Genomic DNA, 144,179 nt, shown 5'->3' on the forward strand with positions numbered 1-144,179 from the left:
ATATGTAGCACCTTTGACAAAAATTGGCCATGTATTAGGGCATAAAAAAATCCCACAGCCAGATGCACAAAAGCAGAAATTTTAAATGTGCCCTTTTCAGACCATAATACGATGAAAATTATATTTAATAAAGGGCTATGGCAGCATAGATTAAAAGCTAACTGGAAATTAACCTAACCCTAAAGAATGGGTAAAAGAAAATTATAAACCATCTCATCATAGAAAATGGCATCAGTGAGACAATTCCAAAATTTGTGGGCTGCAGCTGAACAGTATTTAGTGGAGAATTTATATCTCTAAATGCATATGTCAATAAAAGAAAGAGCAAATGAATGGGGCAAGCAATTAAAAATAAACTAAGAAAGAGAACAAATTTAAAATTCCCAGTTAAACACATATGTAGAAATCCCAAAAATCAAAGGAGAGATGAATAACATTGAAAGTTTAAAAAAATTTGAACTAATAAATGAAACTAGGAGCTGTTTTTATAGGAAAAAAACAATAAATAGATAAACCATTGGTTAATTTGATTGAGAAAAAAAAAAAAACAAATTACCAGTATCAAAAATAAAAAGGGTGAATGCATCACCAACGAAGGTGAAATTAAAGCTATTAGGAGTTTCTTTTTCCAATTGTATGCTAAGTGAAATAGATGCATATTTATAAAAATTATAAACTGCCCAGGTTAACAGAAGAAGAAATAGAATACTTAACCCTGTCTTAGAAAAAGAAATTGAACAAGCCATCAATGAGTTCCCTGAGAAAAAATCCCCAGGGCCAGATGAATCCGCAAGTGAATTCTACCAAATGTTTAAGGAACAATCCCAATATTATATAAATTATTTGAAAAAATAGGTAAAGGAATCCTACTAAATTCCTTTTATGACACAAATATGGTCTTGATACCTAAACCAGAGAGAGCAAAAAGAGAATGAAAACTGTAGTCCAATTTCCCTAAAGAATATTGATGCAAAAATTTAAACAAAATACCATTAAGGAGATTACAGCAATATATTATAAATATCATATACTGACAAAGTAGGATTTGTATTAGGAATGCAAGGAAAACTATCAGTATAATTGACGATATCAATAACAAAAATAAGATCATATCAATAGATGAAGAAAATGCCTTTGACTAAATACAGCACCCATTCCTATTAAAAACTATGAAGTAGAGGCAGCTAGGTGGCACAGCGAGTAGAGCACTGGCCCTGGCGTCAGGGAGACCACAGTTCAAATCTGGCCTCAGACACTTGACACACTAGTGCCCTTGGACAAGTCACTTAACCTCAATTGCCCTGCCTTCCCTCTTCAAAAAACAAACAAAAAAACTGCAAAGTATAAGAATCAATGGAGCCTTTCTTAAAATGATAAGTAGTATCTAAAGCCAAGAGCAAGCATTATTTGTAATAGCGATAAGCTAGAAGCCTTCCCAGTAAGATCAGGGGTGAAACAAGGGTGCTGTTATCACTGATATTGTACTAGAAATGTTAGCCATAATAATGAGAAGAAAAAGAAATTGAAGGAATCGGAATAGGCAGTGAGGAAACAAAACTATCACTCTTAGCAGATGATATAATGATATACTTAGAGAAGCATAGAGGATCAACTAAAAACTAGTTGAAGTAATTAACAACTTCAGCAAAGTTGTAGGTTATAAAATAAATCCACACAAATTTCTATATACTACTAACAAAACCCAGCAGGAAGATACATTGAAATTCCATTCAAAATAACTATAGATAATATAAAATACTTGAGAGTCTACCTACCAAGACAAACACACAAAAGGGATTTTATGAACACAATTACAAAATACTTCACACAAATAAAGACAGAAGTAAACAGTTGGAGAAATATTATTGCCTAGGGGTAGGCTAAGCCAATATGAGAAAAATGACAGTTTTGCCTAAGTTAGTTTACTTATTCAGTGCCATACCAATTAAAGTACCAAAGAATTATTCTATAGAGCTAGGAAAACTAGTAACTAGAAAAGTAATAACTAGTAAAATTCATCTGGAGTAACAGAAAGTCAAGAATATCAAGGGAATCAATGAAAAAAATGTTAAGGCGACCTAGCAGTTCCAGATTTGAAAGTACATTTCAAAGAGGGAGTCATCAAAACAATCTGGTACTGCCTAAGAATAGAGTAGTGAATCAGTGGGATAGATTAGGTACACAATACCCCTTAGTAAATGATCACAGTAATCTAGTATTTGATAAAGCCAAAGAGCCAGGCTTTTGGAGTAAGAATTCACCATTTGAAAAAAATTACTGGGAAAACTGGAAAGCAGTTTGGCATAAACTAGGCAAAGACCAACATCTCATGCTGAATGTCAAGATAAGGTCAAAATGGACAAGTGATTGAGAGAGAAAAGGTGATATCATAAGTAAATTAGGGGAACATTGAAAAATGTACCTTAACTGGGGGTGGAGCCAAGATGGCAGCATGAAAGCATGGACTCGCTTGAGCTCTCCCCCAAATCCCTCCAAACACCTGTAAAATATGACTCTAGACAAATTCTAGAGCTACAGAACCCACGAAATGACAGAATGAAACAGATCTCCAGCCCAAGAAGGCCTGGATGGTCGCTGGGAAGGGTCTGTCACGCCTGTGTTGGGAACAAAATCAAGTAAGAGAAGTAGAGGAAAAATTGGGAAGAGAAATGAGAGTGATGGAAGAAAATCATGAAAAACTAATCAACAGCTTGCTAAAGGAGACCCAAAAAATACTGAAGAAAAATGTACCTTATCTATGGAAAAGAGAACAATTTGTGACCAAACAAGAGATAGAGGGGATTATGGTAAGCAAAATAGATAATTTGGATTATGTGAAACAGAAAACCTTTTGCACAAACAAAACTTATGAAACCAAAATTGGAAGGAAACCAAGAAATGGGGGGGAAAATTTTGCAGCAAGTTTACCTAAAAAAACCTCTAATTCTCAAATATCTAGGGAACTGAAATAAGTTTGTAAAAATAGGAGCCATTCCCCAGCTGAAAAATGGTCAAAGGATATGAACAGACAAATTTGAGAAAAAATCAAAACTATTAATGGCCACATGAAAAAATGCTCTAAATCATTACTGCTTAGAGAAATGCAAATTAAGAGAACTTTGAGATACCGCTTCATACCTGTCAGATTGACTAATGTGACGGAAGATGACAAATGCCAGAGTGGACATGGAAGAATTAGTGCACTAATGCACTGTTGGTGGAGTTGTGAACTACGCCAGCCGTCCTGGAGAACAATTTGGAACTATGCCGGAAGTGGTATAAAGTGGTATAAAATCTGTATACCACTACCAATTCTCTATCCCAAAAAGGTCAAAGAAAAGGGGAAAGGGCCCATTTGTTCAGAAATATTTATAACGTCTCTTTTTGTGGTGACAAAGGATTGGAAATTGAGTGGATGCCTATCAGTTGGGGGATGCCTATCAGTTGGGGAATGTCTGAACAAGTTGTGGCATATAATTGTGATAAAATAATACTATGCTATAAGAAATGATGAACAGGATAGTTTCAGAAAAACCTGGGAAGACTATATGAACTCATGCGAAGTGAGCAGAATCAGGAGAACATTGTACATGGTAACAGCAACATTTTAAGGATGATCAATGCTGTGAAAGACTTAGCTACTCTGATCAAGACAATGAATCCAAGACAGTTACAAAGACCCCATGATAAAAAAAAGCCATCCACTTCCAGAGAGAGAACTGATGAACTACAAATGCAGATTGAAGCATTTTATTTATTTTATTTTTATTTTATTTGTTTTTAATTTTTATTATAATAATAACCAATATATTAATAATCAATGATTATTGTAATTATTATTAAATATAATGATATAGGAATAATATATAATATATTACAATGTTACAAATATATGTATAATATATAATAATATATAACATAATATGTAATATTATAATATCAAATACAGTAATCAACATAAGTAATTATTAATAATATATTAATTTATTAAAATTTCATTTTAATTTTTATTGTTTTATTCTGCCACATCACTTATATATGTTTTCCATGGCTTTACATGTATAATCAAAATCAAATTGCTTGCCTTGTCAAGAAGAATGTAGGGGAGGGAGGGAGAGAGAAAATTTGGAACTCAAAATTTTAAAAAACAATGGTTAAAAAAATGTACATGCAATTAGGAAATATTCAGTGCAATAAATAAGAGTAATCTTAAAAAAAGGTGTTCTTGTCCTTGAACTTGGGAAATTGGTATATGCTATCTCTATAAAAGGTCCCACAGTCAGAAACAGTCTTGGCCTGGATATATTATTGATCTGAACTAATATTTAAATTACTTATATTTAAAAATTCTTGTTGACATCTCTCTTCTGAAAACAACTTTTTTTAAAGATTCATTCAGACTTTAATCAAATGTTTTTTATTCAAAAATGATCTTCAAATTGATATATTTTTTCAGTTGTGTCCTTTATTATTATTATTATTTCTGTTAATTTATTTTTAGTTTTCAACATTCACTTCCACAAGATTTTGAGTTCCAAATTTTCTCCACATCTCTCCCCTTTCCCCACCCCAAAGTGCATTCTAATTACCCCTTCCCCCAATCTGCCCTCCGTTCTATCACCCTACCCCCCCTTTTCTTATCCCCTTCCATTCTATTTTTCTGTAGGGCAAGGTAGAGTTCTATACCCCATTGCCTGTATATCTTATTTCCCAATTGCATGTAAAAACAATTTTTAACATTTGTTTTTAAAACTTTGAGTTCCATATTCTCTTCCTTCCTCCCTTCCCACCCACTCTCATTGAGAAGGCACGTGTAGTCATGCAAAACACTTGTGTAAGTCATGTTGTGAAAGACAATATATTTCCCTCCATCCTATCCTGCCCCCCATTTATTTTATTCTCTCCTTTGACCCTGTCCCTCCTCAAAAGTGTTTGCTTCTGATTACCCCCTCCTCCCGTTTGCCCTCCCTTCTATCATCCCCCCTGCCTCTACCTTTCCCCCTTCTTTCTTGTAGGGTAAGGTAGATTTTCATACCCAATTGAATGTATATGTTATTCTCTCCTTAAGCCAAATCCAATGAGAATAAGGTTCACTCCTTCCCTTTCACTTCCCCCCTCTTCCCCTCCAATGTAAAAGCTTTTTTTGCCTCTTTTATGTGAGATAATTTATCCCATTCTACCTCTCCCTTTCTCCTTCTCCCAGTACATTCCTCTCTCACCCATTAATTTTATTTTTTAGATATCATTCCTTCATATTCAACTCACCCGTCCAACTACCCTAATACAGAGAAAGGTCTCATGAGTTTTAAATATCATCTTTCCATGTAGGAATGTAAACAGTTCAACTTTAGTAAGTATCTTATGATTTGTCTTTCCTGTTTACGTTTTCATCCTTCTCTTGATTTTTGTATTTGAGAGTCAGATTTTTCTATTCAGCTGTGGTCTTTTCATCAAGAATGCTTGAAAGTCCTTTCTTTCATTGAATATTCATTTTTTCCTCTGAAGGAATTTACTCAGTTTTGCTGGGTAGGTGATTCTTGGTTTTAATCCTAGCTCCTTTGACCTCCCAAATATCATATTCCAAGCCCTCTGATCCCTTAATGTAGAAGCTGCTAAATGTTGTGTTATCCTCATTGTGTTTCCACAATATTTGAATTGTTTCTTTCTGGCTGCTTGCAATATTTTCTCCTTGACCTGGGAACTCTGGAACTTGGCTGTAATATTCCTGGGAGTTTTCCTTTTGGGATCTCTTTCAGGATGTGATCAGTGTATTCTTTCCATTTCTACTTTACCCTCTGGTTCTAGACTATCAGGGCAATTTTCCTTGATAATTTCTTGAAAGATGATGTCTAGGCTCTTTTTTTGATCATGGCTTTCAGGTAGTACAATAATTTTTAAATTATCTCTCCTGGATCTATTTTCCAGGTCACTTGTTTTTCCAATGATATATTTCACATTGTGTTCTACTTTTTCATTCTTTTGGCTTTGTTTCATAATTTTTTGATTTCTCGTAAAGTCATTAGCTTCCATTTTCTCCATTCTAATTTTTAAGGAATTATTTTCTTCAGTGAGCTCTTGGACGTCCTTTTCCATATGGCCAATTCTGCTTTTTAAGGCATGCTTCTCCTTACTGGCTTTTTGGACCTCTTTTGCCATTTGGGTTAGTCTATTTTTCAAGGTGTTATTTTCTTCAGCATTCTTTTGGGTCTCCTTTAGCAAGCTCTTGACTAGTTTTTCATTATTTTCTTGCATCACTCTTATTTCTCTTCCCAACTTTTCCTCTACTTCTCTTACTTGATTTTCCAAATCCTTTTTGAGCTCTTCCATGGCCTGAGACTAATTCATATTTTTCTTGGAGTCTTTGGATGTGGGAGCTTTGACTTTGTTTTCTTCTTCTGGTTGTATATTTTGATCTTCCTTGTCACCAAAGTAAGATTCTGTAGTCTGATTTTTTTTCTGCTGTTTGCTCATTTTCCCAGCCAGTCACTTGACTTTTGAGCTCTTTATTAGGATAGTAATCTGCTTCCAGGATGGTGCTTCCACTGTCCCAAGCTTCATGGGTTTGTGCAGCTGTTTTCAGAGATATTTCTAGGGACCTATAAGCTTTCAATTCTTCTAAGGTGGTGTAATCAAAGGAGAGGTGTTTACTCTTCTTCTGGTCTGTGAGTGACCACAAGCACTGTTTTTTGCCTTGGAACTGTGAGGAGGATTCCCTCTCCACAGCTACTACAAGCCTTGCCATGCCAGCAGCGCTTCTCCTCACCCCAAGGCCGTCACCCAGGACTGTGACCCAGATGGAAGCACAGGCAAAGTAAGAGAATGCTGCCTTAGCACCAGCAAAGAGATTTCTTGTAATCCTCCTCTGATCAGCAGCTCCATCCCCCCACCTTTGTGGGCTGAGAGCTCTGGAAGCAGCTTCTGCTGCCACCTCTGCTGCTGCTGCCGTAGGTCTGGGACTATCTCGTGCTCCTCTCTCACCCAGGTCCCATAGACCTTTCCTACTGACCTTCTAAGTTGTCTTTGGTGTTTGTGGGTTGAGAAGTCTGGAAACTGCTGCAGTTGCCAATGATTCAGTGCCCTAAGGCCTGCTCCTGCCCCATCTGTGCTGGCACAGCCCACACTGGATGGTGCTCTTCTCTCAGATTGTCACAGATTTTTCTTGTCAACCTTCCGTGTTGTCTTGGGCTGGAAATTTCTTTCACTTTGTCATTTTGTGGGTTCTGCTGCTCTAAAATTTGTTTAGAGTCATTTTTTACACGTATTTGGATGGGTTTGGAGGAGAGCTCAAGCAAGTCCCTGCTTTTACTCCACCATCTTGCTGGCTCCACCCCCCTGAAAACTTCTTAAAAATGCTTGTGTACAAACCTCCATTCTAGGCTTTGGGAATACAGAAATGAAAAAGGACACAGTTCTTCACCTTAAGCATCTTATATTGAGCAGAGAAGATAGATATAATACAAGGTATAGTGCACTGGGGACAAAGTAGAAGTGCAAGCAAAGTACTCTAGGAAAATTTGAGGAAGGAAAGAACTCTTTTAGGTGGGAGGATAATGAAGGAAAGATTTCACAAAGAAGGTGGCACCTGTGGTCTTAGGACCTGTTAAATAAATCTTCTTCCTATTAGGAGAGGAGTACATTCTAGATTGACAAGGGGGTCAGAATTGTGTATGCAGAGAGGGTGAGTGACAGCCAGGAGTAGAATGGAGAAATCAAGCAATCTTTTCCTTTTTTGGGGAATCAGATTTTCATAATGCAATTTCAGTATTTTGTTTGAAGTGTATTCCCAGAGCATCAATCATATCAATATTTTCTAGAACTAAATATAAATGATTTTCCACACCTTAGCTCCTCTCATTAGTGAAGGCAGTCCTTCCTGATTTCATATTTGCTTCATTCTTTTTAAAGATAAATTTTCTATCTTTCAGTTTTACATCACCTACTTTTCTTCATGTTTTCCCTTTTCATACCAACTCCCAAAGAACTGTCCTGTAGAATTAATCATAAAAAGTGAAACAAAACTAACAACTATATTGTAAATATATGATGTTAAATGCATTGGTCCTTATCTCTGCAGATAAGTTGGGAAGAGAACAGCGACATATCTTCTTATAATGTAACCTTCTTTTTCATGCTTCTTAAATAGGAGGAAAAAATATTGCCCATTACTTAGTTTCTTTTATAGCCCAATCTCAAAATCATATTCAGCATCATATAGTTCAGCAGTATTTTATGTCATAATTGAAAATATGACCAGAAATCCAAATAATTCTTTGATAATGGCTATCAAGTACTTGTGCCATTATAGAGTTAGGCACCTGGCAAGTGGCACCAAAAACCGTCTAAAGAGAACTTCTGCCAATTACAGAATGTTAGGTGTCTCCCTCAGTAATTTTGCCACCACAGCTAGTACAGAGAAGGAAGAAGAAAAGTATATAATTGTAGGAATGGAACTGCTTACGCTCTTACTACTGCTGCCTGGCTCTTATTTCCCTAACTCCAGGATAAACTGTTTGCCACTGCAGTCTAGGACCTTTTATGTGTATAATATTTCTAAAGTATTTTTCTTTTTCATTTACCAAAAAGCTCCCTTTGTCCCTGCAGAATTGGTCCAGGAGTGCTAGAATACTTCTGGTTCTTCAGTTGTTTTCACTGATTCCCTCCAGGTTCCTATCTGGCTGTGAAAATTGATGACTGATGACTTACTCTGCCAGCCTCTGTTGTAGAAGGACACTAAGAGATAAGGCCCTTAATCAAGGAGTTTACCTAGTTGGGGAGATAGGAAAGATACATCGAGTGTTTTTTAAATTTCAAATGTGTGGCGAAAACTTAGAGGATTTTAGAGAGAAAAAGCTAAATCATCAGGGGCAGATCTCACTGAGTATAGGCCTTGAGATGATCTTTAAAGGGAGGATTTGGATCTTCCATCTGATGTGTATGCAGGTGACTTTGGGAAAATCACTTAAGTTCCCTGGGCCTCACTCTTCTCATCTGCAGAACAAAGGGGTTGAAATAGGTAGGTTTTTAGATCCCTTTTAGCTCTCAGTTGTTTGATTCCATTAATGAAGAAAACATCCCAGGCAGCTGTGGCTGGAACAAAAATGTGTATAGCATCATGTATGGTCTTGAAAACAAATAGGCCATTTTGGGAATAGCATAGGGTTCAGCTAATAGGTTAGAAAGGTAAGCAGAGTCCAAATGGTGGAAGACCTTGAATGCCAATCAAAATAATTCAAGCTGTATTTTTGTAGATAGTAAAGAAGCCCTCAAGATTTGTATAGCAATGACATGCAGTCATGTTTCAGGAAGATTATCTGAAGGTAAGATGGATTGAGCAGGAGAGACTGAGACCGATTAGGTTACAGTTGGTCCCTATTTTAGGGGATATTTGTGTTTTTAAAAGGTCACTTGTTGGATCAGTTATTTGGAATTCATGATCTATGTTTTCTTTCTTTAAATGTAAAATCTAGGCAACTCCAAATCTTCCCTCTCGTTCCAAAGTCCCTTAGCATATCGTTGTAATTAGAACTATTTTCAATAAATATTAATAGTAGCTTAACCTTTTTATGCCCCATTTCAAGTTTTGAGGTTTTTTTTATTACTTCTTTACTCAAATAGTTTTTTTACCTTTATGGTTGACAGTATCATACAATGAAAAGATTACACTGGCTCTGGAGTCAGAGAGACCTGAATCTCACCTTTGATGGTTACTACATTTGTTACCTTGGACAAGTCAGTAAACCTCCCTGGGCCTCAGTTTCATCTTCTGTAAAAGGAAAGGGTTGGGTTTGTAGCCATCCTAAGAAATACTTTTGTAGGCTCTTCACTAATGTGCTATTCTATGGTTGCATGGAGTTGACCCTTGGTCTTCAAAAGCTACTGTAGCATAAGCTCTGCCAGTTCCTTCCAACTTGGAAAGGCTTGTATTTATCATTTTTTAAAAATTATATATTTTTTTCATTCGGTCAAAATACTTTCTCTTCCTTCCCCATTGAAAACAAAAGAAAAGCAAAAGCCCTGGGATTTTTTTTTTTATCATTAAGCAAAGCAAATATCCACATTGATGATGTCATATGCACACATATGGCCATTTATGCATTCTGAGTCTTTCAATTCCTTTATCAGGAAATGGGTAGCAGGTTTCATAACGTTAGTCCTCTGGAATTGGAGTTGGAGATTATGCTGATCAGAGTTCCTAAGTCAAAGTTGTTTACAATATTGTTGTTGTTGTATCAATTTTTCTCCTGGTTCTGTTCACTATGCATCCGTTCTTACTAGTGTTCCCATGTTTCTCTGAAGCCATCCCCTTCATCATTTCTTACAACATAATAGTGTACTATCACATTTATATGCCATAACGTGTTTAGCTCTTCTCCAATTGATGATGCCCCAACCCCCTGATTACAATTCTTTGCTATTTCAAAAGGAGCTATAGTTTTATATATTGTGCCCTTAGAGTTTTTCCCCCCTTAGTACTAATCCCTCCCTTACTCTTTTCTCCCTCTAATTTCCCCTTCTTCCTCCTATTTCCCTATTAATGAAATATATTTCTATACTCAAGTGTATGTGTATATTCTTTCCTTCTTAACCTGTCAGAGATGAAAATGAGGGTCAAGTTTGTGTAGCCTTCCACTTATGCACCTGGATTATGTGAGATAATTTTCTTTGCCCATCCTTTCCCTTCTTCTCATAGTATATGCCTCTTCCTCTTGTTTTCTATGTTTTCAAGAACATCAGGTCATAACAGAACCATTTTCAGGCCTTCTATCTAATTAGTCTCACACTGTGATCCCTGTTGATGTTAAAATTCAAGGGTGACCTGTCTATCATCTCCCAGTATTGGAATGTAAATTGTTTATCCTTGTTTAATCTCTTACAACTATTTGTTCAACCTTATTTAGTCCCTTGTGGTTATGTTTACCTTTTGATGTTTCTTTTAATTCCTGTATTTGAAATTCCATGTTTCTATGAAGATCTGGTCTTTTAATCAGTAATGCTCAGAAGTCCTCTATTTTGTTAAAAGTCCATTCCCCCTCTCCTTACCCCATAGGATTGTATTCAGTTTTGTTGGATAAGCTATTCTTGGCTTATGGATTCTGGAATATTGTATTCTAAACTCACCATTCCTTTTTAGTGGTGGCTGCTAAATCTTGTATGATCTTTATTGTGACTCCTTGGTACTTGAATTCTTTCTTTCTGACCATGGTATTTTTTCTTTGATGTAGAAACTCTGGATTTTGGTTGTGACATTACTGGAAGTTTCCATTTGGGGATTTCTTTCAGAAGGTGAATTGTGGACTCCTTCTACTTCCACTTTGCCCTTTGGTTCTAAGAGGAGCAGTTGTCTTTTGTGATATGTTGACATATTGTGTCTAAGTTTTTGTTTTTGTTTTTTTTCTGGTCGCATTTATGGAGCACAGTGATTCTTTTTTTATTAAGATTTTTTATTTTTAGTTTACAACACTCAGTTCTGCATGTTTTTGATTTCCAAATTTTCTTCCCCTCCCCCCCTCCTCACCAAGATGGCATGGAATCTGATATATGTTCTACATATACCTTCACATTAAACTTATTTACACAAAAGTCAAGTTGTAAAAAAGAATTATGACCAGTGGAATGAATCATGAGAAAGAAGAAACAAAACCAAAAGAAAAAGAGAACAAATAGTTTGCGTCAATCTGCATTCAGACTCCCTAGTTCTTTCTTTGGATGTATATAGCTCTCTCTATCATGAGTCCTTTGGAGCTGTCTTCGAACCTTGTATTGCTGAGAAGAGCCAAGTCTCTCAAAGTTAGTCATCACAGAAGCAACACATATGTGGTTGTGTACAATGTTCTCCTGGTTCTGCTCTGCTCACTCAGCATCATATCATGTAGGTCTTTCCAGGTTATTATGAAATCCGTATCTTCCCCATTTCTTATAGCACAATAGTATTCCATTACATTCATATGCCACAACTTATTCAGCCATTCCCCAATTGATGGGCATCCACTTGATTTCCAATTCTTTGCTACCACAAAAAGAGCTGCTATAAATATTTTTGTACGTACGGGTCCCTTTCCCACTTGTGTGAACTCTTTGGGATACAGCCCTAGAAGTGGTATTGCTGGTTCAAAGGGTATACACATTTTAGTAGCCCTTTGGGCATAGTTTGAAATGGCTCTTCAGAATGGCTGGATTAGTTCACAAGTCCACCAACAATGTAACAGTGTTCCAAGTTTACCACATCCTCTCCAACATTTATCATTTTCCTGTTTTGTAATGTTAGCCAATCAGACAGGAGAGATGTGATACCTAAGAGTTGTTTTGATTTGTATTCTTTAATCAATAGTGATTTAGAGCATTTTTCATATGCCTATAGATATCTTTAATTTCTTCCTCTGAAAACTGCCTGTTCATATCTTTTGACCATTTCTCAATTGGGGAATGACTTGTCTTCCTATAAATTTGGCTCAGTTCTCTGTATATTTTAGGTATGATGCCTTTATCAGAGACACTAGTTGTAAAGATTTTCTCCCAATTTTCTGCTTCCCATTGGGTTTGTTTATACAAAAGCTTTTCAATTTAACATAATCAAAACTATCCATTTTGCATTTTGTAATGCTCTCTATCTCTTCTTGGGTCACGAATTCTTCCCTTTCCCGTAAATCTGATAGCTAAACTATTCCTTGTTCTCCCAAATTGCTTATAGTATCAGCCTTTATTCCTAAATCATGAACCCGTTTTGACTTTATTTTGGTATACGGTGTAAGATATTAGTCTATGCCCAGTTTCTGCCATACCATTTTCCAATTTTCCCAGCAGTTTTTGTGAAATAGTGAATTCTTAGCCCAGAAGCTGGATTCTTTGGGTTTATCAAAGAGCGGATTACTATAGTCATTGACTACTGCATCTTGTGTACCTGACCTATTCCACTGATCCATGACTCTGTTTCTTAGCCAGTACCAAGTAGTTTTGATGACTGCTGCTTTATAGTACAGTTTAATATCTGGTATGGCTAGGCCACCTTCCTAGCATTTCTTTTCATTAATTCCCTTGATATTCTGAAACTTTTGTTCTTCCAGATGAATTTCGTCATTGTTTTAATTCAGCTCTGTAAAATAATTTTTGGTAGTTCGATTGGTATGGCACTGAATAAGTAAATTAATTTAGTTAAAATTGTCATTTTTATTGTGTTCACTCGGCCTAACCATGAGCAACTGATATTTTTCCATTTATTTAGATCTGACTTTATTTGTGTGAAAAGTGTTTCATAATTATGTTCATACAGACCCTGGGTTTGTCTTGGCAGTTAGACTCCCAAATATTTTATTGTTTGTACAATAACTTTAAATGGAATTTCTCTTTCTATCTCTTGCTGTTGGGCTTTGTTAGTAATATATAGGAATGCCGAGGCTTTATGTGGGTTTATTTTATATCCTGCAACTTTGCTAAAGTTTTTCATTATTTCAAGTAGTTTTTTACTTGATTCTCTAGGATTCTCTCAATAAATCATATCATCTGCAAAGAGTGATAACTTAATTTCTTCTTTGCCTATTCTAATTCCTTCCATTTCTTTTTCTTCTCTTATTGCTACAGCTAACATTTCTAGTACCAAATTGAATAATAAGGGTGATAATGGACATCCTTGGTTCACCCCTGATCTTATTGGGAATACATCTAGTTTATCCTCATTAAATGTAATGCTTGCTGATGGTTTTAGGTCGATGCTATTTATAATTTTAAGGAAGGCTCCATTCATTCCTATGCTTTCTAGTGTTTTTAATAGGAATGGGTGTTGTATTTTGTCAAAGGCCTTTTCTGCATCTATTGAGATAATCATATGATTTCTGCTAGTTTTGTTGTTGATATGATCAATTATGCTGATAGTTTTCCTAATATTGAACCAGCCTTGCATTCCTGAAATAAATCCTGCCTGGTCATAGAGTATTATTCTTGTGATAAGTTGCTGCAATCCTTTTGCTAATATTTTATTTAAAGTTTTTGCATCAATATTCATTAGGGAAATTTGTCTATAATTTTCTTTCTATGTTTTGACTCTTCCTGGTTTGGGTATTAGTATCATGTTTGTGTCATAAAAAGAATTTGGTAGGACTCCTTCTTCACCTATTTTCCCAAATAGTCTATAAAGTATGGGAATTAATTGTTCTTCGAATGTTTGGTAGCATTCCCATGTAAAACCATCTGGCCCTGGAGATTTTTTCCTAGGGAGTTCATTGATGACTTACTCAATTTCTTTTTCTGAGATGGGGTTATTTAGGTATTTTATTTCCTCTTCTGTTAACGTGGGCAATTTATATTTTTGTAAATATTAATCCATTTCCCTAAAGTTGTCGAATTTATGGGCATACAATTGGGCAAAATAATTCCTAATTATTGTTTTAATTTCCTCTTCATGGGAGGTGAATTTACCCTTTTCATTTTTGATACTGGTAATTTGGTTTTCTTTTTTATTAATCAAATTGACAAGAGGCTTATCAATTTTATTGCTTTTTTCATAAAACCAGCTCTTAGTTTTGTTTATTAATTTAGTAGTTTTCTTGATTTCAATTTTATTAATCTCTCCTTTGGTTTTCAATATTTTTAATTTGGTTTTTAATTGAGGATTTTCAATTTGTTCTTTTTCTAGCTTTTTCAGTTGTATGCCCAATTCACTGACCTCCTTTGTATCTATTTTATTTATGTAAGCATTTAGAGATATAAAACTTCCCCTATGTACTGTTTTGCTGCATCCCATAAATTTTGATATGTTGTCTCATTACTGCCATTCTCTTGAATGAAGTTATGAATTGTTTCTATGATTTGTTCTTTGGCCCACTCATTCTTTAGGATTAGATTATTTAGTTTCCAATTAATTTTTAGTTTACTTTTCCATGGTCCTTTATTACAAATAATTTGATCATCATGATCTGAAAAGGATACATTGACTATTTTTGCCCTGGATTGTGAGGTTTTTATGCCCTAGTACATGGTCAGTTTTTGAGTATGTGCCATGTACTGCTAAGAAAAAAAGTATATTCCTTTTTATCCTCATTCAGTTTTTTCAAGAGGTCTATCATATCTGCCTTTTCTAAAATTCTGTTCACCTCCTTAACTTCTTTCTTGTTTATTTTGATGTTAGATTTATAAGTTCAGAGAGGGGGAGTTTGAGGTCCCCCACTAGTATAGTTTTGTTGTCTATTTTTTCCTATAACTCCCTTAACTTCTCCTCTAAGAATCTACATACTATACCACTTGGTGCATGTATGTTAAATAATGATATTGCTTTATTGTCTTTTAGCAGGATATAGTGTCCTTCCTTATCTCTTTTAATTAGATCTATCTTTGCTTTTGCTTTGTCTGAGATTAAAATTGCTACCCCTTCTTTTTTTACTTTAGCTGAAGCACAATATATTCTACTCCAGCCTTTTACCTTTACCTTGCGTGTATCCCCCTGTTTCAAATGTGTTTCTTGTAAACGACATATTATAAGATTATGGTTTTTAATCCATTCTGCTATCCGCTTCCATTTAATGAGAGAGTTCAGCCCATTTACATTCACAGTTATTAATATCTATGTCTTTTTCTCCACCCTGTTTCCCCCATTTATGCTTTTATTTCTCCCTTCTCCCTTCCACTCCTCAAAAGAGTTTTGCTGTTGACAGCCGCCTTCCTCAGGTTACCCTCCCTCTTGATTCCCCTCCCTTATCTTACCTTTTTTCCATTGCTACTTCTTCCCTCCCTTCTGACCACCTCCCCCTTTTCTTTCCCTTTTCCTCTCCTACTGCCTGTAGGACAAGTTTTATTTCTATACTTATCAGAGTATTGTTATTCCCTTCTTGAATCAAATCCGATGAGAGTAAAGCTCAAATACTGCTCTTTTCCCTCCCTTCTTTCCCTCTACTATAATGTGTTTTTGTGCCTCTTCATGTCATGTAATTTATCCTTTTCTACTACCTCCTTACCTCTTCTCCCAGAATCATCCCTTTACATCTCTTAATTATGTTTTTTATCATTATATCGGTTATTTTATGCTGACATTCACAGTCTATGTATATCCTTTTCAACTGTCATAACTGTACTGTTTTTAAGATTGATATATATATATAATTATTGATATATAACTTATATATGAAACAACATAATCCTGTATAAGAGTGTAAACAATTTGCCCTTATTGATTAGCAAGGTTTTTTATTCTCCCTGTTTACCTTTTTATGTCTCTTGAGTTTTGTATTTGAAGATCAACTTTTCCATTGAGCTCTGGCCTTTTCATCAAGAAGGTCTGGAATTTTCTTATTTCATTGAATGTCCATCTCCTTGCCTGAAAAATTATGCTCAGTTTTGCTGGGTAGTTGATCCTTGTTTGTAGTCCAAGCTCCTTTGCCTTTCTGAATATCATATTCCAATTTCTCCTGTCATGTAATGTAGAAGCTGCAAGATTCTGCGTGATCCTGACTGTAGTTCCATGATATTTGTATTGTTTCTTTCTGGCTGCTTACAGTATTTTCTCCTTGACCTGATAATTCTGGAATTTGGCTACAGTTTTTCTTGGAGTTTTCAATTTGGGATCTCTGTCAAGGGGTGAGAGGTGGATTCTTTCGATGACTATTTTACCCTCTGGCTCTAGGACCTCAGGGCAGTTATTCTTGATGATTTCTTGGAAGATACTGTCTAGGCTCTTTTTTTCCATCCTGGCTTTCCAGTAGACTGATGATCCTTAGATTGTCTCTCCCAGATCTGTTTACCAGGTCAGTTGTTTTTTCAATCAGATATTTCACTTTTTCTTACATTTTTTCATTCTTTAGATTTTGTTTGACTGATCCTTGATGCCTCATAGAGTCATTAGCTTCTATTTGCTCAGTTCTAATTTTTAATGAATTGTTATCTTCATTTTGCTTCTGAGTCTTCTTTTCCATTTGGTTAATTTTACTTTTCACAGTGTCATTCTCTCTAATTAGATGCTGAATCTCCTTAGCCATTTCTCCAATTTTACCTTTTAAAGATTTGTTCTCATCAGTGAATTTTTTTTTTTTACTTTTTTTCTTTTGCTTCTCTAATTTGGTTTTTAAAATCCTCCTTGCTTTTTGGGCTTGAGACCAGTTCATATTCCTATTTGAGGTTTCAGATGTAGGTATAGTATCCTTGCTGTGCTCTTCAGAATTGGTATTTTGATCTCTGTCTCCATAAAAGAATCAATGGTCCTTGGTTTCCTCTAGTGCTTCTTCATGTTGGTTAACCTTTTCCTGGCTTTAAAGGGGATTTCTGCTTCTGGGGCTCAGAGTGCTCTGTCCCAGGCTTCTTGTTCTGGGAATTGTGGGCCAATTTACTGGCTTTGTGTTCTTTGGCCTCTGGTTTCCTGAGGTGTGGGGGAGGGGTGGTCTCAGCCATTGTCTGTCCTAGTGTCTGCCACTTCCCCTGGCTGTGCAAAGGCACCTCTGGGTTCCTGGTGTTGACCCTTACTGGCTCCACCTCCCTGGGAATCAGAAATTCCCACTATTTGGCTACTGAAGCCCTACTTCAGGCTCCTCTATTTCAGAATTTCTCCTGGGGAAGTATTATCTGGGTGAGGAAGGGAGTTCAAGAAGGTGAGTTTCAAACCTTTAGGCTGTGGGCTGCAAGCTTCAGGAGTAGTTGTTCTCATGTCCATAGGCGCTGTGCTGCTGCCTCCCGTAGCTCCAACAGACTCCCATCCTGGACTGGGAAGCCTGGGAATCACCACATTTCACACTCCCAGCCTGGATTGCCGGCTGAGTTCCACAGCTGCTTCAGTTTTGGTGTGGTCTGGAGCAGCTCCAAGCTCCAGGTGCTCTCCCAGCCTGTAGATCCATTCTGTCGACCTTGTGGACTCTCCTGGCTTGGAAATTTGCCCCACTCAATCCTATTAGTGGCTTCTAACTCTCCTAAATCTACTCAGATTCACTTTTTTAGAGGTATCTGACAGAATTTGTGAGAGAGCTCCAGTAAGATGCCATCTTGGCTCCACCTCCACAATGATTCTTGATTTTAATTTTTAATTTTCTTTAATCTGTTTCCTAGTAATTTGTTTTTGCTGTGAGACTCCTTAAATTTTCTTCCATTTTTGCAGCTTTTTGATATTTTAATCGTTCTTTTTGTCTCACTGAGTTAACTTCCATTTAGTCAGTTCTGACTTTCAGGCAGGCTGTTGTTTGGGGAAGTTTTTTACTTCTTATGCCAACCTGTTATTTTACATTTTCAATTCTTTCTTCTGTAGCTCTCATGTCTTTTCTTTTTTTTTTTGCTCTAGACTTCTCTTTTAATCTTTAAACATGTTTTAAACTTATTTTTTCATTATTCATGTCTTCGAGGAATTCAAGTTAAATTTGTGCCAAAGCTGTGTTTTTTTGTTTGTTTGTTTGGGTTTTTTTTTGAAGCTTTGCTTATAGATGTTTTGAAGTTACTCTCTTCTTTTGGGTTTCTGTCCTGAGTCTCCCTCTCACCATAATAACTTTTTATGGTGGGATTTTATTTTTTAATGTTTGTTCATTCTTCCAGACTACTTTCTGATTTTAGATTTTATATTAAGGCTAGACACTGTGCTTATAGAGGGAATATCCAGTTTAGTCTTGTTACTTCTTTCTTGGGGTATTGTTTGTGTTATTCTGGGTGATCAGGGTTAGCTTTTTGTCTTTATAAATTAATCTAATATCCTTTTATTTTTCTATTTGTCAAATAGCTAATAATTTTCTCCCTCTCCACAATTGGGATAAGTTCTTTTTGTCTATTTGCTTGTAATTTTTTCCCATACTTTTTATATTAGGACCACTAATCAATTTGGAATTTAAAACAGTATATGATGATGTATGATTAATGCAATTTTTAATCCAATTGATTGCTATCCAACTTTTTCAACAGTTTTCATTGAATTTATTAAAGAATTCATTCCCTTCTGTTTTGGGATGAAGAATTTATCAACTGTTCATGTCTTTATTTCTAACTGTGCATTGTCTGTTCTCTATTATGATCTGATTTTTATTTGACACAGCCTTTGTCATTACTACTTTATAATATAATGAGCTCTTTTTGTGCAGGTACTGCTTCTTCCATTTCCCCCCTTCACAATTCCTCTTAAGTATTCCTATCTGTTTGTTCTTCCAGATAAATGTTGTTAAAACATTATTTAATTTTCTAAAGAACCCCATTGTAATTTTCTTCGGTATTGCATTAAATATATAAATTAATTTTTGCCATTGACATTTTTATTTGTAGCACCCCCTTTGGGCTCACTCTCCCAACTAGTACTGAAAAATAGGTTATGTTCCCTTTGGGAAATGACTGTTTTTTCCCCCAGGATTCCAGGGGTAACCCTGAAATATTGGGGATATTAATATTGTTGCTCATGAACTCCTATCCTTTGTGCTTACAAATATTGAACAACCACTTGACATCAGTTTTTACAAAACGATTTTTACTGAGAAGGTATCGGAAGAACAATAGTTGCAAAATAATCTTCCCCCAACCAGAGGTGGGGCACACTCTTCCCTTATGTATAGGCACACACACGCATACACACACACACACACACACACACACACACACACACACACACAAAATCACACCCACAGAGTTATCCAGAGAAAAATGGACTCAAAGTTCAAGTACAAAGGTTGTGAGGCATACGTAGGCAGAGGGCTACCTCATGACTCTTCACCTAGTGAGAGATCTCCCTTAGCAGAGTCCCCACCAAGTTTGCTATGTGGAAAGGCAATTGTGATAAATGAGTCACTCCTCTTGCTTAGCTAGGAAAGAAAAGAAACAGAACAAGTCATTTTGCAGCTTGCAGTTTTGAAGACTTTTTTAATGCTTAAGAACCACTAAGGTCAACTATTCTTCCCTCTGGCTTGGAAAGAAAGAGGCTGTTCAAATCAGAGGGCAAAATGGAAAATATAGAACAAAATGGAATTAGGTATGTCAGCTCTTAAACAACCACTCTTAGCTCTTAAAAATCCCTTTTTAGTAATACTAAGAGGATTACCGGATTTAGAGCAACAAGAATCCTCCAAGATCTCTTCTTCTAGTGGTTTTTAACCTGTGAACTTAAAGTTCATGAACTTTTGAAAATGAAAGAGTTAGCTTACTGTGATCAAGACAGTGATCCAAGACAATTCCAAAAGATCAATGATGAAAAATGTTTTCCACCTCCAGAGAGAACTGATGACCTCTGAGTACAGATCAAGGCATACTTTTTCACCTTCTATATGTTTCTTACTTTTTACTGTTTTTTTTTCGCAACATGCCTATTGTATAAATATATTTTGCATGATATCACATGTATAACTGATATATTGTTTACCTTTTCAATGGGTGGAAGAGGGTTGGGAGGGAGAAAATTATAAAAAAATGTTTAAAAATAAATTTCTCAAAAAAACCCCATTATTCTGAGGAGTCCATAGGCCTTTGTCAGACTTTCAAAGGAATCCACAAAATGCAAAAAAATAAAGAACCTATGACCTAGTCCAGTCTTCTGATTTTGTGTATGAAAGGAAATTGAGAAGGAGAAGGATTACCAGGGATAGCTTCCTTACAGAAAATGATGCTTCAGCTGATTGGTCAGTCCCCTGCTGGGATGGATCAGCCAAGTTGCTTGTCTGGGGCACTCTGCCTCTTTGGACTTGTGTACTGCTGCCAATGGCTCCAGTTGCTGGTTGGATCTCTGATAACTTTGATAGATTTCCAGTTTCACTAGTTGCCTTGGCATTCCCATCCCAGAAAAGGCAGGAAAGAATGGAAAGTATGGAAACCAAAGCACCCTGTTCATGGACAGGTGGTGCCTGGGTAAGAGATGATAGCAACTGCTGCCCCTCCCCAGCAGTCCGTAAGCTCATAGGAGTTCTCACTTAGAAGCCAGTAGGGAAGTGACTGAAAGATCATCTTCTTGGACTTCTTGTGTACACACTGAATTACAGCTCAGTCTCTGCTGTGTCATTCATCCTTCCAGCTCCTCAACCAACCAGAAGACTTTTCATCATCACATAGTACTAACCTTGAGTCATCAAGGCTGAAACTGGCTTCCAGAGTTCTATATGTTAACAGAAAATGTTGTACTTGCTGTGTACAAACAATTGAGAAGAGCAAATCTGAGAGCACTTTCTAAGGGTTGTGCCCTCATGACCAGAACCATTTTCCATACTGTATTATTTGCTCACCATGTTAAATGAGCAGCACATGGCATAATGAATAAAGAGCTAGTCTCAATCAGAAAAGCCCAGATTCATGTTCTACCACTGATACATATTGGCCCTATGACCTTGAGCATTCACTTAAACTCTTAGAGCTCTAACTTTCTATATAAGTTACAGAAAAGGTACAGACATGTATTAGTAAGGAGTTTCCTCATTTACCATTTCTCTATGTTAGTGAACTCTCAGGTCTAGTCCTGATTTCTATTAGATATATCTCTTATCTAATTCTTCCTTTATTTACATTAAAATTGCTTTTTCTTTTATTTATGTAGATCTTGGTAGTTTAGGACTAAAATACTTATATTCTTTATAACAAATAGTATTTCTCTTTGAAATTCTTTTTGTTTTTGTTCATGTATAGAGTTGATAAAGATTGGGTTGATATATATTATCTTACTGAAACTAGTAATACATTTTCTGTCTTGGGTTGTAAGACCCAATATCTCTGTGCACTTTGATATTCTCAGCTTCCCCAAACAGAAGAGTTAGTTTTATACTGAAGAAAGAGGCCAGGAGTTCCATTATGATTACATAAGAGGTTTTAATAATCATATATGGGTTACTTACAATAGGGGCCAGTCTGGGGCAGCTGCCAGATGAAACAATCTCAATAGTGGATCAATGCTGACAAAGACCTCAAGTGATAATTACAGGAAACAGACAAAGGGAGGAGGAGCTATGAAGCACATCACTGCTGACTGGTAGATATTTTTGGGTTTCTGCTTAGTAATGAGCTCGATTCTGAGCTTGGACATTAAGCCAGTGCTGTTGGGTAAATGCCCAAACACAGGTTTGTGTACTGGTCATTATGTCTGTGTTAGTTGTTACTGGTTATGTTATCTGAGTTATGACTTAGTATCTTAAGTTATGTTTTTTAGTGGTCACCATGTCTGGGATTCTTGCTGTGTTTTATAGCTTTTCCTCAATAGGGACCCCATACAGGTTTTCTAACTATACCATCATACTATCTTTATATAATGACTTTTTAACCTATTCTTTGCTTTTACCTATTGCTTTTTCTAAGAATGTGAAATAGTAATAGTTAACCATCTGAAAGATTTAAAAACTGATCATTTCAGTGACCATTCATGACTCCAAGAAGCCTGATGATAAAGCATGTTTCCCACCTCTTGGTAGAGAGGTAGGTGGATACGTCTTGATGCTTATAAGCTATGTAATAATACGTTGCTTAACACCATTCCCTCCCCCACCTTCAGGACCTTGGTATCCTTATGTGTTAAATGAAGAGATTGGATAAGATGATCTTTGATATCCCTTTCTGTTCAATATCTATGATCTTATGGTCTTACGACTAGAAATCTAGGATGAGACATACATTTTCATACGTGACCAATGTGTAAATTTATTTTATTTAACTACATAGACATTGCTACTGTAACCCTTGTTTTCAAAATGTGAATTTGTTACCACACAATTGATGTATTAGAGCATGATACGGATTTTGAGGTCGCTTATGCCCTATTTAATTTTTGAGGAGCAAAGAACTTCACAATAACCCCCAAACTGCAAGCCTTCCAAACCCCACTACCACAAGCAAACTTCAGGTCTTTTTAAGGTTAAGAGCTATCATTTATCGTATATCTTCTGGAATAGTAGGAGCAGTGGGTAGAGGAGAACATGTATAAAACCATGCTACTATTTTTTATTAGGTTCCTACCTTTTTTTTTTACAAGTCATTGATGAAGTTTTTGAGCATTGTACTGATAATTCCATTTTCCCCGTAAGTCCTGTGGTTTTTATTGCTCAGTTTCGCCTAGCTCTGTGATTGTTAGGAACACATAGCAGAACTGACTGTACTTCTTTGTCAAAAGAGTTGACTTGGGTAGGGATAGAGTTGTAAAGGGGGAAGTGGATAGCTAGTGGTAATTACATACAAAAAGAAAAAATGTATCAATGAAACATTTTAAAATAGGCAGAAAAAACAGATGCAAAGCAGTTTTAGTATTATATATTTTAAAAAAACCTGTATGGTATAAAAATTTATGTTTTATAATTCTTCTAAGTCACAAAGCTGAAGCATGAAGGGCCATATTTAACCTCTCTTCTTGGTGAGGAAATCTAATATTCTTCCAACTTTTTAACTAATTTTAAGGAGAAATATTTCTACTTCCTGTACTTAAATTTTTTTTTAAATTCCATTATGCATGTTTTTAATTTGTATATACATTTATTATCTATTCCTCTCTCCCCCCTTGCTAATTGAACAATAATATTTATAGTCCAACAAAACAAATTCCCATATTGGCCATATCCAAAAATCTATGTCTCTTTCAGAATTTTAAATCCTTCATTTTTCTGGAAGGAGATGGGTAGCATGCTTCATCTTTAGTCCTTTCACATCCTGGTTTATCATTGCATCCATAAATTCTAAAGTCCTTCGAAGTTGTTTTTCTTTATAATATTGCAATTGTATAAACTGTTTTTCTAGATCTGCTCACCTCACTGTATTAGTTCATAGAGGTGTTCCAGGTTACCTCTGAAACTGTCCATTTCATCATTTCTCATGAAACAATATTCCATTACATTCACATATCATAAGTTTTTTAGCCATCCCTCAATAGAGCACCCGATATATCATTAAGGCAGAATTCATGATTTCAAAGAAAATCATGTATATACCTGAATGGTCCAGAATCACAGGATATAAGGAATTCTCTAAGTAGAAGGCAGAGGAGTTAAAGCATTTATTCAGGCTCCAAAATAGCAGACCCATGGACCAGTATCCCCAATTTGATATCCTGGCAAGAACCTTCCAAAACCAATATGCCCATCTCACAATAATGACCAGATTACAGAAAAATATTATGGCAACAAGCCAAGCCATACTGGTGCTTCCCCCCAATGCTAGGGCTCTCCAGTAAGAAGATTACTCACTGGCCTCAAGCCCTTGCTCAGCACTCTCCGGTCTGCGCGAGGGTCAGTCCTGTTTTTGGTAGCGCTGCTACTGCTGCTGCCACTTCCACCATTGCCACCGCCACTGCCGCTTCTCCTCCTCCTCCCTCCGCTACCTCTCAGTCTCCAAGCTGTGTTCTCTTCTTTTATATAGACGTCATCCCCTCAACTAGAATGTCATCTGAGCGACCAGAACTCAGGCACCTACTATTGGCTCCAGTCTTAACCACTCCCCCTAGGACCCTGAGAGCCCCGCCTAAAGCCTATTCAAATGGGTGGGAAAGATCTTCCCATTTACTGATTGCCTTTACATCCCTTTAATTTCCAGTATGAGGTATTAACAAAAACAGCTGTCACAATTAAAAATATTTCCCTCTTTGATCTCTTTGGGGTATAGGTGGAGTCAAGGGCATGGACAAATTAATAACTTTTTGGACATAGTTCCAAATTGCTTTCCAGAATGGTTGGATCATTTCATAGCTCCATGAACAGTGCATTTGTGTGCCTGTCCTCTCACATCTCTTCCAACATTTATCATTTTATTATGTTGTTATCCAGTGTTAATCCAAAGGCTATGATGTACCAGTTCCTTTACTTCTTTAAAATATTTCTAATCTGCACTAAATAGCTTGTCAAGAGTCTTTCCTGCATCTGTTAATATTATTGTATGATTTTTGTTTTTTTTTATTATTATATAATCTATATACTAATTATTTTCAGCATGATAATAGCATGGCATACTGTCATAGAGTATATTACATTGATTGTTTTCCTAATACATCCCTGTTATAAATCTTACATGAGCATAATGAATAATTTTCAAAGTATATTACTATGTTCTATTAGCTACTATTTAGATATATTATGTATGTATGTGTGTATATATATGCGTGTGTGTGTGTGTGTGTGTGTGTGTGTGCGCGCGTGTATGGGATGCAGGTCTTTAGTTACCTTTTCTCCATAATTTTCTTACAAGTTTAAGGGATCAAAACTATATTTGACATGTAGAAAGAGGTACAATGTCGTATTTCTCAATTTTTAAAAATGGCTTGTATAATATGGAGGTTATTTTGTTTTTTTAATGTTTCATAGAATTAAATTCTGAATCCATCTAGTACTATTGCTTTTTTATCTGGAAGCTAGTTAATTTATTTCCCTTAAGATTGATTTATTATTTTGCTCTTTTCTTCCTGTTTATTGTCAATTTGCATATTTTATATTTTTATAAATATACATTATTGCTTATTTTGAGTTTTATTGCCATTGTATGTTGTCTTGATTATTTTTATTTTCCCCCATTCATTGTTATCTCCCCTTTTTCTTTCTTTTCTAATGAATATTTTTGTATTCTGTGTATTTTTTTTCCTTTTTTCACTTTTTTGGGTTATATTTTAAGTTCCAAATTTGTCTCCCTCTCTCCCTCTCCACCCTGCACTAGAGACCATTTGATGTAGATTTATAACTATATGTAAAACCATACTATGGATACTTCTATTTATCAGTTCTTTTTCTGGAGGTGGATGGCATCTTCTTTCATAGGTCCTTTATAGCTATCACTCTATATCTCTTTTCCCCTTCTGGGTAAACTCCTCGAGAAAGCCATCCAAACTCAGTGCCTCCATATCCTTCTCTCAATCTTTTCTAAACCCTCTGCATTCTAGCTTTTGACCTCATCATTCAGTTGAAATTACCCTCTCTAAAGTTACCAAAGGTCTCTTAGTTGCCAAATCTAATGGCCTTTTCTCAATTTTGATTCTCTTTGACCTCTCTGTATCATGTGATACAGCTGATCATCTTCTACTTCTGAATATTTTCTCCTATCTAGGTTTTTGTGTCAGTACTTTCTCCTGGTTTTCCTATATATCTGAAACTCTTCAATCTTTTTTGCTGGCTCTTGGTCCATACCATGTCCTGCAACTCTGTGTTGGACTGATAACACACAGGAGGCACTGCGGGTTCCGGACTCCAGCCTCTGACAGGTTCACTCTTGATCTGGTCAGACAGGAGAACATTTTTGGAGGGGTTAATAATAAGCTTTATTCTAGTCTAGTCTTCTCAGAAGGTTGCTGAGAATCTGCTTCTACAGCATTACCTAATCAAGTATTCCCTAAACACCCTTCTTGCAGGGCTGGCAAGAAGAGGTAGCAACTGCCCCTACGGGGTCAATCGAGACAAGCGCAGTTTGTGTTTCCCTAAATCCCCTCATGCCTCAGTGGGGGCTGGTTGAGGCAGGTACATGTATTCCTCTATGCATTACCCATGACTTCCCCAACTCTCTGACCAATGCCCACCTGTTTTACAGGGCACCGGAAAAAGAAGGCATCTTGCCAACATTAAGCTCACAAGTTAACTTTAGCAACATCATCATTCTGCACAAGTGTAGTAAATATCAGTTATGTCACTTTATCTCACGGCACAGCCTCAGTAGGACTGTTTGTCACTATGATTCTAAGAATTACTATCTAGAATCCTTGAAACTATTCTGGGAGCTACTATCTAACACCTGGAAACTAGACATTCCCGTGGTCATGGATCCTGAGAAACTGAATTGTAAAAGGATAACAAAATCCTCCTTACTGACACTGTGGATGTTAGTCAAGGTTCTATCTTATGTCCTCCTCTTCTGCTCTCTCTTTCAGTGACTTCATCAGCTCCCACAGGATTCGTTATCATCTCCATACTGATAAATATCCTTCTATCCAGCCCCAGTCTTTCCCCAAAGCTTCAGCCCTTGTTGGATATTTAATCATCACCATGAATTTATTAAGCTTAGTATGTTTCAGTAACTATGCTAAGCACTGGATATAAAGGCAAAAACATTATCCCTGCTCTCAAGGCACTCATACTTTAATGGTGGAGACAATACGTTAACAACTATGTACATACAAGATATATTCTGTGTAAATGGGATGCAGACTCAGAGGGAAGGCTCTGACAGTGGGGGAAAAGAGGGACCAAGAAAAGCCTCTTGTAAAAAGTGGAATTTGAGCTAATTCTTGAAGGAACCCAGAAGGGAGAGCACTCCAGGTGTGGGGTTCAGCCAATACAAAGGCAGAGTTGCAACATTTCCAGTGTGAGGAACAACACCAGTATCCTAGATCATAGAGTTCTTGGCAGGGACTTAAGTGTAAGAAACCTGGAAAGGCAGGAAGAGGGCAGGTTATGAAAAATTCTAGATGTTAAATAGAGGAATTATAAAAAGTTTGGAAACTGTAGGACAGTGAACTTCACTTTAAGTAGAGAACCCTGTGTTGTTTAACTTTATAAAGGCATGGATGGTATACTTATCATATTTGTAGATGAAACAAAGGTGAGAAGATAGCTAACACACGGAAAGACAGAGTCAGGGTCCAAGAGAACCTTGAAGGACCAAAGCCTTGGACTGAATATCATACATTGAAATTCAGTAGGGACAAATAACATCTTGTGATAGATTACCAAAACACAAAACAAAATAGTTCAACAAGTACATAATATCTATATTTAATCCTGGAGATAGTAACCAGTATTACTGCCTACATTTCCTCCTCACTTCTATCTTTTGACATCTCTGGTTTCTATTATCACAAATGACATTCTGAGAGACAGAGTTCTGGATATGACTAGTCAAATGGGTGGGTGGGTATGATTACTGCCTTGCTAACAAATTATTATATATATTTTATTATGTATATGTTTGAGGGCGGGATTATATTTTTTAAATATATTTCTACATCAGACATGTTGTGAAAGAAGAATCAGAACAAAAGGGAAAAAACCATAAGAAAGAAAAGCAAAAAAAAAGTGAAAGTAGTGTTCTTTGGTCAGCATTCAGACTCCATAGTTTTTCTCTGGATGTGGATAGCATTTCCCATCATGAATCTTTTAGAATTGGCTTGGATCTTTGTATTGCTAAGAAGAGCTAAGTCTGTCATAGTTGATCATCGCACAATGTTGCTGTTAATGTGCAAAATATATTTCCATATTATTCACGTTGTAAAAGAAAACACAGACAAAAAATACAAAAACAATAAAGTGAAAAATAGTGCGCTTTGATCTGCATTCAGACTCCATCAGTTCTGTTTCTAGAGGTGGATAGCATTTTTCGTCATGAGTCCTTTGGAATTGTCTTGCATCATTATATTGCTGCAAATAGCTAAGTCACTCACAGTTGATCTCATGTAATATTGCTGTTACTGTGTTCTCCTGGTTCTGCTCACTTCACTTAGCACCAGTTCATGTAAGTCTTTTTAGGTTTTCCTGAAGTCATCCTGCTCATCATTTCTTAAAGCACAGTAGTATTCCATTACAATCATATACCACACCTTGTTCAGACATTCTCCAATTTGTGGGGATCCCCTCAATTTCCTATTCTTTGCCTCCACAAAAAGGGCTACTATACATATTTTTGTACAAATAGGCCCTTCCCTCCTTGCCTTCTTAAAAAATATCTTTAAGATACAGATATAGTAAAGGTATTGCTGGGTCAAAACATACACATTTTTTATAGCCTTTAGGCATAGTTCCAAATTGCTCTCCAAAATGGCTGAATCAGTTCACAACTCCAGCAACAATGTATTAGTGTCCCAGTTTTCCCACATCCTCTCCAACATTTATCATTTTCCTTTTCTGTCATATTAGCCAATCTGATAGGCATGAGGTAGTACCTCAGAGTTGTTTTTAATTTGCATTTTTCTAATCAAAAGTGATTCAGAGCATTTTTCATACAACTAGAGAGAGCCTTGATTTCTTCTTCTGAAAACTATCTGTTCATATCCTTTGACACATTTATCAATTGGATAATGACTTGTATTCTTATATGACACAGTTCTCTATATTTTGAGAAATGAACCCTTTATCAGAGACACTTGTAAAAAAATTCATATACTATAACTTGTTCAGCCATTCCTCAATTAATAGACAAGTCTCCAATTTTTTTGCCACTGGAAGAAGAGCTATGATAAATATATATTTCAGATGGGTCCTTTTTCTCTTTCTTTGATCTCTTTCAGATAGTGGCCTAGTAGGGCTGAGGCAAAGGATATGCACTGTTTACAAGTTTTTTGGACGTTGTTCCACATTGTTTTCCAGAATGATTGGGCCAGTTCACAGCTCTACCAACAGTACATTAAAGTCCTTGTTTTCCCACACTCCTTTCAGCATTTATTATTTAACTTTTTTTTGTCAGTTTAACTGATCTGATGACTTTGAGATCCTCAAAGTTGTCTGTTTTGCATTTCATTAATTATTAGTGATTTAGAGCATTTTTTTTCATATGGCTATTGATACTTAGATTTCTTCTTCTGAAAACTCCTATTCATATCCTTTGACCATTTGCCAATTAGGGAATAGCTCTTATTCTTATAAATTTGAAGTAATTCTCTATATATCTTAGAAATAAAACCTTTACCAGACAAACTTGCTGCAAAGTTTTTTGCCCCTGTCTCCTGAAACCCTTTCTCTTCTAATTTTAGCCATATTGCTTTTCATTGTGTGAAAACTTTTTAATTTTATGTAATAAAAATTATCCATTTTACTAATATTATTTCTTTTAAGAAATTAATTCTCCTTGTTAGTGATATATAAAAATGCAGGTATTTTAGTGGGTTTATAATATAACCTGCTACCTTTTTAGTGATTTTTTATCTCAGATTTTAATTGTTTCCTCACATGTAAAATAAGGGGTTTGATTTGGACTGGATTAACCCCAAAGTTTCTTTAAGCTTTAAAAGGCTATGTTTTCTGATTCCCAGTGTTGGAAATGTCTATAAATAAAATTTTACACTGGAGTGAGCGAAGGAAAGATTTATTGCAACTCTCGAGAGGCAGGCCACCCATGCTGGATTGCATGGGGGCCAGGATACAGAAGCAGAGCAAGCTTTTATAAGGTTAATTGTTCCTGGTCCATCCCTTCAGAGCTGGGATTGGTCCCAGCTCTTCTGGGTACTTGACATGGTCTCCTGACGTGATCTCTTTCCAGGTCATGCGATGCATGTACAGATAATGAGGCTCTAATTTTATGTGGAATGTGTCAGCTACTACGCATGAAGCTATTAAGCATGTGTGCTACAGGTCTTTGCCCTACTTTTAACTACAATTCTACTTCTGAGAATTGTTTCATCTTTTCTCAGCACTCCCTTCTAATAACGTGATTTCCAGACCTTTCTGTGGAGATCAAACTTTATATCATTCTAACACCAGGATATCTTTAAAAGTATTGATGAGTTAGTAAATATAGTTCTAGATTCTAAAAATGAAAATAATAATTTCATATTATTTGTTTTGTATAAATCTGAAATCTTTGGGGGTATGGACTGTTTGATATGTTGTTGCCGCTGGGGTGCATCCTTAGAATACCCTTATTTTTAAAATGTATTAGTTATTGTTATAAATCTTAAGGCCATTTTTACATGAAGATCTATATTGCTTTTCAATCTTTCTAACAGGTTACCACCAAAGAATATGATTTTGGCCTAGGGGCTCCAGTAAATAAAGCTGAGAAATATCATAATACTCCCCAAGAAGTGAGAAACCAAGAGAGATTCATCTATAAGCTAAATTTGCAGGTTATAACAAATAAACATGTATGTCGTTTTCTTGCATTAGTATGTGTTGATATTGTATAGCAAATGAGGCTAGTAAGAAAAATTTATAAATTCTTTAAGGCCAAAGGTTCAGGCTTAAATACATATATTGTTATTGACAGCTTAGAGTCAAGAAGTAATTTATTTGTTATTTGCTTCCTGTATTTATGTCTTGCTGTTATAGCGAGCAATACATATTATCATAATCAAATTTTCTTGGAGTTATTTCATGTACCAATGACCAATTCTCAGAGCTATGATTTTTTAAAAAATTTTTGGAAGTCACTGTAGCCTAGCGGAAAAGTGAATGGGTTATGATTCAGTGGAGTTACATTTTAATATTATCAGACTTGCTTTGTGACATTGAATAATTTGCTTAACTTTTCCACTTCAATTTTATCAAAGATGTTATTTTAATTATATGATTGGGCTACAACAGAATACATAATATGGAATTATTTTTCTTTAAAATTTCCAATTGACATATTGAGGTCATTGTGTTTGCTTATGGGGATTTGGGGCCAATCTATGGGTCCTTTGTAATCATTTTCCTAGACTACTGGGTAGGATCCAAACCATTAGAATCATCATATCCCTGAAAGGTACTCTGGGATCCTAATTCACAGGCATCTCTGTGAAGGTTTATAATAGTATATTTAAATACTTCAGTGGATTTGCGGTCTCATCGATATGGACATTTTCTCCATTAGGATGGATTGCAAACTGAACTACCCATACCTTCTTATCCTGTATGACTGTTGTCTATGTACTCTTATATAGCCTTGTTACTTCACATGAATTTATGAAAGGTAATGTGAAAATCTAGTTTTAAGCAGAGGAATAGTACTAGCCTTTATACTATTGTGGTTTTTCTGAGTTTTGTTAGGTTTTTAACCATGATTTTAAGATAGTAGTTAGTATAATAGTTTAAATAGAACAACAAACACTTTATTTTGATTATAGATTTAAAATTATACATTTTAATTGCCATAGAGCCCATTATCATTGGTAAAATTCAGAAATAGGGGATGACATTTTAAAAAATTTATTTATTTTTAGTTTTCAACATTCACTTCCATAAGATTTTGAGTTCCAAAATTTCTCCTCATCTCTCCCCTCTCCCCCACCTCTAGATGGCATGTAAATTGATACAGGCTCAACAGGCACATTCATATTAAATCTATTTTCATATAAGTTCTGTTGTACAGAAGAAGTAGAACCAATGGGAGAAACCACAAGAAAGAAGAAACAAAAAAAAGACCAAATGATATGCCTCAATTTACATTCAGATTTATAGTTCTTTTTCTGGATGTGGACAGCATTTTCCATCATGAGTCCTCTGGAGTTGTCTTAGATCCTTGCATTGCTAAGAAGAGATAAGTCTGTCAAAGCTAGTTATCATACAGTATGGCAGTTATGGTATATAGCATTCTTCTGGTTCTGCTCATTTCACTCAGCATCAGTTCTACTAAGTCTTAACAGGTTTTTCTGAAGTCTGCCTGCTCATCATTTCTTGTAGCACAGTAGTATTCTATTACATTCATGTACCACAACTTGTTCAGCCATTCCCAAACTGATGGGCATCTAGGGGTTGACAGTTTTCACAAGGAGGCAATTACAGGCAGCAGTTGGGCACCACAAATTTTTGAACCCCTCTGAAAACAGATGGCACAGCCTTACTATCCCCAAATTTGCCCTCTTACTCATCTTTGGTTTGGTTTTAGCTTGCTATATTTTCTTAGTCTAGGTCCCATGTCATCTGACTGGAGGCAGCATTGTGTGCAGTGGAAAGGGTGCTGAACTTGGAATTAAATCTTGCCTTCAACATTTGTTTACTGTCTCTGTGACCATAGTCACATCAGTTTTCTGAGCCTTAGTGTAAAATTTGGAGATGCAAGGAATGTGACCCTGAAGACATAACTATCTACCTCACAGAGTTGCCTTCAGGATCAAATGAGATTATGCATACAGGAATACTTTGTGAATCTTAAAGTGCAATATAAATGTCAGATATTATAGAGCATTAAAGCTTATTTTCTATGAATATATGTGTATACCAGGCTAATTAATGACAGACTGATTTAACCCCTTAAAAAGTTTGTTCATCTTAACTCTTAATTATTGCTTTTATAATTTCTGATCATGAATATTTGTTGAGAGATAGAAAATTATAAGGTTGAAGGCCATCTAAAGCCCATAGTTTCTTTTCATTAAAAAATGCTGCAGTATTTTCCTTGTTTTGTTGGATTAAAAAATCTTAAGTTGCTGTTTTTAAAATCTTCTGAAGTTTCTGTTACTTAAAAATAATTTTTTGCATCCAATATCCCATATAAAATCTCTGTGCTCTACTTATGCTTATCAGTAGGTATTGAAAACAATGATTTGCATGATTAAAAACTTGATTTTTAAAATGGGACCTGCTCTTTCAGAGTTTATTATGATTACAGAAAAAAATAGTTCAGATATCATAAATATCCAGATATAGGCCAAACATTCATTTTATAAAAATGGTTATAAGTTTCCATGTTTTGGTTGTTTTTTCTATTTGGTTGTTTTTGGTCTGGTATTAGGATTGAAAGGGGGAATGAAGGAGGACGATTCTGAAGCTAAGTGACTAGGAGGGATGCTATAGCATTTGTAAAATCCTTGAATGCAGTAACTAAATTGTATTGTCATTGTATTTCACTACAAGTACATAGCACAGTACTTTGCAAATAGTAGTCTTTTATTTGTAGAATGAATGCAAAGAAGTATTAAGATTGAAAACCTGGTTTTCTTTTCATTCTTAATAATCCAATGTTGGTTCCCCCAATCCTCCCCTACAACCTTCTGTAGCCTAATAGACTGAAGGCATCTGGACAGTTGTAGGGATGGGAATGATCTATTTTTTTTTAACCTGGTGCCATCTTCCTTGGGGAATGGTAGATTGTAGCAAGATGAGATTAGATGCCTTCCAGAACACTTAGCAAGGGACCTTACACAGTGAGCCCAGTCAGTGTTTACTGCTGATGAAAATGGTCAAGTCAGTTGATGGCATATTATAGAAAATGCTCATGGGATTTAGACCTGGTAAATACCTTAGAGATCATAGAAACCAACTCAGGCTCAGAGAAGTTAAGTGATTTGCCCAAGGGCACAGAAGTATTAGAGAAGGCAGCAGAATGGAGACTGCAACCTAGGCTTTCTGAATTCACTCCTCCCATTCTTTTTTTACACGACACTAAAATTATCCCTGCAAAAGAATTACATTTCTGGTAATGACATTTCAAAAGATACCCCTTTAGCCAATAAAAATTATTATTAAAGTAATAAGGAAATAATTTTTGAGATGTCACTTCATTGCTACCAATGTAGGTATTTTCCCCAAAAATTATATGCAAAAACCCAAAATGAATGAAGTTGTTTCTATTACATGCCTGTTTTATTTTAAAACACCAACTTATGCTATGAAAAAAAGTCTAACTGTGGAAACCATCTGATTCTTTCCTTCCTAATTCTGATAGATTGAAGATCTCAAGCAGACAAATCATGGCATGGAAGAACATGTTAGGAAACCTTTGGAACTCAGAAAGGTGTTGACCAGTTAGATAGATGGTTTAACCAGCCCAGAATGTGCATCTTTGTAAAGAATTGATTAAAGTAAACCAACCAACAGCAGCTGGAGAAAGAGAGAATTGTTATTGGATTCCACATACAGGGACTTTTAAATACTCAAAGGTACTATGAGACATATAACTCATCAAAACTAAAATTTTATAAACAAAGGTAATTGTCACTTGGAAAAGTGAGATCATCAACCAACAATAAATATTTATTTGTAAAGCACCTACTAATTGGCGAATGCCATGCAGGACCTACAAAGACAAGTCTGTCCCCTTGAGGAGCTTATATTATGTAGGAGAAGACAACATATATACACACATAGTCATATATGTATGTGTGTATATATACCCATGTATATGTATATATGTGTATACACATATATATATACATGTATATATGCATGTATGTTTATGAGATGGTGGGGACACACTAGCAGCTAGGGGAATCAAGAAAGGCCTTGGGTAGGAGGTGACTTTTGAGTTTTAAAGAAATTGGAGTTTTTCAGAGGTGTAGGGGAAAAAAGAGTGTGCATTTCAAGCATGAGGCATGTGGGCTGGGTGCAAAGACAGAGAGATGGACAGGAGTTAGAGAGGGTGTGGAGCAGCCCATTTGGCTGGACTAAAGAGAGCATGATGATGAGTAATGTATAATCATATCCAAAAAAATAGGGTGGAGACAGGTTGTGAAGAGTTTTAAATGCCAGATAGTTTGCGTTGGATTTTAAAGGCAATAGGGAACCACAGGAGTTTGAGTAGGTGAGGTGACAGGGTCAGGCCTGCACTTTAGGAATGTGATGTTAGTAGCTTGGTGGAAGATAGATGGAAGAATGGAAAGACTTGAACAAGGAGGTATTGAGGACTATTAAGGGGTCCCCTGAACTTGGCTTTTTGAGTTGCCATATTTTCCTGAAACACTTGGCCCAGAGAATGCAGGAAGCCCTGAATGTGTCCAGAATGAAGGGGTCCGCCCCCCCCTACCCCCGCCAACATAATTTGTTGTTTGCATCCCAAACTGGACTCCCTGTGGGTCCTTGGGAGTCAAGACAGGTACCAGACAGTCTGCACTAGGCTTGTACAGACCTATGTAGATACGGTGACCATCATATCTTCCATGGTCTAGCAGTTCCCAAGGGAAAAGAATGTGGCTTTTGCTGTCACCTTGTTCCTCCCCTTTGGGTGGGGTTTTGTCCTTTTCCTACCTTTACTGAACCTTTCCCCTCCCGTGGAAAGTCCCTTTAGGGGGCTGGTATCTCCTCCTTCATTTGTTCTTCTGTCATAAATATGCAAACTTATGCATGGATTGTGAAGTCTTTGGCTTCTACATGCATGTTCGTTTCTCTTGTAATAAACCTAATTTTCACACAAGTTTTGTGAGGTTGTGATTGCCTGTTGACAAAGGCCATCATTATTATTCCTTTTAAAACTTCAGATTGGTACCATGTTTAATCTTTGATTCCAAAGGCTAAATGATTTTTAAAGTCACAATTTTATTCCTTGATGTATGAAATGTATTTATTGAAAATTCAAATGTATTTTTAAAATAAAATCATAGTTTCATTTATTAATAGTCACTAATAGCCTCTAATAAAAAGGACGTTATCATTTAAAAAAATAGAAAACAAGGGATAAATTTTAACTTGGCTAAATATTCTTCCCTTGCTGTAATGAATCTCTATATATTAGTTGACTGTATCTATGAAAGAAAAAAAATTGTTAGCAGAGGTTTTATTTGTTATAGCATGCCACGCTATATAGTATTTTAACAAAGCAGTGAAATCAGTAAATGGCCTGAGAACAAAGTCAACACAATTTTTTGGGTTTTTTTTGTGTATTTGTTGTTATATGTTAGCCAACTGATGGATTTCAGTAAAGCATCATTGATTTGGATTAAGTATAAACCAGTCTGAATGATTAAAAAGTCTGAATGATAGGATGTCTAAAGAAAATAATAGTAGTTCTTTTAAATACATATAGCAACTCAAACTAGCTAGAAGAATTAGATCTCTAAGGGAACTGTTTTAATGAAGACATAAGAATTATTTGTAATCAGCATATCAGTTGTTTATGTGAGACATTTTCTGAAATGTTAAAGGGTACCTAAAAGTAGTTTAATAGTTTAAACATTCTTCCTACGAGGTTATTTTTTCGAAGCTGTTAATTTTCATATGTAGTATTTTTTTTGATCTTTTTATTTTGGAGGGGGGAAGGCAAGGCAATAGGGGTTAAGTGACTTGCCCAAGGTCACACAGCTAGTAAGTGTGTCAAGTATCTGAGGTCAGATTTGAACTCAGGTCCTCCTGACTCCAGGGCCAGTGGTCTACTCGCTGTGCCATCTAGCTGCCCCTATATATAGTATAAATGGTAAATTTCAATACAGTGTATCTTTATCAAGAAGTTTTTATTAAGTACCTAATTATATGCCAGGTTCTGTGTGCTAGGTGCTGGATACAAAAAGGGAAACAGACACAGCCCTCAAAGAGTTTCCATCCTAATGGGTGAGAGAGCATGTGTGTATATATATATATACCTCTTCAAAGCAGACACAAGGTACCTTGAAGGGAAGGCAATAGAACCTGGGCATAATATGAAAGATGTCATGCAGATATCATTTGAGCTGAGTTTTGAAGGAAACCAGGAGTTTTAAGAGATGGATGTGCATGTGCATGTGTGGGCATATGTGCCTCAAGGGGAATAATGTGTAATAAACTTGGAAAGGTAGGATGAGGCCTGAAGACCTTTAATGCCAAATAGATAAGTTTATATTAGATTCTAGAAGGAAGAGGGAGTAATTGAAGTGGGGTGGGGTGACATGGTCAGACCTATAACTTAAGAAAATAACTTTAGTGACTGTGTGGGGAATTGATTTGAGTAAGGAGAGACTTGAGACAGGGAGACCAACGACAAAGTTATTGCAATATTCTGGATAAAGGGAATGAGGGCTGTATGAATGGTGATAAGAGGAGATATTTGAAAGGTGATGTGGAAGCAGAAACTATTTAATACATGGGATGAGTGAGAGTAGGCAATCAAAGATGACACTGAGGCAATAAACTTGGTTGACCAGGAAGATGGTGGTACCCTTAACAGAAATAGAGTAGTTCATTGAGGAAAAGATAAATATCTCTGTTGTGGATATATTAAGTTTGAGATGTCTATGGGATATCCAGTTGAAAGTGATAAAATAGGTGAGTTGGTGATACAGGCCTTGGGCGCCATTCTTCACAAATGAGTTGTGGTCATAAATAAGATTTTGTGGAAACTATAATTTTTCATTCTTTATGAAAAGCTGCAGCTAACTGAAATGTAATAAGGCATCGGGAAGAAAGACTGTATGTAAGAAAAATACTTCATTAGGCAGTATTCCAAGGGAGGGTGTGTCCTATTCAGAAGAAAGCTGGCTAATGTTTGAAAGGACATGATGGAACAGTGTTAGAATGGGGGAATATATTTTAGAGGAAATACTACCCTGGAATAGGTTTTGAAAGTGGCAGCGTATTTTAGGGTGCAAAGCATACAAAACGGCAGGGATTTATGTACAGTGTAGTGGCCCCCTTTTCTATTTGAGTTTGACAATACTGGCCTACAGTAAATGGCAGGGATAATGATAACAGGAGGAGTACGACCCACACAATTACAGGACCTAGTGAGGAAAGTACTTCTAGTTGAGGAGAGTGACCTTAGAGAAAGCATGGATTGTCCCAACAAACACTGTGCCCCAGAAAGAAATGGTAGACGGGGTATGGGACTTGAGGAACAGTATGCTGAGTTGGGCCGTGTCAAGATTCAAAGACCTACGTATATATTATGCAGTCTTTGTATATTTTAACCTTATTGTGCAGGGAGACCACAGGTGTGAACTCTTGAAATCCTGTGGGTAGGGGTTTTAGCAAAAGAATTTCTCAAAGGAAAGAGGCTATCTTGAGCTAAAAGAAAGTAAGCAGGATTTGAAGCTATTTGGGATTTGTATTCAAGGGTTAATGAAGAGAATATTTGATCTCAAGATACTATCTCATTTTTAGGCAAAAATGTCACAGAGTGAGATTTATCGAAAGGGGAGAGTTTATTCATTAGACCATTTTTAAAGGGAAAAAATGATTTTCTTCTTTTGTTTTCTTCTTTAACCCTTTGAATTCTTTTCTATGTTTTACCTTCACTTCGAGGTACTTCCACATTTTTTCCCCATTCTTCATTTTTCATTCTTTAAAACTTTAACTTAGTTATTTGAAATAGGAAGAAGCAGAATACTATTTTCTTTGTTTTTGATCTTGGTATAGTTGCTCCATGTTTTTTATTATATCAGGGCTCTTTTGGTGTAAGTTTTAAGTTTCATGTGTTGATTTTGAACTGTTTTGCTTCTCTTCAGTGTTTTTATTGTTATGGGCATTGCTACTCCTCTTACCATTCTGGGCAATCACATCTATCAGCAAATAAATTTATTTTTTTAAGTAGTATTTTTTATATTTTTAAGAAGTAAGTATTTTAACTGCTAAAGTTGTGCTATGATAATTCATCATAGCATGGAGGGGACACTGGCTTCCTGAAGGTAATGGGAATAAGGCAGAAATTCTCACAATTAATTACCAAGCTGAGAGGTTATGAGTTAGGCCTAGCAACAGACTTCATCTGTTATCTGAACATCAGCCTACAGCAGAAAAATTCATTAACAGAAGTTTATAAAGTTCATGTGATAAACTTATTTAGCTGCTACAGCTCATGAAGACTAAGGCACGGTGGAGTTGTGATCTGATCTGTATGTTGCTCGAGGGAGTGCTCATACAAGCGAAATCACAAGCCTTGTTCGAGGAGCTATCTATACTCGATGCTGGTCCTTTGGGCCGCAGTCATTCCTGTTGTATCCCTTTAGACTAGAGTCATTTTGTCCACATTTTACCTAAAATACATCTCTAGAACTTAATTGCGCTTGTCATGCATAATAAACCTAAATATAGCCTTTAAGATTTTCCTAGTGGAGATCAATTGAAAACAACAGACATTTATTAAATGCCTACTTTATACATGGCACTGTGCTAGATGCCAGGGATACACAATAGAAATGAAATAATTCCTGCCCTCAAGGTACTTATTATACTTAGAGGAATACAACATGTACATGTATACATGGTAAATGAAAAGTAATTTGGGAAAGGACAGAGAGCCTTAGCTTGGGAAATCTGAGAAAATTTTTGAAGAGGTGATGCTTGAAAAGAAATAAGGATTCTCAGATTGAAATGGTACACCCCTGAGATAGTTTATGTAAATTTGTGGAAGCAGGATATGGAATGTCAGTTGCAGGGAACAGCTAATAGTCCAGTTTGGCAAGAATGCAAAGTGTATCAAGGGAACAATCTAAGATAAGGTTGGAAAGATAGTTTGACCCCAAGGAGAGCATTTAAAGAAAGCCCATTTTAAAGTGGACAACATTATTTATTGGACATTTTCATTTTGAAAAAAGGGGAATTTTACAAGTTAAAAAATGCTGGAATGTTTTTATTCTGGACAAATTTTTTAAAATTAAATTCCTATTTTTTGGAAGTTCATGTAGGAGATATAAAGATATATAAGAAATAGTCTCTGACATCCAAGAGTTTACATAGGAGGAATAACTCATGCCCATAAATATCTGTAATGAAATCTGTCATATATTCTATACCAAACACAAATACAATGCAATGAATGTTGAGAATGAGGGATTACTCTCATCTGTTGTAATCAAGGAAGTCTTTCTTCCTTTTTTATTAGTCCTGTTTTCTTCAATTAGTATGATTTGCTTGTGAAAATGTCACTAGTCTTGTATTATTATATCACAGAAATATCTGTAACTGAAGATAAAATAACCAGAAAGATCTGGTCTTTTATATCTCAATTCAAATGCTTCTGAATTTCATGTTTGTTTGTTTTTTAATGGATTCTCTTTGTCCAATGCTGTTTTTTCCAGTTGAACAAGCATAAAAGTTACTCTTAGCTTTGAAAATCAAGAAACTAGATTTTAGGTATTAATTATATGCTTACACATGCTATTTTTTTGGTTTGTTTTACAGACTGAACTTAGATGTCAGCAAAATAATATAGTACTAGAAGATAACAATAAAATCTTAGAGCTGTAAGTATGTATTTTAATATAGTTTCAAGTACTTGAATATATTCTAATTATTTTAAGAAGTTATTTGTTGAATTGTTAGGAATAAAGGAAAAATATTTAGCATACAGCCCATTTGATCTTTTGTCTCAATGGTTGGATCCTCATGCCAGATAAAACTTCATATGAATAGGAAGCTGCCTTTTTTAACTACCATCAACAAGAATACCCTAGTACGTAGAAGTGGAATTTGGTTGCTAGATTTCGCCTTTGCTTGTCTTCATCCTGAAAGTTCAAGAATAACTTATCAGTTGATCAGTGTATGAAGCCTTATCTTGCTATTTGGGTTTGAATCATTATTGTTCATGACAGTGTTCTCAAAATCTGTATTTGTCTTTTCATAAACCCTTAATGTTAAGTGGGGTTTTTTTAAGCCAGCAGTATTAAGTCAGTTGACTCTTCATTGAAATAGCTTGAATTCTTCTTATCCACAGAAAGATATTGCATCAAGGATTATCTTAGATAGATCCATGATTTTAGGTTTTGGAGTTATAATAAACTTTACGAGCACAAAACACCCAGTTTATCTAAACTACCTTGCTTTGTTGTTATTCACATCCACAAAAGTGTTAGTAAAAAAAGAATTTGTAAAAGGAATGTCTTTAGATCAATCTAAGAGGGTAGGAGTTCATAGGAATGAAATTCTAACACCAAGAATTATGCTAGGATACAAACATTTAGTCATATTAAGTGATAGACTGGCAACATAAGCAATGCCCATTTATATGACTAGTTCTAAAGCTATTAAATTAAGAAGACATTTCTAGTCAATTTAAACCTTTTACCCTTCTTTCCTTCAAAATTAATTGAGTTCATGGGAAAAAAACAATAAATCAAAAGAAAAAGTAGACTACAAATAGAACTTTTATAAATGCTAGGAAGAGGAAGCCTTGGCAATAAGTCAGAAATGAAGTAGATGTAACATAGCTCTTGGGTCAGGGGAGAGATACTGGGGATAACTATGATGATGTAAGGAACAAAAGATGGCAATAAAAATGTATTTAAAAAAGAAATGAATTAGAAATTATGTAATTCCAGACTTTAATCTTTAATCAAATTTGATTTTAGTGATTGAGTGATTGTCAATTTTCATCCTATTTTAAAAATATTGTTTTCGTTTGCCTTGCAATAAACTACCTAATTTTTTCCTCCTTAGCAAAATAATTTTAGACTGAAAAAGTGTTAAATTAAATCTTTTTCTAGACTTGATTCCTTTGTCAAGACTTTAGGAGCAGACAAATCATCATAAGAGTGAAGCTGAAAATTTGGGAAGGATGATTCGAAGTAGATCCAAAAGTCCTCGACGGACTTCTCCAACTCCCAGGGTACATATGATATCTTTTGACATACTAATTTATAGTGCAAATGACATATCATCTTTGGCCTTTCATTTTGGTTCAGCAGTAAGTGGTTGGTGGATGATTCATAGAGATACCCTTGACCCTGAAGTAAATACAGAAGAGCAGATGTGTTGTGCTTTGTGAAAATAAGCAAACTGGTTGGACAAAAATCAGTCAGATGAATGGGAACAATTTGAGAAAATAATTTTTTTAAAAGAGGTTGGATTTTTTTAGGGGTAGCTACATTAATTTCAACTTGCTTACCAAGTACCAGTGTGTAGTGTTAGATTTAGGTTACATACTCCCATCATTATTAGTGGAAGAAGTACTGGATTTGTAATTAGCAGTATCTCGGCTTCAAATCCCTCTTCAGACACTTAACAGCTGTGAGTTTTCCTGGGTAAGTCACTCCAACTCTCAGAGCCTGTTTCCTCAACTATGAAATGAGGATAATGTTGATAATTGGGTTGCCTACTTGAGAGAGTTGTTGGGAAAAAAGTACTTTGTAAACTTTAAAACTTGTCAAAGTGTAGTTTTTCCATTAGAGAGGAGACTATGAATATTTGAAGGCAGAGAAAGGAGAGGGCGTATAGTTGTTTCAAAACCTTAAGTGTCAAGATTTATAAAATTTCTATCATGATTTTAGGGAGTAAATTGTGATTCGGATCTTGTGAAGATGAGAGATCGTGAAGAACTTAAGTGTATGTTGGAAAAATATGAGCGTCACTTGGCTGAAATTCAGGGTAATGTCAAGGTTCTCACATCTGAAAGAGACAAGACCTTTCTTCTTTATGAACAGGTAATTTAATTTATAGGTGAGCAAAAGATCTGAGGAATAATTTATTTAGCTGTAAAGGGTATATCTTTTTCCCACTAAATTCTAAACATGCTTTCTAAAGTCATTAAACTAATAAGAGATTGCAAATGTTATATAAGATTTTCTTAGTAAAATCTTATTTTTTATAATGTTCTCTTGTCTGAGGCAGGGGGTGTTTTTTATACACAGGAACATACCATATTAGTGAACAATAGGGGGTGCCTGGGTCAGCAAAGTGTAGAAATCTCAGATTTCATGAAATAACAAAATTCTGAACTACCTTTAAAGACAAATAATTACTTTGTAAACTCCCATATCATTGCTTAGTAGGGTTATTCCTTTAAGACACAGCTCAACCTCTTCTGCCCGAAGCCGTTCCTGACCCTCCCAACTGCGCTAGTGTCTTCCCTCTCAGAAGTATTTAACTACTTTATGTGTGTACATATATATATATATATATATACAAATATATATGCTGTATGTATTTTTATGTGTACTTGTTTCCCCATTAGACTGTAAGCTCAGTACAAGCAGAGATCATTGCATTTTTTGTACTTGTAGCTGTAGCACACAGCACAATGCTGGCAAATATTAGGTGCTTAATAAGTACTTGGTGATTGGTTGAACAAGGGCTCATAAGAATGCATTTAAATAAAAGGAAAAAGATAGAAGAAGACTATACATATATCCACCAGGATACCTTATTGATACCCTAGAGAGTAGCTATAAATAACGTAGGAAGAAGAGAGCTATGAGACACAAAATTTCACAAGAATCAGAGTCCAAGAAAGGAGCTGATAATAAAACACATAGCTTTAGAGATCTGTGTGCATATATGGTCAAGTAAGAAAAATGCTATAGATCCTAAGATAAAGATGAAAATTTCACTTCACAGATACTATTGAGACTTAGTAGGATGAGAACCACGACAGAATTAGATAAGGTGGGTTATGGGATAGCATTATATATTAAACCAATTTACTTATAGGAGGAAAACTAGGAATTGGAGGGAGAAAACATGGTAGGGAGCATTTGGATAAAAATCAGCGAAAGTAGAGAAATGATAATCATCCAAGTCTCCTAGAGACTACCTGGGCAGAAAGAGGAAGTAGATGAAGAGTTTTAGGAAAAGATAAGAAATGTTGTATGATATAGTCATGATAGAGACATAATACTTACTTGGACTTTTATTGCATTTCAATGCCAAAAGCAGAATAGTGTGTGCTTCTTGACTTGTCTTTATTACAGTTTCATCCTTCAGAAGATGTATGACCCAACACGGGGAGGTACAATTCTAGGTGGGATCCTGACCAACCAGGAGGTGATAGTTGCTGGGGTGGGAAGTATGAAACCTTAGAGGAGAGTGACTAATCTATCTTAGAATTCTTGTTGGAGGAAAAGAAAGCAGGGACTAGTTAGGTATGCATTGTATATTTTGAAGAGGAGATTTTAAAGGTTCAGAGAAGGATGGGGAGGTTCCTGTACACTAAAATTCTTCAAGAAAAGCTGGTTCAGTAATGGTGAGCAAAATTCTGAAGATGAAATGAAAACAATGAGGAGGAGGAGAAGCATTTAGGTGGAGGAATATACAGAGGGCTGGATTTGGAATCAGAAAGACATGAGTTCAAATCTTCCCTCAGATACTTACAAGCTGTGTGTCTGTGGGCAAGCCTTTTAGCCTCTCTAAGCCTGTTTCCACTTCTGTAAAATGAGGGGACTAGATTCAAAATCTTCTCAGGTTCCTTCTAGATCTAAGACTATGATCTTTTGAGAAAGAAGAATTCATTTAAAAATATTGATGTGAATTATCAAGGAACTCCCCAATCCACATAGGTTTTAAAAAGACTTACTCAGAAAATGGAAGCAAGGACAGAAGAAAGAATCTGGCCTTTTTTGTTAACTCCCCGTTCTCAAAAAATCATAGCACAGAGCTAACCCTAAGAATTAGCTGAGGCTGGTGAGGAGATCTACAAACAAGATAAGTTTGGGTTTATTTTTCTCTAATGAGTAAAATATCTAAGAAGGAATAGGATTGTTCCTTAGGTGGGATAGGCCCACAAGACTGATGAAAAAGAGAAGTCACGGCCCTTAAAATCTTATTTTGATTCTGTTTTCTTTGCACACCGATCTTTGGAATAAAGAGGAAGTAACAACTTTGGATTAAAGTGAGTTGACACCCAAATAATTAGGGAAGGAATAAAAGACTATCTAGTGACCTTTGATGAGTCCAGGCAACCAAAGTACAGGGAAACTACACTATCGGGTATGGGAAGTCTGGGGAGATGTGATCTTTGAAAGGCCATTTCAAAGAAAACTGGAGATGCTTCCAGAAAGGAGAAACAAAAGAGAATGGAGTCTGCAAACTAGAGACTAGTGGGCTGTATTTAAATTCTTGAATGGATTACTAAAGGAATGCTTAGGAACCATCCAGAATAGGAAGCAGCGATCATGAAAAGCTAGAATTGCTTTGTGAACAAGTCATACTAGTCTAACTTTGCTTTTTTTTTTTATAAGATTACTAGATTAATCTATCAGAGGAGTACTGTAGATAAAGTTTACTTAGATTTTTAGCAAAACATTTTATAGTCTCTTGTGCTGGTTTTGTGTGAAAAAAAATGGAGAGATATAGATAAATGATAATACGGTTAGGCAATTTGAAATTCATTGAATGGCTAGACCTAAAGAGTAGTCATTAATGGTTTAATATTAGTTTAGAAAGAGGTCTGCAGGGAAATGCTAAGAGGATCTTTGCTTGGCCTTCTGCTGTTTAACATTTTTGTCAATGACTTGCATACTTATAGGTGTTCTGCTTATCAAATTTTCACATGTACGCTTGATGACAGAGTCAGGATTCAAAAAGATATTAAAAAGTAGAACATTGGACCAAATAGAATAAAATGAAATTTCATAAGGATAAATATAAAGGCTTATACTTATGAAGTTAATTTTTCAAACCTGAGTACAAGGTGAGAAAGGCATGGCTTTGTTTGAAAGTTTTTCTGAAAAAGATCTGAAAGTTTTAGTGGATTGTAAACTCAATATGAGTTAAAAGTGTGTTGCCAAGAAAATGGATTCAGTCTTATGCTATATTGAGAGGAATATAACATCAAGGAATATGAAAAGTATAGTCTCAGTGAACTTTGCCCTGGTCAGACCACCTGTGGTGTAATGTTTTAAAACTTGAACTCTACATTTTAGGAAGTACTTTGATAAGCTAGAGATGGTGGCAGCCAGGATGATGCCCATTCCATATGAGAACTGATTGACACCTGTCCAAGATGGCTGCCCAGGTGGCGGCAGGTAGATTAGCCCTCCCTTAACCAAATCCAGCAAAAGTCTAAGAATTGCCCTCAGATTGGATAATGATCAAGAAATCCAATAGGAAATCACAGTAAATTTCTTCTTGTATTACAAAGCACACAAAAAGTCAGCCAGCTCACTGGGAATAAGAACAGAGGCTGCCAGCCAAGCCAAGCCAGAAACAGGCACACGAACTAGCAGTGTGATCAGAGACCAGTCACAGGAATATGTAGCCAGAACGGCTCTGTGTTCAGATGCAGCAAGAGCAGAAGACTCTCCTGAAAAAGTTCCAGGATGGTCAGAAAGTCTCAGGGTAGGGACCTTGGAAATCACCCAGCAGAAGTGAGCGGGGCAGGTATGATACTGCTCAAACCAAGGCACCTCAGGACTCCCAAGATCCCTAGTGCTCTGAAACTCAAAGATTTGGGGCTGGGGGTAACAGCAAGGGGGAGAAGGAGCCCAATCCCTGCACTGCCCAGATAACCAATGGTGAGTCTAAGAGGAACTCTACCTCATCAAAAAAAAAATGCAGCAGATGACAAAGCCCTATTTAAGGAACTAAGGCAGGAGAGATGAATAAACTAAAGAAGGCCTTGACTAGTATAAAAAAATGATTGTAGATTTGGAGATGTCCAAAAAATTAACCTAGAAGGAGAAAGTAATGCCATAGCAACTGTAAAAAGAATCAGAGAAAAAAATGGATTTCCTATAGAAATTATAGGAGTACTTAGAAAAAAATGAAGATAAAAATAAATAAATAATGAAATGAAAGTTCTGGAGGGAAGAATTGTTAGACGAATAGCTTGGAGCAGAAAATGGTAAACACTAAGTAAATAGACCCCTTGAAAATTAGAATAGACCGAAAAGAAATCAGCGTCTCCATGACAATAATTAGTGGCAACTATGTTGCATTACAGTAGATAGAGCCCTGGGTCTAGAGTCAGAAGACCTGAGTTCAAAGTCATCCTCGGAATCTTAACTAGCTAAGTGACCTTGAGCAAGTTACTTCAATTCTGCCTCAGTTTCTTCAGTTGTAAAAAGGGGAAAATAATAGCCCCTGCCTCACAGTGTTGTCATGAGGATCAAATGAGATAATATTTGTAAATCATTTAGCATAGTGTCTGGCACATAGTAGGCACTTAATAAATGTTTATTCCTTCCCTTTTCTGTTCCCTTTCATGTTACAGCAAGAAACATTAGTACAAAATCAAATTATTGGAAAAATAGAAGAGAGTATGAGATATGTTTATAAAAAAATTGATATAGAAAACAGATCAAGGAGGGATAATTTTGAAATCACTTGATTGCTTGAAAACCATTATTTTTAAAAAAGCCTGAAGGGAGGGGAAAAACTTAGAACTCAAAATCTTATAAAAGTAAATGTTGAAAACTGAAATTTTTTTTAAAAAGAGCCTGGACATTATTTCAGTAGATTATAAACAGATCTATAAATAATCATTATTATGGCTAACATATCTATATTGCTTACTGTGTGCCAGGTACCTTGCTAAGTATTTTAAAATTCTTATCTCATTTGATCTTGAGCCTTGGCGGAGGTAGGTGCTATTTTATCCCCATTTTACAGTTAAGGAAATTGAACCAGGCGGAGGCAAAGTGACTTGTTGGGGGCTAATGGAGGTGGGGATGTAAGATCTTCACCACCCATCAATAGGCCTTATGTGGAACCCATTAAGAGAAGCTTGCTTGTAGGAAGGCTTGCACACCTTTTGTTAATAGGCTAATTAGGCAGTGGGTTGAGTTGTGATGCCTTCTGGCTCTGAGTCTTTTAGCTGAAAGAGTATATATTGTGAGAGGTGAGCTTTTGATTTGGGGTCTCATTTATGAGAAAGATGTTGTGATTCCCTGGTCAACACTCTGAGTGGCCATATGTTCAGAACCCTGTGACTGCTCAGAGGTAAAGTCTCTCTCCACTCAGTGGTGGATGTAAAGCTTTGATTCAGGCAGTAGAGCCCTGTCTGTTGGTCTTTATTTCTCTCCTCTGTATTTCCTGGGTTTGTATTTTATGTGATTAAAAATACATTGTTGACCCCTGAAACAGCTATCTTTCCTTAGTAAAGCAGATCTAAGAACCTGCACTAGCAGCCATCCTGGGTATGCCAGTGTGGTTGCCGTTACACTTGCCCAGAGTCATACTGCTAGTAAGTGTCTGAGGACAGATTTGAACTTGTGTCTTCCTAACTCCACACCCAGCACTCTATCCACTGTTCCACCAGTTGCCTTATTTGATCTATTTAGAACCAGAAGGCAAAGTGAAAATAGAAAAACTCTACCTATCACTTCCTAAAAGAAACTCCAAAAAGGAAAAGCCCCAGAAACATCTTGACCAAAATTTGGATCACATCAAAGAAAAAATACTGCAAGCAGGCAGAAGGAAGGAGTTCATGTGTCAAGTAAGCAGAGCCAGGATTACAGAACATCTTGCAACTTCTACTACAAATGTGAAGAGAATCTGGAATCCAGTATTCCCATAAGCAAAATATATAGGTTGACGACCTAGAATAATTTACCTTGAGAAAATAAGTATAATCCTGCAGGAGAGAAAACATGAACTTGAAATAAACTGGAGATCTTTCAAGCATTTCTGATGAAAAGACCAGAGCGAAATAGAAACTTTTAAGCGTCATGAGAAATTTTAAATTTATTTGAACATTTGGGAGGTATGTAAGATGATGAAGTACTAACATTCTCATGGAGGAGGTAGGAGAAACAGACTTTAATGATTTGTAAAGGCATTCTGACTGTTAAGTAAGAAAAACAGGCCTTGGGGCAGCTAGGTGAAACAGTGAGTAGAGCACCGGCCCTGGAGTCAGGAGGACCTGAGTTCAAATCCGGCCTCAGACACTTGGCACACTTACTAGCTGTGTGACCTTGGGGAAGTCACTTTTTTTTTTTTTTTTTAAATGCAATTTATTTCTTTAACATATTTGGTTTTCAGCATCGATCTCCACAACAGTTCGAACCACAAATTCTCTCCCCATCCCCGCCCTCCCCCCCCACTCCAAGACGGCGTACATTCTGGCCGCCCTGCTCCCCAGCCAGCCCCCCCCTCCACCACCCCCCCCCTCCCATCCCCCCCTCTTGGGGAAGTCACTTAACTCCAATTGCCCTGCCTTCCCACCTCCAGAAAAAAAAAAAAAAAAAACCCAACAAAGAAAAAAAGGCCTTGAGGTAGATTGGTTATGGTCTCGGGATTTTAAGAGGGGAAAGAGGAGGGTAAAACTAGTATATAAAGGAGAAGGAAGGGGGTGGAACTTGCTCCTTCTTATTATTGGGGTATATGAGAAGAAGAATATAGTAAATATGGAAGAAGGGTGGGAGGACCATGAATCAGGTGAACCTCACTGTTACCTGAACTGGACAAAGGGTTGAAACGTGTGAACGTGTGCATGAACACACACACACACACACACACACACACATCTGTCCTCACTTGCACTCAGAAAGAGCAGTTGACAATAACAAACAAATTTCTTGATTCTTAAGGAAAGATTAAGAGGGAAAAACAAAAGGAATCTGAAGGCAGTGCTTATCAATTGGCGAATGGCTGAATCCATTGTGGAATATCAATGTAATGGAATATTATTGCACTTTAAGAAATGATAAGACATGATTTCAGAGAATCCTCATTTGTATAACAATATTGGAGAAAACCAACTGTGAAACACTTAGGAATTCTGTTCAAAACAATGACCAATTACATCTACAGATGACCTGTGATGAAGCATGACGGACTTATGGTACAGGAAGAATATTTTTGGACATTACCCCTGTTTAGATTTGGGTTCCCCTTCTTGCCCCATTGTTAATCCCAGGGGGATTAACAATAATGAGCAATCATAATAACCTGGAAAGACTTACATGATCTGATGCTGAGAACCAGGAAAACATACACGATTACAGACACACCTTATCTCTGATAACTAACTTTGATAGACTTGGCTCTTCTGAGCAATGCAAGGTTCTAAGACAAGTCCAAGCGATTCATATCCAGACAAAGAATTCGAGTCAGAATGCAGATTGAAGCAAACTGTTTGCTCTCTCTTTTTTTGTTGTTTCTGTTTTGTTTCTTCTTTCTTGTGGTTCAACTTGACTATTGGGAAATATGTTTAGTGTGAAGGTATATGTAGAACCTATATCAGAATGCATGCCATCTTGGGTGGGGAGGGGGAAGGGGAGAAAATTTGAAACTCAAAAACTTGAGGAACTGAATGTTGTAAACTAAAACTAAAAATTAATTAATTAATTAATAAAGAAGAAACAATAATGAGCAAAAAAAAAAGTGGGCTCTTAAAATGTTTTTTTTTAAATGCACAGAATAGATTCAGGAGGAATGTTTTAACAATCTGGCTAGCAGCTTCTGTGGGAGCATATGATCCACCTACAGCCAGCACCCAGGAAGCTGCCGGCACACCGGGAAAGCACAGGTTCTTTTTATCTGCTTAACCAAAGAAAGCACGGTGAAGGGGCTGACAAGCTTACTTTAATCCAGCATACAGACTACATTCAGTTAGTTCAGGGGAGCATACAGACAGCATTCAGTTAGTTCAGGGGAAAAAACAGCCAGCACCCTGAACTTTAGAACATTCATTTAGTTTGGGGGAAAAAAACCAGCACCCCGAACTTCAGAACAAAATACAACCAAATTACAAATATCAACAGACAGACCCAATACAATTCATAGTTACCAACATCTAGGTTCAGCCCGAAAGCTTGGAACAAGGGCTGGCCCAGAGTCACGCTTGCCACAGCTGCCAACTGAAAAAGGATCTTCAAACTATCTTCTCTCCTCTTATAGAGTTTTTGACATCATCAAGCGCCACCTGAATGACCAGAGCCGGTTGGTTCTTGAGTTGGCCCCTCCCCCTAGGACCCTGGGAGGTTTACATCCACTAGACTAGGTTAACACCCAATAGGGCATGGCTCTGGAGTTAACACCTCCCCTTAGCCAGCCCCATGAATTGTTACAAAGAGGCGGACCTAAACCCACGTGGTCTAAAAGCCTCTGCTGTCCCAGACATGTAAACTAGGCCCTCCCCGGAGTTAGCCCTAACAGGGGCCCAGCACCCAGCAAGGTTCAATGAGATGCTCACAGCATGAAGCAGAGGTATGAAGAGGGAGGTGAGGGCTGTGTTCAGGTCTCTGAAGGGCATGGTGCCATGAAGAGGAAAGATGAATGAGATGGGCTTTTCAGGTTGTTTGTTTTGGGTTTTTAGGCTTAACCCAAAGAGCAGGGTTAGGCACAGTGGGAAGGAATTGCAAAGAGATAAATTTAGACTTGATTTCAGGATACACTTCATAACAATTAGAGCCATCCACATTTAGAAAGGGCTTCTTTCTGTTTGTAAGAGATCTTCAGTGAAAATACAGATTACAGATAAAGCCTAGGCATTTTTTCAGGATATCATAGTAAGCATTCTTTTTCAGGTGTGAGGCAGACTAGATGGCCATGGAAGACCCTTCCACATATGAAATTCTATTGTTATATGAGTGCTTAAAGCCATTTATATTCAGCCACTTATCTTCTACTCTGAGCTTGGCCTATTGACCTACAATTTTCTAGCCTTTTCCAGTCAGTAAGCTTTTGCCTCAAAACATTATTTATGAAAAATGTTAAATTCTTATGGAGAATATTTTGTGAGTTTACCAAGTTACTAAGACATCTTTTTTTAATTACATTTTTTTTGGATTAGCAGAAATTGATTTTTCTCTTCTTCCTTTCTTCACTATTGAAAACAAAAATAAAAATTCTTTTTTAATAAATACACATAGTTTAACAAAACAAATTTCTATATTGGCCACATCCAAAAAACATAGACCTCATTCTGTACCCAGAGTCCATCATGTCTGTATCAGGAGTTGGTTAGCATGCTTTAGCACTGGACCTGGAGTCAGGAACACCTGAATTCAAAAATTTAGCCTCAGATGCTTGTATAAAATTGCTTGCCTGCTCAATAAGGGGGAAGGGTATTGAGGGAGGGGAAGAATTTGGAACTCAGTATTTGAAAAATGGATGTTAAAATTGTTTTTACATGTAATTAGGAAAAGTAAGTAAGAGTCAAGGTTATTCACTTGCAGGGTTGAGATGAATTAGTTTGGTGTGTTGTAGAGATGTTGTGGTGTTAAGGAAGTGTTCTAGAGAATGCACAAAAATATGTGAGAGCATCTTTTCTAGAATTTCTTCCCACCAAAGATGTATTGATATAAGCTGTCAGCCAGGGGCATGGAGTTACCTTTCAATATTGAATTTGAAGTTTCTGTAGTATTTTATTAAAAATAAGATACTTTCCTGTATTATATTCAAATCTGTACCAGAGAAGGAATAATAATAATGAAAGCATTTTTTGGAAAACATTCTCTTTTGTGGTGACCTTTTTACCTATTATTTATATTTTACAATTTGTGTTGTCCTTAATCTTGATTTCTGTAATTAAAATTTGTTATAAACAAGTTGTTAAAAAAAACAATTTAATTGTCTCACACTTTAGCAGAAGGCTTCCATTTACGTAGTTGGCTGGCAGAGGGGCAATTCTAATGTTCCTGTAAGCTCATTAAAACAGATTTATGTTTGTATGTTTAAAAATAATAGGCACAGGAAGAAATAGCCCGACTAAGACGAGAAATGATGAAAAATTGCAAGTCTCCTAAATCAACATCAACAGCACATGCTATCTTACGGCGAGTAGAAACAGAAAGAGATGTGGCCTTCACAGACTTGAGAAGAATGACCACAGAGCGAGACAGTCTGAGGGAGAGGTTAAAGGTTAGAAAGACATTCTACCTACACTGATATCAACGAAGCACAGATGCATCAAAACTGAAGGTACTATGTTTTTGTATTTAAAACAGATTTCCCAAGAGACTGCATTTAATGAGAAGGCTCACCTGGAACAAAGAGTAGAAGAGTTGGAGTCTACAGTACACAGTGTAAAAGAAATTCAATTTTGTCTATAACTAATTTTTAAAATTAAATAATGGCTTGTTTAATTTTTATGTGTTCAAAAAGTAGCAATTTTTAAATCAAGGATGTAGGACCTTCTAAGACAAAAGTATTATCTATTCTTTGTGTTTCTATCACGTTAAAATGAAAAATGCAGATCTAAGGATATGTTTCTAGACAGAAGATTTAGTGAAATCTCTATTCTTCATCCATTATCCTTAGTAATATATTTCTACTGATTTTAATAACTTACATTTTCCAACTTTTCTTATTAATAGTGTTAGTGCTTCTTCCTACTTTTCTATAGGAGAAGAGAAAAATGCTTTGTCTTCTTTTAGAATAAAGTAGGCAAATAATTTGGGGAATTTGGGAAAACATTAAATTTAACTTACAGGTGAAGATTCATATTTATTAGGTTTTCTGTATGTGATTGCTAGGCACTTATATAATGAGAATGCATAAAAGAAGTTAACAGAGGAATTTGGCTTAATTTACAACAAATTTATTTAATCATGTTTGCATTCTTTTTTTTTTTTTTTTGGAGGGGAAAAGACAGGGCATTCGGGGTTGAGTGACTTGCCTAAGGTCACACAGCTGGTAAGTGTGTCAAGTGTCTGAGGCCGGATTTGAACTCAGGTCCTCCTGAGTCCAGGGTTGGTGTTCTACTCACTACGGCACCTAGCTGCCCCAATCATGTTTGTATTCTTATTAGTTGTATCCTTTTATGACAGCAAAAGGGGGAAAAAATCCTGAAAGATATGTAGATTGCATATTTCTTTACTTGTGAGGGATTTTTGCTGGGAAAGTTTTAGGCCACTGGACAGAAAAGCCATGAAATTAACATGTTGGGGCCATTTTAAATTGTGGATTGAAAACCATGAAAGGTCTTTATTGCGGAGCTATACAGTAGGTATGTGCTGGTTCCTCTGCTTGTTTGGCATAAAGACTGACTGAGAAAATGGACCACCACAAGTGTTCCATCCCAGATTGGTTTAATCCATCATATAGACCAGGCCTAAAACTGCATTTTGGAAAGGAGATGTGTGCCCTGTTTGAAAGAAGAAGGAAGACAGGTTCCAGTGACTACCAGCCTTGTTGTTTTACTTGTGTAGCTTGATGATGAACGTCTAGAACAAATGGCAAATATGACTTTGATGAAAGAAACCATAACCACTGTGGAAAAAGAGATGAAAGCACTAGCACGAAAGGCAATGGATACAGAAAGTGAACTTGGCAGACAAAAAGCAGAAAATAATTCATTGAGGTAAAAAATTATTTTTAATAAAACTATTACTTTAACTTGTTAATTCTAAGACTATTACTATTTTAGCAATAGGAAAAATAACTCGCATTATATATGATATTTTATATACAATTAAAAACTAAAGCACTATTTAAATGATTTTTTAAAACCCAAGGACTTTTTGAAAAGAAAATTCCAATAAAATAGGCAAACCTATTTGATCTCCCCAAAAAGAGAGAAAGGAAAACCAAATTACCAAAATAAAAAATGAGAATGGAAAATTAATAAATATAGAAAGAAGGTTAGAGACTGGTCAGGTATGGGAATTTTTCAGAAATTTTTTTTAAATTTTGAAATCAAACACCAAGTAAAATGAGCAGCAAAAGTAGTACATGAAACTGCAAATCTCTATTATATATGTAGCTTGCTTTTCTTTTTAAATATATCATAAGTTTAATATATGACCATAAAAGCTGTCTTACTTGTCCGTGTTTCTTCCTGGCCTTCCTTCTCTTCTGTGCATTTTTTTTAAAAAGTGCTTTAATCTCCTTCCCCTTCTCCTCTCAAATATATAATAAATATGCATAATGAAGCAAAACAGATTCCCACTTTGGCCATGTCCAAAAATGTATCTCATTATGTCCATCACCTGTCAAGAGATATATAGCTTGCGTCATCATCATGGACCTATGATTTCATTGTATGAAGAACTTCCAGGTAAGGAAACTCCTTCAACCAGTTCAAGTCATCCCCTTTTCTGCAGCTTATTATCTTAGGAAACTTCCTGGGGTTGGGAGGGCGGAGCCAAGATGACAGCTGAAAAGCAGGGACTAGCGTGAGCTCCCCACCAAGTCCCTCCAAAAATCTATAAAAAATGGCTCTGAACCAATTCTAGAACTGTGGAACCCACAAAAGAGCAGAGGGAAGCAGGGCTCCAGCCCAGGACAGCCTGGATGGTCTCTGGGTGAGGTCTATTCCGCACAGAGCTGGGAGCTGGGAGCGGAGGGGAGTGGAGCAGAGCCCAGCGTGGGCAGCACGGACTAACCAGACCAGGAGCCAGGTGGAGCGTGCCCTAGCACCCTGAATCAGTGAGCTGCAGCAGTTACCAGACTTCTCAACCCACAAACACGAAAGACAACAGAGAAGGTTAGTGGGAAAAGCTGCTGGGGACAGAGTGAAAGAAGGAGTTCCCGGTTCAGCCACCACCCCAGGGGCAGCAGAGGTGGGGCAGCTACAGAACTACAGCTGCAGTTGCTTCCAGCCCCAGGCCCACCTGGTGGGAGGAATTAAGTGGTGGATCAGAGCAGGAGTGAAGAGACTGTTAAAGATCTAAGTCCAGTCCAGGTTGGGGGTTCTTGGGGAAGGAGGAGTGCTGGTGTGGCACAGCTGGCACATCCCCTCAAGCGTGAAACATAGAACTCTTTAGTCTACAAGCAGTCATACCCTCCTGAAAAACTCAAGAGTCAAGTTAGTTGGTTGGGAATATGGCCAGGCAGCGAAAACACACCCAGATTCAGTCTCAGAGTTTGGAATCTTACTTTGGTGACAAAGAGGACCAAAACATACAGCCAGAAGAAGTCAACAAAGTCAAAGAGCCTACAACAAAAGCCTCCAAGAAAAACATGAACTGGGCTCCGGCCATGGAAGAGCTCAAAAAGGATTTGGAAAAGCAAGTTAGAGAAGTAGAGGAAAAATTGGGATGAGAAATGAGAAGGATGGGAGAAAACCATGAAAAACAAGTCAATGACTTGCTAAAGGAGACCCAAAAAAATGCTGAAAAAAAATACACTGAAGAAAAGGAAACTTCCTGGGGAGTTGAAAGTCAAAGCGTCTTGCTATGGCTCATCTGGCCAGTGAGATGCAGAAGTGGGCCTTGGACCCAGACATTTTGGCTGCAAGGCTAGCTCCCAGGCCACTGCATCATACTGCCTCTCCTTGACAAAAGACAGTATTTATGTTAGAACCACTGAAAAGCACAGGAATAAGATTTCAATCATACGATCAAAACTCCCTCTCACAAACCAAGAGCTAGCATTATTTGCAAGTAATCTAGTGAGATCTGAGGTAAAGCAAGTATGTCTTTACCTCCACTAATTTTAGCTAAAAATGCTAGCTACAGAAATGAGAAAATAAGCAAAATGAGGAAATATACATAGGAACATGAAGGGCAAAATTATTTCTATTTGCAGATATGATGGTTTATTTAGAAATTCCTATAAATTTTATAAAACAATTAATTGAAACAATAGTGTCAGTAAATTAGCAGCATATGAATTAATCCCACAGAAACCATAAGAATTCTTGTATTTCAGTCAACCATTTATTAAATGTTTACTCTGTGTGTGCTAGGCACAGTGCTAAATACTGGGGATACACAGAAAGGCAAAACACAACCCTTGTCCTCAAGGAGCTCACATTCTAGTGAGCAAATTAACTGTGTACATCCAAGATGTGTGTGCATATTAGATATATGTGTGTGTGTATATGCACACATATATATGTATATATTGAAAACTATAGCTATATGCACGTATAGATATATGTGTGTATACACACAAATACACATGCATGTATATGTGTATATATATATATATATAAATATACACACGGTGTAAATGGAAGGTCGGCTCACAAGGAAGGCACTAGCTTTTAAGGTGGGGGTGGGGTGGGCAGAAGGAAAAAGACTCCACCCCCAGGAGAAGATGAGATCGGAGCTGACACTTGAAAGAAGACAGGAGCTGGATGGAATAGGGGACAGGTATGAAAACATCACTAATAAAACCAAAGAGAAAAAGAGGAAAAACTCATTTAAAATTGCTAAAGTATTTGGGTATTAACCCGCTAGGACATACTCAGGATTTATATAAATACAAGCATAAGATTTTTTTTTTTACAGAAATAAAGAATTAAATGAATAGAGATTCATTGGAGATACATTGTTGGGATGTACCAGTATAATTAAAATGTTGATATTATCTCTGAATTAGTTTAGGGCTATGTTAATGAGACTGCAGCAGTAACTTTATAACAAAATTTATTTGGAGGAACAAAGACCTAGACCCTCAAGGAAATAACAGAAAAAAAGAAGGAATAAAGGAAGAGCGAGCACACTAATTTTTTTTTCTGATTTAAACTTTTTTATTTAAGTCATATGTGTTTTCTGAGCTTATTGTGGTATAAGATATTAGTCTTAACCAAATTTTTTTTCCAACATGTTCTAGTTTTCCCAGTAGTTCTTGTTGAATGGAAGGAGATAACTTCCAGATAGAAGATTAAGGGAAGAATAGATTAAGAAGCAAGTAATAGAGGAAAACACAAAAGACAAAATAGCCAATTTCATTTACATAAGATAGCTTAATACAAACAAAATAAGTACAACAAGAATAAGAAAAGAAGTTAATTGGAGGGAAAAGAATCTGCAGGAAATCTCGTAAAAGTCTAATGTCCAAGATATATTAGAAATTGACACAAATAGCTAACACCAAGAGCCGTTCCCTACCAAATAGTCAAAGGATATCAGTAGTTTTCAGAAGAGTAATTGCAAATTATTGAAAAAAATAAAAAAAACCACTAAGAGAAATGCAAATTAAAACAACTCAAGATTTCTCTCATATTTGCAAATCAGCAAAAAACTGGTAATTCTTGTAGAAAGACAGGCATGTGAATACAAGAGATGGGAAATTGGTCCAACTTTTTTTTTTTTTTGCAAGCAGTTTGGAATATTAAGAGAAATCACTAAACTGTTTGTGTCCTCTGAGTCAGTGATTCCACTGTAATCCAAAGTAAACTCAGTGACAGAAAGAAAGGTACTATACATACTAAAATAGCCATAGTAGTATTAGGATAGGAAAAAAAACCTCCAAAAAAGCAAAAACTAGAAACATAATGGGTCCCTATCAGTTGGGGAATGGCTGAACAGGTGGTTTATGAATATAATAGAATATCTTGTCTTATAAGAAACTATAAGTATTAGGCCTTCATAGAAATATGAAGTGATGTAGATTAAGGAAAGCAGGATTAAGAGAAAATTATACACAGTGACTTGAGAAATGTAAATGGAGACAACACTAAATCTCAGATTGATTGCAAATGGCAATCCAGATTCTAGAAAACAGGCCAAACACAAATCCCTCTGAGGCAGAAAGAAGTAGGCATCTACAGGTATTGGATGTTTTAATGTATATTGTCCAAAAATGTTTTGGTCAACTGTTTTTTTCCTTTTTTTCAATGGTGAGAGGATGTGTATAATAAGATTTTTTGAGATTTTTTAAAGGCATCAGTAAAAAATGATTTTGTTTTATTTTATTGGAATGGACTTTCTCAAAAAGTAGTGGCTTACACATCATTAGAGATCTTGAAGTTATGGCTGGGTGGTCACCGGCTGGGAATGATGTAGATAAGATTCCTGGTCAGGTGCAGATTGAACTAGATGCCTTCTGAAGTCCCATCCAACTCTAAGGTTCTTTGATGATATAGTAAAGGAATTGGAGCTAAAATGTAATGTCCTTATGTTAACCCTTTCAGGTAGCATCTGCATTTTAATTCTGGCCATGTGTGTAAGTCCTAACAAATAATTAATGCATATCGTATCTCCCCTCTCCCCCCAAAAAAGCCAACCTTAACTGCAGTCTGGAAAAGTATTATTAAATCATAGATCATTAGATTTGGAGAGTACTTAAAAATCATCCAATCAGAAATAGTCCCAGAAAGGTCAAATGAGTCCATTGGTACCTTGAGGTCCTGATAGTCCATAGCCTTATTTTATATGATATGTTAGCCATATCTTTTTTAATAATATTTTCTTGGAAGGGGATGGGGCGGGAGATGATAGAAGGGAAAACAGATTGGGGGAGAGAGTAATCAGAAGCAAACACTTTTGAGGAGGGGCAGGGTCAAAGGAGAGAATAGAATAAATGGGCAGGATAGGATGGTGGGAAATATAGTTAGTCTTTCACAACATGACTATTATGGAAGTGTTTAGCTTGACTACATATGCATAATCTATATCGAATTGCTTGCCTTTTCAATGAAGATGGTTGGGGAGGGAGGGAAAGAATTTGGAACTCAAAAGTTTTAAAAATGAATATTAAAAATTGTTTTTACATGTAATGGGAAATAAGATGTACAGGCAACGGGGTATAGAAATCTGTCTTGCCCTACAGGAAAATAGAAGGGAAGGGGATAAGAGAAGGGGGTGGGGGAGATAGAAGGGAGGGCAGATTGGGGGAAGGGGTAATCAGAATGCATGCTGTCTTGGAGTGGGGGGGAGAGGAGAGGTAGAAAGTTTGGAACTCAAAATCTTGTGGAAGTAAATGTTGAAAACTAAAAATAAATTAATTATAATATTTTCTTAACTATTTGCTGTACAGCCCCACATTAATTCAATAAATATACATCTTTGTTCTTAACGTTTTGTAACTTTAAATACACTGCAAAAGTTAAAGGGGAAAGTTGCAGTTTTTAAAAGTTTATAAGATAGCCAGAATTAAAGTTTTGTCAATACGCTTGCAGGCTTTTATATGAAAACACAGAAAAGGATCTTTCAGATACTCAGAGACACCTTGCTAAGAAGAAGTATGAGCTACAGCTTACCCAGGAGAAAATTATGTGTTTAGATGAAAAGACTGGTGAGTGCTCACTGTCCAATAATACTTTTATTTCTTGGACTTTGTGGTGGTAGAAAAATAAAGTTGTATGATATTAGACTCTTTCTTAGAAAACAGAAAATCAGATATCAAGACTTCAGTATAAATCCAAGCCTGACCACATCCTAAATTTCACATTTTATAGCTCTAAACTATACAAATTATTTTTAAAAACCCACAAACTTTGACAAATTAGTAGAATTTATAACTCTAGTTTTTTCAAGTATTCAAGGAGCCAAGATTAAGGATCTTTACTCAGATTTAATTTAAAAAGATACATGGGGAAATCTTTTAAAAATCAATTGAATTGTTTATGAATCAAAGCAATATGAATAAAATTACTCTTCCTATACAATTAAAGAGGTATTTGGGGGATCATAAATGTATATAAATCACTGAAAGCTTTTCTGTCTATACATTTCTCATTGGGTAATCCAGGACTGATGAAATCTTAGGGGGAAATGCCTCCTACAATTTTAAAACTATTGAACAAATTTTAATTTATATATATTAATTGGTATAATTCTGCTACATCTAAATATTAGCAAAAGATACTTAGTGGATATGTATAAATTCAGATTGGAGTGCACATATACTTGACTTGAAAAAGATGTTTCAATTTAAACCTCTCCCATTTATCTTGCCAAAAAAAAAATCATGTCTCATGTCTCTTTGGTAGCACATTGACTTTTTATTTAATTAGTCATAGCATGAAAGAACTGTAAGGAACTTAAGAAATCTGCTACAACTCTTCTCCTTTTAAGATGAGAGAATTGAGACCCAGACAGTCTCTGTGCCATTTCCAAGCATACATAGTTTGTGCAAAAGGTAACATCTTGACTGTGTCTACAAGACACCTCATATCTGACTGAAGACTTTAGTAAATTATCTGGAGGTTTGAAAATTGCAGTTTTTCTCTATACGTCAGTCATCATGAAGAGAGAGACATTGAAATGACAGAATAGTGTTTGCTTTTTCATCTTTCAGACATTATTACCACCAAACGAGCTATTAAAAAAAAGTTACCTTCCTCTCTGTTCCGCTTAGCCCCTTTACCAAGTCTTCCTTTTGGAATTTCGGGTCTTAAGATACTGGATTAGGAAAGAGTAGGTACAGTTAGACAGTATGTGACGAAGAAGGAGATTGGCTTACCTTTTTTAGAAATCCAGTAATTTGTTGCTACCATCACCAAAATTATCTTCATTCTTAGTGACTCCTTTGAAACTTCGCTATGTAGATTTGGTGACTAATGTGCTAAGCTTGGAATAAGAATTAAATGCTCTTGGTCAGGCATCTGTTTCTGCTTCTGAAGCAATATTTGATGTCTGCCTCAGTTGGAGTGTTCTCAATATTGGCTCTATGAGTCAAGAAATTTGTTTTATTAGTTTGAAATGTAGATTTAACGGGAGCCTAATGTGCATCAACACAAATGCATTTTTCCCCAGAATACAGACCAATTTTACTTTTTAAGATAGAATTTTAATATCCACAGCAGAAATGTGTGTTTTTTAAAATCTATAAACACATCGTCCTATAGAAATATTTCTTATTTACCTGCTTCCTATTCAAGGCTTTGGGAAGGGTTTAGTGCTCCACCATCCAGCCCTCGTTCCATATGTATCCATATTTCCCCTGGGAACCTTGAACCTGACATTGCTCTGAGAAGTAGGGCTTACTTCAATTCAATAAACATTTCTTTTTTTATTATCTATTTAATATTTTTAGTTTTCAGCATTGATTTCCACAAGTTTTTGAGTTACAAATTTTCTCCCTGTTTCTATCCTCCCCCCCCACTCTAAAATGGAATATATTCTGATTGCTTCCTTCCCCAGTCAGCCCTCTCTTTTTTCACCCCCTCCCCCCATCCCCTTGTCCCTTACTTTCTTGTAGGGCAAGATAGATTTCTATGCCCCATTGCCTGTATATCTTATTTCCCAGTTGCATGCAAAAACAACTTTGTTTTTGAGCATCTGTTTTTAAAGCTTTGAGTTCCAAATTCTCTCCCCTCTTCGCTCCCCACCCACCCTCCCTAGGAAGGCAAGCAATTCAACACAGGTCACACATGTATCATTATGCAAACCCCTTCCACAATACTGTTTTAACAATTTGGCTAGCAGCTGTTGTGGGGGTGAAAGACCAACATAAGCCCAACAACAACAACAACGCTACCAACATGCTGCAAAAGCTCAGGTTCTTTTGATCTGCTTTACTAAGGAAAGCAACATTAAGGGGTTAACAAGCTTACTTTAATTCAGCATACAAATACCATTCACTTAGTTCAGGAGAAAAAGCCAGCACCCTGAACTTTGGAGCAAATACAAACAAATTACAAACATCGACAGACAGACCAAATACAATTCATAGTTACCAACATCTAGGTTCAGCCTGGGAGCTCATAACAAGGGCTGGCCCAGAGTCACACGCACCACCACTGCTGTGGGTAAGAGCTCCAAAAAAGACAAAACCAACCCCTGGTTTTATATCTTTTTCAGGGTCAAAGGTGAGTCACTCATGCGACTCATGTGACCTAAAATCGTCACAAAGAAGCTACTTAAACCCACATGGTCTGAAAGCCTCTGATGTCCCAAACATGTCACTCAAACTCATGTGTAAACTAGGCCCTCCCCTGAGGCAAGGAGGTCACCAAGGACTCTCAATCTAATCAAGGAAACAAAAGCCAAACTCTTCAAGGGCACTTGGTTGAACTGAGTGCTAAGAGCCCATTTTGTTTACCAACACAAATACTCATGTTGTGAAAGACTAACTATATTTTGCTCCCTCCTATCCTGTCTCCCTTTATTCAGTTTTCTTCCTTGACCCTGTCCTTTTTCAAAAGTGTTTGCTTTTGATTACTTCTTCCCCCATCTGCCCTCCCTTCTATCATCCTCCCTTTCTTATCCCCTTCCCCCTACTTTCCTGTGGGGTAAGATACCCAATTGAGTGTGTATATTATTCCCTTCTCAAGTCAAATCCAATGAGAGCAAGATTCACTCATTCCCCCTCACCTGCCCCCTCTTCCCCTCCAACAGAACTGCTTTTTCTTGCCACTTTTATGTGAGATAATTTACCCCATTCTATCTCTCCTTTTCTCTCTCTCTCAATATAGTCCTCTCTCATCCCTCAATATACCCTAATACCCAAAATACCCTAATAATGAGGTCTCATGAATTACACACATCATCTTTCTATGTAGGAATGTAAACAAAACAGTTCAACTTTAGTAAGTTCCTTATGAATTCTCTTTCTTGTTTACCTTTTCATGCTTTTCTTAATTCTTGTGTTTGAAAGTTAAATTTTCTATTCAGCTCTGGTCTTTTCACTGAGAAAGCTCGAAAGTCCTCCATTTTATTGAAAGTCCATATTTTGCCTTGGAGCATGATACTCAGTTTTGCTGGGTAGGTTATTCTTGGTTTTAATCATAGATCCATTGACTTCCAGAATATCATATTCCAAGCCCTTTGATCCCTTAATGTAGAAGCTGCTAGATCTTGTGTTATCCTGATTGTGTTTCCACAATACTCAAATTGTTTCTTTCTGGCTGCTTGCAGCATTTTTTCCTTGATCTGGGAGCTCTGGAATTTAGCAACAATATTCCTAGGAGTTTTCTTTTGGGGATCTTTTTCAGGAGGCAATCTGTGGATTCTTTCAATTTCTATTTTACTCTCTGGCTCTAGAATATCAGGGCAGTTCTCCTTCATAATTTCTTGAAAGATGATATCTAGGCTCTTTTTTTGATCATGGCTTTCAAGTAGTCCAATAATTTTTAAATTATCTCTCCTGGATCTATTTTCCAAGTCAGTGGTTTTTCCAATAAGATATTTCACATTGTCTTCCATTTTTTCATTCCTTTGGTTCTGTTTTATAATATCTTGATTTCTCATAAAGTCACTAGCTTCCACTTGCTCCAATCTAATTTTTAAGGTAGTATTTTCTTCAGTGGTCTTTTGGACCTCCTTTTCCATTTGGCTAATTCTGCCTTTCAAGGCATTCTTCTCCTCATTGGCTTTTTGGAGCTCTTTTGCCATTTGAGTTAGTCTATTTTTTAAGGTGTTATTTTCTTCAGTATTTTTTTTGGGTCTCCTTTAGCAAGTCATTGACTTGTTTTTCATGGTTTTCTTGTGTCACTCTCATCTCTCATCCCAATTTTTCCTCTACTTCTCTAACTTGCTTTTCCAAATCCTTTTTGAGCTCTTCCATGGCCTGAGACCAATTCATATTTTTCTTGGAAGCTTTTGATGTAGGCTCTTTGTTGACTTCTTCTAGCTGTATGTTTTGATCTTCTTTGTCACCAAAAAAGATTCCAAAGTCTGAGTCTGATTCTGAGACCATTTTCACTGCCTATTCATGTTCCCAGCCAACTACTTGACCCTGGAGCTTTTTGTCAGGGCGCAGCTGTTTGTAGAGTAGAGAGTACTTTGTCCCAAGCTTGAGGGGCTGCACTGCTGTTTTCAGAGCTACTTCTGCACAGAAAGCTCTGCCACACCAGCACTCCTTCTCCCCCAAGAACCTCCAACCAGGATTGTGGCCCAGATCCAGGCAGGGCAAAGCAAGCTTTGCACTCCTGGTATAATCTGCCACTTAATTCCTCCCACCAGGTGGGCCAGGGGCCTGAAGCAACTGCAGCTGTAGCTCTGGAAGCAGCCTCAGAGCTGCACCACCTCTGCTCCCCTGGGGCAATGGCCAACTACTACGAACTCCTTTCATTCTGTCCCAGCAGCTCTTCCCACTAACCTTCTCTGTTGTCTTTGGTGTTTGTGGGTTGAGAAGTCTGGTAACTGCCACAGTTCAATGATTCAGGGCCCTACAGCCTGCTCTGCCTGGCTCCTGGTCTGGTTGGTCCTGGCAGGGCCCATGCTGGGCTCTGTTCTGCTCCACTCCCAGCACAGTGCTATAGACCCTTCCCAGTGACCATCCAGGCTGTCCTGAGCTGGAGCCCTGCTTCCCTCTGCTATTCCATGAGCTCTGCAGCTCTAGAATTTGTTTAGAGTCATTTTTTATAGGTGTTTGGAGAGACCTGGGGGAGAACTTAAGCAAGTCCCTGCTTTCCAGCTGCCATCTTGGCTCTGCCCCCGAATAAATATTTCTTAAGTGCCTACTATGTGCTAAGTGCACATAAGAAAAAGAGACAGTCCTTTCCATTAAGTTGACAATTTAATGGGGGAGACAACAAACAAAAAGAAGATAAAAAGGGGGGGGGGTGCACTAGGAGGTACCTGATATGTAGACATGTTGTACCCTGGAGTGGAAGTCAAGCTGAGCTGCTAGTGGAGAATGGAGCAACAAGGAAGGCTGTGAGCCCTCTAAAAAGGAGGCCTTTGGGAGTAGTTTAATGCTGTTAAGTATCAAAACCCAAGTCCATTTTTGCGGTGATAAGATCTCAGGTGATCAGTGCACCTTTGGGGTAAGGGCATGAGGAGATTGTTGAAGCCAAATGAGCTGCTGGTAGAGAGTAGAGAATGTGACAGCAGGAAACTCTTGCTAGTCCTGCAGCCTGTGTGTGGACCCACCAAGTAATTAATGGGCATTCAGAGAGTGGGGAAGGACAGCATTTTTTTCTGTTCTCTTCAACCTCATTTGATTCTACTTGAAAGGAGGATCCCAGGTATTAGAATTAAAAAGGACTTACCTGTGAAAGGTATGCACATGTAGCTCTTATTTGAAGGTTATAATCCTCTCCTGAAGTGATAGTTAGTTGGTTGTTCTCTTTTGTTCTCAAAGAGGACCAAAATGACATCACTGTGCTAGTGTCAAGTTACAACCCGTCTAGCTGTGGCTGATCAAACCACTAAGAGCACAGACAGTCCATGTGAACAATTAGGATGGATTTTCTAAATTTACACATCTAGTGTTTCTTTTGAACTACTTCAATTCTGCTTTGCTCATAGAGCACAGCACATTATAATGACTAGACCAATGACATAAGCCATCAGAATGTGTTATATAGATACAAAGCTGCTACTTGTCAAACACCTTTGGAAGTAATAATGAGTTTGAATGTGATGTTACCTCTGTTTTCCCCCGCACTGGATGGCTTCTGTAATATTTAGCCATTGTACCAGGGGGTCCTCATACTGTCCTTGGTCTTGGACCCTCTCTGAGATCTGGTACAGAAGGATTTATTTGGAAAGCTAAAAACAAAAAAAAATTACAACTCTTTAGGGGCAACCATATCTTCTGGGAACTCTGTCATCCCAACTCTTTTATCCCCACTGATTTTCAATCTCTCCTCTACCTATCTGACTGCTCCTTCTTTGGTCTTCTTTGCTGGATCCTTTTCCAGATCATGCCCTCTAACTGTAGCTGTCCCTCAGGGTTCTGTCCTGGGCCCTCTTCTCTTTTTCCTCTATACTGCTTCACTGGGTTATTCCATCAGTTCCCATGGATTTAATTATCACCTCTATGCTGATAATTCTCAAATCTACCTTTCCTGCTTCATTCTGTCTGCAGACTTTCAATCTTTTATCTCCAGCTGCCTTTCAGACATCTCAAATTAGATGTCCAGTAGACATCTTAAATTCAATATGTCTAAAACAGAACTCATTATCTTTCCTCCTAATTTACCACTCCCCACCCCACACACACATATACAAAATGTACACACACACCAGAGGACAACACTGTCCAATCCAGGAATCATCTTGAATTCCTCACTATCTCTTACCCCGCCCACATCCAATCTGTTGCTAAGGCCTGTTGATTTCACCTTCATAACATCTCTCCAATACATCCCCTTCCCTCTTTTGACACTGTTACCACTCTGGTGCAGGCCCTCATTACCTCACACTTGGATCGTTGCAATAGCCTGCTAGTGGGTCTGCCTGTCTCAAGTCTTTCCCCACTCCAATTTATCCTCCATTCAGTCACTAAAGTGACTCCCACCCCCATCCCAGGCTGGATCATGTCACCCCTGTACTCAATAAACTGGTGACTCCCTGTTGCCTTCAGGATTAAATACAAAATGCTCTGTTTAGCATTCAAAGCCCTTCATAGCTTAGCTCCTTCCTACTTTTCCAGTCTTCTTACACCTTGCTCCCTGACAACTACTGTTTGATCCAGTGACCCTGACCTTCTGATTGTTCCCATGAATAAGACACTCCTTCTCTTGGCTCCAGACATTTTTTCTGATTGTCCCTGAAGGCTGTAATGCTTGGCCCCCTCTGCTTCTATGACTGCCCTCCCTGGGTTCATTTAAGTCCCAGCTAAAATACCACCTTCTACAGGAAACCTCCAACCCCTCTTAATTCCACTCCCTTCCCTCTCTTAATTATTTCCTATTTATCCTGTACATAGCTTGCTTTGTTTATATTTGTTTGCAAGTTGTCTCCCCCATTAGATTATAAGTTCCTTGCCACTTTTTGTATCCCCAGCACTTAGCATGGTACCTGGCATGTAGTAGGTGCTTAATAAATTTTTATTGATGGAGTTAGAATTGGACTTCATGGAACACTTAAACAATACATTGGAACTTTCTAGGAAGTCGATATACTTGAATCATTTGTTGCACATGTTAGAAATACGCTTGACACTGAAATTTAGGTATCAAGGGCAATTTATTATTATTGAGGAATTCAAAGGAATTGGTAAATGTTTCTGGCAAGGAGCAGACTCCACCCTTCTTTAGGAAGAGGGAGTGGGGAATACAGGAGTGAGACCAACTTTATTCTGTTAGACTGACAGATTGATGCACCATCAGCTCAGTACCTCCCTTCATAGAATGGATTGGTCCGTTCCCTTCTGGGTTACAGTTTTCCCTATATGCCCCCAACATGCAACTCCTTGGAATGTTCCCCCCACCTCAACATACGTCTCGTGTTCAAAAATGGTGGAAAACTCCTCCCTGTGGGTGTGTAAGGTAATATTCAGTTAACCAATTAAGCATGCGTGGTAGCCATTTGACCTAGTTTTCTCTTCAACCCTGACCATTCTCTGGCTAGTTTAGACCAGTTTTCCTAACATCCTGAAACTGCAGTTTCTGCAAAACCACAAACTCTGTTCCCATTGCCTGAGGACCCTCATCCTGGTGAATTTTTACTCCTTCTTTCAAGCTGACACTTAATTATTCTGTGGAACTCAATTAACTCTTCTGTGGAAACCTAACTTTCCCTAACTTTTACCCATCTCTCACACCCAGGTAGACCTTTTTCCTACTATGTTTTTGCTTTAACTCAGTTTGATCTCTAGTTAGGGAAAATATCTGAAAATATTGAGACATTTGTTCCCTAATGATGATCTCTGTGCAAATCAACAAGGCATTTTAATTGTATTCACTTTAATACTTTAAAAGATCAATGATTTCATCTATCTGGATGCTTCTTCCAATAACATAAGTAGGTAGTTTCATTATCGTAGACAGTCTTAAAGTGATGAGCCTCTTGGTACTTACCAGGGCTGTCACTTGGACTTGGGTCCATTAGTGGATCCTCATAGGCCTTGCCACCTTGTTAGTCCCTACTATAATTTGTTCCCTCCACTGACAGAGCCTTAAAGAACCTGTGGTTACCTCCACACATTGATAAACCATCAGAGGAGAATTTTAGTGAAAGTTAAATATAGTTTTCAACTTTGTACACAGATTCTATTTCAGATTGTTGACTATGCTTCCAAGTTTATGAACTATGTAAAATTCATGGCTATTCATGCTATTATCAGAGGTAAAAACTAATTGTTATTTGGACAATTTTTATTAATCTGTTTAATATTTTTAGTGGTTTCAAATAAAAGAGAACTCACTACAAAGAATATTAGAGCCTCCTTGAAAATTTTAATTTGATTAAAAACTACACCTTTGTGGTTGCATGTCTAGATAATTTTACAAGGCAAAGTCATGCCCAGCGAGAAGAAATCAACCTTCTTGGTGCAACACTCAGTGATTTGGCTAAAGAAAAGGAATGTCTTCAAGTGTGCTTGGATAAAAAATCTGAGAATATTGCTTCCCTTGGAGAGAGCTTGGCAATGAAAGTATGTTCTGAGATCTATCAAGTGTTTAATAATTTATCTAAGTCTGTTAGTTGAAGAAAATTGTTTAAAATTTAATTTTAATTTTATAAGATTCCCACAAAACTTTTACAAGCATTTAAATTTCTGATTTTGCAATATCTAGAGTGATTTTAGGAAGTATGTTAATAAACCAGTTAGTGATATAAATTTCATTTTTTCATCATTAAGTTGTGATTAACATTCTACTGATATTAGCTTTGAAAAATAAAAGCAATATTAAGTAAAGTGACTGATTGTTAAGCAAACATTGGACCTTACTTATCAAAATGAGTGTTATCCCTTTCATAGTAGTTACTTTGGAGCTGGTGAATAAGGTAGGAAATGGCACTTGGTATTACTGTTTTGTATCAGAAATGAGGTATAACTATGAATTAGTGTGTTGGGTTTTTTTCCCTGTGGCTTATAACCTGGTTCTGACGGTAGCTGGAAAAATGTTTTAGCAGTGACTATATTATAGTAATGCACATAGGATCTCTTGAGGTATGAATACCTTGAAATCCAACGCTGATCGGGATGTATAACTTTCAGTATGCCTGTTAAAAAAAAGTCTCACCCCTTTATAGTCATGCCCCAATTCAAATCAATAAATGTTTATTATGCTTTATGCAAACCACTATGCCAGGAGCATGATACTTTCGACATAAATGCAACAGCTGACTCCTGAAGTCTCTGAGAACTCTAGCTGTGGGGCTACTAGCTACTTTTTCAAGGTTCAGCGTGGCTCTGTAAGGTAATGAGTTATGAAAATGAGTGTTCAAGCCCTAGCCATTACAACATTCTTTTACTAAGCCGTGTAAGAGAAATCAGACTAATAGCAAGAAAATTTAACTGAGATGTAAAATTGAGACGCAACATAAATGATAATGTAGAGAATAATGATTACATCAACAGGTAGAGTTATTTCCTGCCTCCCCATACCCCTATCTAGTCCCTGATCATGATGGATCTTAATAAGGAAGCCCCTCATAGACTGGCCTCTCTGTGGTACCTGTTATAGTTAGGTCTATTTTTGCTCTTGTTTTTATCTCACATGATGGTCATTCTTGCCTTTGTTATTTAAGCAGAAGCATAATCATCTGTAAAATGAGCTGGAGAAGGAAATGGCAAACCACTCCAGTATCTTTGCTAAGAAAACCCCGAATGGGCCGTCCCAATCAAACTGCCAAAAAATCATTTTATAGAGATAGATAAAATTTTAACAAAATTCATCTGGAAGAACAAAAGGTCCAGAATGTCAAGGGAATCAATGAAAAGAATGCTAGGGAAGGTGGTCTAGCCATACAGATTTTAAACTGTATTATAAAGCAGCAGTCCTCAAAACTACCTGGTACTGACTGAGAAATAGAGTGGTAGAATGGTAGGTTAGGTACACAAAATGGCTATCACTCATATAGTTGAACCAATTTCTTATATGTCTTGCATATGAGACCTTTACCAGAGAATCTTTACAGAGATCTTTTCCCCAATTAACTATCTTTCCTTTTAATTTTAGCTGCATTGTTCTTATTTGTACAAAACCTTTTCAATTTTATAACACCGAAAATTGTTCATTTTATCTTGAACGATCCTTCCTCTTCCTTGTCTGGTCAGGGATATGGCTTAATTTATATCCTGTGTCTTCCCCTATCCATTATTTTGAAAGTTCCTTCCTCCTTCCTCACTGCTCTGATTTTTATTATACCTCCCTAGGTCACATATCTATTTGGAACTCATTGTGGCATATGTTGTGAGACCTTGGTCTAAACCTCAATTCTGCCAGACTCCTTTCCAGTTTTCGCAGTAGTTCTTGTTGAATAGTGAGTCCTTATCTCATTATTTGTGGTCTTTGTGTTTATGTGACTATGTTAGTCTGCTTCTCCATGGCCCAGATCTCAAACTTCCTATAGAACAGCAACACCTGTGTGTCCTGCTTCTTGCCTCTCTGCTCCCTCTTTTCTTCTCCAACTCTCTCTGTGTCTGTGCCTGCCTGGCTCTCATTGACAGAGAGAATGGGGAACTTTCAATCAGTGAGCACCCAAAACTTCGACTACAATATTTGGGATAATGGTCCTATGTAATTATACCCAAATGCATCTCTCTTTTAATGAGGTTCCTTTTATTAAAGCAGTTTATGTACCCAAATTGATTAAGTTTGTTTATAAGTTTTGAAGAGAGTAGAAAGAAGGTTTATATCCCAGAGGGTAGGAGAACAAATCTGAAAGAAGAACATTTTGTGTTCGGTTCAATTTTAATAGAGAAGGTTTAAAATACATTTTACTTAATATTGCTTTTTTTTTTTTAAGGAAAGGACGATTTCAGGCATGAAGAATATCATTGCTGAAATGGAGCAGGCATCAAGGTAATTCTCAATTAAATAGTATTTTGGAAAAGATACAAAGTTTTACAGAATTGACAAATGACCAAATTGCATTATTATTTTTTATATTATAATGTTTTCTCTGTTATGTTGTAGAACACGAAATTTTACATTTAGTTTTTCAAACTTTGTCACATCCATCTCTGTAAACTCACTTTTCAGTATTGTCTTTTTTTTTATTGTTGTTCTGCATCAGTAAAATATTTCTAATGTCCCTACTTGACTTGTAAAATAGACAATCAACTGAAGCTCTTATCATGTGTGAACAAGACATTTCCAGAATGCGTAGACAACTGGATGAAACAAGTGATGAGCTTGCTCAGATTGCTAGAGAAAGAGAGGCCTTCGCTCATGACAATGATAACCTCCAAGAGTCAGTCTCTAGAGTTAAGCAGGAAAACCAGGTATTTTTGCTGATAGAACGCTTTTTAACTGCAAATTTACAGTTTTTTATCTTAATTGCAAATGTTATAGGTTATAATTAGATAAATTGCGATTAAGAAAATGCAGGTTGGTTTAGACCTCTGCTTGGCTAAACTCCACTTGCTTTTTCAGTGAAAGCCAGAAGATGTGACATGAATGGCAATGGCAATTATTTTCTGTTAAAAAGTAAGAAACAAAATACTATAAGGTAGGACACTCAGGTGTTTTAGTAAATGGAGATCCTCTTTTAATGAAAGGATAGAAAAATATTCTGTGATGGTTTAAGAGCCATTCTACTTAAAGGCAGAGGTATTAACTAAACTGTATTTTTAGGTCCTTTCCAACCTAACCATATTTGAACATTTATTTTATTTTTTGTTGTGTGTAGTTCATTTTGTGTATCTTCTTTTTATTGTAAGATTTACTTGCTTCGCTTATTCTTAACGTCAGCCAGTTCCTTAGGAAGTTTGTGCTTGTATTATTAGACATTTCATTTTCTGCTAATTGTTGTGTCTAGTTGAAAGATTATTTCATCATCATTAGTATTCACTTTTATAGCTCCCTCATCACTGTAAATTTTTTTCATTTGGCATTGGCTGTAATATACTGTGATTTTTTCACAAATTTTATACTTTGAAAAGGCATAATTTTTTGTGATGGTTACATAAAGAGACCTCAAGATACATCGATATATTAATTACATAATATTTACTTTTTGGATTTAGTACATGTTTGTAAAATCAAAAGGTATGAATTTATAGGGCCTTTCTATATTATCTTCTTTATATTCTGATAAAATAGGTGGACTAAAATCAAGAGATTGCATTTGTGAAAGATGCTTTTTTTTTGTTTTGTCTTTAACAGGTGTTATCCAAAAAATTGGCTGAAAATCAAGCTGAGCTTAGTGATTTAAAACAGAAGAACCAAGACAATAACAGTGATATTAACAAACTGAAATCTTTAGTTAAGGCTGAAGTATGTATATGTATTTTTTTTGACTTTTAATTATCATGGTATTTAAATAAGTTTTTAATAGAGATGAATTAAATCAAAGTTACATCTCTAGTAAAAGGTGACCATGACATTTTGAACACATTTGCAATATTTAGTGTTTAAGGGTAATATCACTGAAAATGGATTTATTATAGCTTGAGAATTTTACCATTACCATCATAATAATGACAAAAAAGTTAACACTTGATATTTGTACAGTAGTGCTTTAAGTTTTGCAAAGCACTTCACAGACATGCTCTTGTTTGGTCCTCACAAAGATACTTTGAGACAAATGCTGTTGTCCTCATTTTGCAGATGAGGACACTGAGATTTAGAGAGTAAGTAACTTATTTCATGGTTATTCACCAGGTAAACGTAGGCAGCAGAATCTGAAGCCAGGTCCCAACGCCCTATAAACATCTACCCTCAACCAAAATTCACCTGTATCGATTCTCTCATCTAGCTGTTTCATAAATGAATTTATATTAATTATGTAAACTTATGATAATTATATGATGAATTATCATAAGTTTATTATTGCAAATAGTTGACAATGACTTAAAATGCTTTATCTAAATATTATCAAATATCAGGTTGGTTGAAAAGAATTTTCATAATTTAATAACAGACCCTTAAAGACAAGGACTGAATCTCTAATGATAGAAACTTAGACAACCAAGTAGTTTATTGATGATATTTATGAGAAGGATCTTTAGGTCTCCCTCAAAACATGACATATATTGTAATCATTTCACATAACTGGTGGCCTTATTTTGAGTACAGTGGAAAAAACAAGAGACTTGGAGTCAGGAAGACTAGGGTTTCAATTGCACTTCAGACACATTACTTGTGTGACCTTGAGCAAATCACTTAATATATAGCAACCTCATTTTTTAATACATAAAATGGGGATAGTAAAAAGGTAGATACCTCACGGAGGTTGTCGTGAGGGTCAAACGAGAGAATATATGTAAATTGTTTCACAACCTTTAAAATGCCATGAATCTATTAGCTATTATTATTATTCCAGGCAGAGAGCATGTCTTCTGTATGCTTTCCATAATACTTAGCACAGTGGTAAGCACATAGTAAGAGCCCCCAAAGTAGTCCTTCACTAACTAATATTAAGAAATCATTAAACAAGGTAAGCAAAAGAAATTAGTAATAAAAAATTAAAGTATTGTTATTGTGGGACGCTATGTAGCTATATCAATCTAGTAAATACATTTTATGTTTTGGAGTCTGATTTCTCCCAGTAGATATATATCTACATCCACTGTCCTTGTTCAATTTGTCCAGTCCAGGAATTTTCAAGTCGCTCTTATACCTGGAATAGACATATGAGACACAAAGGTCCTAATGAACACAACCATAGTCAAGTGGCCATGAAAACCCAAGAAAAAAAGAGAGAGGTGATCCCTGTCCCCTCCACTTCTTTGAAACTGATGTCCATAGAATAGAGAAATCAATTTCTAACTTGCTGTTACAGACAATTAGAGTCTTTTCTTGTCTATAGAAACAGGTTTGGAACTAAAAATGTCACCACTTCCAACTGTCAAAGGAATCATGCTCATCAATTTTGAGCCCTTAGTATGGTTGAATGGAGGAGAGGCAGCAGTGGCTCTAAATTCCAGAGTCTTGTCAGACTTGAGTAAATGACTCTCTGATATGGAGAGCACAGAATACTTGCCAGCAAATATGTGCTTACATTCAAGTGGTGACCCAGACAACTGTGATCTTTTCTTTTATATTCTATAGAAAGTCACCTCCATATAAGTTCATAGATAGACCCAGGATTCCCTTTTGGCCAGCTATCTTATTATGCATTCACTATTAGATTATCCTAGATAAGCAGTCATATTACAATACATACGACAGAGACTAATCATTCCAGGGCAGTGTGATCCACAAAATGGTTAGGCAGCCTCGACCAATATTTTTAATTATAATGGTTCTCTTTTTTGTTGGAGTGGGGGGGAGGTGTGGATTAGAAAAGATGCATTATGCAGATAGATAGATATCTTTTGATACTAGGAGCAGCATATTCAATGAAAAATAACTTTGTCCAGGGGACTAATTTGGGGAGCTTTGATATAAAGATATCTTTATTATATCTTACCTCCAGAGTAACACAAATACATGTTAAATGTTTTCTGTTTAGTATTTTACAGTGCTAAAGGATTTTCATGACTAAGATTCAGCCAGATGGTGTATGAAAAGTAAATTTATTTGTGCTAGATATAACCTCTAAAATATCAGTTACAGTTAATATTTGAAAACTCATCTCATGATTTTATTGTCCTATTTTTATTGAGAATATTTATATGGAACATAACACAATGACATTGGCTGTAAAGGTAGAGAGATAATGAGCCTAGCCATTATAAGAATAGTAGAAATTATACATCTGCTCTCTGACAGACATAATGGAAAAACCTGGACCTCAGAAACATGTACTGTGCTCAAGTGGCTAGTTTACTATGTACACTGTAAGAGTTCAGCTCGACAAATGTTTGCTGATTTTACACTCATAGCTGAAAATTTTTGCAGAGAAAATCTGTCTTAAAACCACAAGGTGGAAGTATTATACTGAATGTCATCTATTCTCTTCTACTTCATTCCTCCCAGAGCCCCAGATATTAGGATCATCAGAAGAGGGCCATAGATAAGAGAGGGAGAAACCAAAGTTTGGGATGTTTTTCTCAAGTTTAGACTCCTTTCTAAGGAAATAGACCACTATATTCTGTTACTTCAAATATCACCATATTACTAGTATGATTATTTACATATTTTAAAATAATATAATAATGTCTGGTATTTATTTTGTATAGCTGTTTTCTTTCCCCCCTGCCCTGAGAAATGGATCCAATTTCAATCAATTTCTTCACTATAAAGCTTTAAATATTTAAATACTGCTTCTACCTTTTGTACCTGATAGGTTTGCCCCTTCAACAATTATCTTTAGTGTCATATTTAATTCTCAGCTTCCAAGAAAAAATTAGAAAAGGTCCTAGGACTGTGGATAGTAGTAAATCATGAAAATGGCATGAAGCCAGTGCTAGAAGAGTCAAGTGGAGTTGTGAACAGAATATTTGGAATGCTAAGAAACTAGATGTCAAGAAAATAATGTCTAATGCATAGCACTTTTAAGGTTTGCAAAGCACTCTACATATATATTAATTATGTCATTTCGTATTATGACAACACTGTGAGGTAGGTACTATTATTATCCCCATTTTACAGATGAGGAAACTGAGGCTGAAAAGGTTAAGTGACTTGCCCAAGGTCACACAGCTACCAAATGTCCAAGGCAGGATTTAAATTCAGACTCACTCCAAGTACAGTGTTCTGTCCAATACGTCACCTTGTAGTTGCCTGCTACACCAAAGGTAAATTGACAACTGTGTAATTTCTAGAGATTAAGGCAAAGTAATCTGACAAGGAGCTAAAACCAGAGAATTATACAGGTGCCAAAATTCAAAGCAAGATCAGAATAAGTAAGGACAAGATAACACAATATGGTAAGAGGGGATTAAGGTGGTTGAAAAACCACGTCCTAGGAGCAACTCACACACCTGGGGCCTCGCAGCAGTGAACTAATGGTAGCTTGGCAAATAGGCAGTTTTAGAAAATTAATAAAACACTGTCTACTATCCCTACTTGAACAATTACTTTAGCTCTTAACCCTTCCATTACCAGAGGTCTGGAGACCAAGGGAACTGTTTGAATAAATTGTAGAGTTTGAAATGTTTGTGTTACTGCTTGAAGACAAGGTGATTTCCCACAATATAGCTGGATAGATGGATGGATGGATGGATGGATGGATAGACAGACAGATAGATAGATAGATAGATAGATAGATAGATAGATAGATAGATAGATAGATAGATAGATGATAGATTGATGGATGGATGGATGGATGGAGGATGGATGGCCAAGTATAAATCTTTTCTTTACAGAACTCATGGAATGAACTCCTACTCTATTGGATAGAATGAAGAGCTTTTAAATAGGATCAAAGAAAAGATCCAAAAAGGGAACCAGCCAAGTACTATTAGGAAGAAATAAAAATATTCTAAAGAGCCAGGGGGTAAGGGATGGGGCAGAGAGTCAAAATCAGTGTTAAGTGATTGGTAGATACAAGACATGGAAGAAAAAGAAAAGGAAATTTTACACCTCTATAATTATAGGATAGATATGAGGCTCTTTTCATAGAGTACAGATAAGAATTCCCTGAGTAATAAGCATCTCACTTCACAGAATGAGAAAGCTCCATTGATATCAGTACATAAGAAGAAACTGGTTATTGATCCCAAGAAAAAGATGTCATGGTGATTAATGCCTTCTTCATGAGAGTTTACATGAGTGACTATAGAGACCTGATATGACCAATTGAAGGGTTTCTTTCTTCCTGGAATATGTGAGACATGATAGGAGACACTGTTGAGCCTTTCACCCCTGCTGACCATCATCCAGATTTGGTGATTAATGTTCCAAAAGAAAGTTGAAAATAATTTGAAGGGACTATGGAATCCAGGACAGAAAGCTGTGAAGGAATTTGGAGATATAGGTGATGTTTTCATCATCCTTTCTTATTTACATTTGGGGGCTTGAGGAAGGAACAACCATGTGAGAAACGTTAGTGGTTAAATAAATAGTGTCACCTAACAAGGTTTGGTTTTCTGGAGCATGGTTTAACAACAGAAACTGACAGGATTTTAGCAAGAGATAGAGTAAATTTCATATGGAGAAAAAAGAACATATTTGCCTGAAGACTTGCCTATATCAAGATATAGGGCTAATAAATGTTGGAAGGATTTAAACTGAAAATAGAGGAGAGGAAGAAAAAAAAAATTCCCATGTAAAATTATAAGAAAGATATTTTGAGCAATGGGTATGACACAGGAAGAATAGTGGTGGAAGACATTTCTCATAATTAATAGGAGAAAACTGTAAAGAAGAACAGGAATACAATACTAGTAGTTATGGTCTAATAGTTTTATAAACCATTGTGTCTATAGATTTTCATTTCTTTTGTGACCTCCATGTGCCAATCTGTCATTAAAAAGAATACTATGCAAGGAGTTAGACTTGAGCCCAGCAAACAATCAAGTCTATTAATGATACTAAACTTCTATACTCACTTTCTTTGTTCTTCATTGATGCTAGTTTACCCTTGACTCTTTTTTCTCAACCTCATTTCCAGCTCGTTTATGTCAGTGCTCTAAGGAGACATTGGCTTTCCATGATCACTTTGATTTGATCCTTTTTCATGTGTTTCTCTAGATCTTCCAATATTATCTCTGGCTTAGTACTTCATTTTCTCCTGATAGCTGATTCTTGGTTCCTTCTTTTTTACAGTGCATTACTGTTTACAACCATTGTATCTACTTCTGGGATGATAACTCCCAAATGACCACCACGAGGTGGTCACATGTGACAATATTCCTGTGCTTCATTGTACATCACAGTTCTGAGAAGACAAAATACCTTTCTTCAGGGCCATCTAGGGTAAAGTAGAATGTGCTCATTTGTCAAGCGTCTTCAACACTAGATGGGTTGGAACCTGGGATGATAATTAGGGATTTGTTGAGTGCACTTCTCATGTAATAGAACTCTGAACTTAGAATAGAAAAAAATGCTGGAGGAAACAGTTCCCTGTTGAACTAGGTAATATCCTTATTATGAGATCTGCAACTTTGTTAGTAAATAGAACAGACTAACCAGCCTATATTTTTCTTCTTAACAATTCACTGGGTAAGTCAAGGAGCTTAGAAGATTTCTTCCCTTATTTTGTCTACTAAAGAGCCTGTATGCTCAAGACTGCTCCAATTGGAAGGTCTTTCTTCTGATGTGTTTCTTGAAATAGGTTGCCCAGTTTGCCACCGCATATATTTCCCTTTGCAGGAGAAATCTGGCTAGTGTTCCAGTAAAACTTTGAGGATTAAGAAGTTCTAGACAGGGTATAAAATGGTTTCATAATAGATTATGTCACTTTTTCTAGGTCTAAAGCTAGTAATAGATTTGGATTGAAGCAGCATTACTGGACCAGTTCATAGAGAGGTTGACTCATACTATATGTGACAAGTTGACCTTAGTGGATGTTACAGACACCATCTCAAAATAATTTAATAATACTTGCTAATGGAGGGACTTTTTTGTAGTATGGAATAATTCCATGTGTTCACACAGCATACTGAACCTTCCACCTGCACATTTCCTGGAGAAATACCAGGTTGACTGCTAAGAACTGAGATGCCAAGGGCAAATCAACAAGAGGTCACCAAAGAGTAAGAAGATATACATTCATGGTAAATGTCATGCTGGCAAGTGGAGAACCCATAAACTTAAAAGACCTATAGAGAATTTTAGGCTTTTCCATCTCCTATAGCCACTTTCTTCCCTCTTGGCACTACTCTGATCAACTTGTTGAGGAACTGAAGAGCAACCAAAAATGCTCTTAGGCAACTGAAACAACAGTTTACCTCCAGCCCCAGCTTGAACTGACCATTTAGTATAGTAGTTAATGCCATTGACCTTGTGGTAGGAGCATCCTTTCATAGCTTGGTCTCTGACCCACCTGTAAGCTTAAACCTGCTACGCAGAGCCGTATGGTTTAGGTAAAACCTATTGAGAAAGACCTGGAGAGAAAGCTTAACATCTAATCATCATCCAGGCTAATCGGACATCTAAGCACTTTTGGTCAGCTCTCAGTACCAGTGCTGGATCTGATGGGTCTTGCTCTTTAGCCACTCCTTTCTTTAAACTCTTCTGTACCTATGGGCTCCAGACTGGTAAACTAATGACTTGACCAGGAAAACTAGGTAGCAGGCCAAGAGTCAGCTTTATGGGATGTCTTACAAATTGAGAACTTTACTACCACTCTTCCTCCATCACGTGTGGTTACTTAAGCCTCTTTTTATAGCCAACTGCCCTTTGAAAAAGCTCAGACCTCACCCTAGAACGGGGCTCAGTAGCAGATAGCTTTCTCTGTTTCATTTGGGCCCAAGAAAAGGCCAAATGGAAGTACTGCGCTTATGCCCACTATAATCTACTGTCAGGTATAAAAATGTATGTATATGGTCAACTGTGATGTCTGGTTATCATACATCTTTCATTTCTCACCCAGGGAAGCTCCTCCTTTGGACTTCTCTGTCATGCCCCTAGGAACCTCTTGTAGCACTAACGCGATAACTCCTAGTGCCTATGGCGGCTGCTATGAATATGCCAGCATAGTTCTGAATTGCAAAATAAAACAGACACTCCACATGGAAGACAGAACCAAAACATTCATTCAAACACCAGAAAATCACATCCATCACAGCAACAAAGAAATCTGTGCACATTATCAATGCAGGGGGCACCGCCATCCCCAAGCCTTCCCTCTGTTAGGACCTTCCCACAAACGAACATCCTCAAGCAAAATCACTCCCTCTCGCTAGCTGCTGCTCTGACTGCTCTGCCTCACTTCCTCTCAGCTCTGCTCAGCCCTTCCTGCTCCACCCCTTCAGCAATCTCCTCCCACCACAGGCTTTGTGTGACTGACTTAGGCTTCCACATGACTTCCCATTAAGCAAAAACACATTAGCAATATACCTCTTCATCAGGAACCTCATCACCCTGTAAGATCAAATCAGATCAGCTGGGGTATTCCCACCTCAGCAGTCTACCTCTGAGACTCCTTTGAATGAAGGGTGGGGAAAGGGCTCCTCCTCAAACCTCCATTTAAGGAGATTGCCCCAGGCTAGCCATCTCCTCATTCCCACTTACTTTGACTTCTTTATCATGCACTTTACATCCCCCCCACCCCCCTTCCTTTTATGTATTGTCTTCTCTCTTTAGATTGTAAAGGAGAGCCTTTATTTTTTGTATTTGTAACCCTGGCACTTAGTAGTGTCTGACACATAGTAGATGCTTAGTAAGCATCTATTGATTGACTGGCTTCTACAACAGCATTAGTTCCTGAATCTGTTTGCGTGAAGTTTGTACCTTAAAGCCAGGGACTCCATAAGGAAGCCAGCAGGTCTGTTGTAGTCTCTGTAAGCACTGGACCCTCTGTGTTGTTAAGGACTCTTGACCTGTCTCAGGGACAAGACATCCTTCTAGTCAAGGTAGATGTACCAACAAACAGTGCAGTTCTCTTGTGCTCTGGTTCTGTTTCACCTGTTGCTGCCAAGGCAGTAGGCCTGTCTGTCCAGCTTCATCATCTTGACTCCAGTTGGGGTCCTTAGTTTACTACTCTTAACCATTCCTAGGCTAGCAGGCAAACCCAATATACTAACCACTCTGAAGCATAACCTTTGGTGCATCATTTCATACCTCAAAAGAACTACCTTATACTGCTACCCACTGCTAAATTTTGTGACAACTTTATAGTCATGTGCAAAGAATATTAATTTTTTTCTTGAATTACTGTTTCAACCATTACTTCCAATTTTTCCTGGCCACTGTATCCTCTATTAAAGACTGGGAACTTCTTGAAAGCTTTGCCTTTCTTTGTATCCCTGGTGCTCAGCGCAGTGCCTGGCACATAGAAAGCACTTAATAAGTATTTATTGATGGGAACAATTTTGGTTAACTAGAGAATTCCCAGGCACATCTCCAGGCCATACTTCAGATAGTTAAATACTCATAAAATTCAGATACTCCTTCATAAGGAGTAGTTGACAGGCACTGGATCACGAGAAATCCACACTAACAATCAGATGTTTTCTGCAAGAAACCTCAGCTCTAACCATTCATCCAAGAAATCAGGGGATCACTTCTGTAGCTTTTTCTGCTCATCCAAGTTGTGTGTCCTTTCACCTATAGCTCTGCACTTGGTTCCACATTTTTCCTTCGTCTCATCGTTCTTTATTGTGTTGTACGCATTTGGTTACCAGTTTCCACCTACTTTTGACCATTCCAAGTCTTGATCAGTAAAAAGGGAAAAGTTATAGTGAAGGCTTGTTAAAGCTAGTTAAAACTCTAATCATCTGATCTCTGGATCCTAGGCCCAGAAGTCTCCTCTGGTGGCTGTTAAAAGAATGTTGCTTTGGCATGCATGCCAAGTGCAACAAATAGTCAAATTCGTGGGACTCTCTGAAATGCTATGTTGGCTTAAATTTTCTAGCATTCTTTGATTCTGAATCATCCTTGATTGATCCTGTTCTTCCTTAGTTTCATTCCTTTCAGTCTCCTCTACCATTCCTACTCAATATTAACATTATATGATCACAGCTTCAGCTGACGCTGGATGTATTCTTTTGTCGAAATGCTTATATAGGATAGTCATCCATGGAGTAAGACTAAAGGATCTCTCAAAGCACTTACTTGAAATGCCAGGATCCTCTGATCCTACTTTCACAAAATTGTTGTGAGGAAAGTATGTCTTAAAACACTGTGTAAATATGAGTTATTAGGAAACCAGGGAATGCGCAGTTTCTAGAAATCACAATAATTTTAAAAATATGATAATAGCAGCTAGCATTTGTGTAGAGCCTCAAGGTTTGTTAAGTACTTTATACAAATATCTCATTTGATCCTCTTAACAACCCTGGGAGGTAGGTGCTCTTATTATAGTTTCTACATTTACAGATTTTATTTAGTTTTTTGCTACATTTTAAGTTCAGAACTTTCTTAGTCTCTTCCTCCCCACCCTGTATTAGAGAAAGCCACCATTTGACACAGATATATACATATATGTATATATGTAAAATAATACCATGCATACTTCTGTTTATCAGTTCTTTCTGTGGAGGTGGATAGCATCTTCCTTCATAGGTCCTTTGTAGTTGATTTGAGTACTTATAATACCCAGAATAGCTTAGTCATTCACAGTTATTCTTTGAGCAAGTTTGCTGTTACTATATACAGTGTTCTCTTGGTTCTGCTCATTTCACTCTTCACTATTTCATGCAAGTCTTTCCATGTTTTTCTAAAATCAAACAACTTATCATTTCTTACAGCACAGTAGTATTCTAACACACACACAACTTGTTTAGCCATTCCCCGATTGATAGGCATCCCCTCAATTTCCAGTTACTTGCCACCACAAAGAGAGCTGCTATAAATATTTTCAGAACATGTAAGTTCTTTTCCTTTTTCCCTGATTACCTTGGGAAACAGACCTAAAAGTGGTATTGCTGGGTCAAAGGGTGTACACAATTTTATAACTTACTGGACATAATTTCAGGTTGTTTTCCAAAATGGTTGGATCAATTCACAGTTCACAGTTCCACCAACACTGTATTAGTTTCCCAATTTTTCTGCATCCCCTCCAACACTAGTCATTTTCTCTTTATCATTTTAGCCAATCTGACAGGTGTGAGATGATATTTTAAAGTTGTTTTAATTTGCATTTCTCTAATCAATAATAGCTTAAAGCATTTTTTTCATATGACTAAACATATAGCTTTCTTCATCAAAAACTGCCTGCTCATAGCCTTTAACCATTTGTCAGTTTGGGGGAATGATTCATATTCTTACAAATTTGACAAAGCTCTCTATATATTTCAGATATGAGACCTTTATCCAAGAAACTGTCTATAAAATTTTCCCCCTGATTTTCTATTTTCCTCCCAACCTTGGCTACTTTGGTTTTATTTGCATAGAACCTTTTTAATATAATGTAATCAAAATTATCCATTTTATTCCTCAAATATTCTCTACCTCTTACTTAAATTCTTCTCCTGTCCATAAGTCTGATAGGTAATGTGTTCTATGTTCCTCTAATTTATTTATATCTCCCTTTACACCTAAGTCATATATTCGTTTTGACCTTAGCTTGGGTAATGGTGTAAGATACTGGTTTATACTCTGCCAATTTCTGCCAAACTGCTTTCCAGTTTTCCAATTTTTTTTTTTACCAAATAATTAATTCTTCTCTTAAAAGCTTAAATCTTTACATTTGTCAAACATAAGGCTACTATAATTATTTACTACTGTGTATGTCTGGTCTGTTCCACTGATCTACCTTTCTGTTGCTTAGCCAGTACCAAATAATTTTGATAATTACTGCCATATAATGTAGTTTAATCTCTGGTATTGCTAAATCTCCTTCCTTTACATTTTTTCATTAATTCCTTTGATAGTCTTTTATTCTTCTAAATGAATTTTATTATTTTTTTCTATCTCAATAAAATAACTTTTTACTGTGCATACCTTTTGACCGAGAAATACCACTTCTAGGTCTATATCCCAAAGAGATCACAAAAATGGGAAAAAGACCCACATGTACAAAAATATTTATAGCAGCTTTTTTTGTGGGGGCAAAGAACTGGAAATTGAGGGGATGCCCATCAATTGGGGAATGGCTGAATAAGTTGTGGTATATGAATGTAATGGAATAGTATTGTGCTATAAGAAATGATGAACAGGTGGACTTCAGAAAAACCTGGAAAGACTTACATGAACTGATGCAAAGTGAAATGAGCAGAACCAGGGGAACATTGTACACAGTAACATTGTGTGATGACCAACTTAAATAGACTTAGCTCTTCTCCACAATGTTAGAAATCTAAGACAACTCCAAAAGACCCATGATGGAAAATGCTATCCACACCCAGAAAACGAACTATGGAGTCTGAATGGAGATCAAAGCATACTATTTTCTCTCTTTCTTTTTTTCTTGTTTCTTCTTTCTTGTGGTTTCTCCCATTGAATTGGTTCTAATTCTTCTTTACAACATGACTAATATTGAAATATGTTTAATATGAATGTATATGTACAGCCTCTTTCAGATTGTATCCCATCTTAGAAGAGGAGAGAGGAGGGAGGGGGAGAAAATTTAGAACTCAAAACCTTATGGAAGTGTATGTTGAAAACTAAAAATAAATACATACATACATTTTTTGTAATTTAATTGAGATAGCGTTGAATAAATAGATTAGTTGAAGTAGAATTGTCTTTTTGTTCTGCCCACCCGTGAACAATTAATGTTTCTCCAGTTATATAAATCTGACTTTATTTGTATAAAAATGTTTTATTATTATGTTCAAGTAGTTCCTGGGTTTGTCTTGGCAGGTATATGCCCAGGTGTTTCATGATGTCTATGGGTATTTTAAATGGGGTATCTCTTACTATCTCTTATTGCAGGGTTTTATCGGTGACATATGCTGATGGTTTATGTGGGTTTATTTTATATCCTGCTACTTTGCTAAAATTATTAATTGTTTCAGCTAGCTTTTTAGTTGAATCTCTATCCAAGTGTATTATCATGTTATCTGCAAAAAAACCCCAAAATAGTATTATTCCCTCGTTGCCTATTCTGATTCCTTCAGTTCCTTTTATTCCCTTATTGCTATTGCTAGAATTTCTCATACAATATTGGATACTGTCAGTGATATTGAGCATCCTTGTTTCACTCTTGATCTTATTGGGAAGGCTTCTAGCTTATTCTTATTACAAATAATGCTTGCTGATGGTTTTAGGTAGATGCTTCTTATCATTTTAAGTAAAAAGCCATTTATGCTATGCTTTGCAAGTGCTTTTCTGCATCTATTAATATAATCATGTCATTTTTGTTATTTTTGTAATTGATATAATCAATTATGTTAATAGTTTTCCTTATGTTGAACCATCCCTGAATTCCCCATATAAATCCCACTTGGCCACAATGTATTATCTTTGTGATACAGTGTTGTAGTCTTTTAGCTAGTATTTTTTATTTAGGATTTTTGCATCCATATTCATTAGTGAAATTGGTCTATAATTTTCTTTCTCTGCTTTTGCTCTTCCTATTTTAGTCATCAGCACCATATTTGTTTCATAAAAGGTGTTTGGCAGGACTCCTTCTTTGCCTATTATTCCAGATAATTTATTTAATATTAGAATTAGTTGATGTTTAAGTGTTTGGTAGAATTGACTTATAAATCCATCTAGTACTGATGCTTTTTTTCTTAGAAAGCTCATTTATGCCCTGTTTATTTTCTTTTTCTAAAATAGGTTTATTTAGATATCTTATTTCCTGTTGTGTTAATCTAGGCAATTAATGTTTTTGTAAGTATTCTTCAATTTCACTTAGATTGTTAAATTTATTGCCATATAATTGATCAAATAATTGCTTTGATTTCATCTTCATTAGTGGTATAGTTACCCTTTGCATTTTTAATACTAGTAATATGGTTTTCTTCTCTCTATTTAAAAATATTAACCAATGGTTTATATATTATATATTTAATATATTATATATTATTTGTATTATTTATTTTTATTATTTATTAATTCAACAGGTTTCTTTTCTTGCATTCAGTTTTATTAACCTCACTTTCAATATTTAGGATCTCCAATTTAGTGTTTAACTAGAGTTTTTTAATTTGTCCTTTTTCTAAAAGCTTTTTTTAATTGCATACCCAGTTTATTGATCTGCTCGTTCTCTATTTTATTGATGCAAGAATTTAGATATAAAAATTTCTCTCTGATTACTGCTACTCTGCTCTCTGCTACTCTGATTACTAATTACTATCCCATAGACTTTAGTATATTGTCTCATTTTCATTCTCTTTAATAAAATTATTTGTTGTTTCTGTGATTTGTTCTTTAACCCATTCATTATTTATTTAATCTCCAATTAATTTTTAGCCTGTTTCCATGACCCCTTATTAAATATAATTTTATTGAATTATGATCTGAAAAGGACACGTTTGATATTTCTGCTTTTCTGCATTTATCTGTAAAGTTTTTATGACCTAATATATGGTCAATTTTGTAAAGGTACCATGGACCACGGAGGAAAAGGCATATTTTTTTCATTCCCATTCAGTTCTCTCCAGATATCTTATCATTTCTAGCTTATCTAAGACTCTATTCATCTCCTTGACTTCTTTCTTATGTATTTTTTGGTTAGATTTATCTAGTTCTGAGAGGGGAAGGTTGAGTCCCTATTTGTTCCCTATTTCCATTTGTAATTCATTTAGCTTTTCCTTTAAAAAAAATTGGATGCTATAGCATTTAATGCATATAGGTGTAGTGGTAATATTATTTCATTATCTATAGTACCTTTTATCATAATATACTTTACTGTTTGTCTATTTTAATTAAATCTATTTTAGCTTTAACTTTGTCTGAGATGATGATTGCTACCTCTGCTTTTTTTTTTTGCTTCAGCAGAAGCATACTAAATTCTACTCCAACCCTTGATTTTTATTCTGTGTGAATTTCTCTTTTTTATCATTTTTATGATTTTTATTTTATTTTTTATTTTGATTTATATTGATATTTTATTTATCATTTTATCATTTTATTTAATATTTTAGTTTTCAACATTGATTTCCACAAGATTTTGAGTTACAAATTTTCTCCCCATTTCTACCCTCCCCCCCATTCCAAGATGGCATATATTCTGATTGCCTCATTCCCCAGCCAGCCTTCCCTTCTGTCACCCCACTCCCCCTTACCCCTATCCCTTTTCCCCTTACTTTCTTGTAGGGCAGGATAGATTTCTGTGCCCCATTCCCTATATATCTTGTTTCCAAATTCTCTCTCCGCTTCCCACCCCACCCACCCTCCCTAGGAAGGCAAGCAATTCAACATAGGTCACACATGTATCATTATGTAAAACACTTCCACAATACTCATGTTGTGAAAGGCTAACTATATTTCCTTCCATCCTATCCTGTCCCCCTTTATTCAGTTTTCTCCCTTGACCCTGTCCCTTTTCAAAAGTGTTTGCTTTTGATTTCCTCCTCCCCCATCTGCCTTCCTTTCTATCATCCCCCCTTTTTTATCCCCTTCCCCTTACTTTCCTGTGGAGTAAGATAACCAATTGAGTGTATATGTTATTCCCTCCTCCAGTGAAATCTGATGAGAGCAAGATTCACTCATTCCCCCTCACCTACCTCCTCTTCCCTTCCAACAAACTGCTTTTTCTTGCCACTTTTATGTGAGATAATTTACCCCATTCTATCCCTTGCTCCCTCTCTCAGTATATTCCTCTCTCACCCCTTAATTTTATTTTTTTAGATACCATCCCTTCATATTCAACTCACCCTGTGCCCTCTGTCTACATATATGTATATTCCCTTCAACCACCCTAATACTGAGAAAGGTCTCATGAATTATACACATCATCTTTCCATGTAGGAACATAAACAAAACAGTTCAACTTTAGTAAGTTCCTTATGAATTCTCTTTCTTGTTTACCTGTTCATGTTTCTCTTGATTCTTGTATTTGAAAGTCTGGTCTTTTCACTGAGAAAGCTTGAAAGTCCTCTATTTTATTGAAAATCCATATTTTGCCTTGGAGCATTATACTCAGTTTTGCTGGGTAGGTAATTCTTGGTTTCAATCCTAGCTCCTTTGACCTCCAGAATATCATATTCCAACCCCTTCGGATCCCTTAATGCAGAAGCTGCTAGATCTTGTATTATCCTGATTATGTTTCCACAGTATTCAAATTGTTTCTTTCCGGCTGCTTGTAGTATTTTCTCCTTGACCTGGAAACTCTGCAATTTGGCAACAATATTCCTAGGAGTTTTCTTTTGGGGATCTTTTTCAAGAGGTGATCAGTGGATTCTTTCAATTTCTATGTTACCTTCTGGTTCTAGAATATCAGGGCAGTTTTCCTTGATAATTTCTTGAAAGATGATGTCTAGGCTCTTTGTTTGATCATGGCTTTCAGGTAGTCCAATAATTTTTAAATTATCTCTCCTGGATCTATTTTCCAGGTCAGTGGTTTTTCCAATGAGATATTTCACATTGTCTTCCATTTTTTCATTCCTTTGGTTCTGTTTTATAATATCTTGATTTCTCCTAAAGTCACTAGCTTCCACTTGCTCCAATCTAATTTTTAAGGTGGTATTTTCTTCAGTGGTCTTTTGGACCTCCTTTTCCATTTGGCTAATTCTGCCTTTCAATGCATTCTTCTCCTCATTGGCTTTTTGGAGCTCTTTTGACATTTGGTTAGTCTATTCTTTAAGGTCTTATTTTCTTCATCATTTTTTTGGATTTCCCTTAGTAAGTCATTGACTTGTTTTTCATGGTTTTCTTGCATCACTCTCATTTCTCATCCCAATTTTTCCTCTACTTCTCTTATTTGCTTTTCCAAATCCTTTTTGAGCTCTTCCACGGCCTGAGACCAATTTATATTTTTCTTGGAGGCTTTTGATGTAGGCTCTTTGACTTTGTTGACTTCTTCTAGCTGTGTGTTTTGATCTTCTTTGTCACCAAAAAAGGAATCTAGAGTTTGAGTTTGAGTCTGAGTTGGTTTTCTCTGCCTGTTCATGTTCCCAGCCAACTACTTGACCCTTGAGCTTTTTGTCAGGGCATGACTTCTTGTAGAGAGTACTTTGTCCCAAGCTTTAGGGTTCAAGCACTGCTGTTTTCAGAGCTACTTCTGCTCCACCATCACCACAGGCTCTGCCACACAGCACTCCTTCTCCCCCAAGAACCGCCAATCAGGACCGCAATCCAGATCCAAACAGGGCACAGCAAGAGAACCTGCCTCTGTGTCCACAAAGTGCTCCTTGCACTCCCTCTCTGATCCACTGCTAGATTCTTCCACTGTGTGATCCAGGGACTCTGGAAGCAGCTAACGCTGATGGTCTGGAAGCAGCCTCAGGAGCTTCCTGCTGCTGCCACTGCCACTGCTGCACCATGTCCGCTACCCTCAGGGATGGGGCTGGACCGCTCTCACCTTGATCCCGCAGTTACCCACTAACCTGCTCTTTGGCGTTTGTGGGTTGAGAAGTCTGGTAACTGCCACAGCTCAATGATTCATGGCCCTAAGGCCTGTTCTGGGCAGCTAACTCCCGGTCTGGTCTGTCCTGGTGCGGCCCACCGCTGGCTGCACTCCGCGATAGACCCTTCCCAACCATCATCCAGGCTCTCCTGGGCTGGAGACCTGTTTCCCTCTGCTATTTTGTGGGTTCCACAGCTCTAAAATTTTTTCAGAGCCATTTTTTACAGGTGTTTGGAGGGATTTGGGGGAGAACTTAAGCAAGTCCCTGCTTTCCAGCTGCCATCTTGGCTCCTCCCATGAATTTCTCATTTTTAAATGTGTTTCTTGTAAACAACTTATTGTCAGATTCTGGTTTTTAATACATTCTGCTATCCATTTCCATTTTATGAGTGAGTTCATCCCATTCATATTTAAAATTATAATTATTAATTGTGTATTTCCCTCCATCCTATTTTTCCTCACTGTTTATCTTTCTCTCCTTCCCTTTTTAACTTATCACTCCTCATATGTCTAACTTGGCCACTGCCTCCCTAATCCACACCCCTTCTAAGCATCCCCGCCCATCCTTTCCCCTTGCCCTCCTATTCCTTAACCTAACCACCCTTTTAAGAGACCCTCCATTGTCCTGTCCCCTATTCTCCTGTTTTTTGATCTGCACATCCTTTCAATAGTCCCTCCTTTATCCTGTACCCTCACCCTCCTATTTCTCTGTAGGCTAGGAAGACTTATATCCTTCTAGATGTATATGTCATTACCTTTTTAACCTGATGTTCTGATGAGAATTGTATTCTAGTACTACCAGCCCTTCACTCCCTTCTGCCCTCCACTGTAACAGTTCTTCCATTCACACCTCGTTTGTATGAGATAATTGCTCCATTTTACCTCTCCCTACCCAATTTTAGTTTTTAGAATCATCCCATCATACTGAACTCAACCCCAAGCATTGTATCTATGATTGCCCTTTCAAACTACCCTAGTAATTACCACATTCTTAAGAGTTACAGAAGTATAGTGTCTAGACTCTTTTTTTGATCATAACTTTCAGATAGTCCAACAGTTCTTATATTGTCTCTCCTTGATCCGTCCTCCATGTCAGTTTTTCTAATGAGATATTTCATATTCTCTTATTTTTTTCATTCTTTTGATTTTGTTTTATTATTTCTTGGTGTCTTATGAAATCACTAGTTTTTCTTTGCCCAATTCTAATTTTTAAGGAGTTACTTTCTTCTGTAAGTCTTTGAATTTTTTTTAATTGGTTGACTTTCTTTTCATAATTTTTTTGATTTTCTTGCATTACTCTTTTTTTTTTCTAATTTTTCTTCAACTTCTCTTATTTGATTTTTTTAATTCCTTTTTAAGCTCTTCTAAGAACTCTTTTTGGTCTTGTGATCATTTTACATTTCTCTTTGAAGTAGAAGTAGTTGTTTTGATTTCTCTGTCTTTTTCTGAGTTTGAGCCCAGATTTTCTCTAGGTCACTGTAGTAGCTAGCTATAGTTGGGTTCTTTCTCTTTTGCTTACTCATTTTTTAAAGTGGCTTATTTCCTGGCTATTAACTTTGTGTTAGAGGCAAGCTCTAGTCCTGAGTTGTGGAGCATAATGTTTCAAGCTTCAGGTTCTTCCTGCTGTTGTTTTCTGAGTTGTATCCCTGGGGCCTGACCTCGGGTACTTTTCTCTTCCACTTAGCTACAGTCCTCAGCAATGTTCTCACCATGAACATTCTTACTCTTTGTGGTCCCTCCTGTGGCTGCAAGCTTCAGTTCATCTCTCTATCCTAGAACCAAAACCAGGGATTCTGCTCTGCTGGGAGCTACCACAGCCAGTAGGGGCCCTGCCCTGCCCTGCCCAGTCCGCACTCACCCATGTGTGCTCACTCCTCTTTGCCCACAGTTATACCCTGGGACTGCTTCTGGTCAGTGCACCTGAGCCCCAAGTCTGGTGACAATGGAGGGCTCTACAGTCTTCCCCAATCAGCAGTCTGACCTCCACACTGTCCATGGGGCAAAAGTTCCTCAAGCTGAGGCTGCCCCTGATACAGCCACCCTGAGGACTTGTTGTTTGTCCATTTAGTGGTATCTGCCCCAAGGTATCTGTACTTCAGTCAGGCCAGATCACTATCCCCAGGAGGTCAGGTATTTCCTAATGTCCTCCTAGGTTGTTTTAGGCTGGACAACTGCTTTATCCCAACTTTTGGTTATTTCTGCCTCACTAAAGTTTGCTTTGAAGCATTATTTTAAATTGTTTGGGGGGGAATTTGCAAGAATCAGGTAATTTCCTGACTTATTTCACCATCTTCCCAGCATCCTCTGTCTTTTAATATTTAATGGATAGTACTGCCCCATTAGGGGAAGTTAGTTTATCTGTTAGCCTTTGCTCTTACCACATGACCAGCCAACCTCCTTTTACAGCCACATACGCCCTTGAGCCACATTGTAAGTGACAATTGCTACTTGCTTTGGGCAAATCTCTTCACCTTCAGCTTCTTTTTTCATCTCTAAAATGAAGGTGGATTAAATCTTGGCTAGCTCTGGCCTTATTATCATATGATCTTAAATACCTTAGGATCATAGCACAACAGGACAGAAACTCATCCACCATCCAAGATAATAGTCACAAAGTAGCAGTGACAAGTATGCCTTTAATCCTAAGTGATTTCTGCCTCAGCCAGGAAGCCTGTTGTGTGTTTCTTTGCAAGAATAAACACCATTCCCAGGGCATGGCCACCCTGGGCCTGTGGATGGGAACAGAGGAGCCACATAAAGTAATTTCATCTGGAAGAAGTACAAGTAGCAAGTGTTTGTCTAGATTTTCTTTTCCTAACTCTCTCATTTTTAATTAATTAATTAATTTTTAGTTTTCAACATTCACTTCCATAAGTTTTACATTTTCTCCACCTCCCTCCCCTCCCACTTCCCTAAGATGGTGTGCAATCTGATACAGGCTCTACATATACATTCTTATTAAATATATTTTTACATTAGTCACGTCTTATAGAAGAATTAGAACAAAAGGGAAAAACCACAAGAAAGAAAAAACAAACAAACAAAAAAGAAAATAGTGTGCTTCAATCTCTATTAAGACTCCATAGTTCTTTCTCTGGATGTGGATAGCATTTTCCATCATGAGTCCTTTGGAGTTGTCTTAGGTCCTTGCATTGCTGAGAAGAGTTAAAGTCTATCAGTCGGTCCCTGAGCAATGTTGCTGTTACTGTGTACAATGTTCTGCTGCCTCTGCTCACTTCACTCAGCATCAGTTCAGATAAGTCTTTCCAGGTTTGTCTGAAATCTGCCTGCTCATCATTTCTTATAGAACAATAGTATTCCATTACATTCATATACCACAACTTGTTCAGGTTCCCCAATTGATGGACATCCTCTCAATTTCCAGTTGTTGGTCACCACAAAAAGAGCTGCTCTAAATATTTTTGTATGGTCTAGATTTAAGAATAATACTCATAGTATTTTATCCTTTAATTGCAATTAGTTTTCCAGCAGCAGGTTTCATGTCCCCAGCATCCCGTGGAATATACAGGTTGCTTAACTGGTATTTACATCTGTGATTATACTATATAGAAGACTAATGGTTGAACCTTGCCTCTTTTCCTCAGCATAGCCCTGACACATCATGTTAATTATCTGACTTAAGCGTCAACTTTTTGTTATTTCACATTCTTACAACTAAAACCCAAGATGATTTATTTCAGGAGGCTGAGAACCGGCAACTCATGGAAGACCTTCGAAAGGCTGTTGAACAGGCTGAAAGCTGGGAAGCCAAAGCCCGCCAAACAGAGGCAGAGAACAACACTCTCAAACTGGAACTTTTAAGTGCAGAGGCAGAGGGTAACAGACTAAAAGAAAAAGTGGACTCGCTCAGTAGAGAGGTTGAGCAAGTAAGCTGGGAACATGTGTCAGAGGTCGATCTTGAATTATACCTAAATAATGTTTTGCAATGCTTCCAAACTCTTAAGCCAGCAGACTAATTCTTTAATTTTTCTCTTGAGGGCAGAAATTAAGTTGTGACTAGAGAACTACTCCCAGGTGCAGCTATTGTTAGGATAATAGTACTTTAGATTTATATTGTATTTCATAGTCTTGAAAGTATTTTCACATCCATTGTTGAATTTCATCCTCTGTGTTACTATTAGTCTTTGTAGAAAAAAATTTCTGAAAATAACTAAATGAGTATGACTCCTCAGCATTCTTAAACATTTGAAAGCACTTGACTTTTAACATTATGCTGAAGTTTTTAACAGACTGTCAAACATAACAATGACAATTGACAGCAACCCAGGTCCTTGATTTTCATCGGATAGCAAGCACTAGAGAGCTATCCACCTCTTGTTTATGGTAATAAGATCAGCATCACTGTGACTGACATGGAGAACTGGGTGTTATGGATGTGAGAAGGCAATATTTAAAAAATAATAATAATTATACCACAAAACACCCGGTCAAGACTCTGACAGTGTAGCCAATATGATCAAGCATCTAGACTTAGAATTGAAAGCTTTTAAAAGTGCAGGTTTTATTTCAGGCCTTCAAAAAAAGAACAACCCAAACCCTGACTCCAGAGTTTCTATAAAAAGCTTAAAGATTCTAGTTCACCTTTTTCTGTGATGTTATGAATGTACTATCTACATATCACAGAATGCACCTTGTAGTATTGGTTAAAAAAAAAAAAGTTTTACTGTATTTTGTTTCCTAAATGCCAGTTGCTTTTCTCTGCTATGTTCCTCCCTCCTCCTTCCCTCTCCTCCCCCCTCTCTTCCCCCCTCTGTCCCTCCCCTTTCCCTTTCTCCCCCCTCCCTCTCTCCCTCTCTCTCTCTCTCCCCCTCCCTCTCTCCCCCTCTCCCTCTCTCCCTCTCTCCCCCTCTCTCTCTCTCCCCCTCTCCAAATCTCTCTCTCCTCCTCCCCCCTCTCCCTCTCTCCCTCTCCCTCTCTCCCTCTCTCCCTCCCTCCCTCCCTCCTTTCTTTTTTGGATCAAATTGTTATTTCTCTGTGACTAACTCAGTCATCTTGTCCTGCCAGCACTTAAATGCAGAAAGGTTGTACAAGTCTCAGGTTTCTACTTTGCACAAATCCCTTTTAAAGATGGAAGAGGAGCTTCAGAAGGTTCAGTTTGAAAAAGTCTCTACCCTTGCAGATTTGTCTTCCACACGGGAACTTTGTATCAAACTGGACTCTAGCAAAGAACTACTCAGTCGACAGCTTATTGCCAAAGATCAAGAAACAGATATGGTATTTAAGACAGACATTAAGAACAATTATTTGTTTATATTGAATATGTTCTCTGAAGAATCTAAGGGACTCTAGCCTTCTTAGGAAAATGAAATTTCGTTTTATAAAGATTTATGTTTTGCATCCAAACATTAAGAGATGCCTTTCAACCATAGAACTGTATTTTTAAGGCCCATAAGTTCAGTTTTCTCTGCTGTTTCTCAAATAACTCAAGAACCTATGTTCTTTATTTATTAAGATTTCAAGTGAAATCTTATTTTAAATTTGTCATTTGAATTTATTTTCATTCAGAGAAATTTAAGGGAACGTGATACATTAACCAGAAGAGAATCTTTAACAACTGGTATATAATTTTGATTATATAATATTATTATAATAAAAATTATAATTTATTGTTAAATGAGTGGAAATAATTTTCATAAAAATTAAATAAATCCCTTTGATGTGTAAGGAATAAATAAAGCTTTATGTTTCACACATCTGGGCTAATGTCTATGAACAGGGAACAGCTATTAGTAAATCGTTTAGTCATGTCTACACTTTGGTTTAAAGCCATTTTTTTCAAACTCAGGTCTCCTTAACTTTAGTCAGTATTGTCTTTTAGTAAAAGTAATACATGCTTGAGTTTCTTAAATAAATGAGAATTCCTTGTCTTTTTTTTTTTTCTAACAGGGGCTTGAATAGATGTTTTAATGGAAGGGCAATTCTCAGAGAGGCCCAATATCTTTTTAAAGGTGTTAAATGCTTATTCCCTTAGAACATTCAGTTCTAGCTAATGAATGTGCTGATAGCTATTCCCTGTTATAAGTACATTAACCTAGTTTAGTCTTTAGCTGGGACATTCATATATCTGAATAAGTACAAAAAGAGACATATCCCTACATGAACTAAAATATGCAGTTAATAAATGGATAGCACACTGGATATTAAATCTAAAACTAGAGAACTAATAAAGCAGCAATTCAACTGAGTGTAAGTGTACTTCCTCTGGTTCTTGTTAGTCCTTTGCTAATTTTTATTTGGAATTTGTGTGAAATTACAGAATACTGGTATTTTTACCTCTCAAGGACTAAATGTCTAAGGAAATTAATCCACCTAGATGAAGTTTTGTAGTTGTATTTTAGGTACTTTTCTCCCCTATCTAAAGGTTCTATCACTTATATTATGCATTCAATTGTGTTTTTCTCATACATTTAAACTTATTTTATAAGATAATTTTTACATATTCAGTGAAGTACTTTTTTATCTTTAAAGAGAACTAGGGGTGATAGGACAAAGACAAAGTATCTCTCTAGCTGTGATTTTGTCATTTAAATGCAAGAGAAGAAAGCATATTGATATATAACTTAGGCAGGCATATTCAAATAATTTAATATCCATATAGTCAGGGATTCCTGGTCCCTTTGTGGTTTCAGTTTGCTGTCTTTAAAATAAATATACTAAATCTCCCTTTTATCTACTTTGGAGGAATACTGAGAGGATGTTTTTGAAGCAGCTTAATTTCTAGTTGGGGCAAGGTATTATATAACAGTTTGTTTAGAAATTGTGTTAGAAAAGTTTTAGAGAATATCTTAATTTATAACTGATGGCAGTGGGTTTTTATAATGTAGTATATTAGTTTGTGACAGATCTTAGAACCTAGCAACATTTTCTAAGGAAACAGTATGCCATGTTTTGGCCACAGTGCAGATAGCTGGCTTAACAAAGCACTTAGAGGAGAAACTATCATAAATACATGTAGAATTAAGGAAATATGAAATTAATTTCAATTCTCACCTGTAAAAGAATGAATTACTACAGTCCCAGGGGGTAGCTAGGGACCATGTGTATCTTCCTCAAATTATTTTTCCCAAGGTAGAACTACATTGGTTTCATAGAGATATAATAATAAATACAAAATTACAGAAGAACATAAAAACTGGAAATGGGTATAGATTTCCAACTTCTGGTCAGTGAGTCTTTGTTTCAAATTAGTAATAAGTCTGATTTGATCAGGGAATTGGGGAGGGGATTTTTTTCCGTTCTTCATTTCTTCAGAGTCTGATGTACCTTGCAAATATAGAAGGAGAGAAGTAGGCCATATTTTGAAATAGAAGAAAACGAAGCAGTATTCAGTGTACACATGATGCTAAAAGTGTACCCACATAGTGTATCACTTAAATAAATGGATGGGAATAAGTTTAAATATCTTCCTATTACTGTACAGGTGGAGAATGAGTTAGATGCTGCTCGAAATGAAATAGAGGTTCTTAGGAATCAGATGGCGAATGATAGAATCTCCATACAGAATCTAGAAGCTTTGCTGGTGGCCAATCGAGACAAAGAGTACCAGACCCAAGTAGCACTTCAAGAAAAGGAATCTGAAATTCAGCTTCTAAAAGAGCACCTTTGTTTGGCTGAAAATAAAATGTGAGTCAGTCAGGAATATCTTAACATAACTACCCCTTCTGATTGTCTAAATTCTTGAAAAATGATTCAGTCATAGAATATTGGAGCCAGAAGGATCTTCAGGCTAAACTAGTTGAGCTCCTTCACTTTACAGATGGAGAAACTAAGGGACACAAACCCTGTACACAGTTGTTTGACCAAAACCATTTTCCATGTGAGTTCAAAGAACTGTTTCATTTGAAACAATTAAGCATTTTCAGATCTGAAGATTTTTTATATGTGTGGACCTATCCCTGATATTTTGTCTTTCCATTTGTATACATGGCAGCATCTTTGGGCTGCCAGAAGAATTTTAGTATTCATAGTATATATAAGCTGCTTGGCACAGTACAGAGTCTCTAGTCTTTTGTCCCTCAACCCCCTGTGATTATACCAAAGATGTTTTCTCTACATAGCTGAAGGTAACATGACCACTTTTCACAAGACTCTACTCTTAGCCCACAGTCCCATTCTTTATTCAGCCTCAATATTGGCCCTCTGTTTTCTGTTCGCCCTAGTTTAGGTATGAATAGAAATATGGCATGGCATGGGAACATGATTGTGGGGTCAGTGACACTATTCATTTTAGTGACTGCTTTCAGGCTATTTTAGTACCCTGAATACCTGGCAACCATGACTTACAACCATGACATTCATCTTAGCTCTTTTTCTTATTTTGATATCTTAGTTGTCAGCTAACAAATAACAGCTGACAGATGGGGATGTGGTAACATTGGGAATACTCCCAATTTTAGCCGACCATGTCTATTTTGATATGCAGGTGCATACTATTGATAGAATAATTGATAGAATGACTAAAGATGATAAACTTTTTTTATTTACCTAAGAGGTCTAGGTTTCAGCAGTTTGTGTTACATAATTGAGGGTACAAAGGGGAGAGGCTGAAATATAGTTTTTGGATTTTTGTTCAACAGGCATTTATTAAGTACTTACTTTACAGATAGTATCTCATTTTATCCCTCAACAATCCTGGAAGGCAGGTGCTATTTTCCTCATTTTCCAGATAAGGGAACTGAGGTAGACAGAAGTTAAGTCACTGGTCCAGGCTCACACAGCTAGGAAGTGTCTGAAATCAGATTTGAACTTAAGTCTTCCTCACTCCAAGTCCAGTGCTCTCTACCCATTGTGCCACCTAGCTGCCTGCTAGTTTGTACTAGCATCCATGTTCTCCCCCTAACATATAGAACCTAGGCCACAGGGATTTAGTCTTATAACCAGTATAGTAATTATATATATATATATGTGATATGTATATATATGTTTATAGATGTACATACATCTATATACATATTTGTAATTATGTATTGAAGAATTCACTTAAATTGATAAGATTTAGTTTTTAAAATTTTATTTCACATTCTGTATGCATCAATAAAATCATCCAAATATACTTTCATTCAGCAACATTCATTAAGTGCCTGTTTATGTAAGACACTGGAGACAAATAGAAAAAACAAAATAGTCCTCTTTAGGAACTCACCTACTCCTAGGAGTCAAGAACATATATGCAAATAAATAAATGTGAAGTAATTTGAAGATGGGGAGAGAACAGATAGCTGAGGGGGATCAGGAAAGACAGACCTCTGTAGAATGCGGCCCCTGAGCTCTGAAGAAAGCTAGGGATTCTCCAGGGGCAGCACCTGTCAGACAGAACGGACCACATACCACATGTACCAAGGCACAGAGGCTGAAGACAAAAAGTCATGGAGAAGGGCAGTTCAAACATTAATTACATGAAGGGAAAGAATATGAAATATGACTAAAAAGTAAGTGAAAGCCATACTGTCAAGACCTTTTAATATCAGGACAAGAGTTTAGTATTTTTTTTTCCTAAAGGCAATAAGGGTATAATATTGGTACAATGGAAAAAGCACAGTCTCTGAAGCCGGAGGACCAAGAGTCAAATCCCAGCTCTTAAATGATTTAGGTGACCTTGGGACATTCACTCACATAACTTCTTTGGGCTTTAAAAAAGGGAGTTGGAGAAAATGACCTCTGAGATTCATTTCAGCTGTATTATCTATGATCTTAAAAGTATCTAAACAGAGTTGTTGTATGATCAGATTTATGTCTTAAGAATATCAGTTTGGCATTTCTATGTAGGACGGACCATAGAGGAAAGAGACTAGAAGCAGAATGGGTATTTAGGATCCTATTGCAATAATCTAGGTGAAAGGTGTAGAGTCTGCAAGAAGAGAAAAAGCAGATGAATGCAGAACAGGTGTGGAGATAGAATCCACAAGACTTGGCAGCTGAGTTGAGTGAGGGAGAAGGAAGCTGAAGGTTGTGAACCTAAATGACTGGACAGTTAATTGTGCCCTCAATAGAAATGGAATTTTAGAAGAATGTTAGGTTTGGGGATAAAGATGATAATTCTGGACATAGTGAATTTGAGATGCCTGTGAAAGAAGCTAAATGAAGAAGTCCATCAGGCAGTTAGAGGTATGGAGCTGGAAAAGGGAAGAGAGATTAGATAAGGGCTACATATACATATATATGCATATATATATATATATATATATATATATATATATACTGTATATACATATTTATAGAGTGAGATGTTGAAGTCATAATTGAACCCACAAAAACTGATGAATTCTTCAAAGGAGAGTAAAATTTAAATCAAAATGTGTGTCCTATTTAAGTACATTTAAATATTTTAAAGTTGCTAAGATATGTTTTACAATAATGACTTTCACTGGTGAATGCGATAAACCTATTAGGAGTTGGTATTAATGGCATATTAAGCAGCGGGTAAATTGGAGTTAATAATATTAATACCATCTTGCATTTATGTAATGGTTTTACTTTCAATGTGACATTTGTAGTTATTACTTGAGATAGATGGTACAAGTGGCATTATCCACATTTCCCTGATGAAGAACTTGAGGCATCAAGAAATTGTCATTAGTGGAGCTAGAATTGGACTCCAGATCTCTCAAGTAGACCATTTTTCTGTGTCATATATTCTGTATTTTTAAATTGTGGGTGTGTATACATCATACCATATAAAATAGGAACATGGAAAGCGAATGATTCATTTTAGTGTGGATATAAGTGGGAGATCATTAACCACATATTTTACATGTACTGTAGGAATTAGCAGTATTTTCAGCTCTGTCATATCTCCTTTAACTTTTTGACATAGGGCCATCCAAAGTCGGGACGTTGCCCAGTTCAGAAATGCAGTAACACAGCTGGAAGCTGATCTAGATATTACAAAAAGACAGCTAGGGACAGAGCGCTTTGAAAGGTAAGTTGATAACCATCCTTCAAAGTATTGTTTTGGTAGAAACAGTGGAGTTAGAGAAATTCAAGATGAGTAGATCTTAAGATACGATCTGAGTTATAATTTATCATGAAGCTAGTAGTCCAATTGTATATAAAATGTTAAAATATCACAATTATCTCTTAGAGAACGGGCTGTACAAGAACTTCGCCGCCAGAATTATACTTCTACCAATTATTATCACGTGAGCTCTACGATAAAACCGACACCCAAGTGTCATTCGCCTGACCGTGCCCTTCATCGATCCCCTGATCGAGGCCTAGACAGATCACTGGAAGAGTAAGTGGTTCAAGGATCCATTCTTGTGGAAAAACACATGAAGATGTACACTGAACGTTTAGGGGAGGTAGGAAAGCCAAGAAACAGCATATTATTGCTAACGATTGTTTAAATTATGTCATGATTGCAGGGCTGTATTTGTATAGAAACCAAAAATATACTGATAATTACAATGTATGTCTTAAGATATTGAAGCAAATAAAATGCTTTGTGGTATCTAAATTTTGCCATAAATGGTTTTTATTTGTTAAAGCACTGATTGATTTGTGTGTATGTGTATATACACATGTGTACATATATCTATACTTATTTTTAACTGTCATTCTTTTATTAACTTACTTTCATTATAAATCCCCAGCTAATTATTTCAATGTCATTGAATATGGATACATGTACATATCACTCTGGTAACATAACAGGACAAATAGTCAAGGGAATATATTTTCAAACATCTTTAAGAATAAGAACACAGAACAGATTTCTGAGAAGAATTCATACCAAGTAAATGACCATTTATTTGATTTGCATATAAATTAATGGATTGGAGAGTAATAAGTAGGTATTTTATATCTAAATCATTACTTAGTAAAGTTTTTATTCCCACTGAAAAGCACCAGATTAACCTCAGACTATCTCTCCTTTTTACCTTAATTCCTTAGTTATTTTTATAAGCTATACAAGGCTAGGAACAACTTCCTTTCATGAATTCTGTAAAAAAGTTATTTTTCCTGTCTTTACCTACAAATCCCTGTGGCAGACTTCCTTTTCCCTTTGAAAACCTAAAAGAGAGATCCAGAAGTTCCTTTCCCATGATTATGCTTCTGAGAAAAATTTTGTTCTAGACCAACTTTTCTAAGCTGACAGAGCTCTAGAGCATTTGAAAAGAAGTAAAAATATGGAAAGAAAAGTAGTTCAGGTTTGTGTTGAATGATCTCATCTTTCAATAAAGTAAGCACATTTTAAAACCAGTACTGGTTTCCAGTGCCCAGAGTGAGAACTGTAAAAGGCCCTACTATCTATCATCTCATCTAACCACTTAATTTTACAGAGGAAGAAATGGGAATTAGTATATTTAGTGCCTACTCTGATTTTTATCTTTTTAGCAATAATTCCCTAGTCACAACCTAGAATTTTAATATTTGATTTTTAGGCTGGATTTATGTTTCATAATAGTACATCAAATCAAATGATGGAATTCTCAGAATATTCTTCTCCTCATTTATAAACAAACATTTTGAGATAATCAGAGAACATATGCAGTCATAAAACATATATTTTTAAAACCTAAACTGTTTTGTCTAATCTAGGGCAGACCTTACATTTGATTATTGAAAATTTGTTAGTTCACAAGTGAAAAATTTTAGTTGGCTATGTGTTTAACGTACATGTTTTTGAAAATAAATCACGTTACCATCAGGTACATGTAATACTTTTATCTAAAAATTACAAAAATTATAAAAGTATATATAATTATGTAATATTAAATGTATTTATATAAATGTATATTTATATATGAATATTAAATACATATAAAATTATTAAAATTACAAAGATTTATTTTTTAAAGTTACAAAAAATAAGTATGTACCAAGAGCCTAAAAGAGAATGAGTCCTAATGAATATTATGGTTTTCCGTTATTCCATTTCAATTAGGTTTTTATGGAACTTTCTTTATTCATATAAACTCTGAATATTCTTGACTAACTATATATTCAATTCTCTTAGTTTTGTAGCATGGTTTACAATGAAGGAAAACAATGAAGGTGGCAAAAGAAGGGTAAAAACAGCAGAGTTTGTGCAAATTTAATAAACAAGTGGAAAACCTTGCAGTTTTGTTAAAAAGTTTCCCTTAATCTATTTATTGTAATGAAGAACTCAATGTTATCACTTAAATCTCAAGTCTCATTTTAGCCAGTAACTTCTACAATCCCCTCAAACATTTTAATAGCAATAAAATAACAAGATTGTAGGTTATTTTATTCCTGAGTTTTGAGAAGTTGGAAAACTTTTTTTATCTTGCATATACTAACCCTGGAATACATTTTGTATATGGTAAAAATATATATATATTTGAGTTGTAAAATTTTAAATTAGTATTTTTTTCTTTTATAGGAATCTGTCCTTTAGAGATTTTTGACACATGAAGGTTCTTCACCCTCTGGAAAGCAAGGTTAAAAACTGAACTCAAGTTTATGCTGTATAATTGATTTTATCTTTTGAATGCTTGACAATGTTAAATGTATTTATTGACCTCAAGAGAACAAACTCTGAATCAGCCATGCTGTTCTGTTTCATACAGCTAATCTCTATTGTATTGTGCCATATTGCAGTAACTCAACTTGACATTCAGAAGGAAAAATGCATATGGCTGTATTGATCCACACGTTAATAGTGAGTGTAAAGAGAAAGATTTGCCTACTCCACTATTGAAGGCTGTGGAATAACATTGTTCCTCGAGAGAAAATAAAGAAACTTATAAAAAGGGAAAAGTGTTCTACAAAACTGATTTCTTTTCCTCTTTTTGGTATCTAATGTGGTTGGTTAAATTTTATCTTTGCGATTTGTGCTTTCATGTCTAAGGAAATTGTGCCAAAATTAGCAAACTTTTTTTTTATTTGATCAGTACTGGCCTGGGACCCAGTATTTCTCTCCATTTTGGAACCAACTTGATAAAGTCCATATCATCTGACTTCAAAGAAGCAGAAAGTACAAGTGTGTCAGTGATGTTCAGTACATATCGTTGTACAATCCAAAGACCTAATTAACAAACATTTTCTACAATTGTGTTTACTTCCACTATTTTTAGAAAGGTAGGTGATGATATATTTGTAAAGAATGTAAGATAACAATCTGTATTTTTAATAAGTTTTCTTAAAAAAATTAAAGTACTGTAATCAAATTTTTTGCCTGTGACAGATTTCTGTAGTCTGGAGTATAACTAAAGTGCAGTGACAAGTTTCAAATTTTTCTAAAACCTTCCTAGTTATTATGTTCTTAATCTATTGATAGTCTTCAATTTAATATGAATTTGAATGCCTGAACACTGTTTTCTTATCACTCTTAGCCATTTATAATCTACCCCTTTCATGAAAAAAAGAAACCAAACGCAAATCTGTTTCACTGAAACTGGACACTTAATACAAATAATTTTCCCATTTATATAATTCTTGGCCATTATGACCACAGTGACATAAATCAGGCTATTTCAGAGAATGTCTTTTCAAGTGGTTTAGCATTCTCACAATTTACTCTGGACTCATGCTATATAGTCATTTAGTTTAAATAAGAAAAAAGACCCAAATTCACTGGTCTAATATGATGACATTAGATCAACAACATTAAATTGATAATTATAAAATTGTAATAAAAATAATGCTTTAAAGATATTTTTATAAGCATTGTGGGAAATCCTGTTCAAAAAAGTTTTCTCACTAACAAGTGATATTATGCTTATGTAAAACAAATAATAAATATTAAATTTTAAAGGTTAAAATAAACACCTTTTTCAAGGTATCAGAGAGGCCTAACCCTAGATTTTTATGACCATGGTGGAAGGAGACTGATTCTTGGTCTTATCCTAGAGAAGCTGATAAAGAACTGAATGTAATAGATATTATATGCTTAGCAAAAAGAGTCTTTGTGTAGAAAGACTGGCACAAGGAGAGAAGAACTGATGCGATATGGAGATGTTTCAAAAGAATACTGTCATTCACTTGTGTTAATTGTAACAATGAGATTAAACAACAAGAATATTTTGCACATATACAGGCTTAAATTATTTAAAGAGGGCAAGGGGAGAAACTTCAGTCCAAATCTGAGAATATCATAAGGAGAAATCTTATCAGAGCAGAACATCTATTCTTTTAGGTGAGAAAACAGTTTAATGATACGAACTAACACCATATAGTCTTTTCTTATTTAAGATATCTAAATATTAGTGTACAAGTTTATTGTTCACTTGTTCATCATTATGAGAGAGAGGGGGGGGGGGGGGCTACCCTTGGCTCCATGTTGCTTCAGCTATTGTATTTGTCGGTATAGTTATGCATATATGTATATATGTGTGTATGGTTGCAGTTGTGTCCTACTCTCTGTGATCCCATTTGGGGTTTTCTTGGCAAAGATACTGGAATGATTTGCTATTTCCTTCTCCAGCTCATTTTACAGATCAGGAGGCAGAAAGGGTTAAGTGCTTGCCCAGAGTAACACAGTAAGTGTCTGAGGTCAGATCCGAACTCAGGAAGATGAGTTTTTCTAACTCCAGTCCTGGCACTATTATCTACTATACCACCTAGCTGCCCATGTATATGTGTATACATATGTGCACATATGCATTAATAAAAATACATACTAAGAGAGAGAGGGTATGTTCTGCCACACAGTATATTCTGTGATGAATATTCTTAGTAACCAAATAGTATCTAGCATGAATAGTAAATATCTAGCATTTATATAGAGGGTTCACAAAGCACTTTATGTGTTACCTCATTGGGTCCTCACAAAAGTCCTGTGAGATAAGTACTAATATTAACTCCATTTTACAGATGATTAAGCTGAGGCTCATAGATGTTAAGTGACTTGTCCAGGGTCATACAGGAAGTGTCTGAGGCAGGGTTTGAACTTGACTGACTCCAGGTCCAGTGCTATATCTATAATGTGTCATTTAGCTGCCTAGAATATTCTGCTTGCTTTCTAAAAAAATTTATAGCTCATATCCATATTATTAGGAAATTCAAATTTAGACAGTTCTTAACTTTTATCTTAATACATAACAAACTACATCAGATAGCAGAATGGTGAAAAATGCACCTTCTAAATAATTACTCTGTTGCTCACAATTACTGGATGTATACCACAAGATGGCACTTGGTGTGTGGATAAGGCAAGTGGCTAAAGCTTACTAAGTTAGCTGTTATTAATAAGACCCAAGGAAATTGACATGAAATGAATTAAAGTAGGTTGTTTTTTTTTTTAACCCTATCAGATTCCTTTAAAAGAAAAAAAGATCTATATAGCAAAACCCACAAAACTAAAACTGTTTTGAAAATAGTTTACTCTGTCTTTGATCCAGAAGTTTCATCATGGAAGGACTTGGCAATTATAGTTAAGAGCATCAGATTTGATATGTCACATCTGTGAAAGACTACTTGAGACAAAGTTGGTCTTGATATTTGAAAGACTATTTGATACAAAGCTGATCTCGATATTTTTAAAGAGAAAATTTAACAAATATTTAACAGAAATGAGTAAATATCAGCATAATGTATTACATGAAATGCTTAAAATTTTCCCTTGGAGATCCAAGTATCAGGTGTTTAGAGTCTGGTCTTTTCAGTTACAAATGAGAACTGATTCTAACCCCCAAATACACATGTTTTCTGATCTGTAAGTAGGAGAAATGTTGTGACCTTTCTGAAGCTGCCCAGTGATCTGGTTTCAGAGGGAATATCTCAATTGTTTTAGCCTTTATGGTAGCAATACTAGAAATTTCACCATTCTGTATTGTATTTCTGCAAATATAGACAACTATGGCAATATAATTTTTCAGTTAATGGAGTATTCTGATTGGAAGAGGTCTACATAGTGGAAAATTTACTATTTCAGAAGTGAAAATATTGAAGATAAAAAGGAAAATTCCAAAGGAGAGGTCCATAAAAGAGTATTAGCCATAGGCATTACATCTGTTTCAAGGCAAAAGAAGAAAAATAATGACGATGGAAGTCATTGAATTTATTATAGGTTGTGAATCCAAACATTTTATGACTGCAAATGCATTCCTTGTCTAGTGCTGGTTATTATAGTTTAGAAACTCTGTGAAAATACTTAGCATATTAATCCAAGTATTAAAAAGTATATATTTTTAAAATTCCTCTTTTTGTTTTTAAAGCTCTACTGGTTGTTATATTTTTCCTGCTTCACTGCTTAGGATCCCACATTTTCCTGTAGTGTGGCTGCTTTAGGTAGTGTCTCATTTTGGAGCTTTGGCAGTATGACATTTTCACTTTTAAGAATCTCTTGCTTAATTGGAAACATATATATTTTGATCACCTTATTTACTGTGTCACTGTGGCAGAATGACCAATACTAAACTAAAGAAAGATTCTTTAGATTTTAGGGGTTTAGTCCTTGAATAGCTATTACAGAAAATCTTTTGAGATTTAAAATAGTCAAATTGTGAGCTATGAAGGTTTTCCTGCAGCAGTTCATTGCCTTGGTCTGTATTTTGAAAAGGGGATACTGTGGATGTTTAACCCACCTGCTTTTATTAATTTTCATTAAAAACTTTTTGTGGCTTTTTGTTTAAACATACATGTTAATTTTTTAAATCATTTTAAGATTTTTGAGTTTTCATGTTATAGTTTGTTTTCCCATTTTAAAATAAAACTAGAATGTAATCTACTCAGGTTTTCTTGCAGGAAACAATGTCTACTTAATGTACTTTTTGGAAATCCTTGGTCTTGTATGTTTTTCCTTCTGGATATTTTTGCCTAAATTTAATGGCATTTAATAACTTTTTATAAGTCTAGAAATTTTATGCTTTAGTATGGCATTCTCCTGTTACAAGTTTTTGTTTCTTTATGAATTTACTTTAAAATACATTAATGTATAATAAGTGTGAATGTGTGATTAATTGTTGTAATTTATTTATTTGTATTTTCCAAATTATTATTTATTTTTAGTTTTCAACATTGACTTTTATAAGATTTTGAGTTCTAAATTTTCCCCCTCTCTTTTCCCCTCCCCAGATGGCATACAATTTGATATAGGCTATACATGTACAAAATATTAAACATATTTCCACATTAGTCATGTTATGAAAGAAGAATCAGAACAAAAGAGAAAAGCCATGAAAAAGAAAAAACAAAAAAAAGAGAAAACAGTATGCTTCGATCTGCATTCAGACTCCATAGTTCTTTGTTTGGATGTGGATAGCATTTTCCATCATGGGTCTTTTGGAATTGTCTTAGATCCTTACATTGCTGAGAAGAGCTAAGTCTATCAAAGTTATTCTTTGCACAGTGTTGCTGTTACTGTGTACAATGTTCTCCTGGTTCTGCTCACTTCACTCAGCATCAGTTCATATAAGTTTTTACAGTTTTTTCTGAAATCTACCTGCTTATAATTTCTTATGGAACAATAGTATTCCTTTACATTCATATACCACAACTGGTTCAGCCATTCCCCAATTGATGGACATGCCCTCGATTTCCAGATCTTTGCCACCACAGAAAGAGCTACTATAAATATTTTTGTACATGTCCTTTTCCTTTTTTATGAACTCTTTGGGATATAGACATAGAAGTGGTATTAAAGGATATACACAGCTTTATAGTCCTTTGGGCATAGTTCCAAATTGCTTTCCAGAATGGTTGGATCAGTTTACAACTTCACCAACAATGCATTAGTGTTCCAATTTTCTCACATCTTCTCCAACATTTATATTTTCCTGCTTTGTCATGTTAGCCAGTCTGATAGGTGTGATGTGGTACCTCAGCATTATTTTAATTTGTGTTTCTCTAATCAATTCTTTATTTGTATGTTGATAATAAGTTAATTTAATTTTGCTAATAAGTGATTTATACAAAGAATTAAATGGTTTTTATTTCATATTGAGAAAATATTTTAAGTGAATAAAATATCTCAAATAGATACACAGTTTTTATCTTTATTGTTGCTTTCAGATGTGTATCATTTTATATTATTAGCATTATATTAGGATTCCAGGATTCCAGAATAATAGATGTAGGATGAGAAGGGTCTTACAGAGAGGTTATCTAGTGCTATCCTCTCCTCCCCCCATTTTATAATCAAGGAAACTAAGATCCAGAGAGATGAAATGATGTACCCAGGATTACAAAGGAAGTAAGTGGCATTCTGGATTTAATCTTACATCCTATGATTCCAACTTCATCATGCTCTTCACTGTATCATGTGCCTCCCTACTGTCTAAGGCAATAGGACCACAGTTATCTGGAATGTTTGGAGAATTATTTGTTTATTTAGGTTTATCCTTTAAATATCAAAACTTATATTTTAGTTGTTTTTGATGAAGTTCCTAAAAAATGTTTTAAAACTTTCCGTAGGTGGAGCATAATTTAACATTTTCTTTGTCTTTTAGCTTGGGCTAGTTTTAGGTAAATATGTGACACATTTAAAAGTTCTAGGAGAGTTCTTTTTCTACCAGGTTATGTTTTAGTAGATCAATGCACTCATTATTATGGTCATTCCTTCCACCAGTGCAGAATGCAATCCATCCAGGTGTTTTCAAACTGTATAATTTCTATTCATGTACTTCCATAAATCCTCAATAGAGGATCTACCCAACCCAACTTCTAGTTTTTTTAATGTCTTGTTGATATTAATGTAGGTCTCAAGACTGTCAATCTGTTATCAGTAACTTTTAGCATAGGGTTGATTAACCCCCCCCCCCACCTCCTTTTCTGGTCAAGTCTAGAATCACAAAGGCCATCAATCAAATTTCAATCAAAAGGAGAGCACGAATCTCTTGAGCATGCCCAACAAGAGTTCTAACAGTTATTGCTTAAAGATACAACCTTGATGATGCTCTTTTCTACCACTTCTCACGTGCAAATCAGTATTGTTGCTGTTCTGTAGCCATTCCCATTGCGTGTGTGGTTGTTTTTTCCCTTTGCTCTTTAGGTCAGTCTTACATTTGTATTCTCAGATTCCATGCTTCTTATTCATATGACATCAGTGAGAGAATATTAATATTAAGAAGATGGAATTTTGCATTAGAAATAATTGAAAGCACTGCATTTTCCCAAGTATGCGTGATCTTCCTCATCTGTTCAGTTGTGGTCCCAACTTATCCATCTGCAGTGCCTGTTAAGGTAAATCTACTATTGGTCTAACTCCAGTATGTACTCTTCATCTACTCTGCTTGCATTGAGTTTTGGGCTTATCTTTTGCGTGATATTACTGAGGAGCAACATGGCATTCTTGGCTTTGATACAAATCAGCACAGTGTCATCGGCCAACAAGAAAAAGGAGAATCTGGAGAATATCTTCCACTTGCACCTTGCTCAAGATATACTCTGTGATCCTGGCAAATGACTCTGGCAGACTTCTAATCTCCCCATTTTATGCTTGCAAGTATATACTCAGTCATTTAGTTGAGACCCTTGAGAGAGCTCAGAAATTGCCTCAAACAGATACTATTTTGGAGGGACAGCTAGATGACACAGTGGATAGAGCACTGCTGCTGGAGTCAGGAGGACCTGAGTTCAAATTCAACCTCGGACACTTGTTAGCTTTGTCATCCTGGGCAAGTCACTTAACCCCAATTGCCTCCAAGAAAAAAAGAAAATACTTTTTTTTTAATTGTCAAAGGTTTTATTTTATGGGTAACCATAGCATTATTACATTAAAAGTAGCACACCTATGCTTATTCTTCTTAAACTTGGAAATCCTTGATTGATTAGAACATGCCATGGTAGAATTTGACATGCATTCCAATGCAGACCAGCATTTTATCAGCACTATAAACATTTTCAGGATAGATGTTTATCCAAGTAAGATCTCTGAATTTTTTTAAGCTGCTGTGTAGTTTAATGCCTTATTGATTGTTTTGTTCCATACTAAGCCATTTAATGTCATACCTAACTTTGAAGTGCCTATCATCCCTCCGAAAATATACATGGCTCAGTTAAAATGTACCTGCCCATCAAAATAGTTTGCTTCTTCATTTAGCATCAGACCAGAAATAGGGAAACTCTGTTATTTTCACTGGAAACCACCAGGTTTGATTATCACTTTCTGATTTAACTGTCTACATGGTATCAACAGATTAGGCTATACTCTATAGCTGTACCTTCCTCAGCACGGTAAATGTATGTTGATTTTTCAAAAGAATTTGACTAGCAGTCCTTTCTAAACTTGGCTATCATAACATAAGAAAGGTATCACCTTGATTCATCAAACTCATTCTTGCCTTCAAGTTATATACAGAGGCTCAGATTTCTCTTTTAAAGTTATCATTGCCTCTCACTAGAAGTTTGTAGTCCTTATCTTAGGCCCTGTTTTGATGCTTTTATATATAAACTGTGCTGAAAACTATTTAGTGCATTTAGTCTTTTTCAGGTAGTAAAGCACTAATTGGACACCAAAGGTCCTGAAGGGTGGACTTTGGACTACTGTACTAAACTTCTTGTTGTCTGGTATCATAGTAAAGGAAATCCCTTTACTCCATGAGGCTTTTTGTCCAATAATGATGGCTCCCATACTGCTCTTGTACAGATTGGTTTGCCTTTATATGGCAAAGTTGTGTAGTTGTATTCAAATTGTTCTTGTGTGTATCTTGATAGTTAGATTCCCAATTAATTTATACATTTTGAAATTTTTAAAAAATAATTTCTCTTTTTAGCTCTTCCTTCTAGGATTTAGTGATGTTATAAAGAAATGCAGATGATTTGTGTGAATTTATTTCACATCTTGCAACTTGGGTTACCAGAGTTATTGTTTCAATTAATTTTTTGGCTGATTCTCTAGGGTTTTCTAAGTACACCATCATATCATCTGCAAAAAGCAATAATTTTGTTTCTTCTTTACCTTTAAGCTTGTTTCTTCAATTTTTACCTTGTTTTACTGATATAGCCAGTATTTCTAGTACTATATAAAATGGAAGAGATGACAGTGAACATCCTTACTTCATCTTGATTTTATTGGAAAGTATTCTAGTTTATCTCCAAGTCAATTTATTCCTACATTTTCTAGTTTGTTTGTTTTTTCTTTAGCAGAAATGGCTATTGTAGTTTGTCAAAAGTTTTTTTCTGCATTTATTGGATGTAATCATATGATTTTTGCTATTATTCATATGGTCAATTATCTTTGTACTTCTTTCCCCTAATATTGAACCAACCCTGCATTCATGGTATAAATCCAAACCGATCGTAGTATGTAATCTTTATGATACATTGCTGTAGCCTCTTTGATGCAATGTTCATTAGGGATATTTGTCTTTAGGTTTTTTTTATTCTGGTTTAGGTATCAGATATTTATGTCAAAGAAGTAATTTGGTAGGATTCATTCTTTTGCTATTTTTGCAGATAGTTTGTATAATAATGGAACTAACTGTTCTTTGACTGCTTGAATCCATATGGTCCTTCTTCTTCTTGTTTTTTCCTTTGGAAGTTTATTTATGGATTGTTTAATTTCTTTTTCTGACATTTTAAAGTTGTTTAAATTCTCTATTTCTTGTTCTGTTAATCTGAATATTAAATTTTTATAAATATTCATTTCATTTAGATTGGCAGATAGTTGGGCAAAAGTGTCTCATGATTTCTATTTTGTTAATTGTCGTGAATTCTCCTTTTTCATTTTTTTATACTGGTAATTTGGTTTCCCTGTTAGTAGCTCAAATATTTAGCACTACTAAAATATTCCTCCTAGAAAGTCTCTTCTCTTAGTAACAAAGGTACCATTCTGTCACAAAATCATAGTAGTGGCTATGGTTGTTTAACATATGTCAGCAAACTAGTCATTACTGAACAACTTGCAAACCAAAGAATAGATCTTTTACAAAGCCGTCACTATTTGGCTATTGACATTTATTATACTGTGTCTCATTGCTCTTCAGTGTGTCCTTGAAATGTGTGTGTGTGTCTAACTTGTGAAATTGCCCTGTTTCAGCTTATAGTACATCAAATGATACTCTCCTCCTTCATTTTCCTCACATGACCAGCCTAATACTACTTATATACTACTTATTCCCACAGTGCAGGTAAATAGTATATGAAAAACATTTACAAGAACTCCCTAGAGAGTCAACTAAAAAATAAATTGAAATAATTAGCACCTTCAGCAATTTATAGGATATAAAGTAAATCCACATAAATCTTAAACATTTCTGTACATTATTTTTTAAAATCTAGCAGGAAGAGTAGAAAGAAATTTCATTTAAAATAACATTTTAACATTTTATATATAAATAATATTTATAACATATAAACAACATTTATAATTAAAACATAAATAACATTTATAAATAACACAGACATTATAACATTTAAAAGAACATTAAAAATAACTACAGAAAATATAAAATACTTGGGAGTCTAATTGCCAAGACACACATAGGAACTATATGAATATAACTATAAAATACTCTTCACCCAAATAAAGAGATCTAAATAATTGCAGAAATACTAATTTCTACTTCTCATAGGCCAAGCCAATATAATACAAATGACGATTACCTAATGACAATAAAAATGAAAATGACTACCTAAATTAATTTAATGATTCAGTGCCATATTAAACTACCAAAGGGTTACTCTGTAAAGCTAGAAAAAAATAATAATACATCTAGAAAAACAAAAGGTCAAGAATCTCAAGGGAAATAATGAAAAACGTGGGAAAGAAGGGGTCTAAGGTGTACTAGATCTCAAAATATATTATAAAACAGTAATCATCAAAATAATTTGGTGCTGGTTAAGAAGTAGAGAGGTTAATATGTGGATAGATTAGTATACAGTATACAAAAACCAAATGAGCTCAGCAGCCTAGTGTTTGATAAACCTAAAGATCCCAGCTATATGGGCCAAGAACTCACTCGGACAAAAAGCACTGGGAAAACTGGAAAGCAGTCTGGCAGAAATTAGCTATAAAACAACGTCTCACACTGTCTACCAAGATAATTTCAGAATGGATATATTACTTAAACATAAAGGGAAACATCATAAGCAAATTAAGCAGAAGAAATTATCAGATAGATCTATGGATAGGGAAAAAATTATGACCATATAAGAGAGAGAGAGGGGATTATAGAAAGTAAAACAGACAATTTTGATTATGTAAAATTTAAAAGTTTTTATACAAACCAAAACAATGCAGCTAAAATTAGAAAAGAAACAGGTAAACAGGAAAAATCTTTGCAGCAAGTTTCTCTGATAGTGATCTCATTTTTAAGATATATTTTTGTTGTTTAGTCATTTCAGTTGTGTTCAACTTCATGACCCCATTTGGGGTTTTCTTGGCAGATACTTTTCCAGCTCATTTTATAGATTAGGAACAGATTAGGCAAACTGGATCAAGTGACTTGCCCAAGGTCACCCAACTAGTAAATGTCTGAGGCCAGATTTGAATTCAGGAAGGTGAGTCGTCTTGACTCCAGACCCAGCATTCCATCCACACACTACTTGGCTGCCCTTTTGATATACATGTTTGATATCAAATTTATAAGAGCCATTCCCCAATTGATAAAAGGTCAAAGGATATGAACACAGGCACTTTTCAGAGGAAGAAATTCAAGAATCAATAACCATAAGAAAAAATGCTCTAAACCATCAGTAATTAAGGAACTGCAAATTTAAACAAATCACACCTATTATATTAGCCAAATTGACAAAAATGGCAGGTGACAAAGCAGGAAAATGGTACTTTAATACACTTTTGGTAGGATTTTGAACTGGCCTAGCCAATCTGCAAGGCATTTTGGAACTCTACCCCTAAAGCTATTAAACTGTGCATACCTCTTAAATCAGCAATACTACTAATAGGTTAATACCTCAAAGAGATCAAAGAAAAACATGTACAAAAATATTTATAGCAGTGCTTTTTGTTGTGGCAAAGAATTGAAAATGGGGGGGGGGTGCCCAAAAATTGATCAAGTTGTAATGCTATTGAGCTGTAAGAAATGACAAGGGCGAGGCAGCTAGGTAGCACAGTCCATAGAGCGCCAGCCCTCTTGTCAGGAGGACCTGAGTTCAAATTTGGCCTCAGATACCATACTAGCTGTGTGACCCTGGGCAAGTCACTTAACCCCAATAACCTTGCCAAAAGAAAAAAAAAAGATGATCTATGTGATTCCATGCATGTGTGATGTACTTTGGGGTACAGCGGGTCTCAGCGTGCCAAAGCCTTCACATCCTGTACAATTCTTGAGCCTGTCATTCTGTAACCTTCCCTAGAGTGTCTCCTGGACATGCTGAAGGCCTTCCTCGAGGCCTCTACATTTTGTAGCTGCTAATGCAAACTGTTTACCTCTTGTCCTTGTTCAGTGAGGTAGGTGTATGCACGCACACAAACATTTAATCGGGCTTGGGATCTCAGTACAAATTCTTTTTGTACAGATCAGCAACATGACTGAATAAAACTATATTCTGACAGCTAATGAAGATATGTACAAAAATCTGTGTAATAACTGCATTAATGCAGTCAAACAAATTGGCCATGGGAACTGGAAATTGGTTAGTATTACTGGCTGGGAAAGAGCTCCTGGAGGAGGTGGGCCTCAAGCTCTTATTTAGAAGGTAAGAGTATGGTTTGACAAATAGAAAATATCCTGTTCCTTAAGTGTTACATTTGGAGGTGGTAGATCATTTTTTGGAGAGTCCATTCAGTTAAACTAAGTGCCTATTATGTGAAAGGCACCATGCTGGCTGCTGGGTATAGAAAGGCAACAATACAACAGTATCTGCTCTCGCTGGACTTATATTCTGGTGGGACACACTATGAACAAAGAGAAATGTAATGCAGAGTGAGGAGTGAGGAGAGACAGAGAGAGTGAGAGAGACAGAGAGAGAGAGAAAGATCCAGCAATTTTTAGGGAGGAAGAGGTCACTAATAGCAGGGGGAATCTGGGAAGGCTTAATGGGGTGTGGCACTGGCAAGAGTCCAAAACAGGATGATCCTAAAGCATCTGAAAGGCAGAGATGCCAAACTCATCACTGGCATGGGGGGAAAGAGGCAGGAGGTGACATTGTGAGTTTAGAGAATGACTAATAATCTGTTTGGAACAGCATGGGTTTGGTGGGTCAGGTAGGGTGGAGGGAGTGATGAAGAGAGGAGAGTAATGTAAAATAAGATTGTAAAGCATAGACCTGAGTAGACTGTGGGCTGGGTCAATGAAATGGCTTAGGGCTAGGGCAAAGAGAGATGTTTTCCCTGGGTGTGCCTGACACACCCTGTCCTTGTTCTGTGGTGTAAAGGCAAAGTTGGACCCAAATTGCAGAGAGTCCAGAAAACATTCCGGACACCAAGAAAGCTTGATTAACTGGAGTAAGAGCTATGAGATGGAATATAGCTAAAAGAGCATTTAGGTCAGGAGCTTATAAAGCTCAAAACTGGTTTTTGTTTTCATTAAAGAATGTTAGCATAGAGAGTATAAAGGATGTAGATCCCTGCAATAATAGCTGGCTAGCATTTATATGGCTTTTACATATATTATTTGATCCTCACCAAAAAAAAAAAAGTGCTATTATTCCCATTTTATAGATGAAAAGACAGGCTAAAGAGGTTGTGACTTGCCCAGGGTGACGCAGCATTCCAACTCAGTTCTCTCTGACTGCAATACCACATCTCTCCAATACAGTGGACAATACCCTTGCACCAAAAAGGAGAGCAGACCTACCAGGCAAAGGTCCCAGTGTCTAGCTCCTAGAAAAGAAGACAAAGAATGTCATAACACAAGGCAGGTGTCCCATCTCTAACCTGTTGTTTGATGGCACACCCTTCAAATATGTATGAAAACATGATTATTTTTAAAGCAAACTTGTTATGGATAGAAAATTTGACTAACCCTTCTATAAGACAAATAGTTTTCAGAGTCCAGACCTCAAGAGAGAGACATCCAACTGATGAGGGTTTGGGGTGAGAGGTGCTCGACACCCCAAAGTACCGAAACACCGGGTCCTGCCGAAAGAATTCGACTCAAGCTTTCTCAGCCAAGGGAAAAGATAAAGTTTATTAAGAGTTAGCCACATAGGCCTGCCCCCAAGACATCCCACCCCTTGCGATGCCTGTAAGGAAAGCGGGCCAGACCAACCTGAGCTAGATTGGATCTGACCACCTTCATGGAGGCAAGATGGAGATTATATACACAAAGGTTGTGGGAGGGATTGAGGGGTGGTCTGGGGTGGCCAGAGGAGGGGTCTAGGTTAGGACTTAAGGAGGAGTCTAAGGAGGAGCCTGAAAGGACTGGGATGAAGTCAGACTCCCGGGTGGGGGAAATAGCTGAAGGCTATATGGAAATGACAACCCATAAAGGGCTGGGGTAGCGAGCTAGGGTATAGATATTTTGATCAGGTTTAAGGATGGGAAACAGGATTAAGGGCGGGAGGTCTGGGAAGACAAGATTAAGGGTAGGAAACAGCTGGACAATAGAGGACTGGGCAAGGTAGGCATTTGGGCTTAATGGTTATAGCCTCAGGACAAGGCCAGGTAGAGTGGGAAGATTCAAGGAGAGTTCAAGGGTTCAAGGGGTTCCCAGAGACTGTGCCCTCATCACAACTAGAATCTTCACGTGGGAAGCAGCTTTGCAGTCATGTTACTTATAAAGTGCTTTGTAAAAATGTTAACTAACGATGTTCACTGAGAATCTTTCAACAATCCTTGCCTGAGGTTAGTTGCCTGTAACTGGGCTGAGGAGTAGCCCCTCTGTTCAGAGATCCATTTGGTCTCAAGCCACAGGGGAAAGTAATTCATCGCAGGGGAGGTGGTAACATGTCTTAAGCTTCAGGCAACCTCAGAAAAGCATGGGAATTGTCTTTGCCATATGCTTTTGACACAGCTGACTGATTTTGGTGTTATGAACCATGGGCTGAGAAACAAATCTAAGTTGACGCCAAGATATGTTCAGAATAGAATCATCTTAGCTCACTTATCAGTATGTGGCTTTAAGTGTGGGTAGAACAGGCCCTCATCATAATGCAAGTGTGGGAAAACAGCCTACCCACCCCAAAATAGCTTCCATACTGGGCATGCAAGAAATTCTACCAATTAGGTTCATTCTTTTGAATTTCATATAATTACAAGTTGGAGATCATTTAGTCCTGGGGCCTTGTCTTCAGTACTTCTATTTTTAAAATGTAATTACCACAATAGGGATACCATATTTAGTTTTTATTAGTCATGAACACTTCCAAAGGAGTGAGTATGCTAGAATGCTTTCTTAGATAGCCAAAAAGAAACAGGTCACAGAACAGGTAGGTTTTGGTGGATAGAGGAGAAATGGGGAGGATGGAGGCATGTGTCTGAAACATGGAATATTGCCAAGGTATGACGGTCCTGCAAAGACCACTGAAACTAAGGCCTTTTTTTTTTTAGTTTTCAACATTATTTTTTTGAAAGATTTTGAGTTCCAAATTTTCCCTCTCTCCAAGAGGGCGTGCCATCTGATAGAGGTTATGCATATGCAGTCGTGTTAAACATATTTCTACATTAGTCATGTTGTGAAGAAGAAACAGAACAAAAGGAAAAAAAACCATGAAAAACAACAAAAAAGTGAAAACAGTAAACTTTGATCAGCATTCAGGCTCCATAGTTGTTTCTCTGGATGTGGACAGCATTTTCCATCATGAATCTTTTGGAACGTCTTAGATCATTGTATTGCTGAGAAGAGCTAAGTCCGTCATAGTTGATCATTGCACAATGTTGTATTAGTGTGTACCCTGTTCTCTTGGTTCTGCTCACTTCACTCAGCATCAGTTCATGTGAGTCAAGGTTTTTCTGAAATCTGTCTGCTTGTCATTTCTTATAGCACAATAGTGTTCCATTACATTCATATGTTCACCATTCCCCAACTGATGGACATCCCCTCAATTTCCAATTCTTTGCCACCACAAAAAGAGCTGCTATAAATATTTTTGTACATGTGCATCCTTTTTCCTTTTTCAATGATCTCTTTGGGATACAGACCTAGTAGTGCTATTGCTGGATCAAAAGGTATGCACAGTTAATTGTCCTTTGGGTATAGTTCCAAATTGTTCTCCAGAATGGCTGGATTAAAACTGGGACTCTTAAGCAGCCACATACAATCTAGAACACTGAGTAACAGACAGAAGGGAAGTAAATGGAAAACAAAGACAAACTTTGTCTACTTTGCTACTTTACAATATCACCTAGGATTAGCCCTCTCTCTTACCTTTCCAGCAATACAGAATTCTAGGAAAGGGGTATAAGAAGGGATATTATGGTATCTTGTTTTGTTCCCACAGAAGTTATTGGGAGATAAGCAGTAGTCCCAAGCTGTGGGGGAAGTTCACTTATCTTATTTTACTAAGACAATGGCCATCCTAGCACCAGGGCAACAAGAAAGATTGGGTTGGTCCAAACCTGAGGGGTCATTCCTGGTCACAAGTATCCTCACTACTACACCTATGTCATCTGCATAAGAAGGAAATGCAGGGTAATGAAGAATGCAACCCTGGGGGGTCTGGACCAACCCTAATTCTGGAAAGAGTAGAACTGGTTAACCTCACTCCTGCTTCTGTATCCATGTGGGTGATCCTAGTGAGCACCATGCCTGCTTGCTTGCTAGTCTAATAAACACCCTCCTCCATCCACTCTGTTTCTGAATACTTTCACTGAGAATGGGTCCATCACATGGATTTTCCTAAGGGCATGCTACCAGGGAAGCAGTGGACTGAGGAAAGCTTGTCTGGACTAACTCCCTGACCCTACCTGGGAAGTCCTGTGATCCCCATAGTGTTTCTCACAGGGGTATAAAACTTTATGAATATTCTGCCATGAAGGAAAAATACATGTTAGGGAAATGTTTAAAATATATTAATATAGTTGTAGGCAGTATTTGAAGTAGAAAAGGATAAGGTGGGATGCCACTCAACTTTTTCTGAGAGAGGTTTTAAAATCACTCTACTACCTTTTAGGACTAGGTTATGATTTATAGATTAAGCTCCCTGTTTGCTCATTTCCAAATGAAATAATATGGCAAGTATTTTCTCTTCACTCCAAGCACCAGTTATGCAGTCAACCTGATGCAGTAGAGAGCACTCAGAATTCCCAGCCCTGTCACTTAGTAGTGATGTGACATTTGATATTTTCCCTCAATTTTCTAAAATGTAAAATACCTACTATATTATAGTAGTTGTTGGAACAATTTTCATGTACTGAGTTTGGCCAAATCCAACATAGATGATTGAATTGAAGGCCAACTAAAGTAGGGGAAAAGGGGAGGAGGGGGGAAGAGAGAGAGAAACATGGATATGAGAATGGTGGTAAAATCTTGAGTATGGGGGACCAAAATCTGTTCCCCTCATTCCCCTCTGCCTCCCACTCACCCTACAACACTAGAAAGAATTCTGGAGAGGAGAGGCTCTCCAGGAAAAGGAAATAGAAGTTAGGTATGTCACTCAGAGGGATTTCCCAGTGAATATGGAGAGAGCTTTTTTCAAGTTATACCCTGTTTTTCGTGGTCCTCCAAGTCAGCACGTGCTGTCCAGAATGGAGAACTTGAAGACAACAATAAGAAAGCAGCTACTATAACCACAGAACAATGCCTGTTGAGAAATAAAGGGAAAGGAAGAGGAAGAAGACGCCTCAGAGATCATCATTGTAGAGAGAAGCACATCCAACATGAGGAAGACTCCAGCAACCTTAGTCAATTATTAGGAAGAGTAGCAGATGGGAGTGTCTAATAAAAGCTAAAAGCTATCTTTTAAAATCCAATTAACTAAACATTAAGTAAGCACCTACTCTATGTAAACCCCTTTTTGTTTATTGTCCTGGGTGCCTCCAGTTGAGAAATTGGTGTAAGCTTATATGATTTGTCCCTTTAAGAAATTTTCTCAGATTTCTAGGTAGAGGTTGGAGCCATGGGAAATAGAAGGACCCCTAAGAAAAAACAAGGTGGGGTGGGAGATCCAAGTTTTTAGTGCTACTGGCAACCCCAAAACAAAGGCTACTTGACTCCACAGGGTTGTCAAGAAAATGAAATAAGCTAATGTGAAAACACACTAGTTTACCATTTAGTATTTTATAAATGTAAGCTACTGCTCTTATTTAGGTTTAGGGGTGCTTGGGACCCCAAAATACCGACACACCTGGGTCCTGCCCAAATGAATTCAACCCAAGCCTTCTTTCAGCCAAAGAAAAACAAAGTTTATTAAAGATTAGCCATGTTGAGTAAACTTAAGAAATCTCACCATTTATGACACTAGTAAGAGCCAGAACATTCTGAGCCAGACTGAGTCTGAACTAGATTGAATCCGAGCACGTTCATGGAGGCAAAATGGATCTTATATACAGAAAGACTATGGGAGGGATCTAGGGGTGGCCAAGTAGTCTGGGGTGATGGGAGGAGGGGTTTAGGAAGGGTCTTAAGGAGTCTAAGGAGGATCTTTATCGGACTGCAGTGACTATGATGGAGTTTAGACTGTGGGAGCCCCCTTGAACTCCCCTTGAATCTTCCCACTATGCCTGAGGCCATAAGCCTTTCATTATTGCTAGGCCCAAATCTCCTAGCCTAGCCCTCCATTGTCTGGCTAGTTTCCACCCTTAATAGACCCACAGTGTCTATGCCCAAATCTGTTACCCTTAAACTAGCCTAGCCCTACTTTCTCTGTTTCTCCAGGTAGCCTTCAGCTACTTCCCACCCTTAATCCCATTCTCTTAGTTACAAGCTTATGTGAAAGCCAGATCAAGCCAAGATCATTCTTACCACTTTAATACAGTTCTTTTATTAAGACACATCACTGAATAGAGAAATGCTAATTAAAACAACCTCGAGATATCTCACACCTATCAGATTATCTAAAATGATTGAAGGGGAAGGCAACAGATGTTAGAGAGGAAGTGGAAAAATTGGGACACTAATTCATTATTGGTCAAAATGATGAGGTTAAAAAAATGATTAAGGTAGGGCACCATAAGTTTTTAGGGGTGCTCGAGACCCTAAAATACCGATACACCGGATCCTGCCGAATGAATTTGACTCAAACCTTCTCAGCCAAGGAAAACAAAGTTTTGCCGTATTGGGTTGTCTTAAGAAATCTCACCCCTTGTGACGCTTGTTTTCGAAAGCCAGCCAGATTCAATCTACTGAGCTAGTAGATTGGATCTGAGCACCTTCATGGAGGCAAGATGAGACATACCATATTTCCCCATGTATAAGATGCTCCCACGTATAAGACACACCTTGATTTTGGGGCCCGAAATTTGAAAAAAAAAACGTTATCACATAAAGTTATTTAACTCAAGTTTCATTCATCTGCTCATAGCTTTCTGGCATCTTTTGGGCAAGTCTGGTGCGTGTACACGTGCTTAGTCCATTCCATTTCATGAACCTGAAGCACCAATTGTGTCCTCCTTTGAACTCAGTAACTTCTTTTTCATCAGCAATTCTTCCTGCCTCATGCCAAACCATCTTTGTGGACACAAGAATTCCAATTGCCCTTTGCTCTTCAATCCATATCTTCAATTCCCTCTCTAAATCAGGCCATTTTGCTGACTTGCCTCTCATGGCCTTCTGCCATGGCGTTTTCAGTAGGATTTCTTCTTCCCGTAGCCAGTCTCAGATTGTTTTCTCAGTTGGAGGAGGACCAAACTTACGTTCAGCAGCACGATTTCCATTCACTTTTGCAAACTGGATCACTTTTAACTTGAATTCAGCACCATATGAAAATCTTTTCTGAGCCATTTCTGGGTAGAACATGGCAAAACGTAACCTAATATGCCGGTAACAAATGCGAAACAATGAGCGCAAAGACAAAAAGTGCGAAAAAGCGGGAGATGCAAGTAAAAAAATGTACAACCACTGTATAAGATGCACCCAGTTTTTAGACCCCAAATTTTTCAAAAAAGGGCATGTCTTATACATGGGGAAATATAGTATATACAGAAAGATTGTGGGAGGGATTGAGGGGTGGTCAAGTAGTCTGGGGTAACTAAAGGAGGGGTTTCAGGAGGGTCTTGAGGAGGAGTCTAAGGAGGATCTTGATGGGACTGGGATGACTAGAGATCAAGACTGCAGGAAAAAAGAGAATGGGATTTTGATGGGATCAAGAGTGGCAAGCAGCTGGACTATAGAGGGCTAGGCTAGGTAGAGATTTGGGCCTAGATAATGAGAGGCTTATGGCCTCAGGCAAAGGCCAGATCAAGTGGGAAGATTCAAGGGGGTTCCCAGAGACTATATCCCATCAGGTTCAAGGGGGTACCCTCATCAAAACTGTGAACAGATCTAACCATTTTGGAGAGCAATCTGGAATTATGCCCAAAGAGTTATTAAACTGTCTATACCCTTTAACCCAGCAATAACACTTTTAGGTCTCTTTCCCAAGATAATTACAGAAAAGGAAAAGAACTTATATGTTCTCAAATATTTATAGCAGGTCTCTGTGGTGGCAAATTGGAAATTGCAGGGATACCCATCAATTGGGGAATGGCTGAACAAGTTGTTATATGATTGTGATGGAATACTACTGTGCTATAAGAAATGATGAGTTCAATGATCTTAGAAAAACATGGATAGACTTACACAAAATAATAGAGTGAAATGAGCAGAACCAAGAGAACTTTGTATACAGTAACAGAACAACTTTGAGTGACTAAGTCATTTTGACAATTATAAATACCCAAATTAACTACAAAGGACATATGAAGGAATATACTATATGCATCCAGAAAAAGAACTAATAAATAAAAGTATGTATATAATGGTTTTACATACACACACACACATACATATTTGTGTCTAATGGTAGCCATCTCTAGAAGGGGGGGGCGGGCGGAGAAAGTTACATGACAATTATATTATACACTTAAAAGGAACAGCAAGTTGTACATAATAAAATTTCAGTTTCATGTACAATCATCTTTTTTTTCTATTCTATGTTATGGAAATGCTTATTTTGTTTCTTAAGTTCAGAATAAAATAAATATATTTTTTTAAAAAGACCATCACAACCTTTCACAGAAGGATGAAAGAATGACTGCTTTTGCATTATTTTATACTGCTTCATGAGGCAGTTTTCTTAAGCTTCAATCAAGTTGCATCTACAGCTAGGGAGCAAGATGAGCCCAGGGTTCCACCCAAATGGCAAACCTACACTGGACTGGGTATCTAGAAACAAAGCAGTGTTCTCATTGGCAGAGATGATCATGACTTCCATTTATACTCCTACATTTGTTCTTGCTTCTAAATTCGTCAGTGTAAAGACTTTTTAAAAGATTAGCTGTTTCGAAGCCATATTTTCAAGAGGAGCTATGTGGGTCAGCACATAAAACTAGATGCTTATTTGTCATTTCTGCACTTGGGAACCAAATGCTAGTTTTTTTTTCTTCTTTTTAAGCATATTTTCCCCTTTTTAAGCATAATTAAAGATTTTGCTTTTCTCAACTGAAAAAAAATCATTCTCTTTAAACCATTCAAATCATTCAAAATCATTCAAACCTACTGCATTAAATTCCCCAAGATGTAATATTGTCCAGGTTTTTGACCAAATGTTTTGAATTTGAGTTTTTCTCCTCTGCCTTTGGACAGTCTGGTGATGATTATTCTTTTTTCAGGTAATAGTCACCACAATCTGGGTAACTAGTTGAGAATAAGAAGTCAAATTCTTTCTAGGAAGTGATATTCTTAGTTTAACAAACAAGAAAGAACTATGAAGTTTTTTTGGAGAGGGGGAAAAAGAGAAAGAGAGAGAGAGAGAGAGAGAGAGAGAGAGAGAGAGAGAGAGATTTGTTAAAGATTAAAAGGGGGACCCCAGAGGAGAAAATGAAAGGGAAAAAAGAATCTATAATTGATTATCTGTATAAAATGGAAACAGGTAATGACTACAAAGGATAGTGGGTTACCAAAAGCTACTATCCTGCCCAATATTAACATGGCTACCAAAATTTTAAATTATCATTGTTTGGCATCTATCAGAAGTTTTCCATGGGTGTTAAGTGTTTGTGTATGGGAAGAATTGGTCAATATTCTGCATTCATTCAGCACCAATTGGGTGAGATTTTGTTAACTGAAATATATGAACCTACAAACCAAGGTTATAAGGCTAATTAATTAATGAACCTAGTGATCATGGGTTCTTGATCCTTTTCTTGTAACAGATCCCTTTGGCAGTCTGATGAATCCTATGATCCTTTCTCAGAATAAAGTTGGTTATTTTTTATCTTTAGTTTTCAACATTCACTTTTATAAGATTTTGAGTTCTAAATGTTTCCCCTTCCCTCTCTTCCCTCTTCTCCAAGATGGCAGGCAATCTGATATAGGCTATATATGTACAAACATATTAAACATATTTCCACATTAGTCATGTTGTGAAAGAAGAATCTGAACAAAAGGGGAAAATCATGAGAAAGAAAGAAGATGATATGCTTTGCTCTGCATTCAGACTCCATCGTTCTTTTTCTAGTTATGGATATCATTTTCCATGACATCAGGGAAATGATGACATAACTTGCAGTTGACTTTGATTTGAGTAATAGAGGGCTGTGCAAGGTCACCAGCCTCACTTTCTCCTACAGAGTCATCTGGGTGCAGTGGACAGATATTCATCAGGATGACTGGAGATGGCCCAGGATTCAATGAGAGACCCTGGTTTTAAGCTAACACCTTTTTAGGTTCTCACTTTGAGTGAGGTAACACCCATTCAGTGAATAGGCCTCTTTAAGAAGTGAGCCAAGGGATAGCCCCTTTAATTAGAAAAAAGAAAAAAAAATCAAACTGGCAAGGAAAGACCCTCAGGGTTTCTGGTCAAAGGAGAAACAGTTATTATTTACATTCACTCAGAGCCAGGAGGGCTCAAAATATAGCCATTAAGTGGAGCTTGGGCAGGGACCTATTGTGGTCTGATCTATGAGCTTCAGAGTGAAATAGGCTGAAGTTTTGATCTTTGAGAAAAGAGAGAGAGTGAGTGCAAGTTCACAATTCCACCAACAACGCATTAGTGTTCCAATTTTCCCACATCTTCTCCAACATTTATTATTTTCTTGTTTTGTCATGTTAGCCAATCTGACAAGTGTGATGTGGTACCTCAGAGTTGTTTTGTTTTGCATTTCTCTAATCAATAGTGATTTATAGCACTTTTTCATATGACTATAAATAGCTTTAATTTCTTCATTCCAAAACTGCCTGTTCAGATCCTTTGACCATTTATCAACTGTGGAATAACTTGTATTCTTACAAATTTGACTCAGTTCTCTATATATTTTAGAAATGAGGCCTTTATCAGAGACACTGGCTGTAAAAATTGTATCTCAGCTTTCTGCTTCCCTTCTAATCTTGGATACATTGGCTTTGTTTATACAAAAACTTTTTAATGTTATGGAATCAAAATTATCCATTTTGCATTTCATGATGTTCTCTATCTTGTTTGGTCAAAGTAAAATTTTTAAATGCAGAAAATAAAATACTTAAGATATGTATATATCTTTATATATACTTTATAGATATATACTTTATAGATATATAATATATATAAATATATATAGATATATACTTTATATATATAGATATATACTTTATATATATAGATATATACTATATATATACAGATATATATATAGATATATACTTCTTTATAAAGTGGTTGTCAAAATATATATTTTTAAATGATTCACAAACCCCAGGTTAAGAACCCTTCCTATACAGGTTATGCGTAGGTACATATTTTTTAAAATGTATATCCCATTTTGTTCTCAGACCTGAGTCTTTCAATGAAAAACTCTTTAAAATTCCCCTGAATTAGAGGCTAAATGCTGAAGTAGGATTCAATAATACAATCCCAACAGAGGGTCAGAAACACTTGGACACTGACCTTGTAATTTGGATAGGGACATTAAAAAAGTAATTTTCCTTTAGCGAATGTAACACGTAATAGCTAGATTGTCTTGTGTACAAAGGTATCCCTATTTCAAAGCAAATTCAATTTGATGCAGATAGGATTATAGAGAGATAGCTTGAGGGTTTTTTCCTTTAACAAAAAATCAATATTCACTAGTGAGAGAACATTGTTGAGCACTGCTAAAGTACTGATGCCTTCCTCTAACCAGGGCCCTTTCCTAGTTCCATGGAAATCAGTCCTTATGTATATAGCAGGCTCTGAATATACAGACAGTTGTCACTTTATGTAAATTCACATTATGCAAATTCAGCTTTACATAAAGAATTCTGAAAGGCATGGGAGGATGGAACAGAAACATATATGAAGTGAGTTTGGGAAAAAGTGTGCCTGCAATCCATTCCCAATTTTTGTGGATTTGACAAGATGAAATGTTTGAAGAAGTGAGTAACAAGATTGTAAAATTAGCACAAGAATCAGAGCTAGATCTTTTTGTGGTAGCAAAGAATTGGAAATCGAGGGGATGCCCATCAATTGGGGAATGGCTGAACAAAGTTGTGGTATATGGATGTAAGGGAACACTATTGTGCCATAAGAAATGATGAACAAGCAGATTTCAGAAAAACCCTGAAAGACTCACATAAACTGATGCTGAGTGAAGTGAGCAAAACCAGAACACTGTACACATTAATAGCAACATGTGCAATGATCAACTATGATAGACTTAGCTCTTCTCAGCAATATAGTATGAAGATGATTCCAAAAGACTCATGATGGAAAATGGAGAAAGAACTATGGAGTCTGAATGCAGATCAAAGCATACTATTTTCACTTGTTTTTTGTTTTTTCTTTCTTATGGTTTTTCCCTTTTGTTCGGATTCTTCTTTCACAACATGACTAATTTGGAAATATGTTTAACTTGATTATACATGTATAATCCATATCAGATTGCTTGCTATCTTGGGGAGGGGAAAATAAGGGAGAAAAATTTGGAACTCAAAATCTTACAAAAAATGAATGTTGAAAAGTATCTTTATATGTAATTGGAAAAAATAAAATACTATTAAATGCAAAAAAAAAAAAGAATTGGAGCTAGCAGTAGATGAGAATGATGTGGAGAAGTGGATTGAGTATCATGGAAAAGAACTGTAGGATGAGGATCTGATTGAGCTGCTGGCTGCAAAGATTGCAAAGAAGAAAGAAGCTTTGGAACCCTAGGTCAAACCAAAAAGGTTCACAATGAAACAACTGGCAGAAGCATCTCATCATTTAACTGAATTTTTTTTTCCTGTATTAAAAAGATAGATCCAAATACTTCAAGATTTTTAAGAGTTCAATGACTAGCTGAGGATAATGTTGCTTGCCATCATCAGGTATATGAGACAAAAAAGAGAGTCACTCACTGTCCAAATATTTCTCCATAGCTTTGTAAAAAAAAGTTGTGTAGTTAAACACCAGTGAGAAAAGTTAGATGCAGTGGGTAGGGAAGGGACAACATACTGAACACCTGTGTTAACTTTATTGTACAGTAATATGCATATTTTATCATTAAATATACCTTTCATTTCATAACTCTGTTTATTATCATAGTACAGTATTTAACATGTCTACATTTTAGTACATCTTATGATGCATAAAGGTATTATTCTGTGTATACCTTTGTTATGTAGGCTAAGTAAAGTGGGTGAGTAGCGGCAAATTTGCATTACATAAAAATTGCTTTATATAGAGGTCTGTAGAACAGTCCACTTAAGTAAAGCAAGAATTGTCTGCATCACCTCATTGGCTTTGCTTGCAGATACAATACTTAAGGGATGAGCCTAAATTACTTAAGAGACAGTCTTCTATGGCTATGCCACTCTATTACCTCAAGACCATATTTATTCTTAGTCTCTCAGGTGATAAGAGAAAGAGGCTAAAGTTAGAATCCTAATGATTCCCTCTCTAGATGTTCTAATTGAATATGCACACATATGCACAAATAGATAGTTACTTTATTTTTAACACTTTAGAAATAAATAAATATGTTAAGGCTAAAGATTGAATAGTAGCTTTTATTTCCTAATAATTCCCTATACTCCCTAATAGTAGGGAAGAAAAAGAAAACCTGCAAAATGGAATGTATTTGCAAAGTTCTCTAGTTCTATTGTAAAGAATGTTCTTTTTAACCTGAGAGAGACATTATGTCATGATTAGTATCAATAATCAGTATGCAAAAGTACTGACTGAGCTTGAGACCCTGTTGTGATCATTTAAAAATATATATTCATGCTGAAAGCCAAACATATTTGTGGGCATTCAGGCAATATTTATTAATAGTTGCTAATAATTCTAATGGGGGCAGTGAAAGCCTCCCCAAAAAGTTTTTATTAAATAATAAAATTTAACAGTAGACTCTAAAATAGTAATATTTTATAATTTTCTTCCTCCCCCTAGACATTTGTTTTTAAACTATGATTACATATAATAGTGGATATTTTACCTTGGATATAGCCTTCATATCAAGAACTGGTACATTTGTGAACCAATAGCAAATTTGAACATGTCAAAATACCACCATGCTGAAATTATAAGTTCTGACAGCAACAAAAGAAAACTCTTTATGTATAAAAAGCTAACCAGAATGGCAACCAGTGTTACTTAGGATTTTCCTTTCCCTTTTCTCCCCATGGAAACATCTCTTGTCTGAGGTGTTCCTTTTACCCTCAACAGATCCTCGTTTTTATCCTGACTTCAGTCTATGCCTTTGGGAAGGTAGGGGTCTGCAGATGGCAGGACTATCAGTGGGGGGTGGGGGGTGGGGGGACGGATGGGAAGAGAAGAAATTCCCACAGCTGTTCCTCCATACCCATGCCTTCTACTTCATTCAAGGCCAATAGTTTCTCTGTTCCAACACTGGTCTCCATTGCAGCATTTCATCTCTTCAAACCTCCCTCTCACCCTCTAATTCCTAAATATCTATATTCCCCAGGTCTTGGGCAATGCACCATTCTCTCTCTCTCTCTCTCTGAGCTATTTCATATACTCTTTATAGCTTCAATGATCATGTCTGTGTTCAATAAACATCTATTAAAGCACCTACTATGTCTCACTTACTATATCTGGGGATACAAATACAAAAGCAAGACAGTCTCTGCCCCCTAGGAGCATACATTCTATTGTAATGCCTTCCCCTCATGCTGAAGTAGCCCATTTTTAACTGCTGGTTGGACATTTCCACCTGGTTGTGCTACAAGCTATCAACATAACCTTAAACTTCCCTGAAAACCCAATCCTCCCTCCAACATTACTATTTCTTTTGGGAGTCAGACTCTAAGTTAAAAGGGATATCAGAGATCATCTCATCCAACCAGTATTTATGTAAATAACTATGTAAATAAAAATCTCCTTTACAACGTCTTCCAGCCTCGACTTAAAGATCTCCAGTGATGGAGACTTACCATCACCAAAGGTACATCTTCCACTTTTGGATAATTCTAATTGTGGGGAATTTTTTTTTCTTACCGGGAGCCAAAATCTGCCTCTTTGCAACTTTTGCCCATTATTCCTAGTACACAGTAGATCTCTTCTCATTTGTAGGACCCCTAGAGCAGCCGCTTCATGTTCAAGATATTCTCATTCCCTATCCACTCTCAATTACAGCTACTGAGGCCCCTCCCATGTGTTTCAATCTTTTTCTCAAGTCAATCAGAAGACACAATTCATTGTGGGTAAAGATATCGAATGAAATAGAAGATTAGAACTTTCCTCCTCATAAAGTTAGGATATACTCTCCTACAGACAACAGAAGGGAGAGTGGGCACCCACAGGAATCATAGATGAGGGCACATAATTAGAGAATGTGTCAAGAGACAACTCAACCTTATGATGCTGTAAAATATCTTCTGGTAATATCACCATGCTGCTCTCAATGGGCCTGATTCTTGTTGGATTGGTTCCTCCCCAGGCACATTGTTCCACTGGTCTTGTAGTACCTTCTGGGCACATAGCACTGGCCAAATGTTGCCTGATACTAACTTCTGGGCTTCATCTCTTCAGGGTCACCTACCAGCAATCTCAACTCCAGTATATTGGGGTCTAATAAGAGCAGATTGAAAGTTCTTTATATAGCTGACACACCTAGCTAAAGTAAATAAATAAATAAATAGCCTGGCAGAATGTCCCCAAGACAAGATTAAGTATTTTTTGCCCCTTCTGTCTATAAGGAGATCACAGCTCTCACCCACCTAAGGTTAGACATTCCAAAGCTTTTTTTTTTCTGGCTTAGCACAGAAATGTATTTGAGCTTGGAAAAAAGGTAAGCAAAGGAGCCAAGGTTTTAGTTCTCCACTTACCTATCCACCATTCCTGTCTTTATCATACATATTTGTCAACAGTAAAACCCCAATTTGTTGCTCTGGTGTTGCATTTTGGCCAGTGAAAAAGCTCATTTTTTCCTAATAGTAAGATCACAGATTTCAAACAAAAAAGGGATATTAGAGATAATCTAGAGACCAATTTCCTAATTTTACAGATAAGGTTAAGTGATTTTTCAAGGTCTCACCAGATAGTAAGTAGCAGAGGTAAGAGTTAAATCCAGATCCTCTGACTAAATCAAGTATTCTTTATACTATCCCATAGATTTGTCCTGTAGGAAAAAGCATAAAAACTTTCTGTGCTTAAATATTTCTAATGTTGACACTGCAGCAGGTTTACCTATCAGTTAAGTTATGTTAAGATTGGCCCCTGTTCAAAATTCTCCAGTAGTTCTTTTTAGCCAGTAGGTCCTCAAACAATAAGTTTTCCTAACATGTCCTGAACTTTTGGAATAACAAAAACCTCCTTCTTGAGATATTGGGACATTCTCTAGGTTTAAAACACAATAGTCAATGTTATGTTCACAAAAGATGTGAGAATGAATTGACTGTGTTTCTGCCCTTTAGGGACAAGCAGAAAAAGCATAATCCTTCCACATGACAGCTCCTTAAATGTTAAAAGTCAGCTATCATGTTCCTCCTGAGACTTCTCTAACTTAAACATCTCCGCATTTCCTCAGTGAATATAATCACCAGTGCTTTTACAATCCAGTGTCCTCCTAAAGATATGCTCTAGCTATCCATGCCATTCCTAAAATGTCATGCCTACAATCAAATATAGTATTGTAGGTAAAGTTGGACCAAAGCAAAGTACATAGGGATTATTACCTCCTTTGCTCTTGACAGTATCTCTCTTTACAATTCAGTATAAATAAATTTTGACTTTTTTTTCAATGCTATGTTACATTTGACACATATTGATCTAGATAGTGGTGCAATGGATTAATTAAACATACATATATCATTCACTTAGTTCACGGAAAAAAGTCAGCACCACGAACTTCAGAGAAAACACAAACAGAAATTACAAGCAGAAATTATATAAATAGAGCAAAATAACACAAACTCAGCAGACAGGCTTCTAGCTGTCTGTCCAAGACATTTACACACATAGTTAACAGAGACAGAATGACCAACATCTGGGTTTTAAAAAGCCGGAGGTCTCTTGAAGGCTACCCAGAGTCTCGTCTGGCCAAATCACCAACACTCTTCCAATGAGTGAACCCCCAAAACAAAATGCCAACCTCATATCTTACACACCCTTCTCAGGGTCAGAGGGTATCACAACCATGTGACTCAAATCCATGTGACCTAGGCTTTCTTGTTTCTTAAACAGGTCATCAAAGACTCTTGATTCAATCAAAGAAACAAAGGCAAGACTCCTCAAAGGTATTTGATTACCTCAGTGCTGAAAAATGCTCAAACAAAAAACAGCAAAAGTCCCACTTTACTTGCCATTACATTTGAAAGGCAAGACTCAAAGGTACTTGATTACCTTAGCATTCCAAAAGAGAAAACAGTAAAAACCTTCTTACCATTACAATAAGCCTATACCTAGCTTTCTTGAACTAAGGGCAGACATGTCTTCTCCAGACTGAGCCACCATATAAACTGAACCCAGAGTCAAAACCAGCCTGAGGCAAGGATTACCTCAGGATGCCAATATTTGGGAGCTCTCATGTACTCCTTTCCTGCAGAAATGGCTATTTCTTCTTTTTTTTCCAGGTATTTCCTAGTATTTTCCTAGTATGTGCTGCCCTAAAGGCTAACCAATCACATGCCATAACCTACAGGTTTTTCCTTTTCTTATGGCACTGCTCTTTCAGGGCCCACTTTTTCCCAACTCCTTGGGAGATGAAGGCTTGACTACCTCCTCCCCTGGATCAACTGCCCCTGTAGTAGGGCCGTTCACCACCCCACCATTCCATTACCCTTCTCTTATTCCATAAGTAGAAAAAATTTCTTGTAATGGCTCCATGGGGACCATGTCTAACTACTATAAAGCTACTCTTTTTCAGAAACACAATTTCAGGAAGCATTCCATTAGAAGCCTTACAGTTTTTTTCTGAATTATTCTAAATCCTCTGAATTATACCACTCCAGCACACCATGCCTTATTCATTGTTGATGCTTCCTTTCCTTTGCCCTCTGCTCATCTTCCTCTCCATATGTAATTGCTAGCACCTGTTCCTTTTCAATTCACAATAAGCCCTCTCAGTCCATGCTCATTAGTCCCTCCTACTAGGCTCTGATCTGCTCCTATTTTCTAGCCCCAAAGATCCTAAAGAATCCCTAGACTTGGGTAAGTTCTACTGTGTTACAATATTTACAGCATCTTTTTTTTCCCAAAAATCTCAGAGCATTTTACTGTAAATTTTGTCTCCAGTTCCTGATTATTTCCAAATGAGGCAGGAAAGGGTGATTGTTATTTGCCTCATTTTACAAGAAGTAAAATTCATAAAAACTCTTGGCTCTGGAAGAGATGCAACCCATTCACCCACCCCTTCTCTATTTACTAGATTTGTAACTTTGGACAAGCCACTTAAGGAAAGGTGAAGGGAATAGGCATCTATAGATTACCCATTATGTGCCAGGCACTGTGCTACGTACACCTACAAATAGTATCTCATTCGATCCTCAACCTCTCAGGGTCTCTGGTTTCTCTTCTGTAAGGAGAAGATCCAGATAATCATGAGTCCAAAGCTTTGGAGCTAGTAGGGACCAATCTGCCCATTTACAGATAAGGAAACTGTGACCCAAAGCCAAATTCTCATAGCTACTAGAGGATTCAACCCAATTCCCCAGATACCAGATTCAGGGCTCTTTCTACTACATGCTACTTTCTACTACATTCTCTTTCTACCACATGCTAACTCTCTCTCTAAGGTCCCTTCTAGCTCTAAACCCCATGACTTCCAATAATCTAGTTTTACACCTTCATTTTTGAGGAAGTCAAAGATAAGAGAAATGAAATTACTTATTTGAGATCCCACAGCTAACTTAGTGGCAGGGTTGGGACCAGTCCTTAGCCTCTAGTCCTCCACATTTTTGTTCTTTCCCCAAGAATAACTTTCCTCTCACCCCTCCCTCCCCAAATTAGTAATACTTTATTGCAAACATCCAGGCACAAGGTATAGAACTCCAGGGCAGGAGTGGAGCCAAGATGGTGGCTGGAAAGCAGGGACTTGCCTAGGGCTCTCCCCCAGGATCCTCCAAACACTGATAAAAAATGGCTCTGAACAAATTCTAGAACTGCAGAACCCACAATACAGCAGAGGGAAGCAGGGCTCCAGCCCAGGACAGCCTGGATGGTTGCTGGATAAGGTCTATCACATGGAACTGGGAGCGGGAGGGAGCAGAGCTCAGCGTAGGCTGCATCCAGACCAACCAGACCAGGAGCCGGGTGGAACAGGCCCTAGCGCCCTCAATCAGTGAGCTGTGGCAGTTACCAGATTTCTCAACCCATAAACACTAAAGACAACAGAGAAGGTTAGTGGGAAAAACTGCAGGGGACAGAGTGAAAGGAGTTTGTGGTTTGGCCACTGCCCCGGGGGCAGTGGATGAGGTGCAGCTACAGAACTACAGCTGCAGTTGCTTCAGGCCCCAGGCCCACCAGGTGGGAGGAATTAAGTGGGGGATCAGAGCAGGAGTGCAGAGCCTGCTTAGATCTGAGTCCAGTCCGAGTTGGTGGTTCTTGGGGGAGGAGGAATGCTGGTGTGGCAGAGCTTGTTGTGTAGAAATAACTCTGAAAACAACAGCACAGCCCCTCAAGCTGGGGACAAAGTACTCGGTACTCTACAAGCAGTCATACCCCACTGAAAAACTCAAGGGTCAAGTAGTTGGCTGAGAACATGAACAGGTGGCGAAAACAGACTCAGATTCAGACTCAGACTTTGGAGTCTTTCTTTAGTGACAAAGAAGACCAAAACATACAGCCAGAAGAAGTCAACAAAGTCAAAAAGCCTATGTCAAAAGCATCCAAGAAAAACATGAAGTGGTCTCAGGTCCATGGATGAGCTCCAAAAGGATTTGGAAAAGCAAGTAAGAGAAGTAGAAGAAAAATTGGGAAGAGAAATGAGAGTGACATGAGAAAACCATGAAAAACAAGTCAATGACTTGCTAAAGGAGACCCAAAAAAATACTGAAGAAAATAACACCTTAAAAAATAGACTAACTCAAATGGCAAAAGAGTTCCAAAAAACCAGTGAGAAGAAGAATGCATTGAAAGGCAGAATTAGCCAAATGGAAAAGGAGGTCCAAAAGACCACTGAAGAAAATACTACCTTAAAAATTAGATTGGAGCAAGTGGAAGCTAGTGACTTTAGGAGAAATCAAGATATTATCAAACAGAACCAAAGGAATGAAAAAATGGAAGACAATGTAAAATATCTCATTGGAAAAACCACTGGCCTGGAAAATAGATCCAGGAGAGATAATTTAAAAATTATTGGACTACCTGAAAGCCATGATCAGAAAAAGAGCCTAGACATCATCTTTCAAGAAATTATCAAGGAGAACTGCCCTGATATTCTAGAACCAGAAGGTAAAATAGAAATTGAAAGAATCCACAGATTACTTCCTGAAAAACATCCCCAAAAAGAAAACTCCTAGGAATATTGTTGCCAAATTCCAGAGCTCCCAGACCAAGGAGAAAATACTGAAAGCAGCCAGAAAGAAACAATTTGAGTACTGTGGAAACACAATCAGGATAACACAAGATCTAGCAGCTCCTGCATTAAAGGATCGAAGGCCTTGGAATATGATATTCCGGAGGTCAGTAGAGCTAGGATTAAAACCAGGAATCACCTACCAAGCAAAACTGAGTATCATGCTCCAAGGCAAAATATGGACTTTCAATAAAATAGAGGACTTTCAACTTTCTCAGTGAAAAGATCAGAGCTGAACAGAAAATTTGACTTTCAAACACAAGAATCAAGAGAAGCATGAAAAGGTAAACAAGAAAGAGAAATCATAAGGAACTTACTAAAGTTGAACTGTTTTGTTTACATTCCTACATGGAAAGATGATGTGTATAATTCATGAGACCTCAGTATTAGGGTAGCTGAAGGGAATGTACATGTATATATATAAACAGAGGGCACAGGGTGAGTTAAATATGAAGGGATGATACCTAAAAAAAATAAAACGAAATTAAGGGATGAGAGAGGAATATATTGAGAGAGGGAGAAAGGGAGAGATAGAATGGGGCAAATTATCTCACATAAAAGTGGCAAGAAAAAGCAGTTCTGTTGGAAGGGAAGAGGGGGCAGGTGAGGGGGAATGAGTGAATCTTGCTCTCATCGGATTTGACCTGAGGAGGGAATACCATACACACTCAATTGGGTATCTTACCCCACAGGAAGGAAGGAGGAAGGAGATAAAAAAGGGGGGATGATAGAAAGGAAGGCAGATGGGGGAGGAGGTAATCAAAAACACTTTCGAAAACGGACAGGGTCAAGGAAGAAAACTGAATAAAAGGGGATAGGATGGGAAGAAGCAAAATATAGTTAGTCTTTCCCAACATGAGTATTGTGGAAGGGTTTTACATAATGATACACATGTGGCCTATGTTGAATTGCTTGCCTTCTTAGGGAGGGTGGGTGGGGAGGGAAGAGGGGAGAGAATTTGGAATTCAAAGTTTTAAAAGCAGATGTTCAAAAAAAAAGTTTTTGCATGCAACTAGGAAATAAGATATACAAGTAAGGGGGCATAGAAATCTATCTTGCCCTACAAGAAAATAAAGGAAAAGGGGATGGAGGGGAGTGGGGTGAGAGAAGGGAGGGCTGACTGGGGAATGGGGCAATCAGAGTATATGCCATCTTGGAGTGGGAGGGAGGGTAGAAATGGGGAGAAAATTTGTAATTCAAACTCTTGTGAAAATCAATGCTGAAAACTAAAAATATTAAATAAATATTAAAAAAAACAATAAAAAAGTTTTATTTTAAACTTTCAAAAAAAAATAACTCCAGGGCAAAGACTCCAAATATGATTAACATTAATTTTTGCTTACAAAATGAAATGTAAATATGTCACCTTTATAGCAAGTGATTTAAAAAAAAACCTGCCTGGCTCCAAAGTGTCCTGCCTTATGTAACATAATTATTATTTTTTTAACATAAAAGAACTCTGAAAAGAATATTGTAATCTGAGTAGAAAGCTAAACTGCCATGATCTTTCTTCTAGGGATACTGTAAGGTTTATGAAAAAACATTTTTTAACTCTTGGCAAAGGAGGAATTGTGTGTTCCAAATACAAAGCCTGGTGATTGCTACAGTTTCCTTGAAAACAGCTAATCAGTAGAGAGCAAACACGAACCCAGCTCCAACCCCCTTCCAGTGTGTGAAACACAATGAGATTTGGTAAAGTGTCTGCTGCCTGGGTGCTATGGTGATAGATGCTATTTAAATAATAGTAAAAGGAAGTTGGAAAAAAATAAAGCTGAGCAGAAGGTTAAGTACACAGGAGCTGAATACCTGTTTAAAAAGTGAATATGATTTCTTGGATATAGAACAAAAGGCTGACATGAAAAGATGACGGGAAAACTCATTTGTTGGTCTTAATCCATTCAAACAAAAGATGGTTTCTTCAGGTCCTTTGTCTCATTCCCAACTCTAAACTTAATAAAATAGACCGTCCATTAGATAACCAGTTAAAAAATAAAGGAAAAATAAGCTGCCAATTTTAAAAGGGAAAAAAAGGAAAACAACAATTGAAGAGGAAAAGGAGAAATTATAAGAAACTCTTGTGTCCAATCATATGCCAGAAAAATAAGTTTAAAAGAGGAATACTTATAAAAGATATAACTTGCTCAGATTTTCAGAGCAAGAAGGAGAGAATTAATCTCAGAATATGAAACTGAATAATCCATAAATTAACTCCCAAAGGAAAAAAAAATAAGGATCATATGAATTTAGAAGTGAATTCTAATTAAAGAACAACCTGAATAGCTGGAGGAATATTAAGTGTTCGTGGCAAGGTTGTGCCAATATAGTAAAAAAAATGACAATACAAGCAAAATTAATTTATACTTTTAATGTGATGCCAATCAAATTGCCAAGAGAATGCTCTACAGAACTTAATAAAATAATAACAAAATTCATTTAGAAAAAACAAAAGATCTAGGATATCAAGAGAAATGCTAAAAAAAAAAATAAGGATGAAGAGAGAACAGCACTTCCAGACCTCAAATTATATTATAAAACAGTAGTTATCAAAACCAGCTGGTATTGGTTAAAGAAGAAAGAGATAAATCAATGGAACATGCTAGATAAGAGACAGTCAGAAATAGTAGGATTCAATAATACAGCGTTTGATAGAGTGAAAAACAACTTCCCTAGAGAAAAACTCCCTATTTGATAAAAACTGGTGGAAAAATTGGAAAGCAGTCTGGCAGAGATTGGGCTTAGATGAGCCCCTCACACCACATTCCACATTACATTCTAAATGGATACCTGTCCTTAATATAAAAGATCTTATGATTCAAAACAATTAGTAGAGAACTAGATCATGTACCTCTAACAGTTGGGGTAAGAGATATATTCTTAGTCAAACAAGAGATAGAGGCAATTACAAGAGATAAAATAGATAAGTTCGACTACTTGAAACTGAAAAGCTTCTGCACAGACAATACTAGTGCATCTTGCTGTTGTTGTGTTTGTCCTTTGTTTTCGAAGAGGACCATGCCATCAAGGAAATGATGACATGACTTGCAGTTGACTTTGATTTGAGTGAGGGAGGGCTGTGCAAGGTTACCAGCCTCAATTTCTCCTCCAGAGCCATCTGGGTCCAGTTGCCTGATATTCATCAGGATGACTGGAGATGACCCAGGATGCAATGGGAGACCCTGGCCCTTGTGGGCTTAGGCCTCCTCACTTGGAGTGAGGTTAACACCCATTCAGTGAATAGACCTCTTTAGGAAGTGAGTCAAGGGATGGCCCCTTCGATTAGAAAAAAAAGAAAAAAAAATAATCAAGCTGGGAGGGGAAGACCCTCAGGGTTGCTGTTCCAAAGAGAAACAACAGTTGCCACTGACATTCTAGAGTGAATGAGGGCCAAAAATACAAGCCATTAAGTAGGGCAGGGACCTATTGTGGTCCAACTATGAGCTTCAGAGCTTACCAGCCAGATAGATTCCTTCCTTCCTTCCTCTCTCCCTTCCTCAAAACCTTAAATCCAGCTCACTCTGAACCGCTTTGCTAGTCAGATGCCCTTTCTCAGGAGTTTTTATGCTCTTTGTGCCATGGACCTCTTCCCAAAATAATGTTTTTAAATGTATAAAATTAAACACATAGGATTACAAAGGAAAATTAAGCTGAGTCAAAGAAAGGTAGGGTGTGTGTGTGTGTGTAGGACTTTCTAGACTCGAATTCCCAGATGCCTATTAGACATCTCATACTGGATGTCCCATCAACATCTTAAAATCAACTTGTCCGAAACTGAATTCATTATCCTTCTCAAGCCCTCTTCTCTTCTTGTCTTTTGTATTACTCTGAAAGGCAGTGCCATCTTCCTGGTAATCCAGGTTGCAATATGGGTGTCATCCTCAATTTCTCACTATCTCTCATGCCTCCCCCCCCATGCAATTTGTTGCCAAAGCATGACAATTTTACCTTCAAAGTGTCTTTTGTATATAGCCCTTTTTCTCCTTGGACACTACCACTACCCTGATACAGGGCTTCATCATCTTATATCTGGACTGTTGCCACAGAATGTTGGTTGCTTTTTCTGCCTTGTTCCCCACTCTAGTTTTCTCCATTCACCTTTGGTGTTCACCTTTTACCCAATTCTGGCTCTGTAAAACCAATCACTGCAGCACACCTGAGGACTGCTGCTGTGAATAATTTTAAGGGTCTAATTGCATAGTACAATGAACTCTCTATTAGTTCCAGAACTAAACATTGTTCAATAAACTATATCATAACATTCATAGCAACATCCTTAAGCAAAACATTCAGTAGCATTCCTCAAAATACTTGTTTATATAAGCAGGGGGTCCCAGGCCAGGCTAGCACAACATATCATCCTTAAGGGGTGAGTAGTAGCAAGTTACAACCTCCTCAGTCAATACAGAGTGTTCAAGTAAACTCCTCTTTTAACTTAAGGCTGACTTCCAAACCCCATAGCTCCTTCTTCGTGGGCCGACCACTCCCAGCTCTTGCCTGGGTTCACATTCAGGCAGCTCTCTGCTCCTGCTCTTGTCTAGGAAAACAAAGCTTAACAGGGCTACTACAATGTTTATACACATTACCAGCACCATCATTAACACAGATCAACACATTAACACAAATCAACAGACAGGGCTTCTGTCTAAGAAATCAACACAGATCAACACACGGGGCACAGACATCACAAAGAGTCTTTCTGTTAGGCCTCCCCTCTGTTAGTTCCCCTACCCCACTCACGCTCACTTCTGTCTCTCAGCTCTGCTTCTCTCTTTACCTACACCTCTGCCTCCAAGCAATATATACTGTTTCCAATCAAAGACTCTTGATTCAGTCAAAGACTCTTGATTCAATCAAAGGCAAGACAATCAAAAGCACTCAATTGGCTTAGTGCTGAGAACTCCAAAGGAAAAACTACAAAAAATCCTACTTTGCTTGCCCTTACAGGCTCCAAGAAGCTGTAGTATGTACAGCAGCCATATACTGGTAAAACCATCTCAGCAGATAGGCTAAACCAATTTGGGGGTAACTTACCAGAATGTCTGCCCCAAACATGTGAAGACTTCCCCTGCAGAATGGCCAGATGAGAACAAATTGATCCAACAGCCATGAGAGCAGCTGAAACAAGCATTGTGGAGTGCATAGAGCTTAGTAAGACATCAAAGATGCCAAAATCACCCACTGCATCCCCAGCCATAGCCAGTTGCCCTGACTTTTGTCTTGCCACTGGAATATGATGACTCTGGAAGAGAAAGTGAATCTGACGACTTCATGCAACTCTGCCTCACTTAAACACAATTCACACAAAATCAAGACGTTGGAGCAGGTAGATGACGCAGTGAGTAGAGCACTGGCTCTGGAGTCAGGAAGACCTGAGTGCAAATCCAGACCTCAGACACTTGACACACTTATTAGCTGTGTGACCTTGGGCAAGTCATTTAACCCCAATTGCCTTGCCTTCCCCTCTCAAAAAAAAAAAAGACAAATCAAGACATCACCTGTGATGTTATTGGTCCTCTGAAAATGAAAGACAAACAAGTCTATCTTCCACTTAGCTGCCAAAGTGATCTCCCTAAAATGCAAGTCTGATCATGTTACATGCTCCTCGACTCCCAAAATCAATGAACTCCAGTGGCTCCCTGCTCCAGGACAAAAATATAAAATACTCTATTTGGCAGTCAAAGCCTTTCGTACTCTACCTCCTCCCCACCCATACACCTTTCCAGCTTTCTTACATTCCATTTCCCCTCTCAACCCACCCCATACACCAACTTATACTGCAATCCAGTGACACTAGCCTCTTGGCTGGTCTTCCTATAAGGCACTCACTTTTCTGTTTCCAGGCATTTTCTGGAATTCTATTCTTTGGTTTTCCCTATCTTCCTTCAAGTCCCAGCTAAAATTCCACTTTTCACAAGCTTTTCTGATCTTCCTTAATTTTAGTGTCTTCCTTTTGTTGATAATCTCAATTTATCCTGTATATAACTTGCTAGTATATAGTTGTTTGCATACTCCACCCACCCTCCTCCATTAGATTGTGAACTCCTAGAGAGCAAGGACTATCTTTTGCCTTTTGTTCTACCCTAGTACTTTGCATAGTCTCTGACACGTAGTAGGCATTTACTAAAGACTTGTTGACTTGACTCTCGAGGACCCATACTCAAAAATATTTAAGCTCTTTTTGTTTTTTCCAAAGAACTGAAAACGAAATGAGTGCCCATCAGTTGAGGAATTGTTGAACAAATTATGATATATGAATAGAAGGAAGGAGCGAAGGAAGGAAACATTTATTAGGCACCTACTATGTACCAGGCACTGTGCTAAGTGCTTCACAAATACTATATCATTTGATCCTCGCAATCCTGGGAGGCAGATGCTATTATTATCCTCATTCTATACTTAAGGAAACTGATGCAGACAGAGGTCACAAGACTTGCTCAGGTCATTAAGAAGATATATAAGAAATGATTAATAGAATGGATCCTGAAGACACCTGGGAAGCCTTATGTGAGCTGATATAGAATGAAGTGAACAGGACCAGGAGATGATGACAATTTTACAATGATCACAATTGTGTAAGGGGAAATAATTTTGAAAGATTTAATAACTCTGATCAATGCAATGGCCAATTGTGACTCCAGAAGACTACCTCCCACCTTTTGGTGGAGAAGTGATAAACTAGGCACAGAACTAGACATACATTGTCACACACGGCCAATACGATGTAAATTTCTTTTGCTTGACTCTAGTTATTTTAAAGAGATTTTATTTGGAGGAGGGGAGAGGGAAATGGGGATATTCGTAGTGATACAAAATCAAGAAAAAAATCCATCAACGAAATATTTTAAAAATATAAGACAGCAGAAAATGGTTTGGAAGAAGGCACAGTGAAGAAGGGAAATATAGGGAAATAATGTTAAATGTAAACGTATGTTTTTAAAACCTAGCTATGTGGAACAGATTCCTGATTTCATACACAATCATTTTTATAGCCTTCTTTAAAAGTTGGAAAATTCACGTACATGTTAATGACTTTTTAGTTAATAGTTTAATTTAGTTTTTAGCTTCAGTTAATGATTTTTTTAAAAAAAGGTCATTTGTGGCAAGTTATACTTGTGTTTGTCCCTCGTTTTCAAAGAGGACCATGACATCAGGGAGATGATGACATGATTTGCAGTTAACTTTGATTGGAGTGAGGGAGGGCTGTGCAAAGTCACCAGCTCTGGAGGCAAGTCATACTATATCTTCCCCATACCCACAGATTGGGAACAGTTCTAGTATAGCTACTTAACCAGGGACCCAGGGCTCACAGTTCCAGTTATCTAAGGTCTAGAAGACAGGTGACTTGGGAAAGTGTGGTTGCATTTGAAATATTTTATGCCATTTGTCATTGGATGCCTTCTTGATATCACACTATGTCCTATTTAAGTAAGTTGCTCTTATAACTATGAAAAAAAAAGATGTGGATGGACTATGAGATGTACCATTGGCAGGATTATCCACTGTTAAATAACCTTCTAGAACATATTCTAGAACATAAAATGGGTACTTCACAGAGATGTAAGAATTTATGAGATTCTAACCCAATATGATCAGACAGAAGCAAAGGTCTGATATATGCCAAAATAGTCACAGTAGATGAATGCTATCTTTTTGACAGCAAAGGACTGGATATTAAATGGGTACCCATCAAATATAGTAATGACTAAAAAATAGTAGTGTATAAATGCAATGAAATATTATCTTGCATGAAGAAATAACAAATATAAGGAATTAGGAAAAATATGGGAACATTAAAATGAACTAATTAAGAGTAAAACAAGAAGAACAATATAAATAAAATTTTAAAAAAGAACAATATACACAATCACTACTCCAATGTAAATCAAAATGACAAAAACCAAACTTTAAATAATTTACAAGCTAATAATTGCCCGAGAGAGCAGACAATAAAATATATTTCCCTCCTCCTGAAAGGGAGGCAGAGAACCACAAGAATAAAATGTTGCATATATTGTTACATGCTGTAACTATAATCAGGTGTTTTGGTTTAATTGTTTTCATTGTTGCAAGGTAAGATTCCATCTAGAATTGATAAGGGGAGGGTACCAGTGTGATGCAAGCATAAATATAATTTTGGGGGGGGGAAAGAAATTAAGTTCTTCAAAGGATAATACCTTTTTTTTTAAAACCAATCTCATATTTTATTGGGGGCCTATTTATCAGGTCACACTCTTTGACAAAAAACAAAAACAAAAACCCCACAAACAGTCCATTTAGAAGCATTGGTGGTGGACAATGGAGGGCCCAGATTTATCATACCCCAGCCTGCTGATCCACATCTCTTGGAAGGTAGAAAGGAAGGCCAGGATGGAGCCTCCAAAGGAGACAGGGTATTTGTGCTCAAGTGGGGCAATGATCTTGATTTTCATTGTGCTAGGGGCTAGGGCTGTAATCTCCCTCTGCATTCTGTCAGCAATGCCTGGGTACATGGTGGTACCACCAGACAATGTGATACTGGCATATGAATCCTTACAGATGTCAACATCGCACCTCATGGTCGAGTTAATGGTAGCTTTGTGGATTCCACAGGATTCCATGCCTAAGAAGAATGGTTGGAAGAGAGCAAAGAATAACATTTCTAAGAAAGATTTTTCAACCTCTCTAAGTACAGTGAAGAACCTTAATTGGAAAAAAATTGAATAACTACCATATCCTTAAGTTTTATTTCACAGTGCCTCTATCATTCTGCCAAACCAAAGAAAGGCAAGCCTTAAAAACTGTCATTTTCAGTAGCTTGACTTCAAGTGGTAGTGGGAAACAAGGAATATTTTGACTACCCCTCCAGAACCAGTGGGTCAGGGATATGAGAGAAAGTACAACTAGTCCTGGAAAGGAGAGTGAGAGATGCCATGTCATTATGGGGGAGCCAGGTTTCAGTGAGTACCAGAAGAAGAAAAGAGCAAGAGTGAAATAAGTAACAGTATTTTATAAAATGAAAGGGAGTTTGTTAATTATCAAACAGGAATCCCCGAGGGCAGAGTGGAAGGGCTGGGTACATCTGTATGGGATTATTGGTGGAGTAGAGATTATGGGGATGGGAACAAAGGAGTGGAGAGCAGGGTTTGGGGAGGAAGGGATTTATTTTTCAGCTGTTAGGGGTTCAGAATGAGGAGACCAAGAAGGGATGGGAGTATGATAAGCATTGGAGAATAAGAACAGGTAGAGTAGAATGGATAGAAGGACCTC

At 36.7% G+C, this 144,179-nt stretch overlaps 1 protein-coding gene across 1 annotated transcript; it reads left to right on the forward strand.

Moving 5' to 3' along the window:
* Positions 1-30,579: 30,579 nt before the first annotated feature.
* TSGA10 (testis specific 10) lies at positions 30,580-102,749 on the forward strand. The gene is made up of 18 exons (XM_036745338.1): positions 30,580-30,655; positions 40,296-40,357; positions 41,597-41,718; positions 42,380-42,532; positions 52,458-52,631; positions 52,718-52,795; positions 53,921-54,072; positions 59,563-59,678; positions 68,500-68,654; positions 70,976-71,031; positions 71,285-71,453; positions 72,337-72,447; positions 92,824-93,009; positions 94,148-94,357; positions 96,564-96,766; positions 99,957-100,061; positions 100,224-100,376; positions 102,489-102,749. Exons 3-18 carry the CDS (start codon positions 41,668-41,670, stop codon positions 102,511-102,513), a joined length of 2,097 nt encoding a protein of 698 aa, XP_036601233.1. The 5' UTR covers positions 30,580-30,655; positions 40,296-40,357; positions 41,597-41,667; the 3' UTR covers positions 102,514-102,749.
* Positions 102,750-144,179: the final 41,430 nt, after the last annotated feature.

Source organism: Trichosurus vulpecula, chromosome 2, assembly GCF_011100635.1.
Source record: "Trichosurus vulpecula isolate mTriVul1 chromosome 2, mTriVul1.pri, whole genome shotgun sequence".
NCBI lineage: Eukaryota > Metazoa > Chordata > Mammalia > Diprotodontia > Phalangeridae > Trichosurus > Trichosurus vulpecula.

Excerpts from the sequence above, each read along its gene's own strand:
- TSGA10 (XM_036745338.1), top strand. The coding sequence starts at position 41,668 with ATGATTCGAAGTAGATCCAAAAGTCCTCGACGGACTTCTCCAACTCCC. Across the intron at positions 59,679-68,499 it reads GTGTTTAGATGAAAAGACTG|ATAATTTTACAAGGCAAAGT; the intron begins GTGAGTGCTCAC and ends TTGCATGTCTAG. Across the intron at positions 100,377-102,488 it reads CTAGACAGATCACTGGAAGA|GAATCTGTCCTTTAGAGATT; the intron begins GTAAGTGGTTCA and ends TTTCTTTTATAG.